At 37.1% G+C, this 144179-nt stretch overlaps 3 protein-coding genes, 1 long non-coding RNA gene and 1 pseudogene across 20 annotated transcripts; 3 read left to right on the top strand and 2 right to left on the bottom strand.

The window, feature by feature from the left end:
- The first annotated feature begins 3029 nt into the window (after positions 1-3029).
- Positions 3030-16939, top strand: LOC109071031 (ubiquitin carboxyl-terminal hydrolase 38-like). The gene is made up of 11 exons (XM_019087502.2): positions 3030-3249; positions 5459-6193; positions 7894-8029; positions 8390-8519; positions 8778-8879; positions 9190-9348; positions 9923-10116; positions 10352-10445; positions 10581-10687; positions 12506-13793; positions 14884-16939. The coding sequence occupies exons 2-11, from the start codon at positions 5512-5514 to the stop codon at positions 15043-15045; spliced, it is 3054 nt and encodes a 1017-aa protein (XP_018943047.1). The 5' UTR covers positions 3030-3249; positions 5459-5511; the 3' UTR covers positions 15046-16939.
- Positions 16940-18605: 1666 nt separating this feature from the next.
- LOC109095528 (GRB2-associated-binding protein 1) lies at positions 18606-82885 on the top strand. Of its 14 annotated transcripts, none has more exons than XM_042757933.1 (13): positions 18612-19240; positions 19330-19451; positions 63248-63545; positions 66818-67043; positions 67267-67353; positions 68365-68999; positions 70332-70426; positions 70536-70830; positions 72834-72917; positions 75804-75897; positions 76427-76553; positions 78926-79054; positions 80989-82885. In XM_042757933.1, the coding sequence occupies exons 2-13, from the start codon at positions 19380-19382 to the stop codon at positions 80995-80997; spliced, it is 2151 nt and encodes a 716-aa protein (XP_042613867.1). In that variant the 5' UTR covers positions 18612-19240; positions 19330-19379; the 3' UTR covers positions 80998-82885. The 14 variants fall into 14 exon arrangements, with proteins under 14 accessions (XP_042613861.1, XP_042613880.1, XP_042613947.1 ...); XM_042757953.1 differs by having other exon boundaries at positions 18613-19240; positions 76427-76514; XM_042758023.1 differs by lacking the exon at positions 67267-67353 and adding an exon at positions 79693-79694 and having other exon boundaries at positions 18617-19240.
- A 310-nt stretch (positions 82886-83195) lies between these two features.
- Positions 83196-109730, bottom strand: LOC109058264 (annotated as a pseudogene).
- Positions 109731-124285: 14555 nt separating this feature from the next.
- LOC122145289 lies at positions 124286-126064 on the top strand. Its single transcript, XR_006160232.1, has 3 exons — positions 124286-125130; positions 125218-125284; positions 125526-126064. It is a non-coding gene; the product is annotated as an uncharacterized LOC122145289 (long non-coding RNA).
- A 62-nt stretch (positions 126065-126126) lies between these two features.
- LOC122145280 lies at positions 126127-142253 on the bottom strand. Of its 4 annotated transcripts, XR_006160229.1 has the most exons (11): positions 142109-142253; positions 141619-141828; positions 141288-141413; positions 140882-140920; positions 140652-140734; positions 140409-140499; positions 140239-140328; positions 134518-134712; positions 133890-133976; positions 131824-131859; positions 126127-126757 (listed from the first exon to the last, which is right to left on the bottom strand). XR_006160229.1 is itself a non-coding variant. In XM_042758046.1 (10 exons), the coding sequence occupies exons 1-9, from the start codon at positions 142137-142139 to the stop codon at positions 133930-133932; spliced, it is 909 nt and encodes a 302-aa protein (XP_042613980.1). In that variant the 5' UTR covers positions 142140-142253; the 3' UTR covers positions 126127-126757; positions 133890-133929. The 4 variants fall into 4 exon arrangements, 3 of the variants coding, with proteins under 3 accessions (XP_042613980.1, XP_042613967.1, XP_042613985.1); XM_042758046.1 differs by lacking the exon at positions 131824-131859 and having other exon boundaries at positions 140652-140731; XM_042758033.1 differs by lacking the exon at positions 131824-131859.
- Positions 142254-144179: the final 1926 nt, after the last annotated feature.

Here is a 144179-nt window from a genome sequence, read left to right on the forward strand (position 1 = left end):
CGATGAAGCACGTTGATGAGCTCGGTCTCGCTCTCCTCTGGTCGACATGTGCGTGGGTGTGCTTTTCCGAGAGAAATGCTCATATAAGGAGTTCCACCATTGTCTACGTCATTAAATCCACAATCGAAAAAAAACCAGCCGAACTTGTACCAACCCGGAAGTAAGATTTTCAGCACAGAAATTCTCTGTCATTCGTCCAAATTATTTTTTTTAAACTTTGGCCATGTTTAGCATGAGAATCCATCTCTTTAACACTGTGAACAACTCTGAATACATGAAACACCACTGTAGCCCCCCTTTAAAGACAAAATTTTCATTTTGGGGTGGAGTATCCCTTTAATACCACTTCATATAGTTAATCAGTTTCACACGAAAAGTGCCTTTTTCTCCAAATATTACCATGATTATTTACAAATGCGATATTGAACAGAGTTTTGCCAGAGCCTGTGTCTAAAACTCTTGGACGTATTTGAATGATTCTATGCCGCAAACTTTAAATAGTTCACATACTTTTGAAACTCCAGTGTTTAGATGATACTGGTAAGCGCTCGTCGTCACAGTTGTAAACACTACGGCTTTCTTCTTTTGTAAGGGGGTTTGGCGCCACGGCATCTTTGTTTCCAGGCTGAACATTAAAGAACGTGACACGTACGTCTCCCAGAAATCCTGTAGAATTCAACCAATCCGATGACAACTTCGACACTCCTGAAGTGTTTCCACTTTTGTGTCCCATATGCATCAGACGTTTAGCCAACAGTCTGTGGGTGTGAGATCTGAGGCTGAGACTAATGCTGCGTTCCAGGCAGGTTTTTGATCCCATAAGTTACGACTTCAAACCACGACTCCCAACTTTGTAGCATTCCAGGCAAGTCACGCCAAACTGCCTGAGCACATTGTAATACACAATCGTGTGTGTATTATTTATTATTATTATATTATTATTAATTTGCAACTTGCAATTGCAACATTGTTATATTGTCCTAAAGTCTATTTCTCACCATGTACCACTTGCATAAACATAAACACTGCATCCGTAGGGGTTGCCATTGTTGTTTCGCGGGCTATGTGATGTCAGATTCACATCTCGAATTTTCTTTCTCGATTTTTTTCATGTTTTAAATCATTTCAAATATCAGTATTTAACATTTTATGTTTAATATATCAAAACATTATTTATGCATTTTCAACTGCAGTTAAATGCATTCATGCCTTGCATTAAACAGTGTGTAAATACATCTAAATGCCACTTCAGATGCAGCTTCTGTGTTGATTTCATTTGCATGGTAACAGCCCAAATGTCTTATTATTCTAATTCCCTGATTAAACGTAAGAATTTCACTCAAAAGATAATGGGCACTTTTAGAAAAAATGGCTTTATAAAGGTAAAAATGCCCATAAATTGTAAAAATCATTTTAAACTTATTGGAAAAGATCAATTTCTATCAGTGTGAATTAAAAAATAATATATATATATATATATATATATATATATATATATATATATATATATATATATATATATATATTATTTCATGTTTAATTATTTTAGACACGTGATTTTACTGAAGGCTACCAGGATCATTATAACTGAGTTTATTAAATTCATAAACATAAACAAACTATATCTTCTCTATTTCCATTTTGTAGCGTGGATCATTCATTGCAACATTTAATCTGATTCTCATGTTTAAGAATCTGTTATCTTGAAAAATAATTTGCTACTACTGCCCACTGATTTGGTTTTAAACCTATATTATTATCCAATTTATGAGCCTTAAAACGTCTTAAAATGCACACGTGTAGCTAAGTCAGGAAAATCTAAATTTCTACAGGTTCTGATAGTTTACCAGCACAGATAATTCTAGCAACAGCCAAACATGGTGTTATTTTCTTAAAGACAGTATCTAGGAGCAGTATTCCATTCGTAAGCAACCACAGTAAGGGTGGTAGGTGAGTCATAAATCTTGTGAGGACACTTCTCATCTGGGCAGCTGTTGATTCCATAGACAGTAAAAGAAATGGACACAGCGACCCCATTGGAACTCAATTGAGACAAGTGAAGCCCGTTTTTAGCGATTTTTAGAACTTCCGTTTCTGACGCGCAGACTCAAACTAAGCTTGATGACGTCAGCAACCTGTCTGACAGATGTAAATCTTCTAGTAGCTGTGCGTGCAAACTGCCATCGTTAATCTTGCAGACACGGCGAGCTTGAGCGGGGAGTTCTTTGGCGTGAGTGAGCAGGAGTAAGTATTCTGATTAATTATTTTCTATAGTATTTTAAAATGTAACGCCAGTACGCCATATCTCTTGACGTCTCCCCGATTGCCTGCGAGCTTCTCCTCCTGTCTGTACGGTAATTTCTCTACTGTGCGACAGAGAGTCGAGTGGTTATGACGCAATCGTTAGCCTATTTTTACAAAAACTGTTTTCTACGGGGCCATAATGTAACATAGAAGGTAATGGAGCCCTTTATACATTGTCGTGTATCTTTAGAAATAAATAATGGACAAATGGAGTCTTTAAACGCCTCAGATGTAAAGTTATTCGCTGTCAAAGTGACGCAAAAATGAATGGGAGTCAATGGGATGCTAACGCAAGTGAAGTTCTGCTACAAGATGGCGGCACGCGGCCGACTTCAACTTCCGGTCGACTTCCTTGCCCCCTGGTTGATTCTCCAGCATGGTCACATGCATGTCCTAAAACATTTCCAGCAAATACGCCATTAGATAAAACATAGGCAATAGTTATATTATGGCTTGAGAACGCTTCATCAGTGGTTGAGAATTTATGTATTTATTTATTTATTTGTAGGCTATACATTCTTCAAAGGTATGAATTCAAACACTGTAAAACTTTTTAACTCCTGGGCATTTATAACAATGAGAGTGCCAAATTAGAGCAAAACTGTATAATGTAGGCTACTGTATGGTGATTAATAAACAAGAAATGTAAGATACAGCCTATAAGACATCTGTGACTTGAAGTCAGCAGGATAAGGTGAAGGGTTTATTCTGTAAGAAAGAAATAACGATTTATGTGTCAGTGTGGCAACGTGAACGCAAGTGTGGGGTCCTGACATCATTTGCGCGCATTCAGATGACGTACATGTGTTTTCACAGCTGATTGAAAGAGGTCGCAGTTCACCAAACAGCTCTCAACGTTAATCTTCTAAAAATATATATATTTCGGCTTTTGATGTGATTTATATCCAGTTCTGTACCGAGACATTTTCGGAATGACGTAATTCGGTGAGTGTCGATGTTATTGTCTTCTTTTACTAAGGACTGGAGAGAAAATCTTGTTTTTGCTAAGTCAGTGCTGTGGCATTTGTGTGTATCTGCTTTGTTTCGGTTCCTGAGTCAGCCTGCTTAGCTGCTGATGTTGCCGATAACGATAGAAACAAACCGGATATGTAACGTATAAACAGTTTGTGCGGGTATTTGTGTTTCGTTTTTATTTTGTCGTGCTACTAAATGCTTTGTTTAATCCTTTGCTGCTCTTTGTATCAGTCAGGCTAGCTAGCAGAGTAGTTAGCAGGTAGCGTTATCTCAATGACAGCTTTAGAGAAAACACTTCTGTTCTCACATTTAACAAACAACAACACAAGTTATTGATTCTTTCTAGAATGTTCTGTCTAGGGGAGTAACACAATAAATACACATTTGTCAGGGTTGATTTTTTTTGTAGAAAGACATTGTTTACATTATTATCAGTTGGAATTTTCTCTCATACTAGCAGCTTTTTAATTTTTTTTCCCGGAGTGTTTAAGACATACTACTTTATCTTTAACTACTTTGAACATCCTTTACATCTTTAGGTCAGTTATCTTAATGCCAAGAATTAGCAGCATTAAAAGCATTAAGACATTAAACCAAATATTATGAGAGGGTTGTACATCTATTGGGTCTCCACAGGGCCGTGCACTGTCTTCAGTTCTTTTTACCTTTATACAAATGAGTGTCAAAAGTTATGAGGATAGCTGTTATGTTGTTAAATATGTGGATGATACAGTTTTCCTTTCCTATCAAGCTCAAAGGGTGACGATAGTCATGCACTTATTAAGATTATAACATGCATTATAACTGCAATGAGGCAGGGTAGAGACTAAATATAACAAAAACAAAAGAGATGGTGATTGATTTAAAAAAACAAAGATGCAACCAGCGCTTATTAAGGACAAAGCAGTCGATAGAGTAGAGGAGTATAAATATTTTGGAACCATTTTTGATAAAACCTTAAACTTTCAACAAAATACAGAGGCTATTATCAAGAGGTTTTACCAAATGATGTTTGCCCTGCGGTTTACCTTTGTACCAGAAGCCATTCGCGTTTGTAATTTACATTTTATTAAGGACACTTATAGATTTTGTAAGTGGTTGAATTCACTATGAAGCATGTTGTATTGTTGTAATTTGTTTTTATGTAAAAGTGTCTGTATTAATATTTCTTCTGTGATTCAATTCTTATGTGTTTTTATGTTTATTTGGAAAGAAGTCTATGATGTGCTGCCCATGCCCTACTGTAATTGCCCCCGTTTATATATATATATATATAGATGGTATATAAGATGGTATATTATTCAGAGATTTGCATATGAATGTGCATTTCTACACAGAAAAGTTAATAAATAAAACAATTATAAACTAAGTATGAAAATGGTCTGTTTTCGAAGAGTCACATATTTGTCAGGAAGCCTGTGACTTGAAGAATTATTAAAATGATTCTTCATTTTGTTAAATTTATTTAAATTTTTAAATGTATTATTTAATCAATTTACGGTGTTAATTGATAAATGAATATAATACAGTACTCAATATAAGAATACTTCATTATTTGGAATATTGAAAAACCTTTTGAAAAGGAAAATACAATTTGGTTAATACAGAAGTATGGAGATAAATTACTTTTTACATAATACTTTGCAATAAACAATTCCATAGTTAGTGGGTAATTGTTTCCTTAATGTGATGAAAATAGGAGAAACTGGGTGAAATAGTCACAAAAACTCACATTAACAAAACAAATTACATCATTCAACAAATTACATCATAGAACATAAAAAAAAAAAAATAAAAAAAAAACTTTGAATGGAATAAAGTTTCTGTGTCACTGAATTTATTATTTCTGAAACTTATACAGGCAGCTAAAAGATAAAAGATCTGTTAAATGGATAGTGTAAATGTACACTAAAAAATGATGGCATAGAAACCATTTTCACTTAGAAATTAATATCAAATTTTACAAACATTAGTGAACTGCAGGTAACACTTTGAATTAAACATGAAGATTTTAAGTAGAAAAGGTGAAATTGTATTTCAAATATATATATATATATATATAAACAGTGTATTTTTTATTTTTTTTAGCTACCACACATAAAGTATGGCCAGACATAACTAATACTTTGACACAAACGAGAATTGCACCAGAAATAATATCATTGTCTCTCATCTACAGTTACAGCTCCATTGGCTTAGCTCACCTTTCCTGTGGTGCAATACAGTCCAGCCATGGATAAGATTTTGGAAGCGCTGGTCAGCTCCTCTCATCCTCTGACTGTCAAACGGGCTATTGTGAAAAAGGTCACGGAGGCTGCAGAAAAGGAAGTGACCGAGGAGCAGTGCCAGGCCTTGTACCATCTCACCACCCGCCTTATTCTCCTGGGTGAGGATGCTTTTCAGCGACAGGTCGGCCTCCAAGTGCAAGAAGCGTACGCACGTTACCATCGCGATGAGTTTGCCCGCTTCTTCAGCAAGGAATACGTGCTTGGTCTCCTACAGCAGGGCTATGGCTCTTTGGACCGCAGAGACCCTGCCATCTTGGACTTTCTGCACGGTTCCCTCCGACTGCTCATCAGCTGCCCGGCTGTGTTGGAGATGGCACCACTGCTACAGACGGAGGTCCTACGCATCATCTGTGAACGGCCAGAACCAGCGACTTGTGCCAAGCTGGCCACCATACTGACGGACTTCCCTCAGTGCGTCCCTCGAGAGAAGGCTGGAGTTCTTTTCTGTCAGCAGCTTGTGCGCACCTTTGCGTATTTCCACTGTCCTGCCACTGAAGAGCGGGAGTTGCGGGAGTATGTGACCCAGGTGACCAGGGTGAGCGTGCTGCTGCAGGGCATCTGGAAGGCCGAGCCGGCCACGCTGCTACCGTCACTGCAGGAGGTGTTTGCCATCATCTCATCTACAGGTCAGTAAGCAATGATTCCTCTTGTGATGATATTTCAAAAATTAAAATTCTCTTATTTACTCACCCTCATGTCGTTCCAACCCTGTATGACTTTCTTCAGTGGAAAGTAAAAGGGGAAAAAATGTATTGCTCTTTTACACACAATTAGAATGAATGTGGATAAAGCTTTAAAAAAAAATGCAGAAGCACCACGAAATATCATAAAAAGTGCTCATATTAGACATATGTGACCCTGGACCACAAAACCAGTCTTAAGTCGCTGGGGTAAATTTGTAGCAATAGCCAAAAATACATTTTATGGGTCAGAATTATAGATTTTCCTTTTATGCCAAAAATCATTAGGATATTAAGTAAAGATCATGTTCCATGAAGATATTTTGTAAATTTCATACTTTAAATATATCAAAACTTAATTTTTGATTAGTAATATGCATTGCTAAGAACTTCATTTGGACATCTTTAAAGGTGATTTTCTCAGTATTTAGATTTTTTTTGCACCCCCAGATTCCAGATGTGGTTGTTTTTCGGCCAAATATTGTCCGATCCTAATAAACCATACATCAATGGAAAACTTATTTATTCAGCTTTCAGGTTTTGTGGTCCAGGATCACATATAGACATGAGAATGAGTAAATGATCACCAATTTTTTTTTATCTTTGGATGAACTAATTGGATGAACTTTACGTCTTCTTATTGATTTTTTCTGAACATTTCTGCTATATGCACATGAACTGACAATCACCACTGATAAGCTACTACTAAATATTGTAGAAACTTAATTTTCTGTAAAGTTGCTTTGTAATGATTTGTATCGTAAAAAGCGCTATACAAATAAACTTGAATTGAATTGAATTGAACTAATCCAGAACCGCATTGTTAGAATATAGTCAAGATGTGTCAAGGTAAAGTGTACTTGCTTTTATTTTTTTTTTATTTTTTTTTATCTATATCAGGTTTTTTTTATGATGAAAATATAAAATGAAAATAAATTAGTAATTTGAAAATAAAAACAGAATCAGAATAATTCACATAAATTATGAAAGTCTGATGAAATATTTACCTGCCTGTCATGTGACCTTTAAGCAGCATCAGAGAACCATGAACATGTGAATGTCTTGTTAAATTATTGATTATCTTAAATCTCTGTTGTTACTCTAAGTAAATATTTAGGGTATCCTAAATATTTGAAGGGGTTTGGCTGACAAACAAGTTTGTAAATCACTGATATGATATGATGGGTTGGTATAGACATCAGTCAAACCAATACCTTAATCAAGAAATGTGAGTCTAAATATGATAGGCTTTATGCAGCACATGGAAGCATCTTGCATCTTGCCCTGCAAAACACTACAATTAGCGAAATATATTATTGTTAGACATATATGTGTGTTAATGTTACAATATTATAATAATTATTATAAAATATTACAATTTATGTATATTTTACTTTGTATATTTTACTTATACTTTAATTTTTGTTTTTATATTTAATAGTTTTTTTTATTATTATACAATGCCTCCTAGACATATACTATTTTAATATGCATGTGTTTTGTATTCTGAATGTTCTGAGGGACCTCTAAAAGAATATTATAATAATAATAATTAAAAGTTTTTTACTTTTTAATATTATGCTAATTAGACTACATGTGTAAATGGGAATTGGCAAGTATCCACAATGTGTTTATTTTCATTTCAGACCCTTCATTTGAACCCTCCATTGCTCTAGCAAGCCTGGTCCAGCACATCCCTCTGCAAATGATCACAGTCCTCATCAAAAGCCTCACCACTGACCAGAATGTTAAAGATGCCAGTATGACACAAGCACTCTGCAGGTCAGACTGTGTGTGTGTGTGTGTGTGCACTTTGTAAAGCCTGTGAATAGTGCTTTTGTGTCTGTTTAAAAGACTAAGCCCTTGATCCAACTGCCATCATGTCGTTTTCTCTGCTTCTTGTGCACTTCAATTATGTGGTTATTGCATTTATGCAATTCATTCAGAAAGAGTGTAGTGTTCAACATGGCTTTTAAATTTTAAATGAGTAGTAATTGGTTTGTTGTTGTTTTAATTCTAGGGTTGAATGTTGAGGTCAAAATGTTGGCAGGTTTCTATTTTGTGGCGCTGTTACTGTTACATAAGGCTTTTATTTTATATGTTGCCTGTCCTGACCCTGTTTTCTCTCTCCATCTTTTTCAGGATGATTGACTGGTTGTCCTGGCCTCTAGCCAATCACGTGGACACTTGGGTCATTGCTTTATTAAAGGGACTTGCTGCTGTCCAAAAGTTCACCATCCTCATAGATGTCACACTGCTCAAAATTGAACAGGTTTGTGTGTTTGTGTGTATGTACTCATGAAAGAGCTTTCAAAGTCACATGTTTAGAGAATTACAAGCAACACCAGCATAAGAGTTCTGATTTGTGGAAGGTATTGAGAAGTGGAATGAATCAGGATTTAGTTGGTTATTTGAGTTTATAAACAATATTTTTTCTTTGATACCTAAGAATTGGTTGGTGAGACCTGCCTGGCAGGGGCTTCTCTATGTGTTTATGTGTATGAATGTGGTTTTGTTTGTCTGTTTGCAGGTCTTTAATCGTCTTTGGTATCCTATTGTGAGACAGGGAGCGCTGGTGGTTCTTTCACATATGCTGCTTAGTTTCCAGCACTCTCCTGAAGCCTTCCACTTAGTAAGGCCACTATGGACATTGCTTCTCTTTCTCCTTTTTTTTTTTAAAAAACCCTAGTTTTAAAACCCCTTGTGCCATAAGATTGTCCCATTAATAAGTGCTCAAAGCCTAATTAAGCCTTTATAGATAACTTTCTTTTTTTTATACATTTTTTTTCCTTTTAATATTGAAATGAGTTAGAACTAATCTAAGGGTTTGTAGTGATTTTAAGGGCCTGTTGTTTTTAGTATCTGATTTTAGCATTTTAAAATCTGTTTTGTAATAATTTCAGTGTGATGTGAATTATTTTTACCCCTGTCATTTATACCAGGTGGTTCCTCATATAGTTCCACTTGTAAAGTCTTTGAAGAATGATGGCCTTCCCAACAGCAAAACCTTCCTGCTGCAATTCGCAGAACTTGTCCACTGCATGATGTACCAGTATTCCGGCTTCCCAGACCTTTATGACAGCATTCTTGAGTCCATTAAAGTAAGATATAGACAGGAAATCTCTGGTTTCATCTCTTATGAACTCACTTAAATCACTGCTGAATTTATTTAGCATTTTGTCCTTGTATTTATAATAACTAATTTTATACGGTCAGTAAGGTTAATGTTTTTGAAAGAAGTCTCATGATCCTCAAGACTGCAATTGTTTGATGAAAAATACAGTTTAAAACAATTTAAAATAACTGTTTTCTATTTTAACATGTTTTCAAATGTAATTTTATTCCTATGATGGCAAAGTTGAATTTTTAGCAGCCGTTACTCCAGTCTTCAGTCTCCCGTGATCCTTCAGAAATCATTTTAATTATTCTGCTCTGATGCTTAAGTAACATTCATGTTGTGTTTGGAGTTTTTAAAAGTTTACGGCACTTATTTAAAATAGAAATCTTGTTTGCAACAGTATAAATGTGTTTACTGTCGCTGTTCAATTGAATGCATCCTTGCTGAACAAAAGTATTAATTTCTAAAAAAAAAAAAACTTACTGAACACAAACTTCAGAACAGTCGTGTATTTCAATGCTTCATTTGTTTTATACCCACCTCTGTTTCTGTTGTAGGAACTACCTAAACCTAATGAGGAAAAGATTAAATTTGTTCTGAACCAAAGTGCCTGGACCTCTCAGTCAAATTCATTTGCCTCAGGCCTGCTTAAGATCACTGGAAAATCAGAAACGGGGAAGACGGGACTTGTGAATCTGGGCAACACATGCTACATGAACAGCATCATCCAAATTTTATTTATGGCTACAGAGTAAGGTTTAAATCTACTGCATATTATCTGTTATCTGCATATGAACTGTTAAACTGTCTAACATTCTCCATGTGCAAATACCATTACGTTTTTATACCATTTTAATGATCGCATTTAAACACAATGTTGATAATACATGATAGAAATTATCCTCAGGCATTTAAATGTTTACAATTTTTATAATACTTTTTCAACTGCAAGATATTTCTCAGCTCTAACAGTCTCTTTTTAAAAGTTTCAGACGGCATGTTATGTCTCTTCATTTGAATGGCAGCAACACCCTCATGAAGAAGCTCCAGCTTCTATTTGCCTTCTTGGCCCACACACAGGTATGTCTGTCTACTGCGCAGTATTCTGTCTGTCCTCTGAAACGTTGCAGCACTTGGCTTTACTGGGTAGGGCTGTTAAATGAGACTGTTAAGCATACCTGCTGGTGATAATTCATCATGTTATATGCCCACCAGAGAGCAGCATATTCTCCAAGGAGTTTTTTGGAGGTTTCTCGGCCACCATGGTTTACAGCTGGATCCCAGCAAGACTGCTCAGAGTATTTGCGCTTTCTGCTGGACAGGTAAACTCAGGCTGTGGCATCCTTTCCTATAACTATAAGAAAGATGATTTATGATTAAAGCCTTCTACACACTGCACAATTTTCAGCTGTCCCAGACGAAAGATTGGCATTGTGAAACAATCGTGGCGATTTCTGTAATCGTGGCTCATAAATGGAGATGCTATGACGTACAGTGAGAGAGGTTCAAAGATGGCTGTCATGGTCTTTCGACCAAAGAGAGCCTACGATCCTTTTCTGACAGTGTCAGAAATTCAGCATGATCATTGTATGGTGTGTTTGCTGCTACAACCCATGTTTACTGACCAGCCAATAAAAATGTGACATGAAATCAATGTGACATGGCGCTAAAACATAAAACTGCTTACCTCAAAATCTTATCCCCTCCTCTTTCGCCGCTTCCACTTTTTTTCAGCAAACATAAAAACTAGTGCATGCTGCTGATGTTTTATTTTTCTATAGTAACGTTCATCGTAGCCTACGAGTCAATAGGTGCCATCATAGTACAGTCTGCATACGTGCCATACCCAAGTTTATCAGATCCATGTTGCACCGTGCGATTTACAATGATCTTATACGATTGCTAAAATTGTGCATTGTGTAGATGGCTTAAGAGTTGCTCTAGGCATACCGTTTTGCTGTGAATACTCAGTGCCAGACTAAGCTGAATTTGAAACTTTACTAGGGCAGTTTATGGTAACTCATTCATATAACTTGACATTATAACTGCTTTATTCTGTTTTACATGACTTCTGAGGACTGATCAGAACAAGCTAAACTCTTACAAGAGCACCAGCAGACATCAGTCTTCAATATGTCTTCACATACACTTGATAGACACAAACACACAATAGTATTCTGGTTCCTGTTTGTCAGGGAAACAGAAAAATTAAATTAATCTCTCTTTTTTTGTATAGTGTAATTTAATTATCATTGAAGCAGAAGAAGTATAACTGAACAAGTAAACTACAAGTGAAACGCACATCCATTTGTACATTTGGAGATTAAAAAGAAGACAGAGGAGAGCTGCTCAGCCTTAATATCAGCTGTACAAATAAGTGCATAAAGTGTGGGGAAAGTTTTCATTAGTCTCATGTAAATAAGAGGCTGTGTGTACTTTCCACATTTTTAAAATGACATCCATCATTTTGAGAGATAACATGCAAGACAGAAAACCATTCAGTTTTTCCTATTAGATGGGATATTTAAATACATAAAAAGGATATTGTATACCTATTAAATTAATATTTAAACATATTTAAAAAGGTAAAACATTTTGTTTACATGTGACTGACCACGTGACAAATGCATTTCTGGGTTCATAGGGTAAAATTGTCACTTGAAAGGACAAGTTTTATCAGAGGATTAATTTTGGATTTATTTTTACAGACGTCCACATGAGAAACACCACTTTCCAAATAAGGCTATACATTCCTTTTCCCATTAATTGTAATAATCCAGTGAGATTTTTGTATGCACAAGGAGTCTGACAACAGTCAGTGCTCCACACAGAGATCTGATCTCACCATCATCCAGTCTGTCTGGGGTTACAGGAAAAAACTGAGATGGACTAAATGCAGAAAAACTGTGAATGCAAAAACATTTTTTTATAGGTGAAAATACTAGTGGCCTAAGATTTTTTGCACAGCAGTGTGTATCATTTTGTTGTAATTTATTATCTGCAAATAAATATGAGATTTATCTGATTGAGTATTTTAATTGATTATAATCCTAAAAACAACTAAATAATGTGTTTTCTTATTTACAACAGCAGGGGGAGTTCATGTATTTCATGTGTTTGTTATGCTCTGTCTTCCTTAGGTTGCATGAAGAAGAGAAGACTCTTTCAGCCCTTCAGGTGACCAGCTCCAAACCTGAACCTGCAACCACTTCTGCTGAAACTCTTCAAGCTGCTACAAGTCAGCCAGTTGCTGATATGCCATCACATCCAGCTCCTGTGGCAGTCAAGGGAGATGGTCGCACTCTAGTGGAGCGTATGTTTGGTGGTAGACTCTCTACAACCATCCGCTGCCTGCAGTGCCACAGCCTGTCAGAAAAAGAGGAGCCATTTACAGACCTCTCTCTTGCCTTCTGCCCCTCGATGTCCAAGTGCCACGGTCCCACTGATGAGCACAAAAGCTCCTCCTCAGTGGGACCCTGCCAAGGGGCGGTGAATGGAGGCAGTGAATCCTCAGAGGGCTCAGTAAAAGAAGGTGCAGGAACCGGGATGGAGAGGCCGGTGGTGGAGCCCACTCTGTCTGTACCAGATTTAGTTGACTATTTCCTGGCTCCAGAAATCCTAGAGAATGAGAACTGCTACTTTTGTGAACGCTGCGCCTCACTGCAGAGGGCCAAGAAGGTCATGCAAGTGGTGATGGCACCTGAGTACCTCATTCTGACTCTGCTGCGCTTCTCGTACGATGCCACCTGCCACGTCCGTCGCAAGATCCTGGACAATGTAGGCATTCCGCTGCATATGAGCCTACCTTTACGCCAACACGGTATCTCCGCTTCATCATCTTTCTCAACTGCAGCTACATCTTCCTCATCTGACTCCCCCGACAGCGGTGAGAATCTAGCTAAGAAGCTCAAGCCTTCTCAAAAGGAGGATGGGATGACGGAAAACAGAAGAAATAGCGAGACAAATGACAGCGATTCGGAGATGCTGTCAGTGCCGTATGTTTTGAGTTCTGTTGTAGTGCATTCTGGGATGTCTTCCGAGAGCGGTCACTACTACTCGTATGGAAGGAATGCGAGTAGCACTGATGGTTATGTAGCTCACCCATGTCCTAAGGACCTGGAAAGCTCCAGCCTATCAGAGACCTCGACAGCCACACAGGAGGAAATGGGATCCGCTGGCAACAAATCCATGGACTGGTTCTTGTTTAATGACAGCCGAGTGTCTTTTACAAACTTTGAATCATTGCAGAATGTCACCAGTCGCTTCCCTAAGGACACAGCCTATGTCCTGATCTATAGGAAACAAGAGGTCAGTGGACAACCAGGTAATTCAGGGCCAGTTGTAAATGGCTCAAGACTGAGTGGAGAGCCGCCCCTGCAGAAAGAGCTGATGGATGCCATTACCAAAGACAACAAACTCTTCCTACAGGTGAGAATGTTGTACTTTATGATGCTCTTATTCTCACCAAGACTGCATTTATTTGATCAAAATACAATTAATAAAGGTAATGTTGTGAAATACTATTACAATAAAAAAAACAGTTTTGTATTTTAATATGTTCAAAAGTATAATTTATTCCTGTGATGGCAAACCTGAATTTTAGCAGCCATTACTGCAGTCTTCAGTGTCACATGATCCTTTAGAAATCATTCTAATATGCTGAATTGCATCTCATGAAACATGACTTATTATTATCAGTGTTGAAAACACTTGTGTCACTTCATATTTTTGTGGAAACAATTAAACATTTTTTCAGGATTCTTCTATTTAAAATAGATTTATTTTTTGTTTGTAACTGTGTAAAAGTTTTTACTGTAAATTTAATGCATTTTTAATCATAAAAGTGTTAATTTCTTTCTTTCAAAAAAAGAAAAAGCTTTTGAACTGTAATATATAACTGTAATCTTGTCAGTGGCATAACACTCATTTGTTTTGTCTGGATCTGGGGTCTATTTCTCATACAAGTCTTGCATGCACATTTTCTATCAACATTTATGAATTAAAATTCATTTTATGGTTGTACAACTTTTCTGATATCACAGTGAAGGAAACCTTATTAAGTAGTAATATTTTCACAAATAAAATTCATTTGAACAAATGCTAATAAAAATGTAAAAAGTCATGTGGTGCAAATACATGAAGGGGAAAAAACATAGGACAGGAAAAAACCCTGCTGAAAACTCCCATGACATATATCTTTTAAAACATCCGCTAATTTGAATTATATCATTTTTAATTATGAATCCACAAATGCCATTTAATACTTTTTACCTTAAAGGATATTAAAGTATTTTTAAGCTTTGTTGAACATAATAATAATTCAGATACTCTTATTTTTCTATGGTGTAATGTATTGTTATTTATTGTTATTCCACGTTACATTTTTTTAAAGTTTTGTTAAAAATGTTTTTTCAAAATCATATGAAACCTTTCCCTTTATCTTGGAAACTCTTATAAGTCAGTTGATTAGAGTTGAACCTGAAGCATAGATTTAACCCTTCGTTTTTTTTCCTTCCAGGAGCAGGAGCTGAATGCCAGAGCTCGGGCTCTTCAAGCAACCTCTGCTTCTTGCTCATTCCGACCCAATGGTTCTGATGACAACGAGCCCCCTGGCAGCTGTGGACCCTCAGGTGGGGGTGGAGGAGGGGGCTTCAATACCATCAGTAGACTCGTCTTCTAAGGAAGAGTCACAGACATACCCTCAGAGCACTGGACAAGTCCCACTGACAACACCAGACTCCATTTGTTATGCCCCCTCATTGCCCACAATGTGGATAAGTGTGTCACCTCAGAACAGATGGATTAATTTTTCTGGTTTGTGTGCTTTTTCCCATTTACACTGACATTCATTTGAAATTAACTGAAGCACTTAAGTACTATAGGTCAGAAATGGGCATGCAATAAATTTGTACAGAATACAGTAATAATTGCGTTCTCATCCTGGAATCTTAATCGTTTCATTTTCTAAACAGAAATCATTAGACAGAGAATGGTTTTAAAAATTAAAGCAAATATTTTTGGACCATACTACTTGCATGAATATTTTAATTGAATGTTTTTCAACTTCTAGTTTGAGGATTACAGTTATATGTTATATGTTTTGTCAATTATTTAATTACAATTAAGTTATTTTATTCATTCAGGGAATACTTTTTTTTTGACTTAACATAAATTTTTTTTTTTTTTTTTTGGATTTTATGTGCCTTTAAAATACTTCAGATTTTACACAATTATTGGACTAGCTACACAATAAACACCGTGCTCTTGCTGTACAGTGTTAATATGTAATGATTATGTTTTTGCTCTATAGCAAAGACTCTTCATCACTTAACATGGTCTAATTTTATTATTTAAAATGCATGTTAAGATTCTGTGTCATTTACTGGTTAAAAGATTTGAGAAGACTGTGCATATTTTATTTCAAGGTTAGAGATGTAATTTCAGTATGAAAGCTCAGTGTTATATAAAAAAGTGTTCAGTTACAAGAAGACACACAACATTTGATTTTATTAATATTAAAAAACATTTTGTTTCAGCTTTCAGCACATTTTATTTCTATTTCTCACTTTAGTTTAAGTAAAACTTAAAAACTATATAGACATTTGAATAATGACAAAAACATCAAAAACTACTACAGCTTTAAAATTAAAATATAAACAAATTATATTAATATATTGAACTTATACTGAACTTCAAAGCAACAATTATAACAAGTGTTATTCCTGTGAATATTCTGCTCATGACATGCTCTAAGACAATAATCAAGCTGAGGTCTGTTTTGACTGTCAGAGCATGAGACCTTTGTTAGTCACCTTGTGGTTATCAATCCATAAGTCCACCCCCAACATCCCAGTGTCCTCACTTTGAACCACTGCACTCCTGTCCTTCGGTGAACCCTGACTCAATGCTCTGCTTTTCAGCACGAAGTCCTGATAAAATCAGTACGGCATCATTGTTGTGGTGCATTAGCTGAGAATAGACACTTAAGGCTGTGGTGAAGCACTCCTTAGATGCACATTTCTTAATTGAAGAACTAATACATGTGGCAAAGTCGGCTTTGTGGTTTTTAAATGTGGGCACCTTTAGTTCTTCATTCCCTCCAGAGCATTAGCTTTATATCATGTTGGGCGCTGCAGCGTTGCAATCACTCACACAGTCTCTAAAACCATTTGGTAAAATCAATGACTCTCAATTATTCAACAACTGAGATCTACACATGTCTTTGCTACAGTTTAGGCCACTCCCACTGACAATTTATTCTGTGACATAGAAATTGTTATAATATTGTTGTAGTACTGTAATAATGATTTAAATAGCCACTTATATCATCTTCAGGTTTTTAGATCAATAATCAAAGAAAACAACCAAGGTGTTGGTTGTGAATTATATCATAGACAAAAGTACTTAATATAAATTATAGGCTACATCAAATATCACTCTGAGTTGCATGCTGTCATTATAAAGTCTCATAAAGTCTTCATTTTGTGTTTGATTTATAAAATTTTACCATTTGATGAATACGTTTAGCAACAGACTTTTGTAATTGAATCTGATAAGACCATTTCTCTGAAAAAGCCCTGCAGGCTTTTTTCTGCACTGTAGCTTGACAATAGCACTTGTCTACTAATTTTTTCATTTATTTTAGGACCTCAAACATTTAAAAAAAAATGAATAAATCAAATGCTTTCTGACTAAGTACACTCCACCATCTTTCTGTATCCTTTCTATTTCTTTCTGATTTAAGTTTTAACATCTTTAGAGTTGTAATTAATGAGAAATAATTAGTAATACTAGCCTACTGAATTTTCCATACTCTACTCGAAATTATAATAATTAACTATCATTAAAAAAGATACATTAAAATTAGTAGTTTCAAGAATAAACAAAATCCTTCCTTAAATTGGATAAGTGGTACCTAATTTAATGATTGTATACCCTACTACCTAGGGTGTACTATTTCAAAAAGTTATTTTAAATCCACAACCTGAAATCAAATGATGAAAGATTACAGTATAATAAACTGACTAAATCAATCATTTGCGCTGAGCTGCAAATTACAGCAATGAGTTGGCACAAAGCTTCAGAGATAACTGAGTAAGGCGTTTAGCATTCCAAAGATACCAAACCCACAAACATGAAAGTTCTGCACTGAAACGGTTCACTTTTCATCATTATATTGCTAATGATCAGTGATAGAAACTTTGGTACCTTGAACTACTACATCTTAAACACTGCATTTCTACCATTTTTGTCATTATTTATTAACGTAATTGAAGAGTTCAGATGCAAAACCCTCTAAAAGCCATCTGAAATTTTCTTCTGAAATCAGCATTTTTATCAAGCTCCTGTGTTTATGTTAAGTTATTTCACTTTAATGGCAATGAGAATAAACTATTCAATGACATTAAAGTGAATTTACTGAACATAAACACAGCAGCCGAATAAAAATGCTCATTTTAAAGAAAATTTTCAAATGGCTTTTAGATGGTTTTGCATCTGAACTCTTCGTATAGCCTATGTGTATAAACTCCTGTATTTAATAAAATAATAATAATAATAATAATAATAATAAATTCAACTGTCAATAAAAATAAGCGTCATAACCGCAGGCTAAACTTTGACAATTCCGGTAAGTGCAGTCTTTATCAAGACCAAGACGTTCGCTTGTATACTTCTATTGGAAGTCTCTCTATGACTCTTCTCTGCGATTCGGTTCTTTCGAACAGCCCATTTGTAGAGTCGGTTCAAAAACAAATTCAGTGAATCTTTTACGTGCTGACGTAATTACGTCATCGTGTGTTGAATATTACATGCCCTAGATGTTTAATAAAGCCAAATGTAGACACACCTTGCTGTTTATTAATTTTTCGAATGGGCTTATTAATGGCAGTGTTCATCGGAATGTTCAGTTCATGTTTATTGCAGCACGATTCAGCTCATACAAATATAAACAAAAAATGACTAAAAAAATCGATTAGTGCCTAAACATAATTTGCAATCACATTAAACAATACAAACGTAAAAAAGGGCAAATAATAGAGAAAAAAAAATCTAAAATATTTATAATAATCATATACACATAGACCGACTATGATTTAATATATGTGTGTGTGTGTGTATATATATATATAATTACAAATCCTTCAAAGCTGGTTCAGTCGAATCATTAAAAAGATCAGACTTTAAAAAAACAAACAAACAACAAAAAAAATATACTACTTTATTATAGCAGTCTTAATCCGAACTCAAGCAATTTTATTTGGGATTTAAGAGATTTGTTTAACACCGATTCCCCTGACGGAGCAACACTCCAAGACTACATTTCCCATGATGTAATGTTCTTTATTCTCCGTCTTGACCGACTTCTCCCTGCCTTCGTAGGCCAGAGGAGGCTGAGTTTAGGGAAAGTATCGACGTCTATGCTTGTCAATCAGCAAGGAGCCGTGGGGAGTGAAACTGGAGGGAAGGTCGACGATCGGGACGGATTTCTAATTCAAAAAGCACTTCAGTGCCAATGCGACCACAATGTTTTGGAAAAATTGTATATATTTTCAAGGAAACTGTTTTGGTTTACTTTGAAATAAGGCAATCAAGCAAAGCTTTCACTACGCCGAACTTGGCGAGTATTACTCGCTGCCTCGTTGCATTTCAGCTTGGAGAAAAAAAACAAAACAAAAAAACGAAATCAGCGGATGATTTACGCTGACAAAGTATGTAAACTAAAAGGGGGCTCAACTACAGACGGATATCGCTGTGTTTAGACATATTGTGTTTGATATATCAGAGGAGAGGACTTCATCCAGAAGAGTTTCTCAGAGCCGTGTCGCTGTCGGGAAGCTCTTCCCGTGTGGACGTGCTGGAAACCAGGAGTGACGGTATTTGTGTTTGTTTTAACACACGCACTGAAAACACTTAGGCGCAACTTCCACCTCATGTTTTGGGACTTTGGTTTCATATGTTGCAGGTTGAAACACGAAACCTAAAGCGCGTATTTTCCTGGAAGGTTAGGAGAAAATGAGCGGAGGAGAAGTGGTGTGTACGGGGTGGCTCAGAAAGTCTCCACCTGAAAAAAAGTTACGGCGTTATGTAAGTAACGTTTTAATCTCATTCAAATACACTGACAGTTTTGTAACCGCAGGACTGTTAGAGCAAGATTCATGCAAATTTATAGTGCGCTTTCCAAAAACCGCAGGTCAATCACTGCTCGCGATCTTCCTGTCAAGGCTTTTTCGTTCTGAAACGCTGACGATTCAAGAATAGTTTGAAATCGGAATTAGTTCCTCAAAAATATGCGAGAGAATGTGTTGGGACGCTGTCTGTCTGTTCAAAGCAGTGAAATTGTTGTGAATTCGCATGTGCAAAATCCTTATCTGTGGCGTCTTGATCGGTTCTTTAGGACACACCTACCGGTGTTAGGAGATAACTTTTTTTGTTTGTTTATTAAAGGTACATTGAGTATTTTTTTTAAACATTTACACGCAAACTAACAGTGTTTTTGTTGTTGTTGAGAAATAACACTGAGTAACGTACACAATGAGACTCTCACATGCCGGTTTTCTTGAAAAGGCTGTGTTTTCTTCTACATGGAGCGGGTCGCTCCCTCATGGGCGGCGCCATGTTTGTGTGTATATTTAGCATGTTGTTAGGGTGTAAACATAAAAGTATGCCTACATATAATATATATTATATATATATATATATATAATATATATATATATATATATATATATATATATATATATATATATACAAGTGCAAACAGAACACACGGCTGCATTAGCATGTTGTTAGGGTGTAAACATAAAAGTATGCCTACATATAAATAGTTACAAGTGCAAACAGAACACACGGCTGCAGGTTGCAGACAGATAACTTGTGGTAGTCTGGTCAGGGAGGTGCAGGAGCTAGCCACCAATAACATGCAAAAAATCTTTGGAATTGAATCCAAGAATGTCAATAAGTGGATGTAGTATGAGATGGGGAAACAGACAAAAAGGAACAAAACACAGTGTAAAAAAACAGAACAAACTTCATGCATCTGTGACTATGTATCTGTGTAAGTCCAAAGTGTCTGGTACAGTTGGGAACGATAAGAGCCAGTTATGCATAAACCTTAGTGATGCTTATTGTTTTAATGGAATGTGGCTTGACCTGCAGACACCACGATCATACATCTAAATCTAAACATGTTTATGTTCTGTTTATTCATGCAGAAGTTGTTAGCAACATTCTTTTATGCAAGAGACTGTTACAATAATGTGTGCACACATTATTTGAAATCTAATGGCAACTTTAAGTGTGTTTCAAGCCAAAAGCTATTGTTTATATGCATCAAGATTGCAGAAAACAGTGCTGGTACGGGTAGATGACACTAATGTTCATACAGTAGATTCAATTTAGATTTAATTTAATCGTATCAATTGCACTGCTTGCACCAATGATCATTGACAGCTGGCTCCTTGATCTGTGCATTTAAAAAAAAAAAAAAAAAAAAAAAAAAAAGAGAAGTTTTGTATTAAATATATTGTCACTTTACATTTTCAAGGATTTCAAGGTTTTTAGAATATTTCACCAAATCATATGAAACGCCTTTGTTTGCTGCTACTTTAGTTGCCAAGACAACTGAACACTTAACTCTCCATTCTGTCTGCACTGGATGACTCAATGCATTTAGTCATTCACACATTGTATGTGTACCGTGGGGTCTTCCCTTCCTCTTAGTGGTAATATACACCAATAATCTGTAATGAAATCACTCACTTATAGCTCTGCCTGCTATCGAGCCCCAACCAAACTTGTTAGAAATCTCCTTCAGGCTCATGTGTGATGCTTTTTTATTGGATTCCTTTAATCTGGTGGGCTCTGCTAGGAACATTGCTATTGAATTCATGTTTTATCTCATTGTACAATCAGCATCATGGTTTAGACTCAAACAGCCAAATCCTATTTCACCCTGTTTGATATTCCTCCTTTCTTGTTGCAGTATGTTTATATTCTAGGTTTACTATAGTCTTAAAGTGCCGTCCTCAACATCGGTCTTCATTCTCAGCCTGTTTTCTGGTGCATGAAGATGGACTGGTCTCAATGTATCACATGTGGCTGATTAGGACCAGACTGTTTTTATTGGAGCCAAGTGGCTGCTATACTCCACAGAAGGAGCCCCATGCCAGGTGTACAGGCCTATTAGGGATTCTATATCTGTTTCTGACCAGTTAGACATTAATCAACGTGATCTCTAAATTTAGATACTGTACATTTTGCTATTTCTATGCTGTGACTGCACTGAGAAACTTCAGATAACTCTGATAGATAACTATCTGCTTCAGACGTCCAGTGATGACTTTTTCATGTTATTCGTAGACATCCTCCAAAAATGTACTGTAATGTCAAAAATGCTGAGAAAGAAATGTTTCTTGAGCACCAAATCAGCATATTAGAATGATCATGTGACACTGAGAATTCAGCTTTGCATCACAGAAATAAATTACAGTTTAAAATATATCACAATAGAAAACTTTTTTTAAAATTGTAATATTATTTCACAGTATTAATCTGATAACTTTATTTTATCAAATAAATTCAGCAAATTGGCAAGCATAAAATACTTTTTTAAAAACATTAAAAAGATCTTGCTGACCCCAAACTTTTGAAAAGTAGTGTTTGTCATTCAAAATCCATTGTTTATTAACCCTCATTCTGTCCCCTTTTGTGTCTATATTAAATTGATCTCTTCTTGAGTCTTTGAAAATACTGTTTATGTCCTACTCATAATTGGAACACTTCTGAAACAAAATCTGAAAAGACCTGCAGCCTCCAAACAGGATAAACTCTGTTATTTTATAATTAAAAAAATACTATCATTTGCATGTGAACCATCTGAAAATTTGAATGCTTTGAACATGTTGTGAAATCATAACAGTGGAAATGAGACAATAGCACTTTGTTTCATTATATGAAAGATCTGAGGTAGTGTCTAGCTTCTCACGATACGGTTTTATATTGTAAATTATACCACTGTAAAGACCAAAAGAAAACTGTTTTTTTATTTTTTTTTTTACATTGCATGTTCTCTGAATCCTCTAGCGCTGCAAAGCTTTAAAGCAGCATAGGGTCAAAAGTCTGATGTTTTTTTGACGGTTTGGCAGCAGTTCCAAGAGCAGAGCAGATCATTTGACTTAACTGTTTGCAGGGAATATTCTTGATGGCTCAAAGAGCACAGTGCTTTGCTAATGGTCTTCTCAGAAAGGTAACTAACTAGTATGGCAGTAGTATAATAAAAGGGGCTAACTGAGTATAAAAAGTTTTTTTTTTTTTTTTTAGGCATGTCCGTTGGAGACATGTGACTGGTGGCATCAGAAGATCATGAGTTATTACTCCCCACAGTAGCCATGCCATATTCCTCAAACTGGACTATTACGTCAGTTAGAAATGTCCCTGTCGGCTCTTTTTTTAGTGTCTTAGCATTTTCCATTTGGCCTCATCCTCTCTTCTTTGTAAACTTCTTCTTTTCACACCCTTCACATAATGCTTGGAGTGACTAATCGTGAAAGAGCCAAATGAAGTTGGGAACACATGTACGGTTCGGCAAATCACATTGAAGCCTGGAGTGTTAATGCTCACTTCTGCTATTGAGATCATTTTCATCTCATGTGATTTCATGTGATTTCTTACACGGAGCTCATTTGGATTGTATTTGCTTAAGTATATTTGTATTTTTTTTATGGTTCATTCCTGTGTAAACTTATATTGAGTGTATCCCTATATATATATATATATATATATATATATATATATATATATATATATATATATATATATATATATATATATATATATATATATATATATATATATATATATAAAAATCACTTTTAACGGCTATGCATATTTAATATAATAGGTAAAAATTGATAGCCTGAATGCACTGTAAGTCGCTTTGGATAAAAGCGTCTGCTAAATGCATATATTTTTTTTTTTTTTAATTGAATTAAAACCAATCAAATGTTCTTCAGAATCAGAATGTCACTCCCCCTTCATCTAGTAGCCATTCATTGTTCATGTAACTTAAACCTATTGGCTAAATAAAAATGTAGAGATGCAATAATGATAAAATTCTGGCCAATACCAATTAGCCAGTTAATTTTTTATGTTATGACTGATAAGCAATATAATGTTAAAATTAGATACAATTTTGCATAAATAAATTAAAAATAAAATGTTGAAAACTAAAATAATTCATTTAAATGCTACAGGTAAAAAGGCATCAGAACATTATAATATACAGTCTGAAAAATGGATTTGCTAAAGTTTTCATCAAACATATCTTATTAAAATGATTTTAAGGGTTAACTTTAAGTTAGTAATTAGTCTATGTTCTGTCCAAACTTCCTGTTTCAATAGGAAATGCCCACACATGACCGAAAACTGCTTATCGACCTCTTTCAAGAAGCGTTCAAGTATGACAGAGGTATCGACTAAAATATGTCCCATTGACAATAATGTGCACCTCTGTGATTAGTGTTGCTTTTTTCATTTCTGCTTTGCAGTAGCCTTTTTCTGAGATTCTGAAATTATTGTTTATGGTTGGTATTATATAGCGGTTTTACACAGTGCAATAAGCGTCAAGGAAGATTGAGAGGTTGGCGCAAAACAGGGAAAGAGAGCCAGAGGGGAAAATGCAGGAATCTAGAGACTTGTGCAGCTCAACCTATCTAATCAAGAACACTCTCCACCCTTCTGTTTTAATGCAACTCAGCAAGCTCTAAGCATTTACAAAGCACAGATAGCTAGCAAGCCATTAGCCATGATATGCATTGGTGCCCTTGCTCACTGCCTACAAGCGTGCAGTTGCATTTAAAAACTTGCTGGTCTGAATTCAGTGGGGTGCACAGAGAAACAAAAGAGTAGTTCTTTACTTAGTGGTTGAATTATTCTTTTAGTCAGGATTTATAAAATCTGCTTGGGTGGGGGAAACCTAATCGCACAACTTTTTGCTGAAACAAACATGCACAGAGAACAGAAACAAACAGTGTTTGTGGCCGGGGTTATCGGCTTAGCTAGGTGCTGGTGCAGACATTTTTGGCTCATTTGTTTTCTCTCTCACTCTCTTTCTTCCCCTCCCCCTCTTTTTGCCAGTCTCTCTCACTCCCCGACTGGTCATTTGTGTCCAGAGTAGTTCTGTCAGGGCTGAGAGGGGCCCTGATAATGGATTGCCTCTGCTATCAATTATTAACTGTAACAAATAAGAAAAAACCTTTTGCAATATTAATGTGCTTCACTCCTACCCAATATAGCTTTTCAAGTGATGGACAGAAATGTAAATTCTTGGCTGAAACTGAAAATTCTGCACACACTGGGCTGAAAACCAAAACTGAAAATGCTAATTTGGAATTAGCTTTTGTTTTGAATGACTTGCAAAACAGAGATGGTGTTGTTTCTTTGACACTATTATGATGTGCATGCATACAGAATAGATCATAGAAATGCTTAACGATGTTACACATAATTTGCCAAAAGAATGGTATGTTTAGTACAGAAGCTTTTCTGCCTTGTCACATGAAAGATGATTTCTCTTTTGGTGCATTTTATTTGACATTGCATTAAATAGCATCACAGCAAGCAAATATTCTTTATTATTTTGCCTGACTAAGAGGGTGACTGTTGTATGTTAAGTTTGGCCTGGGAAATGCAAATACACACTGAATACAAACTAGTCTGTTTTGATTTTACTGTGAGAGTCCCACCACACACAGAGTGTCTGGACATTGGACATGGTCCAGGTACATTGTGTCTAAACTGCCACTGGTGAATATATAATTTACATGTTATGATTTAAAAAATTGCATGTATTACCTTTGTTACTGCTTGTTTTGCGATTACATCTTTTATGTTGTGTAATAAACTTAGACGATGCACATCATTTTTGCCGAATGCTAGCGTTGACGGCACAGCTGCTAATGAAAAAGCAGCTCCAGTTGTGCAGCTTAGAGATTGAAAATGACAGCGACGTGCAGAAAAGCGTTGTCTGTTTCATGCACAACTTGAACAAACTACATCAGGTAAAGCTGTCAGCTGTGTGGACGTTAAAAATTCTCGTTTATAATCCATACTGATATGGATTCTTATTTTATAAGTCTATATGCTATGTTCTGTTAATGCGTGAAAAATTCATATTATTTGTTGTGCACTTGCTGTCCAGTAATCACAATAAGCTTTGTGCTCTGTTGCCTTTTAATAAACAAAGTATCAGCTTTAAAATTCTGCCAAATTTATAACGAAATGAAAAAATAAATACCCTTTTGTCAATCTTTAATTTGGCATGAGCGATTGCTTTAGCGTCTCAATTCAAGCGGCTTGTGAAACCATCATATCTTTCTCTTTACTTATATGAAATAAACATGAATGGACACCAAAAGGTATATTATAAGATACAGTACAACTGAAATGTCTCATGTAATCTCTCATTCATGGTTTCAGACTGCGGAAAACGTGCAACGGAAAGCTTGTAAACAATGTCTCGTAACAATACGTTTACTTCAGAATAACCGTTCAGTGTCCATAAGCTCATTAGTAAGCTAGAAAAAATAACTATTAAGAGGAGCATTTTGCTAAATATATGCACTATATTGCATAGGATATTCATATTTTTACTTGACCTGTTGGCTACATCATAAGAAAGAATGGAAAGAATGCAAAGAGCTAAAGATAAAATTCAACACCTCCTATATAATTGCATGTTACTAATGAAGAAAAACAGACTGGGGGTGTGCAAAATATATGACAACATTTATAGGATGCGTTGAGGAGGAGCCCAAACTATACTCAAGAATTTAACAAATTCTTACAAATGAATCTATGTAACATGAAACTAACAAATAACCCAACTCATGATTCGATTCACGATTTTGATTTCACTATTTATTTATTTATGTTTTACAAAATGTTTCGATTTTGTCTCACTAATCATAACATAAAACACCCAACCTCAACATGATAAATAAAAACAATTTTTACACTATGATAAATGCATATAAATGCTGTACAAGTTCTGAATTGACAAGACTATTTTTTATAAAATATATTTGCATATAATGCTACATTGACTTGTCAGTGGCCCTCAATCAAGTTAGTATTTGTTTAGTCATTTACCTACATTACATCCAAAAAAGTATTTGTTTAGTCAAGTACTTTTATTCTCTTTTTAAAAATTATTTTATACCCTTTTAAGTAAATAAATCGTCATTTGGCTACATAGCATCCCATTTTAATTGCATCTTTTCCCACATGCGCACTGCTTTTCTCTGTCAAAGATTCTGTTATCAGCTGTTAAAGTAATAGTTGACATTGTTGACATTTTATGCTGAAAAGGCCATTTGTGGCTTCCTCTTTCAGCTGAGGCGTTTTGTAACTGGAACCCCTAGTATACAAGTAAACTTATATTTTTCTGATCTGGATTTATTTTTGTCAGAAAGAGTTATCAGAATCAAGATTATATAATGGCTCAGTATTGTTATGAAAAACACTGGCCAATTCCATCATTAGCTGTCACCATTCTAATCTGCATCAATTGTGCTTCTTCTACACTTCAGGTGATAAACAGTTTCCAAAAGAAAAATAAAGGCTTACGTAAACATTGGTTTAGTGGAGTGTATTTTCAGTCATTTCAAGGTCTTGGCATTTAAAAAGCGAACACATCTATGGCTGTGATTATTGTCTGAATGGTTTTTAGAGAGGATATAATTGAAACTTTTCATAAACATAGGCAGATAACCAACAGGTTTGTCTGTACTTTTTGGAACAGCTGTGGAGTAACTAATAATATGTTGTAATAATAATAATAAAAAAAAAGATTAATAAAAGTGTTAAACAGCTGGTATGAGGCTGACACTTTGGGATCCATATGATCATGTAGCTGCATTCAAGGCGATATTTGTGCGGTTTGCTCAGGCGAGCTCTAGTGCCTTAGGTGTATGCAGATTCTCACAAGAGCATTACATTAGCATTGGATAAGCATTTGTTGCTCGGTTGATTTGATTTTATTGGCAGGATGGTGTGTGTTTTAGGATTCCAGTGGTGAGGGAACAGGCCTCAGCTGTCGTAACTTATTCGCACAGTCTGCTCTCTAGAGGGCCTCCAAAGGCAGTCTCTGTCTGGGAGTAGGGAAGGGGACCTGCCCCTTTAACACACACTCACACACACTCACACATAACCATACATAGACTCTCCCTTTACACTATGACCTTTCTATTTTTGCTGGGAAGCTCAAGAGTTTTTTTATTATTCACCAGGGCTCCATCAGTTTGATCCAGAGCACAAAATATTATATACAGGCTATTTACATTATTTATTGGTGGGAAACTATTTTGTGAAATAGTTGCATTGAATTTTTCCTGTTGTTGTATTAAACCACTTTCATATTAAGGTTGCGTGATTTTGACAAACATCTTTATTTATGTTAATATTTAATATCACATATATATTTTTTAACTTTTATATTATTAATTTCACTGAATGTAATTTGTTGTGTGGCAACTGCATGCTACAAACTTCATGCAGGTTACACATCTAGAATAACCTGGGAGCTATGTTCCTGTTTATTGCTACCTATATAGCTCTTAGCAGCATAAAAAACAAAATGTTTTTTTTACATTTTGAATAAATGACATGCAAAAAGTGAGATGTTAATGTCACATGATCGTTCAGAAATCATTCAAATATGCTGATTTGCTTCTCAATTGTTGTCAAATTGTTGGTTATCAATTATTAATAATGGTTCTTATTATCAGTGTAATTATCCAAGTAATTTTTAGGATTCTTTGATGAAGAGCAAGTTCAAAAGAACAGTATTTATTTGTGATGGCAATCTTTTGTAACATTTTAAATATTTTATCAATTTAATGCATCCTATTATTTTTTTAATATTATTTGCCCCCCACTTTTGAATGCTATGCATCACCATATTCACAGAAATATTAACCAACAAAAATGTTTTTCAACATTGATGATAATAGGAGATGTTTCTTGAGCAGTAGGCTAAATCAGCATATTAAAATGATTTCTGAAGGATCATGTGACACTGAAGACTGGAGTAATGGCTGCTGAAAATTCAGCCTTGCATCACAGGAATAAATTACATTTTAACATATATATTAGAAATTGAACACTTAATTCAAATTATAATACCATTTCACAATATTACTGTTTTTACTGTAGTTTTGATGGCCTGGTAAGTAGTTTTTTATTTTATTTTTGAGGAATCTAAATATTGTTTTTGGCACATAAAAATGCATTGCTATAAATAAAATGTGATTATTATATAGGATAAGTGTAAATATTAGCAGTGCAGTAAAAAAAAAAAAAAAAAAAAAAAAAATCTGTACTACTGGCCAGACTGGGACAGCTGAAAAAAATCATTTGTTGTTGTGCCATGACTAATGTGTTTAATAGCCCCAGTCTAGTAGCTCAGGATCATACAATTAATTCAATTATTTGTCTTGCTCAGTTTCTCAAGAATTGGTTTTATTTCACAGTTTTTCTGTCTGTATCTAGAAGCCCACTGTAGTCATACACTTCTGGTGTTATCTGTAATGTTTGTTTGAAGTACTCAGTCATTGAGCATGACGAGCTTAGCTAATTATAACCTGCTGAAGTGCTCAGTGGCCCTTTGCTATCGATGCTTTCGACATCTGATTCACAACACGTTTGATTAGCTTTTATTCTTTTATGTGTCATCATCTACATATCTAGACTAGTGTTGTTTGGTCAGCTGATCCCGAATTAGTCTTTGGCCAAAGTGCTGAACTGCGAAAGTATGTACAGCAATGAGAGGCTTACAGGAAAAGGCAGTTTGTAAACAGATGGGAGCTTTTATTTGCAGGGGATATTTGTTCAGTCTTGTTCTTTCCCATGCAGAGATTAGATAAGAAGGAAATGGAAGTCTCACACTTTCATTTTCTCAGTTTTTTTTGTTCTCTGTTTTCCGTATAACATAGTTTGTTTTTCTATTTTTTTTTTTATTTCTTTTTTTCACAAAATCTTGCATGAGGCTGTAGAGTTATTTGATTGAATTGATTGCAGTTTTGGCCCTGATTACAAGCCATATCGATAGGACTCGGCCTCCCTTAAAGCGATAGTTCACCCTAAAATGAAAATTCTGTCATGAATTACTCATCCTCATGTCGTTCCAAACCTGTAAGACCTTCGTTCATCTTCGGAACACGGACTAAGATATTTTTGATGAAAACCGAGAGCTTTCTGACCCTGCATAGACAGCAAGGTAACCACCACGTTCAAGGCCCAGAAACATAGTAAGGACATTGTTAAGATAGTCCATGTGACATCAGTGGTTCAACCGTAATTTTATGAAGCTACGAGAATAATTTTTGTGTGCAAAAAAAACAAAAATAATGACTTTATTCAACAATTTCTTCTCTTCCATGTCAGTTGATGTTCATTCACGATGCATGTGTGTTCATTCCTCTGCTTGCAAGCAAGCCGCAGTGCATCTGGGTTCTGTCAGAACACCAGTTCCTGTGTCAGCATCACCACACGCATGCGTGTTACTGTCGCGAACGCGCATCGAAGACTGACAAGGAAGAGAAGAAATGGTTAAAGTTCCTCATCTGCCCCCTTGCGCGCTCTCTCTCTCTCTCTTTTTCTTCTGTTCTCTCCTCAGCTGCTCTTCTGCTCCTGACGTGTCGTTCTGTTGCAGGCCGAGGTGCCTGACAGCAGCATGGAGACCATTTCCTGTGCTGCTGTGCTGCCACTGCTGATGGTTCCCAGATGGATGTAGAGAACTCTTTCTCTCTTTCCCTTTCTTTATTTGGAATAAAGCCTAGTTATGGGCCTGAGCACATTAAGAGGAGGTGTTGGAGAGAGAGCGAAATGAGTAGGCTGCAGGACCTGCACTGGAAAACAGAGCCGTATGGAATTGAAGAATCAGTTTTGGCTATTGTAGTGACACTCCAGAATGACTGACGACATAATCCAAATTTACTGTAATAGAAAACACGTGTGCTTAGTGAACATTACATCAGAGCATTTGCAGAGGCTTTCATAACTAAAACCTATTAGTTTATTGTCTGCACAAAATGAAAATGAACTAGCACGGAAAATAACTAAAAAGTCTACATGAAAGACTTTTCTTGTGTACTATATGAGATGTTGTATAGGTAGCCTCACAAACCACAATCTTTGTGCAAGCACGGAAAAACAATCTTCATTAATGCACTAATAAAATTTACGCATTAGAAAGCACAAACAGTAACCTGAGATTGTGTGGCAGACTAAAGGTTTATGGCAGTGATTCCTGCTTTACTATTCACTGGTGGCATTCCTCCACCACTGCATCAATAATACCATGGCAAAAGGATTTATGTTTTACTCAATTTGAGTTAAAAGTCTAAGTAGAACCTGTAAAATATTGGTGAGAAAAGCATGTTTGTTACATTGTCTTTCCCTGCTGTACTCAAAAACAAAAATGCATGAAGTATACGTTGGTTTTATCTTTTATGCTTGATGTACATGTTCAGCGTAGTATTTGCACACTGTATGTGTACAGCCAGACTTTACGAACCTTGCATACTTTATGAAGTGAAAGTTGTTAAACTTGAATCAGTGTCATTACTGACTGCTTGTTCATATGACAATGTCTAGTTAAAGGTGCACAATACATAAGATTTTAAATAGTATTGGTATGTTTTGATAACCCTTTACAGTAAGTTTTTGCATTAAGTACCTTGAACTAACAGTGAACAATAATGCAAAATTTCTAAAGATCTTAATTGTGCAATATGTAATATAACCAGCTAGCGATTAAAATGGGTACTGCTGTCCAAATTAAAAATATTGTTTCTCCCACCCCCTTCTCCCTTAGAAGCGACACTCACGCAGGTTGTCAGATTGAGGACATGCAACAGGAATGAAAGCGATTGACAATTATACATTGTAAGTTGCTGAGATTCTGTGATCTCTAACCCATTTAGTTTGCTGGCTTCCATGGCTGCGATACGCTGTTGTCAGCTCGCTGGCAACCAGGGATGTCGAAATACTATTGGTTAAAGGTGTCACATGATGTTGCTAAAAAAGAACATTATTTTGTGTATTTGGTGTAATGAAATGTGTTTATGCGGTTTAAGTTAAAAAAAAAACACTTTATTTTCCACATACTATACATTATTGTTTCTCCTCTATGCCCCGCCTTTCTAAAACATTTTGAATGATTTTTACAAAGCTTATCATTCTGAAAAGCAAGGTTTGCTCTGAATGGACAGTTATCCAGTGCGTTGTGGTTGGCCGAATGCCTCAAGTGTGTGACGGAAATGTTACGCCCCTTAGCATACTGTGATGCCATGTCCCGGTGCGACGAGACAAAAACAATAAATGGGGGCATAATTACTGATTATAATGACTTGTACTCTTTTTACACATTGCATTGCATTTCACTGCGTAAACCTAAAGCCATGTCTGCATTTGTGATTGGAGAAATGACAAACAACAAGCGCTAGTCTACACTGCTCAAAACTCGTGTTTGAATCATCTGTGGCAAATTCTTTTAATATGAAAAACGTACTTACAGGCTGTGAGTCAGAACAGCTGGCATTGTAGTCAGGAAACCGTCCTCCGTAAAATGCTCTGCACACATCTGAATATTTGGGTCAAACTGTTCTGGAACAGTGTTGTAAATACAATTTAACCTCTGATTTCTGGTTGTGTCTCTTTTGGAAGGCCAAGAAAAGTAGTTTGGCTTTCGCAACAAAACACACAGCATCTCCACGACATGGCAGCGGCAGCAACAAAAGTTAAGCCTTCCTTCTTTGCGTGAACATTTGGGTGGCATTATGCAAAACTCCCCACATAGTGATGTAGACATCTGGGGGCGTGTTTAAACAAGGTGTTTTAGGAAGACATGGACAAGTCTTAACTTTTATAAAGAATATCTCTTTGGGTTTGAGACTTTATTCTTCATTCTTATCTATTCACAAACAGCTTGTAACACTCCAAAGAGAAAGGAAAACTTGAAATCACATCATATGACCCCTTTAAACTGGCAGTGGGCAGAATCACATAGACCAAAACAAAAACAGGCATTCTGACAAAGATGAATAACTGGCTTTAGCATTGTTTTTGGAGAAACATATATGTGAACTTAGCATGTTTCCTAAATATCTGCAAATGTATTATGGTGTTTGTATGCTTTGTACAGTCAAAAAATTACATACATCACCTTTTAATACGGTTTTAACATCAGTTAAATTATCATGAACAGGCATGAATTAACAATAAACAACAGTATATTATATTTATAAATTAAGATTAACCTAGATTAATAAAAAATAATAATACAAATTGAACAATGAACATTTTTATACTTTACTCTCCCTCATGTCTTTCCAGACCCATAAGACTTACTTATATTTGAGACATGAATTAAAGTTTTTTTTTTTATGAAACTTAAAGGTTTCTGTCCCTCCATTGAAAGTCCAAAACTTTGACACTTCAGAAAATTCATAAAGACGTTATAAAATGGTATATATGAATAATGTAATCCAAGTAATCTGAAGAGACACGATTGCTTTAGATGATGAAAAGATTTCATTTAGGTTTTTATTCATGAATAAACACTGACCCACACACATGCAAGAGCACATGAAATATGGGAAATGAAAACTCTTACTGTAATGGAAACTCACGGGTGGTAAGTAAATGGTAACAGAATTTTAATTTTTGAGTAAACTAACTCTTTATCAAATTGAAACTTATTGTAAACTGTTACCTATGTAATATGGGTAGGACCACTTATTGGGTTTGAAGCATTAAGAGGCGGATGATGGGCTTCTGGGTTTTGGTTAGGCTGTGGATTAGACTATATGATCCCCAGTTTCTCCCGGTCCCTACTCAGGATCACAGTGGGCCATTAGTGTGTAGGAGGGGTCAAGCTGGAGACAAGCTGTTAAATGCCGCCGCCGCCCCGTGTAATTTCTCAGGTTACCGTGAGTCTGCTGGGGCCTTGCTCACATCGGACTACCCTTCCCCCTCATTGCGAGTGAGTGTGTGAAGGGAAGAGAGCTCTCACCGACAGTCTGTGAGAGTGCTTTCTCTCCTGATTGCATTAGAAAGTCTGTTCAGTGTGGTTTGATATCTCCAGCCTGGCATGGTGCCAAACAGAGATACTCTTCATGTGTATAGCTGTGAGAAGCAAAAGACCTCTAATATAGACCATGCAGTGCACAGGCTTGTTTTTGATGTGAATGCAGTGGTGTGGACGTCTCCTTCCACTCCAGAAGTGCTGATTCGGGATGTCTTGTTTCCAGTCTACATTTGATTCCTGACTTGCTCTGATTATTAGTTCAGTAACCTCCATTATCCTTTTTTCCAAAGAACTTTGGATTAAGTTTCACTTCAGTAAATCTGCTCAATTCTCAAGGTCAGTACGGGTTCCTTTCATTTCCTCATTGCACGTTTTGTTGATCTTACGGGTTTTGGAGAAAGACACCTGACTTACACTGCAGACGAGTGGCTCTAGAGTTTCTGTTGTGGTTTCTATATAAGCAGGTGCTTGCAGCCTGCAGGTGCTTTAACCACAGTGTATTTCTATGCTTGACTTTGGAACCTGAACCATTCACTGGGTTATTATATTCTCTGTTTGATGACCACCATTTACATATTTTCCACTAAATTTAAATTGGAATCTGCTGCATTACTTTCTCCTATCTCAGCTTAATGGTAATACTGATTACTTTCTCCTATCTCAGCTTAATGGTAATACTGTGAGTGTTTTTGTAGGATGATTTGTTTAAAATGTGTAGACACTGTAATGTTCTGTGAGATTATGAAAACATTGGTGTTTTGGGACTGTCTGTTTGACCAACCAATGGAAACAATTAGAAAGTGTTTTCGAAAACCTGCTTAGATATGTTTGATGATGCTAGCTGCACATAAATTATGCAATTTAACTTTTAGTTCTGAGTTTTGTGTACTTTAGAAATGACTTTTATATTTTATTAAAGTTTGTAAATGTCAAATTTAATTTAATCTTATCTGTTATATAAATGCATGTTATTGATCTTATTATGACTGATTCATTTATTTATTTACTGATTTATTTTTACCTTGTAATTTTGCAACATTTGATGTATGCTGGATGTTTCCAAAAAATAGTCTGCTTATACTTCACCCTTCCTTACAATCTACTGAAAACTTGCATTCACATCTCTTTCAATCAACAACTGATGGATAGAACCAAGTTTTTCATTTCATTTGGATGTGCATCAAAATACAGAAGAACAGATCTGTTGCTAGTTCTGTTACATCGCAACTTTAATAGAAAAATAGTTAGAAAAACATTCTTTGGTGTATATTTTAGGTCATGGAAATATAAGGGAAATTTAAATAAGGCCTACATAAATCAATACATGGAAAAGGGAAATCTTCAACATAAATAATTTTAGTTATGCACAGCTCTACAAAAAAAGTTTTGTCTGTGAGAAGTTGCACTTTGTGATTGCAGTTGCTGTGTTTTTATGTATAACAGTAAAGGAAAGTGTTGGAAATGAAATTCCATGATTTTGTTCAAAAGGTGTGAAAGCATATTTTCAGCTTTTTCTAGCTGTTATGTTTGGCTTTGGTGTACTAGATGCAGCCATGCAAGCTGAAAAACTAAGAAAGTATTGTGTGGGTTTTCTTCCTGACACCTGAGTCGTGGAGGTCGCTGTCCGTTTTGGGCTCTGCTGTGCTGAGCACAGAGTGTTGGGTGCTAAAAAAGAGAGGATTGTTTGGACAGGCAGTCGGACAGACCTAAGCAGTGCTCCAGTCATGTGAAGAGAGGCTGCCAAGGCCAGAAGAATGTGTTGAATGTGAATGACGCAGCTTTGACGGAGACATGTGACTTTGAGAGCGATAGATAGAAAGGAAAGGGGATCAGGGAGGAGGGCAGTTGCCTCATGCAGGCAAAGTGCCACCCTGCTGACCTTTTTATGCTAGCGTAACTATCGCCCCCTTGGATCAAAGAGCAGGGATGGAGGGAACTGAAGAAAAGAGTGCGCCTGTTTGCGTATGTCTGAGTTTGTTGATGTCATGCCCCTTTGTTTCTCTTCATCTTGGTCAGATGACTAGCCCATGCCTTACCACTTGGTGTACTGCTTAGACGTAATCCATAACCTTTGAAATGTCCTTTAGATGGCCTTATAAAGAGTACACACTCTCATGCAAACGTTTGTGCCTTTGTTTTTAAATGTCAGCTTTATTATACATATTAATCTTTAAGTGTTGCCTTTAAGTATGATCATGCATGACATGATAATATTTTCTGGTATTAGATCAATATGTAATATATTATGATATTATTGGCTAACACATCAGGATTTGCTGGATATTAGCATTATATATGAACAGTATATATCACAAGCATTCATGCAGAGTGAATTAAATCACAAATTGTTGAGGAAAAACTTGGCCTTTATGTTGAATGATTAAATATAGTCGCCAAAAATGTTTCAGTATGCCATTAAAAGCTATCCAAAGCATGAAATTGTTTATTTTTTGGAGAAAACTACACAAAAAAGTATCTTTGCCTGTAAAATAGAAAAAAAAGCAAAAAAAAAAAAAAAAAAAGATAGATACTTGAGACCACAGATATTTTAATAATTATTATTTATTTATTTCCCAGTAAGAAAAGAAAAACAAACCTTTAATTAAATTAAGCTTACTGAATCGCAGGCTACTGTCAGATAAAGCACAACCAAACTGATGTGTGTATACGGTGCGTGTTGGCTATGTTGTTTCCGGCAGGGGCGGGGCGGACTGGGCGTGGCAGTGGCGGGGCTCGAATAGACGGGTATCGCAATATTTATTAAGGCGATTATCAATAAAATATTTTTTACAAATCGCCCAGCCCTATGGTGTATGTCCCAAGACCTTTAGCATGTCTGTACTTTTTAGTGGATAATATAAACTAGCTAAACGGAAGTGTCTGTGTATCTAACAGAAGCCTGAGTGAACTTTACATTAGTTTAATGGCTATTGATCAGTGACCTGGTTTCTACTTTGACAAGCACAATGTAGTACAGCATTCACAGTTGTCCTTCAGAAATGTATTTCCTTATCAAGCTTGTCTGTCTGTGGTTCATTTTCCTTATCATGAACCACAGACAGCTTCTTTATATTCAGTTAACTACTTTTATTTGTGGCAAACTCATTTGAGTGGCACATGGCAAAGCTGTGACACACCAGGCTGTGATGACCTGCACTGCCTCAATCTGTAGAATCAGCAAGAAGGGAAAGCCAAATAATTGTTTGAATTGTTTGTTCAGCACAGGCTGCAGTTTCAATTGTCTCTATTAACAACACAAATATTGTTATACTGGTGATACACATGGAAAGATCAAAACAATGTTTTTATAATTAATCTTGTATTCACTGGATATTCTAACATCTTGTCCAGCACCTTTATGATGTATGATATATATAGTGTGCAAAATATAAAATTATTTTTACATTGCTTTTTTTCTTGTGGAAATATCCTTGTTTACATTTTTTTCCCTATCTGCTCTGGTGTATTTGCTGTGTGTGTGTGTATATATATATATAGAGAGAGAGAGAGAGTCTCTGTAAGTGACATTACTTTGAGGTTTTATATATATATATATATTTTTTTTATATATATATATTTAAACCTCAATGTTATGTCACTTACAGAGGCTCTTTCAAAGTTTGTCAGAGTTTTTCAGTTAGTTGTCACAATGTTCAAAGAAAGTAAATGTCCATCTCCATTCCCATATGTTAATTATATCATCACATATGTTTTTACTCTCTTAATGAGTGACTTGCAGGCATGTTTTCTCCCAGTCTGCTCCTGCACACGGTGTTCTCTGTAGGGGGTCACTGCTCTAATGGGCTGAAATCATGTGTTGTACACACCTTTCACCCTTTACCACCTGCTCGGACTTTAACAAGACTGTAATTTATGTGTGTGCACAGCCACAAAAAAGTTTTTTGAAGGTGTTTTAATGTCTAGCTATTTAAATGTTGTTGTTTTTGTATCAGTTATCTTAATATTATCATTCATTTATTCAGTGTATATTAATATTTATTTAGAAAGTTTAAATAGTATATGTTGCATATTATATAATAATATAAAAACAAAAAAAAAAAAAAAAAAAAAAAAAACACAGTGTCTTAATATTGTGTTAGAGCCCCCTCCAACAGGTTTATATGCATCTAAGGTCAGAAAACATTGTAATTTTCTCAGAATATACTTTTAATATTAGAATAATTTTTCAATGATTTCAAAACGATTCGTTCGAAGCAGTTCTGAGATTAAGGTCTGTAAACTCCTCCCTTCAATAAGCCTACTCTGCTCTGATTGGTCAGCTGACCAAGTCCATTGTAATTGGTCTTGCTGGTAACAAAACGTCCATTACCATAATTATTATTTTTTTGTAAACTTGTAAACAAAGATGCCATAAGGTAACAAAAATGGCATCGATATCACTTTATCAATTCGAGCCAGAGTCCGAGGATGATACCAATGCAGCCGCTAAACCGGAAACTCCATCGCAAGCACGACTTGGACAGGATGTTTCTCAGTGGTAAGTTTAAACTTTGTATGTGGTACTTTACGTGATGTGACAGCAGTTTTATTGCATTCATTATTATTATTTACTTATTTGAGGTGCACGTGTGGGAGCCGTGTTAGAATGCCCAGCGAGGCTGAAAACAGCGTCTTCTCGACATGATGTAAACACACTAACTAGCGGAAGTGTGTGTGGACAGGTCAGAGTGTTGGTATTTCACCGGCAGGCGGGGACTATGCAAATGTGTTACCTAGTGACGTATATAGGTAACAGGCAGAAGATTCGAAAATATAACGCCTCATTACAGCGGTTCAGAGTTAACTCTTTCTTTTGAGAGACGATATCTTTATTTATCATGCACTTTTTTTTTTATTAACAACTTTGCAGTCTGTTTACATTAAAGGATAGCTATGTTACAACCTGCAAAAAAGATTTTTTGAAAACCCATATGACCTGCTCTTAAAGTTAAAATCAGAGACGCTGCTATACTGTTTTACTATAGTAATAACAGTAAATTATTCATAAGTACATGCAATTAACCCTATAGTAAGTTAATAATATTATTAGGTACTTAAATGCACAATTACACTATAAGAAGGGTACTATAAAATAAAGTGAAACCAAAAATACCTAAAATGTTTGTAAGATTATAACATGATTGTAACAGTCACAATTTTGTAGTTCCCTCATAATCAACACGTATTCCAATTACCATCTTATTTAGCTTACAGTATAAAATGCTGTAAGTATAGATAATGGATAGATAATATAATCTTATAGATAATATAATATATATCTTTGGTGTTTATTTAGTTTTTATTACATGCAGTGTGCACTAATTTAACGTCTAGTGAATTAAACATTAATGCAATGTTTTTAATTTATGCAGTGTATTTAAAATCATAATACACTGGTGAAATTTTCACTTTTACAGTTGTCTCATAGTGCACCAGCCTCTATAGGCTCACATTCAGATCCAGTTCTGCTGTGAAAACCTGAATGAGATTGTAGTAAACTGATCACAAGTCATCTGTCCAGTGATCCACATTCAGATCTCTTTCCTCAAATCACTCGCAGCATGTTGTACATTGTATTTGCCACTTAAAGAAGTTTTCCTTTGCTGCAGAGTTATATGGCAGTCATAAATAACTGAATGACAAATATCAGACGTGGTATTGTTTGGGACTTATCTAATCAGTGCAAGAAAAGCGTGTGAAGGATGCTCTGGGATGCAGCCTCTTTTTCCTTATCTCCACTACACCATGGCTCCATTTCCTGTACCTCTCGCTTCTTTAGGTATATAGGGACAATTAGATTTGACCCAAATAAATTCTAGGCTCTGCACTAAATGTGATTTGCTGTGGTTAGCCTTGGCCTGAGATTTGATTATGCTGGGTGACTGGGATGACATATACTTTCACAAGAGGCTACTGGAGAGAAGTGAGAAAGACTGCTAGTGTGCACACACAAGCACACATGCTGACTCACAAAGCTGTATGAATTCTACTGAGATCTTACAACTGTCAATACTTAACTTATTGTCTTAGTAGGGCTGGATCTTGCTAGTTCATTCTAACAGTACTTATGCAAAATGCATCTTTGTCCATTAACAACCATTCAGAATTTTGTGGCCAAAAAAAAAAAAAAAACCTTGCTAACAGTGTACACTACCATGCAAAAATATGCTGTCTGTAAGATTATTTTTTTTTTTGCCATAAATTGAGCAGAAATACAATAATAATACAGATAAATAATGCAGTAAAATAATATAATAAAAACACTAATATTGTGTATATTTTACATACATATTATATATACCAAATATGAATTCCAGCCATTACTTCATTCTTCAGTGTCCCATGATCCTTCAGAAAGCATTCTAATATGTTGATTTGCTGCTCAAGAACATTTCTTACGATCACCAGTCACAAAACTATTTTGCTACTTAATATTTTTGTGATTTTTTTGTTTTTTTGAGGGTATTTTGAATAGAAAGTTCAAAGGAACCACAGTTATGTGAAATCTAATGTCACTAATCTTGGTGACATTATAAATTGCTTTAATGTCACTTTTGATCAGTTTAATACATCCCGAATAAAAATATTCATTTGTCAAAAAAAAACTAAAAACCCCAACCTTTTTAACAGTGTATAGTATGTTATTTATTATATTTATCACAATTTATTCATTTTAGTTAGTAGTTCATTTTAGGTCGTTCTTAGTCAAAATGTTATTATTAATAACACTTTGCAGTGTTCTTGTTTCTCGTTATGTGTACTTACTATAGCAATAACAGGTAAAGTATGCATAATTTCATGAAATAACCATAAATGTTGTTAATTAGTATTATATTAATTACACACATTTATATGAATTACACCTAGTTACTACTCTCAAAGAGGAATAGTGAGCTGTATGTGCAGAGACTTTGCATCAAAGCAGAATGTTCTTTCTAATGGGTATATTGTTCAGGCACAGTCTTAACGTGTATGGAAAAGACGCAGTGAGCTCTTGTGCAATCCTGGTGGAGATACAGGGCAAAGCGCTGAGTCTTGACAGGTATCATTTGGGTGACTGCAAGCTTTCTTCTTCACTGAAAAGGCTGTTGTTGTCATAAAAGGGAAGGTGGAGTGTAGGAAAAAGAAGAGAGGGAGAAAGGGGGAGGAGGAGGCCTCTCGTTATTTTCAGTCTATTGTGTCTACTTCCTGTAGGTCAGGGGTTATTGGAGTAGAGTGTTGCAGACTAGCTGTGGAGCAAAAGAAAAAAGAGAACTTCCATATACTCAGAACATCAACACCACAAAGGCAAGATCAGTTTGCCAAACACGTGGGACTACAAACAATCAACCTCAACAGGTAAATACAAGACAAGCTGTTGGAATGATGCTGCTTCATGCATCCCGACTCTGTCCAGTTCTGTTTGTTGCATGTTCCCGGTCTGCTAGTCAGTATCCTGTTTTGGTAGAGCATTTGGTAAATAATTGAAATTGAAATTTTCCTTCAGTATTGCTTGGAGAGGATTCTTGTTCTGCAGTCCATTTACGACCGTTTGCGGTTTTGTGTTTGCATTAGTGCACTCATTGATGTGTTTACTGGCTTTGCAGTCTCGTGACCAGAAGTGGAAGAGATCGGAAGAGGTTGGAATTGTTTTTTAAATGTCTCTTATGTAACTCGTGGGCTTCCTGAGAACAGCCATATTAAAGCCCGGTTAATGGAGAGAGGGAACCTCTTTTACCATTAGCCAATATGGCCATGGGCAAATCACATTAACGCTGGACTGCAGCTCTGCAGGGAAGGATGCAAATCAAAACCTCCATGTCGTTCCTTCCAGTCCTGCATCACCTCTTGTGAATCAGGTTGGTTGACTACATTGTTTTGATTAGCCTAGTTGCAAAAGTGACTAGCTAATTAGTCATTGGTGTGATTTAGTGGTTTCTACTTAATTTTTAGTGGGCCTACTGAATGTGAACAACCCAACTTTGACTGTTGTGTGAAGTTTTCTGAAATCCTACTAATAATTAGTTAGTAGTAATAATAAATTATATAATAATTAAAATAAGTAAAATACATTAAAATAAAATGTATTAATAATTATTGTTATTATTAGAAACTTAATAAAACAGAAACAAATTAATAAACCTTAAAGGGTACATAACATACAGAGTTTCACCTAATCTCTTGTTAATCTTGAGTACCTATAGAGTAGTACTGCATCCTTCATATCTCCAAAAAGTCTTTAGTTTTATCATATTTATAAAAGAAAAATACAGCTTTCCGATTCTCTCCGGAAAAAGCCGAGCTCCTGGAGGCGTGCCGTGGGCAGAGCTATAATACAGATGTTTCGTGTTGTTTCCATTAACATATATTTACTTATGTGCGGATTTCCAACAAAAGACAGAAATCTGATGCAGTTGGACTTACATGAATGGGGTCTTTTATCACTGGGACCGCTCCATGTTTTAATAGCAAACGATGTGCAAATCCAGCGTCGACCTGGGCATTGTTTATAAACATTCGTCACTGAAATGACGAGAACACACAAACGCACTTGCTACACTCCGTTACTGCCCCTGAAAAACAAACTGCATCCACTGTTCGTGTAAACGCTGGGTTCTTTGGGTAGCTGAACACGGTAAACTTTCCCTAACATCCAAAAACACACTTATTTAGAGACATTCTTGAACAAATCCTATGCAGTGCTTCTGAGGATTGCCCGATGAAGCACGTTGATGAGCGCGGTCTCGCTCTCCTCTGGTCGACATGTGCGTGGGTGTGCTTTTCCGAGAGAAATGCTCATATAAGGAGTTCCACCATTGTCTACGTCATTTATCCAAATTATTTTTTATTATTATATTTTTAAAACTTTGGCCATGTTTAGTATGAGAATCCATCTCTTTAACACTGTGAACAACTATATACATGAAACACCATTATAGCCCCCCTTTAAGTTATTTGCAGTTTTTTTCAATGCTAGAGGTTGTAACGATATCCAAATTTTTTTACTTTTTACCAGCACATTTTAAAAATTCACAGCTAATATGTCTTTATGAACACCCTCTGTTATTTAAATCATTAAATATAAGTATATATTTGTTTCAAATTAAAACAAGTATTTCTTAGTTAATTAAATATTTAAGCATAAGATGTTTCATAGTTTTTCTTCAAGAAAAATAAAGAATCAGTAAAGAAGTCAGTAAAAAATAGAATAATAATAAGTCAGGTCACAAATGTTTTGCTTGTTGCTAGTTTAAAAGTGTTACTGCACAATATTTAGAGACAGACTGTTACTTAAACAGCACAGTGTTCCATTTGCGACTGCATGTTAATCATTGTTGTTGTTGCAACTAATGTGTAAGAAGTATACCCTCCTGCATTTGGAGACTTTAAGGAAGCCCCCCTTCCCCCACCAACATAAACCAGTCTAAACTTAGTCGTGACCAACCATGTAGCAGACGAGTGACAAAGGAGGAAAAACAGGATGTCTTTTTCTCAAAGTGTGTGTTGGGAACAGATGACCAGGAAGATGAAAATTGCCAGCGAAGTGGAAACTTCCACTTTGTATCTTTGTGTTTTTGCCCAGTTGAGACCGGTTGCTCATCTGCTGTCCCACAGCCAAGCATGATGGTAAACTGTAAATGATTAAGCCCCTCTTTCCTTCTCCTGCTTGCGTTTTTGCCCTGTTCCACACTCTATTTCACGCTCCTTGGTTAATGTTTAAATCCCATCTCAGTGCAGCATTTAGAGGTCCAGCCACTGCATCAGTACTGGCTCTCAGCTCACATTTCTTCTGTAGAAGGAGAGAGAAAGAAAGTGAACCAGCTGTAATTCCCTTGGAATTACTGTAAAGGGCTATTGATCTCTCTCTCTCTTTCTCTCTCTTTATTTCTCTGCCCTAATGGTTGTTATGGATTGACCTCGGCTTGAAAACATGCTGCCATTCTTGTCCTGCGTATCTGCCACATTGCCGGTCATTTGGAAAGGGAGCAGTTTGGAATAAGAGATGGACACAGACTCAGCAGTTTAGTGCAACATTCAAGGACAGCCACAGCCAGGATGGTGTTTAAGGACAGTGGATGGTGGGTCTTCTAATTAAACTGTAATATTTTACATTGTTTGTGATGCCGATGTTGCACACAGCTGGAAGTAGGACCATGTGCAGATTTGCATGGAGTCAGAGTTGCGGGACTCTCTAGCACCATGTTTTCATTTTTTGAACTTCTCATACTGGATCAGTAGGTGAAGTTTCACAATATCAGAATTTCCCCAGAAAGACACACCATTCCAGTCTCAAGGTGAGAGAAATGGTAATGCATAGTTTTAATATTGAGTCATATTTCACCGTAGCTTTTAATGTGTGTCCAAAAAAATGTTTGTGGTTTCTATATCAAGTTTGTTATTTTGACTGTTGCAACGGGTGTTATTTTCTAACCTAGTGCAGGTTATTTATTCAGTTGGTTCAGCTGCATAGGATGTGCTCTGTGTTACTTTATCTTCTACTACTATTTGCTGGTGGTGTTTCTCATAGGCTGCATTCACAGTCAGTTTTTGGGATTGACAACTTTATTGTCTTAAATCGTCCTGTTCATAGAAAAAGAAACCCAAGAAATGTCTTGCTAGACATTATTTAGTCGCATATGTGAGCGATTTACTCACATTGTACTCTAGGGGGTTGCTCATGATGGGAGAGGAGGCATTATTGTCCTGTCCATACACAAGTGCACATGTCATCAGAATAGAGATGTGGTTGTGAGAAACTGATGATGTGTTTTGCTTCATTACCAACATTGTAAAAATACAAATCTTGTCCTTTAACAAGCTGCTTGTTTCAAACTTTTTTACAGATTTATTTTTGGCCTTTTTTGCCTTTATTTTTATAGGTCAGTAAGAATTGACAGGAAGCAAAGTGGGAGACAAAGAGTATGGGGGTAGAATTGTTGCATTATTCCAAAAAAGTAGATAATGATCCACAAATAAATGTGAAGCGATTAACAAGAATCAAACATATTCACAAAATAAACAGAATGAGGTCCACAAATAAATCTTAGAGATTCACAAACATGAATTAAATTCACAAATAGACTTGAAAAGAAAAAATATATTCACAATTTTTTTTTTTATTCTACAAACACAACTTTGCCTGGCATTTATTTGTGAATTGCGTCCTGTGCATTTGTGGATTTTGAGACAATACTAGCATCAAGACATAAAATTTTATACAGTAAAAGATGTTTAAAATTGGATTTTGTTATATCATTAGACTTTGTATCAAGCCAAGCCACAGTATATTTTACGTGCCTTTGAAAATGCCAAAGAAACAGTTAATAATCTATTTATTTGGAATAATGCAACAATTCTACCCCCATAGAGGAGAGCGCGGGAAAGGTCAATGAGCCGGGACTCGAACTTGTGACTATTATGAGATTTTTTGAATGTATTAATTTTATTTTATTGCTTTAAATACTTTGAAGTCCACCTGCCTCCCTGTTAGATGTTTTGTGAGGCCCCCTGATAGAGAACCACTGAAAGAAATATAGAGAGTATTTCTTAGAGAAGTGAAATGTACATAATAACTACAATATAACCAAATGAACCTATATCAAAAATGAATTGAATTGAGTGAATCCGAATCAAATCAAATTGCGATAGTCTACATACTAAAGTGTTTGTGGCTCTCTGGATGACCTTTCTAAGGGCTTGGCTTCATTTAAAAAAAAAAAAAAAAAAAAAAAAAAAGATTGAGAATGGGTGTTCTGTGAAGGCAGGACCGCACAGCTGCCTGCATCATTCCCAAGGTTGTTTGAATCAAGGTCGGGACAACCGGCCTCTCCCTTCTTATACTAACTATCTTTTTCACTTTCTCTTTTTCTCATGTAATGTCATGAAAGAGAGGGGGATTTCAGATTTCCTCCCAGATCTCCCAAAGTACTTTTAAGATTGCTGCTTTCAGAGTCCAGGTCATAGAGCATGAAGAAAAGGGAGACTAAGGAATTTACCCAAGAACAGAGAGAGCAGAGCATTTTTATTCCAACCTTTGTTCCACTGGACTTTACTTTCATGTCTTCCAGACCGCACATACTGAATGTGTGTCCACACTTCATGTTAGGTTATAGCTCACTTCCCTTTGTGCAAAACCTGATGTTGATGTTCTGTAGAAAAATAGTGCCAAAATGTGTTAGGTGTTGATAGAAACTAAACCCTGCTTTTGCTTGACCGTATGCAAATCTGTCTAACGGTAGGTGAGAAAAAATCATTAAAGTTCAAGGTTGGACTTTCTGACTCATTATTCACATAAACATTCCTTCAGGTACTCACTTGTGAACTGACTCTCGGCTGCCCAGCAACATTAACAATATGAACATGCACATATTGCTTGGATTTTAGTAAAGAAAATGCATGCTAATGTGCGTGTACAGTATCTACAAGAAAAATATAATTGCATTTGGTAAAGTTCCACTGTTGTTGTGAACGAATTACGTTTGCGCTACCCAGCAAGTGATAGTGCTGATCTCTGAATCTTTCCAGTTTATTTGGATGCACTTTTAATCAGTTTCCTAAACAAAGTTCAGGCCAGACCTTCATATTTTTCTGTCAAAATGCTTTTTTTTTTTTTTTACCAGTTACCACTATGCTAACCAAACAAAGAAAAGCAATAAATATAAATATAGAGAGAGATAAATATAATATGTAATTTAATGTTAGAGATGTTTTTACTGTTGAGGTTGATTTTGGTCGATCAAGTGTAAGTGTAAGTATAGTTCAGGTCAAATTTGAAGCTTCAGATGGTGAAAAATGATGACAGATATGTAATGCAATATTCACATAGTGCATCACCAGGCTAAAGATACACACATGGAAAGTGAAAGTTTTTTTTTTTTTCACATCACTGAAGCAGTATGCAGGCACATCTTTCTTATTAGGCACAGGTGAGTGCAGTCATGAGCTGAGCCTGAGCTATCTCTAACATCTAGGCTTCAGCCTAGTCTTAGACTAAAATGCATGTCTGAGCTGTTTTACCTGAAAGGAACTTGCACTGACACATCTTAAAATATGTGTCATTGATTTGCCTCGAGATTCACACCAGTAATGTTTTTTTCTCTCTAAGGCACCTTTATAAAAACAACATAAATGTCCTAATTAAACTATGGCTTAAACCTAACTTAATCTAAACCCTGTCTGTGAAGCCAGGCCCTATTGTCCTAGTACCTGATTTTAAAAATATATAGTCAAGCCAGCTGCAATGAATATAGTGCTGTGCACTTATTATGATAAATATGGTAATCTGCAGGAAAAACTTAATGCTCATTAAGTTGACCAGTGAGTCCAAAAATTGTTAGATGAATGCAGAGATTTCTAAAAGTAGATGAGACATGTCTAACCCGTATTGCTTCATCCCTGAAAAGCTGTTTAGCAGGTGACCTCATAATATGGCAGGTGCTTTATAAATCTCACTAAAGCTGTTCCTTTAAGTGGTCTTCTCTTTATGTTCAGCTAAGAGAATCACTGTGTGATAGCTTCATTTGGTGGGTCACTCTTGCATTCGATTAGATTACACAGGCCTGGAAAGCATTAGATAGTAATGGGCTGGTGAGCTGCTCAAGGAGGCAGAACTTGAGTGCTTCAGAATGCAGAATGCCAAAAATTCTTTGCTTTGAAATATATTACTGGAATAAAGCATCCTCCACTCAGGCAAATTCAGTGGACACACATATTTCAGATTGTTGTGGTTTGTGAAGTCTAGAAGTCTATTTCAATTTTGACAACACGTGCCAAATATTTTTGTACAGAAAACTGCCTTCACCCCAAAATAAAATTCTGCCATTGTTGACTCACCTTCATGCCATTCCAAACCCATGCAACACAAAACATTCATTTTTGAGGAAAGCTCTGGCACTTTTCCATATAATGAAAGCAATTTTTTTTTCCCATTTGAATTATATACTGTATTAAAAGTCTTTAAAAAAAACATGCAATACATTTTTGGAGTGTTCATTGCTGATTCTCACTGATCCACAACTCAACTAAAGAAATTTTATTGATTATAAAAATAGCATGTTGACAGCATTTAATACCAAACTTCTTTGGTTTTGCATGTCTTATCACATATCATAGTTCCACATCTAATTTCTAATGGTGCCATATTTGCTGTAAGAGCTACAGTGGTGGAGAACATTTTCAGTAAATTTGTCAGTTTTGTCACCTTCAGAAGATGTGTAAGATTTAATAAAGATTTCAAAGACTACTTTTATGATAGTTTTATAGTGCTTTTTTGTCATTTTAGACCTTGACAACCCCAGTCCCCATAAATTTTCATTGCTTGGAAAAGAGTGACCATGGTATTCTTTAAAATATTATATATATGACTTCAAAGTTTTTGGACTTGAGGACACTCCCAAAAAGTTCAAAAATGTGTTTTGCTTTCTTTTTCTTTCTGAAGTGTCCTGTCAGCATGAGTGCGTGTGTTTATGTTTATTTGCGTGCACACCCTTTCTCTGCTTTTGCCTTCAGTCAACCCCAACCCCTCTGATTTAGTGGTCATGGTTTTTAAGGCGTTCTGGGAGGGCCTGATTACCCATGCACAGGAAGTCAGAGGTGGGAGAGGTCCCTCCAGAGTTCCATGTAAAAAGACTGGTATTCTTGATAAAGACTCACTCGTGCTACACATAACAGACACATCCCTCTCGGCTCTGCCCTGACTGCCATTGGAAACTGTATTTGAAGGGTAAGCTCACTGCCTGTTGATTGCTTTAAGGTCTGATTTGACCCAGGATGGGTTGTGTAGGGTTACGGTGCTGGTGTTTGTAGCAAAGGATAATTTTGCACCATGCAGTCTTGCTTTTGGCTGCTTATTTGTCTTAAAGCATTGCTATGGTGCCGTTCTGAATTGAGGAGGTTCAGGGTGTTTTCTTTCTGTTAAAGCAGTGCACCCTTAGGTTGACCTCTAATCAGAGAGTCAACTAACTGTGTTGCTGCATTGTACTAAGTTGTGGTCAGGGATCAGAATATGACACGCTTAATTTCTGTAATAAATGTGTTGGAGAGGGCTGTAATTACTGGCTTGGTATTACTGTGAAAGTATTTGAATGTGTGAGTGGATTTGTGGGTAGTCAAACAGGAGTGATACCTGGAAAAACCAAATGGGAAGAATTGTTATTTTCAGATAAAGGATTTCTAACATCTTATTGGAAGCTTGGTGCATGAGACAGAGCAAAATATGTTGCAGACTACTTGGACAGAAAGAATCAGAATAGATTGATATCATGGGTTCCACAAAGCAGTACAACATATATCAACATCATATCAGCATCTTAGAATGATTTCTGAAGGACTTGAGTAATGGCTGCTGTAAATTCAGCACATTGTAAAATATATAAAATTCCATTTTCCCTTAATTTTCATAGTATTTCACAATATTACTTTTTTTTTTTTTTTTTTTTTTTTTTTTCTGTTTTTGATAAAATAAATACAGCCTTAATAAGAGACTACTTTCAAAAATGTGAAAAATTGAAAAACAGACCCCAAATTTTTGAATGGTAGTGTCCCTTGCATCAGAATGGGATGTTCCATAATTGAACGCACGTTGCATCATCATATCTGCTTCCAGTGCAGATTAGTTTTTTGCGATTATGAGATTTTGACGGTATGATAACCACGGTATTGTTACAGCTCTAAAATGTGCTATTTTAAAATGTCTTTAAAAAAAAAAAAAAACTTTTTTTCCCCACTTAACACAATATATTTTATTTCTGAGCAACATAACGAATAATTGGAACAGTAGTATTTGTTTATTTTTTTTCTTTGATTTGGTTCTGAAATGTTTGCTGAATTGTGGGCTGTCCTGCAGCTTTTGCAGTGGATGGTTGATTTGCTGCTAGAGCTGCTGCTGCCCTAAAAAGAAGAAAAATAAAGACTGACATCTTTAACCGTAATCTGTTATTTAATTTTAGTTACATAATTGATATACATATCATTTATATTGTTTCATAACATTTAGTTATATAATTTCATATACATAATTTGATTTAATACTAGCCCAATTTGCTTAAAAAACAGAATGTTCTGACTAGCTTCGTGAAATTATACTACATGCCTGAACGAAACAAACAGCAGACGGACTGAATGAGACGCAGATTCACTCTGACAGCAGGTGGCGCTTATGGGACAGCAGCGATACAGCGTTTCCTTGGTTGCTGCTGTAAACAAAGCAGCGCTGCACCAAAACACTGCTTTAATATGAATTATACAGAGACGAGATGAAAAAAAAATACCATCTAAACTTTTCAGTTCCCCTCAGAAACGCATTCATATAAACCCCCAAATCAATATTTAGAATTTTCTTCCTATAGTTTGTGCATCATGAACAGTGAGTGATCTGCCTGCTATAGTATTTTTCTCTTTGCGTCCATCTTCAGCGCCTCTGGCCTGTATTAACGGGCATTTACAGACTTCATATTTTCCCATAAATAACATTTTGGAAAATGATTGCATTGCTATGCAGTTTGTGCAAGTCCAGAACAGGGATCGGCTGCAATAAAACAAAAAATGGCCGGTTGCCGATGATTGCATAAATTCCAGGGGAAGCTCCTTTGGCCATCCTACAAATGTGACTGACTGCTCGCACCAACTGGAGGGAAGTACCAAGTATACCCGGGCCTTAAGACAGAACAGGCTGCTATTTAATCATTGAGTAAGAAATAGAATGATTTCCAATTGGTTGTAGATTTTTTGACAGTGCAGTTTTATTTTTAAAAAAAAAGGTCAAGCCTCAAACCAAAAACATCCAGAACAAAATGAAGATTTGTAGAGCACGAGATTTTATCAGTTAGAATGCAGCAAGAAAAACCTTGGGAACTGTTCTCTCTGCTTGACTGATACTGTGTAGGTCTTTAATAGAAGAGTCCGCTCAACTATTCATACTGCAAGGCCAGCCGTGCCTTTCAGAACATTGGCTTTCGAAGTCATCACAAGGATGCAAGATAAGGATAGTAAAAGGTCTTCTCGTCCATGCCATAGATGACGAATGTTATGACGATATACCAGTGTGACACTAGGAGGTCGCAGCGCACCGCTTGCACATCACAAATGGTGCATCGGTGTGACACACATACGGAGTTAAAATAGACATTCATTTTTTGTTTTTATCACAGATAACAAAGGCTGATTTTCCAGAGCTATTGGAATGACACAAAAGGCCTTTGTGGATTCTCCTCCTTCTAGTCTTCCTCTCCTCATGTGCTGTGTTAGCAAGGCCAGGGTGGCCAAAAACTCCTGACACTCCAGAGTTAAACGCCTTCAAGAACTGCATTGTTCCTCTACACAGCCTAGGGGACTTCAGAATGATTTGCATGGTTGTAATGTGGAATGGGGTTTGGTCTGATATTCAGAATGCTTTGTAGAGATAGAACTGTAATGCAAACTTAAACATCAGGAATTTAAAAAAAAAAAGAAAAAAAAAAAATCCTTAATGTGATTTAAAAAAATGTTAGAAGCCATTCAGTTTACTGCCTTTTTGGTCAGTAACTGCAGTTTTTTTTAGTTTAGAATATTTTGTGTTTTAGGATAGTGCCCAACTGTTTACATAGCTGTCCTACTTGACTGACATGGTTCATATGAGCCTTTAAAAAAAATAATGTAGCATATTGTGTTTTCTCACCAGGTACTCAGGTCTTTCATCTTTAACCCACTATACTCATGTCTTTCAAAAAAATCTATGACTTTCTTCCTTGGAATGCAAAAAAATTTTTAAGGGATTATTCACTGAGAACGATTTGTGTGCATCTCGCTTAGACTCTTGAGACCGACTTATTGTTCTTTTCTTTTCTTTTTTCTTTTCTTTTCTTTTCTTTTCTTTTCTTTTCTTTTCTTTTCTTTTCTTTTCTTTTCTTTTCTTTTCGTAATGAAGTGTAATGCACATTGAGTGGAAGGACAGAAATCTGTCAGGTTTCATTAAAATACCTTCATTTGTGATTTGAAGATGAATAAATGTTACAGTGAGTAAATGATAGAATTTTCTTTCTTTTTTTGGAAAATTCTACACTTTTTAAGAAAATTCAGAAAAATATGAGTTTGAGTTGAACACCAGAATTCACTGGAAGTGAATTGTTATTTGTTACATATATTTTGTTGTGGTAAACTACTTCATTGATAAAAGCATTTTGCAAACATACTTCTAGGGCTGCACGGTTAATAGAAATTAAATCGCAAAGGCAATAAATCACGATTAGGCAGAAGCTGCGACTGTCATGCATATCTTTCAGTGAAGCACAGCTCTGTGATCATTAGTAAATCTCCATCCAAAGGCCAGAGAGTGCTCTCTTGCTAAAACTCCAAATAGGCCCTGCAGAAGAAATCAGGAAATGCCTGTAGCAGTTACTAAATAAACAGAAGATTTAACTGCTTTCATTGATTCAGCTACGACAATATATGGTTTATCTGAGTTCGCCTTATTATAATGTTTATTATAATAAAGTATATAATAATGCACTGCTAATCAACATAACCTTTATAACTGCTTAGTATACTATGAAATATGTTGCATGCCTTATTCTGTGTAAGAAGCCACATCACCTCACAGAAGGATTTATTTCAAACACTTGTCTGACATTATGAAGTGAGTTTGGAGTAAAAACATGTTATTAAATGTGGTATTTTCATGTACTTTCAGATGGAATAGCATTTACTACACTGCAGTTCACTAACAAGCTACGCAAACAGCTTTCATTATCGCAGAACAATATCTTCGATTTCATTTTCATGCAATTAAATCATCTGCGATTATGAATGTGATTTTGTCAGTGACCTACGGCGCTGTGTAGTAAATGCTGCTCCATCTGAAAGCACGTGATGGAGATTTACTACTGATTAAAGAAACCGGCTTTACTGACAAGATGCGCATGACAATCGCATTTGATTAATCGTGCAGCCCTACATACTACAGTTCAGAACAGCATAACGCCACTGTGGCAAAATTGCTGATGTAATGATTCTTTAACGTTTATGTGTGCCCATATCTTGTTATAAACAAAATTACATGAATCGTTGTGTTTGCTAGGCAGGATTAAACAATCAATCTTATGGTTTCCTGCAAGTGTCTAGTTGTGGGCCCAAGTCATGTTGACGCTTATTTGAAACAGTATGTGGAAAATGGGAGAAATGAGAAGTCTACTGCTACTGCTCTCAGTTCTCTTTTCTTGTCTTTTTAGTTTCTGAAGGAGAAATTAACAAGAACCAGTGTACAACTTTCCAGTGTACAAAAGTGTGAACTTTCAGTCCTTAGGTAAAATCCTAGAGAAGTGCTAGCTAGTTGCTGTGCGAAGTTCTTTTAGTAGTTTTAGTTTTTCATAGTTTTAATCTTTTTAGAGATTTCAAGCTATGCTCATCACCAAACTCAGCACAGTACTAAAGGCTTTTCTGACTGAGAAAGCTTAAAACAACCTAACAATACTCTGAAACTGACTTGACCCGCATCCCTTCAGATTTTGTCAAGCTAACATTGGAAAGTCTGTCTTGACAATCTTTGGTTTTCATCTTTTTTTTCAATCATGCTTTTAAGTAGCTAGTCATATGATCAGTTTTAGAACGAAATTAGGAAAGCTATTATTGCTGAGGCCAACAAAGGGCTATCAAGCAGAAAGTTGGTTTGCACTGTTCCTATTCCAGTATGATGCATCTTAGATCACCACAGAGCAAGACTCGTTTTGAAAGGCAAATATTACATGTCAAAGGCATACTTCTGTGTAAACCACTTTAAAACCAGCATGTGGTGTTAATGTTTTTTCCTCATGTTGTTTCTGGCTTTTCTTAAGAGTTTCTAACAGTGTATGTTTTGTATCACAACATTGTAATAGAAACATTGCAATAAAAAAATCTGACACACTCTTTTAAAGTGAATTCCTCAAAGGAAACGTTGAAAGTCAAATGGGTAACATATGTCTTAAAACCAAAAGTTTATGTAGAATTATTAAAAGTATTATGTCTTAAGCAGAGCTCAACAAGGATAAGAGAGTGAGAAAATGTGTTGTCATATTCTCTTTTCATGCAGTGCTACATTGTGACTATATGTGTGTGTGTGTGTGTGTTTGTATATTTATGCATGTAACAAAACATATACATACATAGAAAATCCTTTTCTCTTGCCAGTATTACTACTGGTCTCACTACAAAAAAAACAAACAAATAAAAAGAGACTGACTATAGAATGAGATTATACAGCGTCATTACAGAGTTAGGAATCCAGGCTGTTTTGTAGTTTCATGCTGTCACTAGAAATGAAGTAAGTGCGAGAGCGTGAGTTGGAAGATGAACAAACAAGTGGCAGGTGTGACCCAACCTGGGCTTTGCCCTGACATGTAGTTGACAGCGTGTTGTTGGCAGAAAGGCATCCCGACACACCCCTCTTTACACTGGAGCATTTCAACAATACTTGCACATGCTCTCATAGCTTTTTAGGGCCCGAGCACCAGTGGTGCAAGGACCCTCTTGGAATTGCTTTCTTCTTCTTCTTCTTCTTCTTCTTCGTCTTCTTCGTCTTTGCTGCTGGTTCTGCATCTGCTGCTGCTCCTGTGTCTGCTGCTGCTTCTGCATCTACTTCTGCTTTTTCTTCTGCTTCTGCTTCTTCTTCTGCTTCTTCTTCTTCTTCTTCCTCTTCTTCTTCTTCTGCTCCTCATCCTCCTCCTCCTAAGTGAATTGCATTTTTGAGGGCCTAAACATGCTTAGACTCACAAAACTTTGCACACTCATCAGAACTGGCAAAATTTTACATTTGATGTGGGGTTCAGAATTGGGCGTGGCAAAATGGCTCGATAGCACCACCTATAAAATTTCAACGAAGCGCCACTGCCGGTATGTTTCACGTACGTGTACAAAATCCGGTACATGCATGTAATGTCCCAATAACTACAAAAAAATCTCTTGGAGCAAAATCCTGAATGCAAAAGGAACTCACCCATTTTGAATTTCCTGTACGAATTTTGTGCATTTTTTTTGCCATTTTTGGGCTTCGTACTTAACAAACTCCTCCTACAGTTTTAATTGGATCATCTTCAGATTTGGTAAGTGTAATAATAAGGACTTTGCAATGTTAAATTGCGAAGATCTTGAGTTTTCATTGAAGGGTTTGTCCGTGGCATACAATGTCTCTTCTGCCTGTGAAGACATCTAAAGGCCAATAATCAGTTAAAATCATGGCGCCACCTGTTGGCAACAAATGTCATGCTTTACACTAACCCAAACATAGCATGTTCAATCTGTACCAGACTTCACATGTTTGATGAAAGTCCTGGCCTGAAGACATCTACATGCCAATATTCAGTTATAGTCATAGTGCCACCAGCTGGCAGCAGGAAGTTTGGCACATATACATGACTGACATATTTCTCCTATATTTACCACTTTAAAAGCATATTGCCCACCGTTCACGATTTTCTTAAGGCCACCGGGTAGAGGTGGCTCCAGGTGTGAGGGCCCTTTCAAAGCTGTATGCAGCTTTAATTATTTCTGTGACCAAACCTGATACCCCACTCTTCCTCTTACCTTCCACATCTGTCCTGGTTTGACAAACTCTGACACACTGACCGCAAGCCACTGCACCGTTACCTGCACATATACGTCATTGTATTTGCTGGAGGTCATTCATGTGATGCTATCATGTTAGATCTCATTTGTCTGTTTAATGAGTGCAAAATCAACTTTGTTCTGCCAATCAAAATCCATTTAAATGAATCATCTTTGCATGTGGCTTAGTTGGCACTGACTGTCATGCAGCCATGTTTACTGTCCACGGGATGACCTAAAGACAGGGCTGTAGCATGAAGAGATGGATGGGAATGAGACTTAAGAGAATGATGTCATGCAGAGAGCTAGTGGATGATGAGGGGGAGGTGCCCACATGTGTCTTCATGTGTTCAGGTCTGGGCAGGCCAGTTCTATTATTATGCACTTAGCCGCCATCCCATCGGTTACTAGCCTTTTAACCCAAACACACAGGGCTGTTTCCTCATGTTACATAGGGTGGTGGTAAAAAGGAGCTGGTTAGCTTCAGTCCTATTAAGGAGTGACCAAGAAAATTAAAATATTGATTAATCAGCATTAATCTCAGGTCACTGCAGGTTATGGCTACATGCTAGTCTGCTAGTCTGTTTAAAGATATGTGATATGATATATTATTTTATACTACTTTTGCTAGATAAATGAAGGATGGACTGTTTTTATAATTTGAATATCAATTGTTTCAACCATTGTTTTAACCTATTAATTTTTTTTCTGCATATCAAATAATAATTTATTACTACTACTACTAAATTATAGTAATAAAAATAATACACATTTTCCCTAGATTTACATAGAGCTGCATGATAAATCAAAATGGAATCGAAATCGCTATTCAACAAAAGCTGCAATTGTCATGCGTATCTTTCAGTGAAGCACGGTTCTGTGATCAGCAGTAAATCTCCATCCGAAGGCCAGAGGGCGCTCTCGCGCTGGAACTCCAAATACGCCTCACAGAAGAAACCCAGGGAATGCCTATAGCGGTAGCTAGATAAACAGAAGATTTGACTGCTTTTATTAATTCAACGTGACTGACTAATAAACACACAATTATGACAATATATGGTTTATCTGAGTTATTAGTATTATTATAATTTTCATTAAAATAAAGTATATTTATAATGCAATGGCTTTATCACTGCTTAGAATACTATGACATATGTTGCGTGTCTTATTCTGTGTAAGAAGCCACATCATCTCACAGAAGGATTTATTTCAAACACTCCACTGACATTATGAAGTGAGTTTGGAGTAAAAATATGTTATTAAATGTGGTATTTTCACATGGTTTCAGATGGAGCAGCATTTACTACACAGAGCCGTAGTTCACTGAGAAGCTACGCAAACTTTATCGCAAACGATTTCTTCGATTTCATGATCATGCAATAAAATCGTCTTCCATTTTATTTCCATAACTTGTCAAGTGAACTACAACTCTGTGTAGTAAATACTGCTCCATCTGAAAGCACGTGATGATGATTTTCTGCTGATTACAGAGCCGGCTTTACTGACAAAATGCGCATGACAATCTCATACAATTAATCGTGCAGCCCTAGATTTACATATTCTTAAAAGACAGTTTTCAATATTTTTCTTTTCTGAGCTGTTTTTGTTTTTTATAGTATGGGAGGACATGCAGGCAAAGATGATCTGATGTCTGTTTTAGCAAAAAGGAATATTTCTCAGCATGTAACTTTCACATTGCCTATAAACGTGCCCATCAATTAGCTGTCCAGTAAAGTGCAGACTATGGGTCTCACACACACATGATATGTGGTGCTCTTCACTGTACAGTCAAGATGGAGTGTCTTTGGCAGGCAGATGCAAACATGTCATGGTTATTCCGTCTCGGAACGATCTCACACTTACAAATGATCCAACTGTCAGTTCTCACACACTCTCCAGCTCTGATCTCCTTAGAAACAACTGATCTAATTTGTGTTCTCTTCTAGTGTTCACAAACACTGAACCATCTCATCTTACTGGTATGTGATATTTCAGTCAGGACCACTCTGTTTGATTAAGATTATAGTAGAGGTGTAGAACATTATTTTGGCAGCAGGCATTACTCTGAAGGGTTCAGATTCTAAACTGTTCACAAGCAAACCTCACTGAGGTTTGAAACTCCCAAAGCTTAATGTAGTTACCAGAGTTTTTAATATGCAGCAGATATAAAATTCCATGCAAAATTTATACATGCCTGTAAATGTGACTGGACAAGATTAAGCAACGATTAGCTGATAAATGATTTCCGTGGACAAGACACTACGTCATCATGCCTGCATAAGGAGGAGTTGGGGATGGAGGAGGGTAAGCGCATATCTGTGCCACAGACTAAGGCAAGTGTGATTAGAGATGTACTTCTATATCTTATTTAATTGTAGTGGGAGGAGTTAGTCAGCTGAGCGTCAGCTGTTGCTGCCTGTCACGCTGTGGTCTGCCTGAACTACACTTGAGCTCCATTCATTACTCAAACTACATGTGTTGAAAATTAGACCACAGTTTTATCACAAAATTTTGGACATAGTAATATTTACTACACACATAAAACATTGTGAGAACAATAGTGTTTTGCAGTTTGTCATGGTTTGTGGTTATGGTTGAATGAATTTTCTATCAATACTCAAACAAAGAATATTATCAGAAATCTCAAAATGCACTTATAACTTCTAAAATGAATTCTACGCAAACCTGTTTAAACAACATAGGCTTATTGAAAATGTTCCTCTACTTATATTTTTAAAAAAGCTTTGCATAAAATTCACTACAATTTCCAGCTGAAATGAACTGTCAGAAAATACAAACAACTTTTATTCCTTTTCACACAAATTATGATTATGGGGGCAGATTATCTATTAATAAATACTTCGTTTTGAAGGTTTCTTGCACTGTAGTATGTTATGACCTCAAAATGCTTTTACCACAGTGAATCTTTTGTAAACTAATATATTTTGAAGTTTGCATCACATAATCTGCTCCATATGTATGATATGGTAAACTTGCTTGGTAGCTCACCTAGTAAGAATTGCACTTGTGATGCAGAACGCTCTGTATAACAGAGCTTGAAGATTCATAGAAGCAAGCTTAAATGGCATGGTTGCTTCAGCAAGTGTGTTTTAATCTCACGTTTCCCGTTGTTAACACTGTCGGTTGGGTTTAGTGTAGGTGATTACGCTTTTGTCAAGTGCAATAGAGCACTAACCTTTTAGCGCAACTCATCGGACATTTCATTTCCAAACTACCGTGATGCAAACAACAAACAACGTAATGAAACATTGCCAGATTCATGTTCATCTGTTTCGGGTAACACTTTGCATGCTTTTTGCGCCACTCACTGGACATTTCACTTTGAAAATTTTGCAAAACTTGCAACAATGTAATATCATTTTGCAGGAATTTCATCACACAAACATATTTCCAGTGAGACTGGGTTGTGATTGTACTATATATTAATTTACTTTTTGTAAGTTACTTATTTTATGCTAATATATTTATCTGCAATGTAACATCCTTCCTCTATTTTAAGTTCTCTCGCTTCCAAGTATTTGTGTCTCTTTCAAATTCTTTATTTCTGAGTGATGCATTTATTTTCCTGCTTTAATGATCTACATTCATATTCTGCAAACATTTTGGACCACTCAGTGCTGCATTCAAAATCACATATTCCAAAAGAGACATGTAATAATTTCAAACAACGATGATGAGAACAGTAGAAGAGGATGTTGAGAAGTGGAGAAGCACAAACACTTTACATGTCTACATGTTTCAGAAAGCCCAATATGATTGTGCACCTCATCTAAAATACAGTGCAGAGTAATGCGCTTGGAATTCCAGGCATGAGAGAAATGAATGCTGATGCATTGGCTGTCTATGCGAGTTGTGCCGTTTTGCTACGACAGCAACAGCTTGTGGTCTCACATTGGTTTGCATTTTTTATTATTTCTCTCTATCTCTTTTTTCCGTTGCTGTGCCTGATTACGTCAATTATCTGCAGAGAGACTGACCAGTCAGTGATTCAGTTCGGATGGCATTCCCCTATAGTTTGTCCCTCAATGGCATCTCTGTTAAGTCAAGACAGTGACACTGTGGCCCTATGCCTCTGTATGCATCACACTTGTGTGTATGTGTGTGTGTGCGTGAGGCAGACAGCTGCTGCCACACTTGGAGGGGCCTCTTCAATTTCGTCCCACCCTGTCCCCACTCCCTCTCCCTCCTTATACACACACGTTCATTTTACGTACTACTACTAGAGCTGGATGACTTTTCGGGATGTGGACTCGATCTTGAAACTCTGTAGAAGTGTAAGGAACTTTTGCAAAAGAGTCCATTTGGATGCCTGCAGGATTTAAAGGTGACCAGCTGTGGCCGTTGTTCTTTGAGAAAGGAGTATCTCACGTGCACTTCTCCTCAGATCAGTCTTTATCTAAGAGTCTTTGGCTTTATGTGCTCTTACAAGGCTTACTTACATTAAACAAAATGGAACATGCACGAACCACAGGTGGCTAAACACTACACTCTCTGTGCCTGCACTGGATTCAGAAGCTGGGACTCAAGGTAGGATTGATGTATTACAAAACCAGAGCAGGATGGCCGGATTGGTGTCATGTGGGAGTGTTTTTGTCTGAGATGATTACATCTGTACTGACAAAGGCAAGTGTGTCGATTAGATACCAGTGTTGTGTGTAGGTGAGAGAGAGAGAGAGAGAGAGAGATCACAAATGGGAGAGTGATGTTTATGGCTCACTCAGCTTGGCCACTTTCCTCCAAAATTAAGACACTGCTTCTCCAAAATGAAACGAGTTTGACATTTCTATCCCCTTCAGATCTCTCTACTGCAGCTGCCAGGAAAAAGAAGCTGTATAAGTCTATTCTAATATATATGTCCAAAATTAATAAATAATAAAAATACCAATAAAAAGAAAAATCTAGTTTAAAATGCATGTGGTAAGTTTTAGAAATGTAATCTTTGTATTCGTGTTGGTTTCAATTCTTTTTCAAATTTTTTTTTATTTTTTTTTTATCGAATGACTCTAAAAATGCCATAAGATGTAATTGTTCAGTCAAAATTTATAAGATTTCCCATACCCCTTAAATACATGCAAGTGTAGACATCTTAATCATTATTTTATATATATATATATATATATATATATATATATATATATATATATATATATATATATATATATATTATATATATAAATAAAAAATTAAATGTAAAAATGCCATTATTAATTCAGTTTTTAGAGATTGTACCACTTTAGATATTTTACAACCTGAACTAACCTTGCCATTTTATAAGGAGGTAAAATTATCAGATTTTAAGACTTTTTGACATTGACACTTAGTCGTGAGGGTCTACAGGGGTCCGCTCTGATATAAGGTTTTTTTTTTTGTTTTTTTTCTCTTCCTTGCACGTTTCTCTACAATGTTTGCACCAGTTGATTTGTTGGTTGCATCGTGTCACTTGATTTGGCAGACAAAGGTTTTTCAAATGTTTAGAATATTTATAATAAACCTTTTAATATGGCACCTGTTTTTTTTTTTTTTTAATTTTTTTATTAGAAATAATAAAAGTAACAATATGCCAATGAACCCAAGGTTTTCTTTTCAAGAATTTCATCCTTTTAATAATTTTTTTCTTTATTATGATATCAGGACAGTTCTTGACACTACCTTGATTTATTATTATTATTATTATTATTATTATTATTATTATTATTATTATTATTATTATTATTAATAATATCTAAATGAATGCTAAAAATGTTTATGAGAGGTATATTCATGCCTTTTTATCTATGACTTATCTATATACATACACATTTTGGATGAAAAAAGTAGCATCATATCATTGCCCCTTAATCATTATTTTATTGGTTTATTAAACATTTTATTGATTTAAACTTATCTGCATTTATCTTGTTTGACGTGAGTTCTCCTGAATGTTCACGGTTCACTGAAGCAGTTCTCTGCAGGATCTTTTTGTTCTGTCTGTGTCGTTGTACCCACGTAAGCTGATCCGTGTGACAGGTTAGCCAGGCTCTCTCCTGCCAGTAAACATACACATGCACACACTATCTGTGTAATATGAGCTTTGAATGCTTTGTTTTGAAGCGGCGGCTAGAATCTAAGAGGCCTCTGTGTCGGTTTAACCATAGTAGAGGAACAAAGCTAATGCTGTTAATTGTAGGACTTGTCCTGTCACACTCCATCTGATGTGCTTTTACCTCTTATCATTTATTTTTAAATAGAGTTTATATTGCAATTAAAATATTCAGCAGAGTGAAATGTTCAGTCTGAGACTGTTGAGCTTTCCAAACTTAATATGGGAGATATGATGCATGGATGATACTTCACTGGGAAATTTAGGTCACATCACACAATTAGGTCTGTCATGCTGATCAGATGTTGAGTGTCATGTTGTGTGTGTGTTTGGTTTGGCGTGGCGGGGCTGTTACCTCTTGTGTTGCCGTGCAGTGGGGTGATATCCAGAGGGCCAGAGCTTGGCTCTCTAACAAAGAGAACCCTGTGGATGGAAAAACAGCTGAGAGGGGGTGAGAGGGGGTGCAGTACAGCATTGTTAATCCCCTCCAAACCTGGTGGTAAAAAATAAACAACAACACAGATTGAGATTCCTGGTAGTCTGGCGGTTTAATGACAGAAGCCTGTGATCTTTTCCTCAAGGTTAATTTTCTAATCTTGTTTAAGACAGAGTGGTCTGTTGGAGTTTAAGGGCATATCTAAGCAAACAGTTGGAACTACTTCTTGTAACGTATTATCTGTATTTAGGTGTTATATTGCATATCTACTAGTTGAACTACTAGGGCTGTGCAAAACCAACTAATTAAGTACTCATTCTGCACCAAATTGATAAAGTTACTAGTTTAAACACTATTCAAATAAGTTTTGAATAGTGTTTTGGAAATACTGTATTAATATTCTATTAAAAACTAAGTTAACACTTTAGTTTAGGGTCCATTTCTCACTATTTACTATTAGTTTATTAGCATGCATATTACTAGCATATTGGCATATTGTTTATTAGTACTTACAAAGCACATATTAATGCCCTATTCTGCATGACCATATTTTAGATCCCTTAATCTTACCCCATACCGGAACCTGCAACTACTTTACTAATTATTAACAAGCTGCAAATTAGGAGTTTATTGAGGCAAACGTTACCAGTTAGTTAACAGTAAAAATTGGAACTTGAAATAAAGTGTTATCATAACGAATATTAATAATATATTTCAGGTTGTCCATTATACCATACAGTATTATTTATCCAGTTTCATTCTATCTTTTTGTGAAGGGATTTTTTTTCCTCCATCTGATGAATTTATTTCATTTTTATTATGCTTTTCATTTTCACATAATGTTGCCCTCTTTTTTTTATTTCCACTGTGCTTTACAGCCTCCTATCTGATAGATTCACGTAGGCTAGTTTTCAAAGAGTTGAACTGCTGCCCCCTTCACTTTGTCACTATCCATGACATTTTGAACTCAGATTTTTATGCAAATCCAGCATTTCTATTTTCCCTCTGTTTTAAATGGATAAAAACATGCATAATCAAGCTGAAATTGTCAGTTATCTCTTTTAGCGCGAGTGCTTCACAGGCTTTTTGGTGGTGTTAAATTGAAGTCTGTCTGTAGAGGGTTTAGCCAGTATCTCCAAGCAGAGTTTTGCCAGAGTGAGCCTGTCTGAACCCACAGTGTCCACTGAATGTGGCTGGATCAATAGGACCAGGTGTCTCAAAAACACTTGCAATGACTTTTGTAGGACTGAAACATCTCACAGTGCTTTTCTTGCAGTCAGTCAGTGTTAATTTGGTACTGTTCTTCTCATGTAATAATATTACATAACAGCACGGTTATTGCAGAAAGTTCTGATGAACTCTTCGTAGGCTGTGGACATGTTGTAAGTTCAGTCTTAACTCCATCCAGTAGATTTTTTGATACAAGTGGAGATTTTCTTCTGTTAAAAAAATGAGTGGGAGAAATTGCAATGGCCATCATGGCTGCTGTAAAAATGGAAGTCTTGCATTTGTTAAAATAGCCTTTTATTTTCTTGATTTAGAGTCATGCATTTAAGCAGACTATTTTATCCAAAACTTGTAAAGATGGCGGTCAACAGAACTGACTGACTTGAGTGGTACAGGACATAGCAAAATTGGTCAGGAGAATCATTCAATCAGTGACTTTTTCATTAGTCATGTGACTCTTTGAATGTGTTGTAGTTCATGGTTCTCCTCTCTCCTTTCAGGCATGGAAGAAGCGATGGTTTGTTCTGCGCAGTGGGAGGCTGTCAGGAGACCCAGACGTGCTGGAGTATTTCAAGAATGACCATGCCAAGAAGCCCATCCGCGTGATCGACCTGAACCTGTGCGAGCAGGTGGACGCCGGTCTCACATTCAACAAGAAGGACCTGGAGCACAGCTTCATCTTTGACATCAAGACTATCGACCGGATCTTTTACCTGGTGGCAGACACTGAAGAGGACATGAACAAGTGGGTGCGCTGCATCTGTGATATCTGTGGCTTTAACCCCACCGAATCAGAAGGTAAATCATGCCACATGCAAACGCACACGAAATAATTTAATGATTACGATTTCAAATGATTAAACAATACTTTAGTATTTTTGAGGAAGATATTTGATGGGACAGAAATCTAATTTATTCCAAATAATGAAATAATAAATGTTTTCAAAGGATGTTTACACGGATCATGTTAGTGAACATGATCTTAAACCGCATCTTGTACACCTGCACTTTATATAATAACAATACTAAGTAAACAGAAGATTTTCAAATACTACTGGCAAAACTCATAATGCACAACTTTAACTGCATATTGTCATATGAACTCACTTCTTTTTTTTTAACTCCCAGTCAGCATAAAGTCAGCATAAAATGGCTCTCAACAAGGCTGCATCTTTTTGATTAAAAAATACAGAAAAAGTAATATTGTGAAGTATTTTCATTTTCATTGTTTCAATGTATTTTAAAGTTTTTTTTTTTATTCCTCTGATGACAAAGCTGAATTTCCAGAAGCCATTACTAAAGTCTTCAGTGTCTCATGATCCTTCAGAAATCATTCTAATTTGCTGCTTAATAAACATTTTTATTGTTATCAATGTTTAAAACAGCTGTGCTCCTTAATGTTTTTTGCATAAATTCAACAATAGATTTATTTTTGTAATTTTTTTTTTTTTTTTGTTTAAAAATAAGTATTTTATTGACAAATCTATGCTTGGATTCTTGCACTCCCGTGCACTGCAGCCATTCACTGTAATCCAGATACGAGTTTGAAGTGCGAAAAAAAAAAAAAAAAAAAAAAAAAAAAAAAAAAGTGCTGTTTACAAGCCATTCACTGGTAATCAGTAGCAGATACGAGTCTGAAGTGCGAAAGCCCAAAGTGTCCCCTTAAGATTGACTAATTGTGGCACCTCAGGGTCTCCATCAGCTCAGCTATATTGATCTCAGATGCTGTCAGCTCACTTTGGCCTTCTTTAAAAGTAATGTGAAGTCCTGAAGCTTGTAAATACTGTTGTGGTAAATGATGCTCATGTTGGTTTCTAATGAGGAAGCAAATGTTTGAGCTATGGCTTAGGAAAACATTTGTGGTTGTACATCTGGCCTTCACTGTTTTGTGAACTTTTGCTACTGTATAGCATAGACACAGTCGAGAAAAGACCAGGAATAACTTCTTAAGCTGATTAGTCAAAAGGTTAAGCCTTCTGGGAGAACATCACGTAACAATTAATATTCATGATCAAAGACTCTGCGATAATTGGCCAAAGTTATAGGAAGCTTTTTAAATTTCAGCTTTGTTACAGTTTCAATAAAGTGTGTTTAGTAGTATATTTATAGTTTCTAAAATGAAGTCTTATAATAGTATTACTGCTGAATTTGGTATTGTGACACAACTATATTTTTCTACTTTAATGTTAAATGTATCTGTATTTGAAAATGTGGGACACATTCTCTTTCACTTTTTTAGCTGTATTGATAATGCATCATATCAAGAAAAGGACCAAACTGTTAGTGTCAAATTGTTCATTTTGTCTATTACAAATACACATAGAAGTCTGTCATTATTAGCCACCGATACTAAACAGGGTACTGAGAATGCAAATATGTAGGGGGATTTTCCAGGGCTTGGATGATTCAGCAGCAAGCCTGACAAACAAGAGTGGGGAGGGGAGAAGAATGAGGGAAGGAGGAAAATGGGAAAAAAAAAAAGTGAAGAGACAGAAAGAGACACGGTGGCCCTGACGGCCTTGAGCTGCCTGCACTTAGAAAGAGTCAAATGCATCCAGTGAATGAGTGGGTGTGTGTGGGTGTCAATGTGTGTGCGCACAAGTGATGTGTTTGTGTGCGTTTTACTGAATAACTGAAAGCAGAGTTTAAAGAGAGACTTGTACAAAACACGCACAACCACCACGTTAGCCGCACTCCACTGACCTTGAGAGTAGGCTGCTCAAAGAGAGATGGAAATAAAAATAAAAAAGTCAAAGTTAAAGAAAAGCTCTTTTAAAAGAACATAAACAAAAAGCTTTAAAAGATATCCTAGATGCCACAGAAAAACCGAGACTCCGTCATGGATTAGTGGTACTTTCATTAAGCGTCTTGTGTTCAGGGTTCCTCTCTGCACTGTTCTGCACTTTCACACGGCCTGTGTAGGATGGCGGCCTTAACCTTGATCAGTCCCTTTACAAAAACAAGCATTTAATTCTCTCTCAAAGTAACATGGTAATCTCTGTTCTTCATTTGAATTCTCATCTTCAGTCAATCGATCATTTTCAGTCAGTTTATTGTAAAATGTAACCATACAATACAAACTTAAAGACCCAGTGAAATCAGAAGGGGAGTTTTGTATTTTTTTTTAACCCATATCTACTAGCTTTGAAGCTAATCTATGTTAGTGTACTCCTAAAAACTGGCCTCGAGTTAGATGCACACAGTCTCACTGAAATGACTTGAATGCACCCTTTAACATGTTGCACATAAACATTTAGGTTTCAGTAGGAAGTACGTCAACATAGGAAGGAAATTCCATGGGGTCTTTGAGCTCTTTTGGTTGCAGACAGTATCCAGCCTGCTGTCGCCAACTTTTAGCTTTCAAAACAATGGAGAAACATGTTAATAATAATGCACTTACATTGGAGGTGTGTTTGGAAAATGTACATAATTGCAAGCAGGTCATAGAACTAAAAGCTAGTTATCAATTAATGGCATATAAATATAATTAATGGCATATATATAAAACTGTAATAAATGATTATCATGAGATGCTTCTCTCCATATTTTCCAAATTGCATATTCTATAAATATTCCAGAACCCAAAAGGATGAAATAATTACAAGGAAATAAATGGATGGATGGATAGAAAGATAGATCAAATATTTAAAAAGGTACAAAAATTTACTAAATATTAGTATTTCTTTTATTTTTTTGTACTTTCTTCCAATATATTTGCAACCACACATTGTAAATAATATTTAGTATAGAAATGTGCTAAATATTAGCATTTCGATAATTTTTTAAACGGCCAATACATTTTGCAACCACACATTGTATTTTCTTCAGTTCATTTGATTAGTTCACACTACTTTTTTTTTTTGCCTCACTTCACTTAGCTTACCAGAAGTCAGCCTGCGGAGGGGCTTTGACAATGCTAATTTGTTTTGTACAGGGATGGTTTCAGTCAAAGCTTTTGATTAAAACAATGCTGCCCTGAGCTTGATCTGATCTTAAGTGTATTTCAAAGCTTATGATCTCATAAAGTGTGAAGCTCAGTGTTAGTCTCTCCTCTCTTTTCTTTTATTCAGACTCTGCAAAGATCTCTCACCAAGTAAATGTGCCAGGCGGTATGGTGGTGGATATGGCCCCTAGTGGAGGGCCAGGAGGAGCCTCAGGGGCTTCTGCACTGGCCAACTTGCCTCCTCCCTACCAGCCTGTCAGCATCAGACCCTTGGGGTCCTCCTCCAGTCTGGATGAGCCTCAGGACTACCTTTGGCTGCTCAACTGTGAGAGCAAGAAACCAGAGCCTAACAGGTAAGATGTGTAACGCATCACACAATGTGAGGGGTATGTGTATATTAGCTATTTTAGAATGGGACTTATCCAGTATTTTGTAATGTAGGCCTGTTACTGTTTTGTTGTTTTTAAATCAGCTGATATATAGACCATCCACAAAGACACTTTAGGACATTCGGGTGCTATGGGTGAAGACCTGCATATATGGGTCTCATTGTATGTATTTGTGTGTGTGGTGTAGTCCAGTGGCTCCTCTTGCTCTAGGAGAGGAGCAGGAATACCTGCTTTTGGAGGAGTGTGGGAGCAGGAGCGCTCCTCCTGACTGTCAGTGAGTGAAGAGCATCAGTGTGAAGAAAACAATACTAAACAGCACACACATGTGGCCGACAGCCAAATACTACTTTTTTTTACCTGAAAATCTGCACACTTATTATAATAACTCACTAAAATATGTATTCAACTTAAATTCTACTAACTAAAATGGGTTGGTATGTTTTCTGGCCTTCAGTGCTTAAAAGAGTGTGTATGCATATTTTGAACCAGGGCTTGTGTGAAATGTGACATGCATGGTTGTGTTTGGCACTAACCTTACCAGTTCTAGTTGTATAGCAGGAAGCTTATTACACAGCTTTCTTGAATACTCAACAACATTTGGTTAATCGTTGCCTTATGTGATCAAATATTGTGTAATGATCGTTAAACTATATTTGACTGTTTCCCTGGCAACGGAACGCGGAAAGTGAAGTATACCAGGGCCTTTAGAGAGTGATGTATAGACAGTTATTAATTCCCTTACCTGTCCAAAAAAAAGGAAGAAACTTTACTACTATTAGTACTATGCTGTACCAATGTTTACGCTTTCTTCTTTTCTCCCATCCAGTTTTTATAGAAAGCTAATGACGACAGATGGCCCTTCAGAAAAGCACAATTTATTTCTTAATGTGAATTTTTTTTAACTTTGCACCAAACTACTGAATGCTTATTTAATTGCCAAGTTGCTGTGTAATAAGCGGGATAATATAGTTGGCTGGTCAGTATTGCAAATTAAACCACTTCAGGATTCAATTATTGTGCAGTAATGACCAACTGACTATACATTATCTTTTACTGGTCAGTTAATTAAAATACAAAGACTAATTCACATTGTGATTTTCATAATGACAAAAGTTATTTGCAGGCAGCATGATTTCACAAATAGCGTGATATGTGATTGAAGAGGTGTTTTCGTCTTTGTATTGATGAGGAGCAAGTTTGTTTTAATTTTTTTTTTTTTTTTTTTTGGCGGTTGTTTAAATTACTTAACTTACAATCTTTATCTCAAACGTGGGCTTCTTTACAGGACCCGTGGTGAATGCTCCAAGTCTACCTCCTCCGAACCTGACTGTAATGACAACCTCCCTTCCCACCACACTCCCACCTCCTCCTCCTCCAAGCACACCTCGGTCAATGGTTTCTTTCCTACCCAGCATGGCGCTGGGCTCTATGATTCTCCTCCTTCGCGCGGACAGTCGTTCTCAGCTGACTCACAGGGCCTGTACCACCTACCCCGAAGTTACTCTCAGGACACTGTGCTGCTGCCGAAGTCGGCGTCCTCCCTTCCGGCTCCTGAAGGTGAGGCCGGTGAACTCTATGTCTTTAACACGCCTGGTCGTAAACCCTCTTTAGAGGCCCATATGAGGAACTTGTCAGTTAGCTATGATATTCCACCAACACCTGGAAGTAACTGCACCTACCAGGTTCCCCGTACAGCTGGGATAGAGGCTGTTTCAGGGGCCACAGATGTGGTACCGCCCCCTCGTCCGCCTAAGCCTTTACTGACCACTGGATCAGTCCCACCTGAGCGCTCACCCACGGACACATATGTGGTGCCACGGTCAATGTCTGAGACTGACGGAAATTATTGCGTGCCATCTAGTGCAGGAGGGAACAAAGCACTAAGGAGCAACATTGGTACAGTGGATTGTCTGCGTAAAGGTACGAGGATATCAGTAATCTCATCTGTGCTATTTCACCATCATTATGAAAGCAACAGTTCAGTAACAATACAAGCTCAAAATCTCAAGTAGTTTAAGTAGCCTAATGGTTTAGAATCTGAACTTCTGCATTTGCATTGCCTTTATTGAGCCCTTGGAAAGGATGATCTTCAATACCGTTAATATACCGTGTATATCTCCTTTATTTATATATATATATATATATATATATATATATATATATATATTTATATATATATATATATATATATATATATATATATATATATATATATATATATATATATATATATATAATATATATATATATATATATATATATATATATATATATATATATATATATATATATATATATATATATATATATATATATAGGGCTGTCGATCGATTACATTTTTTAATCCAATTAATTACATGTGGCAATTAATTAATCACATATTGCTCATCAAATTTGGCAGAGAAATTACCCAGAAATTAAGCCATTATTGTTACATGAGAAAAACATGAAATAGATGTTACAAAAAGTCACTTTAGAATGAAATTATTTTTTTTCTTTACATTTTCTCTTTTTCTTATATATAGGTGAACTATTCATTTAATTCGTTTTTTTTTTTTTATTAATATTAATATTTTACTGATATCTGTGCTGTGGAAATCTTTATTTTGAGTCTGAATCCTGATTTTATTTACTTTTTCTTATTTTCTGGCAAATCAATGACATTCACTCAAGATATTTTAATAGGAGGCGATCAAGCTGTTTGTGCTGCAACAGTGGGGTCATGTAGTCATCAGTGGGTCCCTCTAGTGTTGTTTGGTGGAATTGTGGTATTAAGATTGTTTACGTACTGTACACTCCCTTCTTCACATATGCCTCCATAATAATGCACAGCTATATATATATATATATATATATATATATATATATATATATATATAATATATATATATATATGCACAGTATATATGTGTAAATTGGTCAAACGTAAAAAGTAAAGATATGCAGATTACAAAAGATTTCTATTTTATAAATGCTCTTCTGAACTTTCTCATGACAGTCATTTGTTACTGAAGACTGGAGTAATGGCTGCTGAAAATTCAGCATTGCCAACAGGAATAAATTAAATTCTAAAATGTACTCAAATAGAAATAAGTAATTTTTTATATTATTAAACATTTCACAATATTACTGTTTTACTATATTTTTAATAAAGATAAATGCAGCCTTGGTGAGCATAATAGAGGTGGTTCTATGACTCTTTTTTTTCTACTACTTTTGACTGAATTCATTTATTTTGTATTTATTTCACAGATTACGGATCTCAAGACTGTTATGATATTCCCCGTCCCTTCCCCCCAGATAAAAGTTGCTCATTTGATTTCAACGAAAGCTTCAACAACTATTTGGTAAGTTTTCGTGATAATAATAATCTTTATCTATTTTAAAACTTGGTCCTGTCTTTCAAGTGTCTTAAGCATCCCTGACAGTTTCTTCTCTGCTCTTGGATGCATGTAGAAGAATAAAGGCATGGTGCCAGTAGGAGGTGAGGAGATGGATGAGAACTATGTGCCCATGAGCGTCCACTCTTCCTCACATCCGCGCTCCAGCAGCCTATCAGAACCCATCCAGGAGCCTAACTATGTGCCCATGACACCGGGCACAGTGGAGTTCTCCTCCCTCGGAAAACAGGTGCCTCCTCCAGCCCACATGGGCTTCCGCTCCAGCCCTAAGACCCCACCACGTAGACCGGTGCACATGCCCGAATGCCAACCACCACCCGTAGACCGCAACCTCAAACCCGACCGTAAAGGTGAGCCCTGAGGTTTGTTTCTTTTGTGGCGTATGTGTGTGTGACATAAGTGTGGAGGAGTTGTGTTAATGTGTACAGTGCTTTCATCTCTTCAGCATAGCAACTCTCATTACCACCTTTCTCACTAACAGGTGCCGGCCCATGCTTATAAAAAGAGGTTTCATTTCAACTTTTGATCAGTTCTCAGGCTGCTCGTTGCCATGCAATCATGACTTGCATTACAGATCTTTCAACTCGCTTAGCGATCTAGTCCACACTGCTGTTTCAATGACCTTTGAATTTTAATCGTTAGCATGTGACCTCACAAATAAAAGAAGCTATTGTCTACAGACTCTGAGCACTGGGTATGAGGGAGCCTGTCTGCGCCGTTAGCCTGGAGTGGTCACCTCTGTCCCCATTGTGCCTTAGTGAAAGATCTTTTTGATAGTGCAGACCTGCAAGAGGAATTTCAGTCTGGTCTAAGAGAAAAAGGGGACGTGCTAAAAGTTGCACAAGCTGGCTGAAACATCAGCAGCCAGCTGGGACAGCACTATTGATCTAAACATGAACGGCAGCAGCTCTCTGTGCTCAGCCGAAATCATTATGTATCTTCAATAATGTGTTACTGTTTCTGAGCACTGGCTAATGCAAGAGACAGCAAGTAACATGCAGAGGAGATGCACCACTTGGCCATAACTATGTGAAAACACTGTGTAATGAACAGGTTTGGAGATTTCAGTAACACCCTTGACTAGCAAGTGCATGAAATCAAGCAGCACTCTTAGACAAATATTTTTAGTAGAAAATTTGAGTTATGAGATATTGCATCCAAAAGCTGGATGGAAACACCAAGGTGCAAATTAAATTTCTATATATATATATATATATATATATATATGAAAACTTTTATTTGCACCTAGATTTTTTATACTGTACATGTATACATGTACTTACTGTAGTAATTCCATTAAATTATATGTAAAAACAAGAAATTAATCCTAAACCGAACCCTAACCCTATAGTAAGTACTTGTTGTAAATTACTTAATAATTACTTAATCTGTAAGTTATAAACTGCTATGAAACACATTGACCATATATATATTTATATATATTTATTTTGAATTTTTTGTGCATAAATTACTGTTCGGGTTTCCACATGATTTTGGTCAAGTAGTGCATGTAGAGTAATGAAATAGGTCTTCTTTAAAATCGTTTTTCTATTTTCTAAACATGGGCCAAGCACAATACTCACTGTTTTCATGTCATTCTCAAATGTCCAGTGTCATTTCTACTGCTCTTCAGACCACAGCTTATTGTATTTGTAGTGTGTTTGCAAGCTTTTTCTAAAATTGGTGTGATTCAAACAGCTTTGGTGGCATTTTATAAGCAGGTGTTGGGTACCTTGTGTCTTGGTGTGTTTGTCCTCTTTCTATCCTTTTAGTGGCTGCTCTATATAGGTCTTAATATTAGTTTCTGTTCTGTCTGGTTTCTATCTCTTCCTGTATCACACGTTTTTACCTGAACACTCACCTCTCTTTCAGTCTTAGAAATCATTGTGATATTCTGCTCTTTTTGGCCTGTTGTTTAATTGTGGCCATCATCACTGTTGACTTGTGGTGTTTTCTTGTGGGAGCTATATGCATATAGCAGATATATGTTGGTTTAATTTTTCTAATATTGCATAGACATTACTGAACCCTTCTGTCTGGCTGAGCCACATGCTGGCGTGTCGTCGGTTGGTGTGAATGCTTTACTCACCCACGTGTGTCTGTTTAACCCTGTGCATGTCTCGCCCAAGTCCGTCTTTGTGGGGAAGCCTTGTTCATCGCATGTCTTAAATGCATGAAGAGTTGTTGCCATGGCAGCAGCCCAACACATATCTGTTCGGCGAAAGAGAAGAGGCACGAGTGATGGAGGTGGCCGTGATTGTGCTAAATTGCATGGGTGTGAAGTTTAGAAGAAGACAAGGCCGATTCTTTCAAAGGAGACATGTAACAAAGAAGTTTTCTCTCACCAATTCAGGTCAGAGCCCTAAAATAAACAGAGCAGTCGGTCTAGAGCGAACCGACTCCCAAACCGTAGGTGATTTCTCAAGACGGCGTAAGGGTACGTACCTCGACAGAATGCTACTCTCACTGTGTACCTCCTCAGTTCTGAGGTCTAATTTCAATAAGCTCTAATTGTGAATGACACATTGAATACTGTAATAGAACAAATCACATGTAATCAAAAACTGGCCTTCACTGTCAAGACCTTGATATAAGTGACTTACAAACTTTAAGAATATGCATTAGAAGAATATGGTTCTAACTAGGGACCTTTTTGTAAGTTTAAATTGTAGAATTTGTTTATAATGTAATTAGACAAAATATATATTGATGCAAATTTTGAATATTAATATCAGCCATTTATTGGTTAATGGCCATAACATGAAAACGGTTGTGTCAGTGTATCCCTGGTATTGATATTTTAAGGTACTCGATGTAGTTATTTTTACACGTGTTATAAATGAAAGTCACGACCACATTTTATACTCAAATACACTTCCGTAAATGTTCTGGACTTATAATCATATAAATTGCTCAACGTTTACGTAAGTAACTGTTACACTAGTAATAGCCATTATTTGCACCTTCATAGAATAGGGGGCTTGACTTTGCTTATCCTTTCATACAGAGAGAGTATTCAAGCTTCTTTGACACCATTCATTGTAAATATGTCCCATATTTCCAGTCCCAAACACTGACTCTGTGAATGTAGCCTATCATACAAACATCCACTACCTGCAGTATGTGGAAGAACTCGGCTTTCCACTCAAATGTTTTTCTAATTAAGTCACTGATGCTGTTGCCTATCCATTGCATTGTCTGTTGTGTGCAAAGATTGCGGTCCCTGTGAAGATTGTTGGATTTATTACTTAAATTGGTCAGGTGGTTATTAAGCTAATGAATTTGTGATAGATGAGGTTTTAAGGTTCTGGTAGAGTGATGCTTGTGCTTAACTGATGGAGGAAAGCTAACACACTTGATATCGCAGTTAAAACTAACTGATTAACATTTGACACTCAATCATCAGTGTCTCTACAAACACATTTCACTGTCAAACTGCTCACTGACCCACGAGTCATAAACATTATAAACACTTAACCAACACATTTGCATAAGCATTTTTGAGTCATATTGACAAGAGCTGAAAGTGGGCGGATGAATCGTATTATGACTAACGGTGCGAAGAGCAATCCAGGTGTCTGGATAAAACCTTGGGAGCTTCCTGATGCTGCTTTGTTTAATGGCATCGGGATATGCCTGCCATTAGATGGCTCAAAGATATACTGCTTTTCAAAAGTTTGGGGTCGTTAAGATTTTTTAATGGTTTTGAAATTCTCTTATCACCAAGGCTGCATTTTTTGATCAAAAACACAGTAAAAACAGTAAAATTGTGAAATGCTATTAGTATTCAAAATATCTGTTTTCTATTTTAACACATTTTAAGATGTAATTTATTCATTTGATAGATGATTTTCAGCAGCCAAAAAAAAAAAAAAAAAAAAAACTGTCTTATTGACCCAAAACTGTTGAACGACAGTGTTTCTGCCATCAGGGTGTCTGAATACCAAATATACTTAAAAATAATAATATTGCTAAAAGGAATAGTTCACCCTAAAATGAAAATTTGCTTAAAATGTACTCACCTTCAGGCCATCCAAGGTATATATGACTTTGTTTTTTAATGGGCACAGATTTGGAGAAATGTAGCATTACATAACTTGCACACCAATGGATTGTCTAAAGTGAAAACATCACAAGTGGGTTTATCAACTCTTTGAACTTCTGACGGCACCCATTCACTGCTGATGAAATGCTTAATGAAATGCTATCAGAGCAGTACAAAGATGGCTAGAAAAAAATAAATTATATATATAATAATTTATTAATAAACACATCACCCACATACTGTATATATATATATATATATATATATATATTATCTATATATATATATATATATATATATATATATATATATATATATATGTGTGTGTGTGTGTAAATATATATATATATATATATATATATAAATATATAAATATGTATATGTGTGTGTGTGTGTAAAATATGTAATATATGTGTGTGTGTGTGTATTAGTAGAAACTTGCTCAAGCCACATTATATGCCCAAAAGTTCAGGGCCTTGAGATGCATATCAGTCTGTGCTTTCTTCCCTCACACACTGGCACCAGCTGGTGTGCGTTTCAGCCAGCTACAGCTATTCCTCTGTTGCCAGATTGGGTGTATCTCAGCTCAGCAGAGTTTTGGGCCATCTGAATTAACTAAATCGTATGCTGCGTATACATGTATGTGAGAAGGGGAAGAGAAGAGGATATGTATGATTATCACTCGTTTTTGACCTTCCTTTGGCAATGGCCTTCTTTTCAACCTTGCCAGTTTTCACTCAGGTGTGATTTCATTTCTCATGACTTGGTCCTGTATTGGATTTAAGTCTGTTGTTAAGTGGGAAAAAATGAAGTGAAACATGCTTATTAAGAAAGGTGAATTAAATAAAGTTGACTTAGTTGCTTCTGACTCCAGTTATGGACTAAATAGCATACATACTGCCCTCTACTGGCTAAAAGTAGAGAACCACCATCTAAATTACATGCATGATTGTGTAAATATTAGTAAATCTTTATTAGCAAATATTATATTATTATTATCTATGTTGAAAACTCTTGTACTGCCTAATATTCTATGATGAATAGAAAGTTCACAGTTTATGTACAAATGTTTCTATTAATAATTTACACACAATTTTTTTCAGCTTTGTACACACAAATTTGTTCACTCAATTTTATTGTAATTTATTTATTATTTTTTAATATTATTTATCTTGTTGATAATAACCATGTATTAGGCCAAACCTTTGGGGTGTATTATTTCATTTGCAACATTTTTCTGCTTTAAACTAATGGATTTTTTTATTTTATTTTTTGCAGTTAGGCCGGCCCCTTTGGAGATCAAGCCTCTAGCTGAGTGGGAGGAGTGTACGGCGCCGGTCCGTTCCCCCGTGACCAGGTCCTTCACGAGGGAGTAAGTGTCGGGCATGTTTCCTCTGAAACAGATCAGTATTTAAGCATGGTTCTGCATGGCCTCAACACAACAGACACCACAGGATAAATAACTAATCATTCATGCATTCCTGTAGTCTTCTCCTAACATCCCATAATAGTAAAATGGTAGTAAAATGTCACCATAATTTATGTTCAAATGTGATTCGGCTGTCATCACTAACCAACATCACATAATAACAAAAGTGGTTGTGATGACAGTCCAGTAAAGGCATTAACTGTATTCTTGAATTATTTATTGATTCAATAGATTGATGTAGGTGCCATGAGGTTTTTGTGTCTAGAATGCTTGAAGTGTGTGTGAATCAGTGCCACTGAAGGTCTTTTTGGCTGCCAGTGTGTTTTGGGTTCCACATTATCAGCCAAAGACGTCCAGCACAGACCTTGCATTAATCCAGACAGCGAGAGTTTGCGTTGCTGTTCTTTGGGTGTGTGTGTGTGTGTGTGTGTGAGAGATTGAGCATCAGTGTAAATGTTGTCCTGCTCCTCAGCCCTTCTAGGTGTACCACGGCCCCCAGACCATCCTCGGGGCATACCACTGCCTCCAGCAGCGACTCCGACGACTGTGATGAGAATTATGTAACCATGCAACACACTAATATGTCTACAGATGAACCAGTATGTAAAAAAAAGAAAGAAAAGAAAACACCACAGCAACTGTTCCACTCAGTTATAAATAATTTGTGCATTCAGGGAATATATTCTGTGTGTATATATGTATATAAAGATACATATAAAGATACAGAAGTCATTTATATGCACATACTGTATATTATTAACAGCTGGAAGTTCGAAGTCTGTAAGATTTTTTAAAAATCGTTTTGAAAGATGTCTCTTATGTTTATCAAGGCTGCATTTATTTGCATTTAAAAATACAGTAAAAACAGTAATAATGTGAAATATTGTTGCAATTTAAAATAACTGTTTTTAAATATATTTTAAAATGTTATTTATTTACTTCAATCTTGAGTGTCACATGATCCTTCAGAAATCATTCTAATATGCTGATTCGGTGCTCAAGAAACATTGCTTATTATTATCTATGTTGAAAACTCTTGTGCTGCCTAATATTCTATGATGAATAGAAAGTTCATGAAAATAGAAATATGTTGAAATATATATAATAATTTTTTTTCAACAACGCAAAAGCCTTGACTGTCACTTTTGATCACTTTAATTCATCCTTTTAATTAAACTTTTTAAAGTTATTAGTTTTCTTCCATATTCTTTTCTGCAGATTAGATTTTTTTTGTCTTTTTTCCTGACACATCGTATATATATTAATAAATTCATTTTCTTTCTTTTTTTAAGGCATAATTTGGCATAAAGGCTAGGTCAAAAATTTAATAGAAATTTGGTGGTGGTGGTATTTTGTAGTCAGTCAACACACTAGATAGAAGGACCCCTCGCTGCTTTTCCTCCCTTCACTTCTCATTTTCTATTTCTGTTGTATCTTTCTTTCATTTTCTTTTCTTTTTTTTGGTCTTTGTTTCACCTGAAGGGCCTTTAATCTTTGTTGTTCCATGTTTGTGTTTATCAATGTTTTTCTTAAATTTAAATGCACCATTTTCTAGATATGGAGCTTTTTGTGCATGGCTTGTTTTGTTTGTTAACATTTTAGCATGCCAGCAGTAAAGTTACTGATAACACTGCACAGTGTGGCTTTTGTTGCACTGGATTCAGATGCCAATACTTAGGAGAGACATTTCTTTGCCACTTTTCTGTTTCTTATTTCCTGCATTCTTTTCCTTGCTTTCTTTTGTGGATTATCTTCTCTGCATCATCTGTATTTTGCATTTTCATTTCTAGTTTCTCTGCTGGCCTTTGCCATTTATTCTTTGATTTTTCTACTCCTCCTTTCCTCCCTGTTCCTCCATTCTGTAGAGAAGAGTCCTTCTACTGTACTGTTCCCATCACTCCTATAAAGAGAGAAGTGTCAGGTCTAGATGACCTGGATGAGGTGAGGTGGACTGAACTCCACTTTGGATGTGTGTGTTTTAAAGGGTTAGTTCAGCCAAAAATGAAAATTCTGCCATCTTTTACTCACCCTATGGAATATCTAAAAATAGTATGGAAGTCAATGGGGACCATTAGCTGTTTGGTTACATGCATTCTTCAAAATATCTTATTTTTGTGTTCAGCAAAAGAACAAAATTCATACAGGTTTGGAGCAATTTGAGGGCGAGTAAATTATGACAGAATTTTCATTTTTGGGTGAACTATCCCTTTCACAAGGGTTAAAATCATGAAATGGAAATCATAGGTGTTTATAAATAGTGTTTCATTGTTTGCATAAATAGTGTTTTAATAATGTTTTCCAATATTACTATTTTATTGTATTTTTGATCACATAAATGCAACCTTGGTGAGCATAAGAGACATAAAAACACTCCAAACGTTCAAACATTTATGTATGTGTCATTGGGCAGAGGTTTTTTTTTATTATTATTTAAAAAAAAATTATTGTAAAAAAATATATAAAAATCCTGTTTATTTCAACATGAGTGGAACTAAAATTACTTTTATATTCAAGAGGTCTTACATACAGTATATGTCCAGTCCAGATTTTTCAAAAGATGATAATCCTAGCTATACATGATTATATTTTTTCTTTTATTATTATTTTATTTATTTTTTTGGTTGTTTTTAATTCAGTGTATACATCAGTGATTCTCAACTGGTTTGGTCATGGGCAATTTTTAATTACTTACATTTGAAAGAATTTAGAGAGACCGATTTCTGCATATTTTGCTGACATAATGTGTAAACAACTCATTACTGATTTAATTATTTGAATGAGTGTTGGGTGAACGACCACATATCACTGATAGATAGGTAGATTGGATTAGGTATTTAAAAAATGCACTCTTCACTTACATCATCTAGTATCATTGTAGCAGATTAATATATCTTTTAATAACTAATTCTGACTACAACATTGACCATTGAGCTCTTTGTATTCAACCTTTTTTGTTTTTTAAATATCTCAGAGCATGAAGCTAGGAGCACCAATGAATGCTGATGGAGGTGGCAGTCCCATGGTAAAGCCCAAAGGAGACAAGCAGGTGGAGTACCTGGACCTCGACTTGGACCCTGGGAAATCGACTCCTCCTCGGAAGGTAAGATGTAACTAATAATCAAGCAGAATTAGAAAAATTGTACACTAAAATAGTATGGATGGATGTGTTTGGGTGAGGTTTTACAATCGTAACAATGTAGTGTTCTTATCCTTAGGCTCTATGATTACAGTATATACCTGCTATAGCTATATATATATATATATATATATATATATATATATATATATATATATATATATATATAATTCCTGGTCAGCTGTATCTGAGATACTGAAACATTACTTCTATTACCAAGTTATCATCACTGTCTTTTAATTATTGGCTTTTTAAATCATGGAATTACCCATATTTATTTATTTAATAAGTTAAATATTAGTATTCGCAAATTTAATGGTAACAACATCATGTAGAGTTCAAGTATTAAAATATACCGATATGCCGATATTAAAATGAAATTTGATAGCCATAAACCGATTCTGGGAGATAAAATTATAATGATAATTATCACAATGTTATCATTCAATAGAACAGTTACACATGTTAGATAAATGTTCGATATAAAGTTTATGTGCCAAAAGTGAACGAAACATGGTTAATGGCGCAGTTTGAGTGCATCACGAGGAGATACATTAACTAGCTGATCAGTCTCAAACACGTGCGCTGTGAGATCCAGCAAGAAGTGCTTGAACACAGTGATTTTTAGTTTAAAATGCTGACGTTCTCAACAGCTCCGACACACACAAGAAACTTTGTGCCATGAACAACACCGTTAGCAGGCTTTTCCATGGATTTACTGTAGTAATGTTAACTGGACAATGGGATTGTGGCAGAAATAAGGGGTATGCAATATGGAATTGTATTATATTATTAATGTAGACGTATTAAATGTACTAAAGGGAGTAATGGTTGTTATTAAGCTATAGCATTTGTGCATTTGTATTTATACAAAATGTATTTACGCTACTGTTTTTCATACAATTCCACAGAAACCATATATTTACATGTCACCATGATAATGACCATGGTAAACCTTTGGTTATCATGATCTAATTGTGTGATGCTATGGATGACCAATGGTTAATTTTGAATAAAGTACAGTCCTAACTCAAACATCTGCATTGTGCCATCTAGGTCAGGGAGCACAAACTTGTTTCCTGGTTTGAAACAGTATCACCTGTTAGAGGATATAAGGAAAAATACGGAGTTATAATTTATTATTGTAAATGTTTTGAATAGATGTTGAATAGATTTAGAATAGTGAAATGTTCTCAGGTTCGCATATTTTAAAACCACAATTAACTGTCTGGTTACAACTTTCTCTCAGAAGAAATCTGGCTTTAAACTTGAAAGAAATATAGATTTGACATTTATCGTGATAGTTATCAATATCGACTGATATTAAAAAAAAAATATATATATATATATATATATATATATATATATATATATATATATATATATATATATTATATATATATATATATATATATATATATATGCCCTACTTATAATACAGATGAAGTAAAATTGTATTTTAAAAATAAAATTAAATATAATGCATATGTCGAAGTAAAATACTAATAAATGAAAGCAATAGTTTTAATCCTGCAAGTGAATTTAGGAGTCACAACATTTTCTAAACATTACTTGTGAATAAATTATTAGTATTTTTTACAGATAAGCTTCATGTAAGTGTTACATGACAGCAAAAGTAATTTAAATGCAAAAACAGGGTAATTTATAATATCATTTGAAAACCGATATTTTACCGATAAATTGTGCATCCCTAAAGGAAACCTTCTTTTCACATAATTATTCATTATAAACATTTTTAAAAAGTCTGTTTTATACACTAATACTAGAAAAGTGTTGTTGCATTTTTTTTTTTTAAGTATCAAATTGGTACCCAACTACTGGTACTTTTGATATCTCTCTCTCCTGTTTTGACTGTCTGTCATATCTTGGCCTTGCAGAAAGACTAACGGGACTGGTATTTCAGCATCAGACGAGCGGGTAGACTATGTGGTGGTGGATCAGCAGCGAACGCAAGCACTGAAGAGCACACGTGAGGCCTGGAGTGACGAACGGCAGTCGACGGAACAAGATCCCCCCAACAAAGGGGCCAAATGACACCCATCTCTTTCCTCTTTTCTGCAAGGTCATGACTCACAGGGGCCGAGGAATGGAGGACGCTGCACATGCTCTGAACCTCCTATCCGGCCTCCACATTTGATTTTAGATACAGCTGTGTGACAGCGCCTAGGTCACAGCTCCCAGATCAGCTAGTTTACACAGCTTTCTGCTAGACGACAGCACCCGCGCAGGGGAGAGCTGATCCGAGGGATCCTCATGTATAAGCTGACAGACTCCAAGTAGGATGGACCGCACTCTGCACAGGGGTTGAAGGACTCGACGAGCCTTTTTGGCTGAAAGCCTAGTGAAAAATACGCTAACAGGGCAGCATTTTTAATACTACATGGATACACACTGCCCCCACTCATCAGCTCAGACAGTCGCAGATTTTTTGATATCGTCTTTCCAACATCGTGGTGATAAAGCACATTATTCCATGGGCTGGGGTGCATCAGGTCTGTTGAATTTATCTGTCCTCAAGGGCTTTTTAAAAAAAATAAATTAATTAAGCAATGTTCCATGTTCACAAAACTGCCAAGGTGAGTTTATAGGACGTGTTTTAGATGCCTATTTTTTTTTTTTTTTTTAGTTCGTTCCATGATAATCTGAAACCTTTGCACATCTAGGTTTTTTTTTTTTTTAATTCAATTTGTTTTATGCTTTTGAGCCTCAGTTGTAATTCAGTAGTGCAATCAAAAGGTTTTGAGTTGCTTGAGTCGCAAATCTACTAGGGTTGGTTTGTTTGAAAATGCTTTTCATTTGCATTTAAGACAGCAGACAGACTGTATAAAGTGTTATGTACATGAATAAAAGTGTCCTTTATTTGTATCTAATATCTAGTATGTTAAGGCTAAGGTGTGGATTCTGCAGGATAGAAGTCTACACGGTCTGAGATGGTATCAGAAGCTATGAAATGTTATTGGTGGAATCAGGAACTGTGATAGTTTTTAACAGAGAAGAGATTTCTCTGTTTTTTGTGTGTTTTATGTTTTTGGTTTTATCCTCTCTTTTATTTTTATTCAAAGCAAGGTATCAATTTACAAAGCGCAGAGGTCAGGTACTCACTGAAAGGTTTTAACAGATTTCATTTATTTTATTTTATTTTATTTTGCAGCTATAGATGACGTCTTTAGTGTTGCAAATGATATGTTCTCATAAAAACCTTTTAAAATTGCTTACGACGCAAGATGTTATTAAAAATGCTGTGTGCTGTATGAGATGCCTTCATGGAGGGGCGGAAAAGCCAGTCAAGTAGTTTCAGGAATTTTATTATGTTTCTTCATTCTCTGTGTGACTGGTCTATCAGTGCATTTTATTGCAACTTCGATAATTTATTTCAGATGGAGTCCCACAGCTCTTGGAGACTAATTACCATTGCAGCTTTTTTTGAATGTTGTAAATATGATCCATTCAGAGATTTCAGCTCATGTCAGAATACATCAGCGTAGAACTTTACTGTGTGTGTACAATAAAATAGCTCTACTAACTACCATTCTTAAGCCAAGAAGACACTGTTGCTGTGTTTCAACACCATTGGTGGCTTCTGAGGCTGTATATATCGATACAGGCTTTTCAAGCATGTCTTCTGATTCAAAGCTGTGCCTATATTGTTTCTCTTCTACTCAAAACCTTTTTTTCTTTAAGTCCTCAGACCCTGATGCTTTATATCTTTTTTAATGAATCTGAAAGAAATGTACATTTTAAAATAAACTCAATAAAAAATAATACTTAAGGAGATTATTGCTGACATTGCAACTAATGTAATTTGTGATGATTGTAAACTGTTTTCAGAACTGCAATTTCAATTGCATAGAACATTATGGGTTAAATATTAAATCATAAATGGTGTCCTGATGGATATCTGTGCATGTAATTGAGCCACAACAGCAACAACAACTCTTGATGAGATAATGAGACAAGTATCCAAGCTTCTTGACAGAATTTTTTTCATCAGCAAAAAAGAAAATGACATTAAATAATCCTCAAAAATTGAGAAGCCACAAAATTAATAATAATAATAATAAAAAAAAATTAAATGGAAAAGGAACTGTGTGAGATTATAATAAGCATATTAAACATTGTTTGCTTTAATTTTGTAAATCTGTAATGATTATTTTAAATGGGGAAAAAAAATAATTGTGGGTCAAACGTTTTTCAAGTTTCATCAGGGTGTATTTTATCATGTACTACTTTTTGTTGGCACCTCTCCTTTTAACACCAGATATGTAACCGGCAGCTGTGTGTACACAAAATTAATCTGTGATTCTGAACCACATTTTAACATCCTGAAAAGGTATAAAAATAAGTACATTCTGAATAGTTACGAACTTGAGTTAATATTTTTAAACGTCACGCTCCCTTTGAATAGCAACACATCGGTCATGTACGAACGCTGACCTGCTCTTGTACACAGCATTTCATGTCATGGAACATATAAAAATAGATACATTTATTACATAAACATTTGAAGAAGCCAGTTCTTGCATCTTTCAATTTGCATAACAAATCTAACACACACACTCTGAAGAAGAACTGTTACATATCGAATGAAAATAAAATGAACTAATTTAAAAAAAAAATGCCAAGTTCAAACTGCAAAGGTTACTAAATGAGGCTTTTGATGCCCAGCATATGCATTCATGCCAAGGAGAATTTACCTTATTTTTTATTTACAGTGGAACTTTTTTTGAAATAAGTTAATTTATCCATAACGGAGCAATGCTTGTTACATTTGCGGATATTTAGAGTTTGTCACAAGCTGAAGCACAGATTCACTCTGTTTGTCTGAGCAGGTTCACTGTGGCCAAATCTGGTTCACAGATCTACCGATGGAAGCATGCTAAAATAAAATTAGTACTACAAAGCTCAAACCTAATCTTAAGAGAAAGGCAACAAGCAACTTCCTTTTGTTTAACCAAGTAAAATTAAGAGTCTTGGAGTCAAGATATCTTCATTGAAGCTGTGGAGAGCTACATTTGGATGTTGAAATTTGAACTGAGGCTTTATATCTCAGAATCTTTCTGCCTCTTCAACTTGGGAAGAAGAGCACCATGGTGAGAGTTAGTTTTGGCATGTCTTAATGAACAGAGGTGGTTTAGACCTCAGAGCTGTCCACATTGTGTCTCGTGGGCTCCCCGTTGTACGCTGTGCAGGATGAAGTGGAATAAGGTGGGTACTTTTTCTCTTTCTTCTTGCATCGCATCAAGAGAACCACCAGAACTATAACCAGGCATACCAGCAGGATGAGCCCAGCCACCCCCAACAATGTGGACATGCCGGTGGGAAGAGAGGATTCTGAACCAGGCCCCTTACCCAGGCTCCCCTCCACCAGAGGGTGTTCCAGGTAGTTCTCACGACCCCATGGCTGACTCACCCGGAGTCTGTTTGAGAGATCCAGGGCAATGTGCTGAATGTTGGTGCCTCGGTTATTCTCAGCACCGATCTCGAAAGCTTCTGGGTCAGGTACTGCACGTCGGCTTCGGGATTTGGTGCCAGAGTCAGCAATGGAGGACATAGCGTGGTGGTACTCAAGGCTTCTTTTACCACGGCTGGCATTCTCTCTAGAACGGAGTGCGTAGATGGCATGGATGAACCATTCACGGCCAGCAGCAACCTGATGAATCCAACATGAAAGAAGGCTCAAAATTCTGGTTTAAAATTGGTTTTTACTGTCTTGAACATGGTAAAACTCTGACCTGGAAGAGGGGCGATGATGACAGGGTGAAACCATCAGATCCAGGTTGTCGGACTAAAGGCAAGGCTCCAGGGGTATCTAAAGCAAGACTGGCATCGAACTTGACATTTCCAAAGGTGGTGGCTTGAGTTTCTGGCTGAGCTTTGTCCTAAAGTTCAAAGACCAACAAGTTCATACATTCAGTGAACACAAGACAGATATTTAATTAACATGCAGTTACATACAATGACTTGAAAACACCTCTTCTATAATGAGCATGTTTTTTATTTCTGTATCAAAATCTACATAAACTCAAAATGTCAAGGTGATACAACTGTCCTGATGCAGGAAAATACTTCCTTAAAAGAATAAAATTCTCTAAAATCTTTGTCATTAAATTATATTTTACTGTCCCATTGATTATTACAACTACTCCCCTCCCCACCCCTCGTAAAAAAAAAAAAAAAAAAAGATAATGTAAAACTTTTTTTTGAAACCAAAAATATTTTTTAAACTTAAAAAATTGATATAAAATATTTTTTCTTTATCATGGACAATCTTATATGTCATTGATATTTTGATCTCCTCTATTCAAATAAATATCCACATAGTTGAGAGAGCTACATTCATATTAAATATTTGTATGAAAGGTACAGTAATGTAAGAAGGGTATGAGAAAAAAATGTACCAGGATCTTGAGTCTATAGAGCAAGGATGGAGCATCAGCCAGGCATCCATACTCTTTATTGGTAGGATTGTATTTTGGCACGTAGCCGTCTGTGCCAGTACAAAGGAACACTTTCTCTATGCTGCAGGAGAAAGAGTCACCCAGGTTCTGCACTGGGTCCACCATCACACGACCATAGATGTTTGAATCTATAAGGGAACCGATTAGAATGAGGTTTCACACTCAGTGCAGGGACTAAACTATTTTCTCCTAAACTAATATTAAAAGAATTATATTATATTGCTCTTGGAATCTTGTACCTTCCATGAAGGCAGTGTCTGTGCCCTCTCCAAAACCCATGGAGCCATCAGACAGCCACAGCTCCTTCTTAGACAGCAGGAACATCTGTGTGTTCAAACTAAACTCTGCTGCTACAGGGTCACTCACCTGAGAATCACCACAATATATATATATAGTTGAATCAATGATAAACAGGTCAATTTCCTATTCCAATTCCACGTCAATGAAAAAGCTGAAAGCAACCTGCTGGAAGCGGATGTCCATGTCGAAGGTGAGGGGCTCCCGCGGGTGACACACAGGGGGTATGCTGAACTCCCCGTTAGGTGAAGCAATGCACGGAATCACCTTAACAGTATAGGTGCCGGAATAGTCCCTCACCTACACACACATATGATCAGTTTACTTTTGTAATATTCATAAAATCTATAACGTACATTTCCGAATACTATGCCTGACCATCTAAAAGAAACAAAAAGGTCGAAAATAGGACAAAACTTACAGCAAAGTCAGAAACGAAGCTCCATTGCTGCATGGGCTGGTTGTAAGTGGGCTCAGTTCTGATCAGGGAGAGAGTGAATGTGAGTCCAGCATGGTCCGCTGACATTACCATTGATGACAAAGTGGTTCCTGAAAGCCAATACAAATCCCAGATATTTAAAATTTGAATTGAACAACTTCAGAAAGAAAGATCTCTCTCTCTCTCTCTCTCTCTCTCTCTCTCTCTCTCTCTCTCTCTCTCTCTCTCTCTCTCTCTCTATTAATCAGAATCCAGTTTATTTTAGTAGCTAACATTTATCTAAGATAATATTTGACACATTTATTAATTTAGAAAAAAAAAAAAATTAATATTGCTATTATCTAGAAATTGTGTAATTTATTTTATCAAGTCAAATTAATATATATATATATATATATATATATATATATATATATATATATATATATATATATATATATATATATATATATATATATATATACAAAACATAAATATCTTGCCGGTGTATTGATCAACCAATCAGAAGTCATGCACTGCCAAAGTTAATACGGCGTGAAGCTCAGAAGAGAAACAACCAAGTGAAATTAATACAGAATTGGCACTGATGAGGATGAATTCACATTCGGTTTGAAAGAAGTCTGGACACTCGCGTGAAATGCATCGCTATGTATGAGGTAATTTTTGAGACTGTATTTTCCACCAAGGCGCCACATGAGAAATAAATGGCAACAAGCGCGCCAAAACAAACACGATCCAAAAAAAAAAAAGCATCATGTTTAAATTTACAAGCGGCGTGAGCTCAGACTCAGATAGACAGATCACTCATCATTTTTAAAGACCTGCCAGGTGTCCATTTACTGCGTTAGTAAAGGGTAATTCCAAAATATGTTAAAAACAGCCAATAATATTTATTATAAATTTGACAGTAACAAAACAAAAAAGTGTAAACAAGGAAACATATACTGAGAAATGTTTTGGCCATCCACAGCACCAAATCTCAGAACCATTTCTTTTCTCATTGCCCCCAATAAAGTGAGAAGTAAGAATGGAGAAGTTTGTGAAATGTACTGTCTCTAACAGGTTTCTGTCAGGAGGGTCATGACAGAGGAAGTTTACTGTCATTAGAGGTATATTGTACTACTGTGACTTATAGATGCATCTCTTCGGGACAGCTTCTGACAGCATAATTGATAGGAGAGCGCCTGTCAACAGGTATGAGCGTGTCTGTGCCCATCTGTGCCTTTGTCAGTGTATTTTAGGTTACCTGGGTGAGTCATGACAAACTGTCCCCTAAATCGAGCCTCAGTCTTGAAGTTGACAACAAGACGGCCTTCATCGTTTATTCTCATGCTGGTGGGATACATGGCACCTATAAAAATAATTGCACAGATAACATCAGACAGGTTACAGTGACTTTCTTTGGTTTATGTGTAGACAAAGACTGATATATACTGATAAATGTTTTAAAAGCTGCATAAATCTATATTCATGTCAATTTAAATTCATTTTTGAATTTCTGATGCATCACTATACTTGTAGCTAAATCTGTGCTTCCAGTAGTTGTGGCAGTATGGCATGTCTATACTTACCCTGCAGCTCAGCTTCTGGTGGGCTTCCAATACCATCTTGCCATAAGATGGCAGTGTCATACACAAAGGTGAGCCGCAGCTCAGAACTTAGGTCAAAATGTTGCCAGCCGCCAACCGCAACCGGAGAGTGGAAGACATAAGACACAAACAGAGGCACCCGCAGGGTTACGTAGGACTGAACAAGATTCAGCACCTGAAGACACAGGAAGAGAGGAAAACACATTAAAACATGTTTGTGTAAAGTGTTCAAGAATCTTTTGAGTCTTAATGATAAAAAATGCTGTTTTGGGGAGTTGAAGCTGGAAATACATTTTCAAATAGCCCTATGAAAATCATTATCAAAAAAAAATTTCATAAATAACAAATTGCATATATCTCTTTTTTTCTATAACCAACTGTAGTTCCAGACATGAAACTCTATTTATTTACTTTTAATTAACAATTTAAAAACAATATATAAAAATATTTTTCTCTCATAACAAAAAAATATCCACAAAAAAAAAAACTATATATAAAATATAAAAAATGTATATATTCGTCAGCAAGGATGAAATATATATATATATGTATATAGAGAGAGAGTGAGAGAGAGAGAGAGAGAGAGAGAGAGAGAGAGAGAGAGAGAGAGAGAGAATTTGATAGATTTTTATTTTTATTTATTTTTTTACCTTAATAATTACATTGGCTGAGAATATTGATTGAACATAGCTTTGAGTGACACAGATTCTTGAAATCTTTACCTGTCCATCTGTGCCAATGGATCCCCCACAGTCATTCAGAAGCTCTGACATGTCGTAGTAGCTACTGAACTCCCACAGGCATGCCTCCTGGTTAAGATTGCGGTAAAATCGAAGGGAATTGGTGCTACGGATGGCCACGCTGTACTGGTACGGTAAAGTCTCGCCAATAATTTCTGGATTCTTTGTGGCGTCAGTGATGAAACCATGTGCTGTTTGGATCTCGTTGAAATCCAAGAGGTTAGAGCAGCGGTGGTTACCTACTCGTGTGCCATCTGGACTAAGGGTTAGCTCAAAGTTTGAAAGGGGACGTGTGGAGATAACGGGTAGCATGCCTGAGGAAAAACAGTGGAGATTAATACCCTGAATTTTGAGACATTTTGATTGACATTTGCTTAATTAATAGTGCATTGTTTGTGATGGTCCCTTACCATCCATGTGCGGCATGGTAACAGTGAGTTTGATCAAACTGGGGTAGTCAGGGTCATCCGGGCCGGTGTAACGGATTTTAGCAGAGAACGGTTCAGCACCCACTGTGCCAGGTATACGAGGCTGACACAGGCCTAAGGATGGCAGACAACTTGATTAAATTTTAAACTGATTAATTTTCCTAGAATTCTCAGAAAACTGCAAAACAAACACACAAAACCCTGTACTTCGTTGAATTTTACATTAATAATTCTTAAAGAATTGAGGAGCAGTCCAACTCATGGTGGCCACAATAGCCTCACCCTCCTCTCGGCTGATGACCACAATGGGTGAACTGAGCTCGAGCCCAGCATCTCCATTGGCATTGAAGGCTCGGGCGGCACACTGTACGCGGGAACCAGCCTGGAAGTAGATGGAGTCCAAGGTGATGGACTTGGTGTTAGTGAAGAAGGTGTTGGTGTCCACTTCTCGCATGGGGCTGGTGACTCCATCCGGACCACTAGGGGCACTAACCATCCATCGGTACTGAGTCATTGTGTCATTGATGTTCTCCAGCGAGCAAATGGAGCCAGTCTTGTCAAAGTCAAAGTATTTAGGGTTGCATGCCTGATAGAACATAGACACAAGAAAATATCAGAATTATTGATTTTTGGAATAATGAGAGACTACAACTGTTGAATGACAACATTTAATTATTGGTCCAATTACTTCATTTTGACTGGCCTTTATGTGATGAGGTCACTTTGCCTTCTCATTTTGTAAGGTGTCTTTTTATACATTCCTACTTTCTGAAGCTATTTTGTCTTTATATGGTAAATGTAAAGAAATCAAAAAGATATATATACTGTATATACACACGGTATATGGCATTACTCACCGTAACGCACACAACAGGATAGCCGGTTGGAGGGTGGGGATTGTCCTTGGCCCTAATTGTATCATCATACAGCAGCAATGACACCACCTGAGGCACTGCTGGGAATGTGACATCAGCCACACTATTCATCTCTTCGATGTACACAATGGCCTTATTCATCTACAAAAATTAGGAGAGGAAAAGACAACTTATTAGGCTACCTCATTTATCTCATCTCTCAATATCTCATGTTTATGACAAAATATTGGTCTTTGTAATTCAGGTCAGTTTCACAAAACATTCTTTAAAAGCATTCTGAACAAAAGTTAAGACTATTTTGTATTCTTAAAAACAGTTCTTGACTTCTTTTTCTAAAGACATAACATAAGAATGTAAGCTGTTTAATGAATTTATTGGGTTGTTTCAAATATTTAAACATTAAAACATTTGGCATATTACTATTACTAGAGATGTGCATGAACACTCAGAAGTGACACTGATAATGTAAACAGAGCGCAAATGAATGCATGAGACCTCCCTGTCTTGAGACAGGCTCTTTAATAAATAATTCTTTAAAATGCACAGCACATTAAAAAACAAGATAGTGAAAGCTAACCTCCTGTCAAGCCTGTCATGGCAAAAATTGTGTATATGCTTATTATGATTGTTGCTGTAATCTGTTGGCGAAAAAAAAAGAAGTGTTTTTCAATGAGTTGATCAGTGAGACTGAGGCAACAACTGCCATACAGTGAAATAACACCAAAGTACTTTGGAACATTCTTACAAACTTAAAATTTATCTTAACGAATTTTGTAACTTCTTTATCAAGAAGATTTTTCTATATACAGCCCCAGGGCATTTCAATATAGTATTGAAAGGGTAATAGTATTCAATATACAGTAGTTCAGTATAGTAGTCTAAGTAGTAAAGCTCTGAACATATTTTAAATGTTCAGTAAGAGTGAGAGTAAGTGACGTTTATGTGCTGGCTAGTTCAAGAGCTCTTCTCAGTATCATTTCCTGTCGTCTCTCAGACTCTCACTGTCAACAAGATAGCAAAAAGCCCACAAAAATGGCTTTTGTACATGTTCATATTTATAGGTCACTGTCTATTGATGACCATTTACATCATACAGACTCCTCTGAAAGAGACTGGAGACAGCGATTGGCTCCTGCTGACAGAGGCAGCTGCCACATGGCTATTTTAGAAACGAAAGTCACGTTAGCGTGTGTCTGTGCGAGTGTGCGATGTGGCGTCTCTGGGGGTATTTTTAGAGATGATGGTCTCTGACCTGTGTCTCAGCCACCATATACTCATCAGGCTTCATGTGCACTGTGAAAGCCTCACGAATCTCTCTTTGTCCATCATAGAGAACCTGGATCTCCACCACATGCTCTGTCTCACCCTCTTTAAACTCCAGATCTGTAAGGACATACAAACAAAGATATACAGAAAGGAATTAGATAACCATTATGCATATCTATGACTGTAATTGTGTCAATTCTCCACTCCTTTTGAACAGCATGTTAAATGTTTTATTGATCGTGGTAAAATAATTATGCTAATAGTATGGCATCTTATGGGATTTTATATTTATGGTTCTTCTGCTAACCTTGAGAAAGGGGATTGTAGTCCTCTCCTGACGTCGCAGAGCCATCCTTGGTGTGAATTCTCACCACAGAGACCTTGGAGGTGTCGCCCTGACGCAGGACAGGAATCTTCACTACAGCAATCTCTCCAGGAAGTTGTGGCTCTTTAACACTGAATTTGATCTCAGCAAACCTGATGATGGACTCTGGGGTGGAAAATTTGTTTTGTTTGCTGTGAGAGAAACTCATCAAGATCTTTATGCAGATATTTGTCAAGGATGAAGAGAAAAATAATACTTACTATCCTTATGGTCAGTAATGGTGACCAGAACTTCTTTTTGTTCCCCTACTGCAGCTCCATATGGTGATTTGCTCTTAGGTGTGCCCAAAACCAAGCGGAACTCCTCATCCTCTTCATGGATTGCGTCATCCACTAAAGTCACTACACATGGCTTCTCGATCTCCCCTGTAAACGTGCAGATACACAAGATGAGCAAATCATGAGAGTGTAGATAGATGAAAGGCTGGTCGAGAAACACGATGAAAAAAGAAACCTGGTAGGAACACGATGACAGACGCGTCAGTATTGGGTCGTTCATCATAGTCCATCATGACTTGGGCAGATCCCTGGCGAGTGTAACAGCGGACTGTGGACCTCTGACTGATGTCGCCACTGCGGTACACCATTGCCTTCACCTCTCCATCAGCCTCATCTACCTTGTACTCTGCCTCCCTAAACTGGACTTTGGGCACTGCAGAAATATCCAGCATTGATTAATCAACTAGTATCACTCAGCTAACATTTCTGTTTGGAATTTTGGATTGGCACTAATTTACATTTTATCTGCATTTTGATGTCTTCCGAAATTGTCAAAAAAGGAGTATTTGTTTTTTTATAGATATTTTTATATTCCTTTACTCACAGTCTGTGACTGTGTCATTGATGGTGATGACAGTTTTGCTAGGTTCTCCAAGGACTGCGTTCATGGGCATACGCAGCACCAACTCAAATGTCTCTGGTCCCTCCAGTTCTGGCTGGCCAAGGTCATCGAGAACAGTCACACGAAAAGTTTGCATGGTCACACCTGGAGCAAAGTCCAAGTTACGGCTGATTCCCACATAATCTAGACCCGCTGGGAGGGAGAGAGAAGGGGGAGGGGGGGTAATCATATGCATGAAAATTATATTATTATTATTTATTTTATTATTATTATTTTTTAAAATCTGATATCAGCTATTGTTGTTTATGACAACTCTAACTTTTTTTTACCTTCTGCTGAAACAGGGTCACTCTTCCTGGAACGGACTGTGACGGTGGCTGTCTTTGAAAGGTCAGTTCCAGTTCTCCACACTTTCACCTCCACATAACCATTACTCTCATCCACCATGTATTCAGTTTCTCCAAAATAGAAAGATGGCTCTGTACCAAGGGGAAAGATCAGTCAACTTTCAGTAAATTTTTTAAAATCATTTTCCATATCCAGAGCAATCTATTTAAATTTGAAGGAATTTTAGCATTCGATAGTTTGTCAAGCTGACATAAACTCCACAAGTTGGCATAAAACCTCATGATCCATGTCATCAAGCATGATTTGATAATGTTCCGGTCAGATAATGGTCATGGGAGTTTTGCTTTTGTAATTAATAAAAAAGAAAAAAAATTGAAATGAGATTTGGAATCCAAGATTTTTAAAGAATTTTGTGGCCCTGCAGTACCTACAGCTACACAGAAGCCAAGAGGTGCCCTTTTTTCCAACAGCTAAAACTATGTTTTAAGCCATTGTTTTCAGAATTTTTTGGTTGTGTTTCATCCTACACAGAGATGTTTTAACCCATTAGTGCTTCAGACAAAGATCTGGATCTGCCATCACCCCCATGACAGCACAGGAAACCTACCATCATTTCCAAAGTCCTGTCTGTGTGATGAAACCAGACCATTGAGTCTACTCCAGTCAAGATGCACTTGTCTGAGTTTTTTATTTTTATTGAATTTTTATTTTTTTATTTTTTTTTATTTTTATTTTTTTTATGTTTGTGTGTGCATGTGTTTGTGAAGTCTGAGAGGCTTCCAGAGTATTATCAGCATACGATCATGATAAATGAATGCAGATGGCAGAGGGCTTTCTAGGGTGGGGGAAGAGGCTGTAAGTTTGAAGGGCCATACAAAGAAAAAGGAGAGTAGTGACACCTCCATAGACAACAAGTCAGAGTCAAAACAAAAAGATTCCAACTCTGGCTGGCATCCAGACCACAAGTCTATCCAACAGAGTCCCCATCCCCCCTGCAAATAGACACAAATATACTACCGGGCCCCTACAGACCCACCAAGACGCTGAACTACAATATGCACATTAATCTTTACTTCTTTCTTCTGAAAAATAAGGTCTAGGCATGTAGACACATTATTTACACATAAATATTGTTTGGGGTAATTTGGCAAATTGTGGAGGATGGGAGTGTTTGCAACTATTAAGGCTTTTCTACACTGAATATCAGATGCAATGGCATGCTGGAGTAGAACAATACATTTCTATGGATGCTTCCACATAGACCGCGAACATTCGCTCACCAACATTGCAATTTTTTTTTTTTTTGCACCAGTCCGACAAATCTTTTCAAATGAAAAAAAATAAGAAAGCAAGTACATAAGATTATGACAATATATTTTCCCTATGTGTTTTGTAAGTAGCTCATGGTATTTTTATAGCAATAAAGGATGTTTATGACAAATATTAGCAGTGTAGCATTATTAATACAAAGAGTGCATGTGTCTGCTTATTACAGAATCATAATCAACAATAAATCACAATCGGAAGTTATTACAAGCACTCAATGATGGTTTAAAGTGGGTAAGTTAAGCAAATACATTTTCAAGTGTAGCTTGATGCTAATTTTACTTCTAATTATATTTTAGGATGTAGCCTATTCTTGTAAGCATCATATAGTTTGTGTTTCTGGTGTAGAGCCAAACTTTGTTCATATTAATTTAGATGTTAAATCCATATACGAGATACATATCTGAGGAAAAATGTGTTATTGGTCGGCACAACCTAGCATGCAGGCAGGAATTAGCAGAAGGTGAACAATTGTTTTGCCCTCGGTATGAAAGCATAACATCGGCGATTCGCCTCGCTTTTTCACATCACGCTCAGTGTGGAAAGGCCTTTAGACTGTTTTTATGAGTGAAGAAGACACTCTGAGGATTTATTGAAAATTGAGAGATAAACAGATACTGATATTTGGTTTAAGTTGAATATATGCAAACAAAAGGCAAATTCCTTAATTAATCTTTCAATTTACTGAATTCAAAGATTGCAAACTGTCTCTTGTTTGGACTGTGGTTCCTTTGAGTAATGCATATAAATCCTAAATCCTGCATGAACAGGATGTTCACAAAGCTTATTCAGGACCCTTGCTGAGGTTTATGGGTTGTTACAGAGGTCATGGGGCCTTAAATGGGCTTCTTCAACTTGTTTTGGGTTATTGTGTTACCAATGCTGCCAAGGACGACAGTGGTGTGATCACAAAGTAAAGATGGATTGTTCTGTGGCTACCTATGCTTTCAAAGCTTGTATAATAAAAGTATGAAAACAACTATAAAGAAACAGGTGAGACATCAATGTAACCACACAACATGGAGGATATGGTTTTGTGTCTTTGAGGATGAGTAAGTCATTTTAAAACTTTAAAATCATGAAAGCACTTTCTTTGTGGTTTAGAATAAATGCACAGAATATAGTTTGTCTGGCTTGCACTAGTGTGTATAAATATATTGTTACAAAGAAAATATATTTCAAATAAATGTTGTTGTTTGGAAATATATATTCATCAAAGAATCCTAAAATAAATATGTACACACAAAAAAACAAACACACACAAAATCAAACACACAAAAACACACACACACACACACATATATATATATACATAAGCAGGGCAAACATTTTCAACTGCGATAATAAGAAATACTTTAGCACCAACTAGAAAGGATCATGTGACACGGAAAACTTAAAAATTAATAAAACTGGAAAACTGTTATTTTAAATTGTGTAAACGGATAAAATGATTTATTTAGTACTAACTAACTCACCATCATCACTATCGGCCAAGATTACCACTTTGGTGCTGGGGAACTTGGCTCCCACTTGGCCACCCATAGGCATACTGAGGGACACGTTGAAGCTCTCCTCTTCCTCGAAGAGGGAGTCATCAATGATTATGATGCGACACAACTTCTCCCGCTCATCCTTATCAAAACGCAGAACACTGGTGTGGTCCTCTGGTCTCGTGATGTAGTCTGAATAGGAGAGCACTGTGCTGGGGGTGGTTCCAGTTGCACTGCCTGTATATAAGGATTTCTTGTTTTTTATGGAAACAGACTTTGAAGTACTACAGTTTTAGAATATACATCAGAAGTACAGCTGAAGTAATGTCATGTGATGTGCTGTAAGTTGCAATAGCCAATATTTGAATAATCCTATCATTAGATAATTGTGTGGTTAGAGTGATTTTGTATTACGAAACAGAAAATAGTTTCCATAGATCTCACCTTGATGTGTGTAACAAATAACCATTAGTTCTTGGCTGACATCTCCTGATCTGCGTACTGGGACTAATATTTCTCCTATATCCTCTTCTGTACGATATTCTGCTTGAGGGAAGAACACTGTGGACTCTGAAAAGAGAGAAATTATCATGCTTAAAAGTGAACATATAAGATATGTTTATATAATATTAATTTAAGCTTAGGTAGCCAAAAGTATGCAGAAAAGAAAATTTGTGCTTGTTGAACATTTAATTTGAAAACCACTGGCATTAATAGGGAGTTCGTCCTGCCAAAAAGCTTCCACTCTTCTGAGAAGACTTTACATATTCCATTGTGGTGCACACGCTCTGGTAATAATATGTGTTTTGCAGTACATAAACAAAGTAGGAAGTCATTAAGCATGGCATAATTACCATCACCAGGATCTACAATCTCCACAGTGGCTTTATCAGGGTATTCAAGAACAGCCATCACTGGCTCTGAAAGCTGGATTTCAAACATCTCTGAAGTTTCAAACTCTTGGTCGGTGAATATCTTCACCCTCCAGGTGGCGGATGTCTGGCCAGGGTTAAACTGGACCTGTTTCTGAGCTTTGCCACGGAAGTCTTTGTCCTGTTTTGCTGTACCATCTTTGGTGGCAATGCCTTTAAAAAAGAAAACACTTTTTAGACCTTACACTATAAACATAACTCAAACTGAGTGAACAGTTTATGATATCTGCTGACTACTGCTAACCATATACTTTAAGAAACAGTCAAAGGCTGTGGTACAATTTAAGACACAGTAAGTCACAGTTAAAGAGCTGTAAAAATTCTAAACACAGAAGGACCAACTTGTAACATCTGCAAATAAACATTGTTTACCATCTCCAAATATATACAAACATGACAATGAGGGAGGTTCAGTTTAGTTTTTATTACACTCTAAAAAATGTTGGGTTGTTTCAACACAACTCTGGGTCAAATATGGACTAACCCAAGTGCTGGGTTAAAAACTTAACCCAACAGTTTAGTCAATATTTGTTGGGTTGAAACATCCCAGCATTTTTTAGAGTGTAGGATTCCAGTATTTAATGAACTGTATTTTTATCTCCATAAGACTAAAAATTTTGTTGAACCTCTGAAAAAGTCCTGTCATTGTTTTTAACCTAAACAAATATTTTGTAACAGAAAACTGGTGATAAAGTTTTTGATAAGTACTAACTGACAAATGATGTCTCTCCCAAGTATCCCCGGCGTTTGAGGGTGACCTCCAGAAACTTTGCATCCTCATCCACAATGTAGTATTCCCTCTCTAGAGATATCCAGGCCCAATTCAGACGGAACGGTTGTGGTTTCAGTTTGTTTCCCCCTTTCAAATAGAGAAAAGCACAATGAATGTAATGATGCACAATGAAAAAAGACAAAATGTGTATTTGAGCACCTTGAGAACACACAGTTTGCTAACGAGTTCAGAAAAATAAAAAGAAATGAGTGCAACTTGATCCTGAGTCCTGCTTGTGGATGTCCTGGGGTGGTTTCGTTTTCTATTGACATTCTCCACCCTTTTTTGTCTTTTCCTCATTACTACTGTAAAATCAATACTCAACATTTCATGTTCACACTGCCTTCTTTTTTACTACTTTTGTTAGTAGATGAATGAGATTCAACAGGAATGATTCCAACAAGGTGTCAGGTTAATGCCGAAAGCCCACACCATGATTGTGTAAAGAAGGCAGTTGTGGAATATTGTGGTTTGAGCAGATGAACACAAAAGATGGAGAGTTGAAAGAGATGAAAACGGCAGCAGGGACCATAAAGAAAACAGTCTGAGCTTTTGTCTCCAAGACTTAAATGATGTACTACACTTATGTATGTGTGTTTCAAACTGCAGGCTAATATTCAAGTCGAGATAAACAAAATAGATAATGTACTGATATTTTAAACGTTTTTCTTTTTAATACATAGAGTTATAGAAATCTATTCTAAATTTCAGTATTATTTCAGCACTTTTTCATCAAATAATACATACCTCAGTGACTAATTATCATTTTGAGTAATCAGATTAAAATATAATCGGATTAGATTCTCTCCATGGACTAAATGATTTCAGCAGTGATGAGATATACAATCCTGAAACTTGAGTGACTGAAGTAGGATAAAGAAATTTAATGACTTTGAAAGTATTCTCAATACCATTTTGCCATAATCTGTGCTACCCCATGACTCTGATTATCCCTAAAGGAAAAAGGTATGTTACACTATTTCTTGGTTCAAGCTGTTCTGGTCCTTCTGAACCTGTCCCTAACCTTACCTATGTCCCACCTCAATAGCAGCAAAAGTGTTTTGCAATACAATATGAACACAATAAGTACATTGTACATATTTTTTTTATGTAAGTACATAGTAGTTAAGGCCACTTAATATAAAGTGGGACCACAAACAGTTTGCATTCCAATTTTAAATGTGCAACTAAAAAGTGCAACTCTTTTTATTTTAAGCTGTTTGTGTAAAAACCTGCTTGCTATCTTGTAGTTTTTACACATCCTGCTGAATATGGGTGCTGCTCTTTTAATGTGAGCATATGCAGAAGCAATATTGTAGTTCAAATCACAATGAGTGTGTCCAAAAACATTTTGAAATAGATGTTGTGAGATTGATTTATAGTAATCAATAAAACAGCATTATCATGTCCTCCATTGGCCTTCTTCTTTACCACCCTCCTTTTAGTACAGGAAACCTGCTTGACATGACAACATTGGCCTTGACCAAGCTCAAGTGTCTGACAGCTCTGTCTAAAAATATATAACTCATTTATCATTTTTATCTTTGCCCTAGATTGCTGAAGAGTCAATAAACAAGCTGATTGACATAGACGATGTGAGGGAGCCTCATACAAATTAGATGTTTTATCTCTTGTTAAGCTTTCAGGGGAGTGTGAATACTGTGGTGCATTACAAATGCACCAACTAAGATCTAGCTGCATAGCTGAGCACATTAACAAGAATTAAAACCAAGCTGATTTTTTAAACATCCCACAGTGGCAGTGCGAAGAAAATAAAGCACGTTTCAAAGGCTTAATGGAAGGTGAACCATATCGTAGCTTAGCCAAGTGCCTCTTTCTTCAGGAGACAATTCTCCCAGGCATACTGCCCAGTTTGAGTATGAACTGATATCGAGCTTAGTGAGGCTGTATTAGAGGATTATCAAATGGACAACATGCATACTGAAAGCTCTCTTTCAGTTAAGAATACAGCAGTCACCTGTGAGACGTTGAGGCCTTATGACATTTCTCTGGCCCTGGATAAGGGCACTTTGTCGGCAAGATTATGGAAAATAATTTCACTTGCAATGGAGACAATGGCCCTCTATTCTATAAATTCTGCACACAGAAATAATTTATGATTATTCTATAAGAAAATATGAATACAGGTTAATAAGTACTGTAGGAACAATTAAACATAAATAATCATTAAGCAATAATCATAAGCAATAATCACAAAGCATGATAATAAGCAGTGAAGAGTATAAATTAAGAATTGATTTGTATTGATTAATTGAATTTGTAAGATGATTGTAATAGGCTACATAATGGATTTTCGTTTTGGGGTTTTTGCCAAAGACCTCTACCCAAAACAAAAACAGCTATAAATTTTTAAAGACCAGTTTGTGGGTGTGTGATATTATGGAGTCACCATAAATTGTTTTCAAAATTAAAGTATCTTTTATTTGTCATTGTGCTAAAGCCATACTGATCTTTTTCTACTTGCTATTAGAGTAATGATAAACATTTCTAAAATAGAATATATATATATATATATATATATATATATATATATATATATATATATATATATATATATATATATATATATATGAAAAAAAATTATGAAAAAATTGTTATACTATAAAATTGGTTAAATGTGCATTAGACATTAAATAATATCTTTGGAGCTGATGTTCACTTTGACAGCCCTAAAAAGTTAGTTGGTAAAATCTTGTGATTTTCCAAATGTACGTCAAAAAAAATTACACTTTCTTCGCTGAATTGCATTGTATTAGTTGCTAATACACATAGCGACCACATAGCATTTGCAACTGATGTTTTGATCCACTATCACTAATGTACCCCCATTTCCAGAGTGAATTTAGCCATCAGAGTTGACTGTCACCTGGGGCAATTTCCTAAACAGTTGTATTGCTATGTTTGGAAGGCAGGTGCTGTTTAACAGTGACTGTGGAGGCCACCTCAGTTTTCTGACTGTGCACTTTTTCTTCTCTTTCTCACACCATTTCTTAGTGGTTTTCAGATTCCAAGAGTGGGAACTGACAGCTGTATCCTCACTCCCTGCATGTGTCCCCTCCCTTGTTCTCCCCTTTTGTCAGCTTTTATTTGTGCATGGGAGCAACAACTGAAATAGACAGCAGGCACTGTCTGGGTGGCCCAAACCCACTGTCATGGCTCTTTCTGCTTCTTTCTACACTCTAGGGGGATTTGTGTCTACAATGAACAAACAACACAAAAGTGTCTCCCTTGAAAGCAGAATGTTTTCTCATGTGTGTTTCAGATTGTTTTCTCACAGTGCCGTTTTTAGTTCACTATAAGTCATGAGAATTGGAGCCATGCAATAGCAGTTTTGTGGTGTTAAAGTATTTCATTTAAGGGTTTATGTTGTAAGCTGTAGCGGCAGTAAAGCCCAGTAAGTATCAGCATCACTGAGTGGTGCTAACTCATTTAATGGGTTTAGGCGTCACAGAGGGATGTCTGAAGCTCTGGAGGTATTTATGACTGCAATAATATATAGAAAGAATGCAGGGCTAAGTAATGGTCACAGTCACACTTATTCAAGTCACCCCAGCCTTTGATATTGCAGAAGAAAGGGGGGGGGGGGGGGGATGTAAGAACTGAACCCACAGTAATTAATTAATTAATTCCTGACTTTACAACTAACAATTATATTACCAACCATAAGTATTTCTTTGTTCAAAGCTGGCAGTAATAATATCCCAAGGAATTGATTGGCTTTGTTGCTATTATTATGCTTCACCTCTGTGCCACTGGTCAATAGATGTATAGAGCCTCAGGCATGGGAGGCAATGCTGTGAGGATTTCAACTTTCACTTCCAGGGGCATATTGCGAAACTTAACTGGCCTACTACATACATATCCCTTTATACTTATAAGAACTAGGGCCATGTTAAGTATCCCAAACATGCAAAATATATGCCATCTGATTTCATGAGGCTACATGAAGTCATATTTAAATATGGGTCACATCTTTCTGACCTGAGACGCTTTGGCCATTTCCTCTGCATCTAATAATGGCGTCTTTCAAGCACCAAGCTTGGAAGTCTATGTTAGGCGCCTCATGTAATTCCAGGCATTCCACAGGGGGAATATTTGACAACTGGACACTGGCAGGTACTGTACTTGTCCATGTGACAACTGCGAAAGCCAGGCACCTGATCCCCAAACTGCAGGGTGATGAATTATGGCATGGTAGACCAGCCACATCCCTTTTGACACCAGTCACCTAAGTTGTCTGCGGCAGGCAGAGGAAGAGAGACCAAGAGAAAGTACTCTTTGGTGGGAAAGGCACCATAGGGTGATCTCAAGGCTCAGATCACAGGAAAAAGTCTGCCATCTGTGAGAGATAAGAATAACCCCAGAACCATACATTATATCCTCTAGCAAATAGGAGAGTTGCAAGGAGAAAATAGTTCAATGGAGATACAGTATGGCTCCAGTGTTTAGTATGATTGTGGCATGCCACTGGCAGCAATGAGCAGTAAATCTTTTTGGTGATTACATGTCTGGCACACAGATCAGGTGCAGACATCTGTGTTGAAAAAGAGACCACAAAACTTGAGAAAGACTTTGTAGACCAGATACTGTACATGTAATGCCTCGTTAAAATTTGGCAAGCATAGCACCTATGATGCTTCAAAAGCTCACTAGGTTTTGGAACAGAGGTTTGCTCCCTAGCTTTTTACCAATACTCATGTTTGATTATCTTGAGTAATTGTTGGAAGAAAATCCCAGCCCAACCTATAATCTTCTCCATCTTCTACAGCTCAAAAAATGAACTAGGCAAGGGGAAGCCCCAGGGTTTCGGCATATCATGTAATGGCTTTGAGTTTCAGCCAAGCATAGAGAGATCTTTGAAAGGAGATCTATTAGCAGATCTCTGCTCCTTGACAGACAAATCCCTTTCTGCAATGACTTCTACACTTGGGTCAGAGTAACTGGTGCCACAAATCTCAGAGGAAATGCATTCCACCATCTAACAAATGATCATATAACATTGCTTTGGATATGAGTTATGTCCCTAATACAAACAGTGTAATTTCTGTTATGAAACCTAAGCTTGTACTTTATAGAAGTATATTTTATGTGAACACTGACAGCAAATGGAAGTTAAACTATTACGTTTGCTTAGAATAAGAACATGAAATTAATATATAATACATGAATTAGATTATTGGCAATTTACCAATAAATAATTATACAAAGCTTGGCGAATTAAATATGTATTTGCTCAGTTGAAACCTATAGGCAGTTTGAAATTTATTCTGATCTTATTACACTTACAAACCAAGTTGATGGTGGGGCTTGTTTAAAAATTAGATATAAGCTATAGATATATAAGATGGATATAGATATATTAGATATACAGTATAAGCTTGACTTGAAATGATGGATGGGAATTCAAATTAAGTCCTTTGTGGTTTAACTTAGCAAATTGGTTGAAAATGTAACATACAGTAAATTAAGTTAAAATGAATTAAGCCAAATGACCTGTGTAGGTATGTTATCCAACAGCAAGTGATGGAAATGTTACCATGTGGTTCGCTGCACATAACTTTCATATTATGGCTAGCATTCTGCTGGTATCCATAACAGGAATTCCCTCTTCACACCTCATGTTCACTCCTTCTGGCCTTTGAAACTCTGATCTATACATGGAGTGTGTATTAGTGAGCTATTGTGCCTGTCTATAGCTCAGATTCCTTTTTCTTAGTTTGTGTGCAAACATGTTGAACCCTCATGTTCTGACTGCAGTCTGAGAAATCTTTAAAGCCTTTAAACTTAAACAAGCTTAATATACAGTACTTGATAATCAGGATTATTAACTTGTATTGAAAAACAAATTGATAAACTTCAGGTGCCCTCCATGAAAAATGTTACATCTGTTATTAGTTGCAGAGAACTTAGAAAACTTGCTAGTTTCTCAAACAGAAACTATGAAAAATAATTGGAAAGAGAAAACATATTGGTTAATTTTGAAATTGCTATTATTTATTTATAGCTACTCTGGAACCCCACACATAAAGATTGTAAATTCAGTCTTAACAGAAGGTGAGAGTTACGTTGAGAAATGTATATGTAAATACACCTCCAGCTAGGGTGTGAACCTGTTCAAATCCTCTCCATTAACTATAAGCTGTATGAATTTTAGATAGTGTCAATCTAAGGTTTGTAAAATGTACTCAAAAAGTATTACTGTTTAGAGAATACTGTTTGTAAGTACCAGATTCAATTGGGACTATGTCTGGATGGTATTGTTTCTATCATCTTGGCTAGGTCTCTGAAAATGTGTATCATTCTTGGCTCTTATAGCAGTGACTGCCTCCAGCTGAAATGTTGCCAAAGAGATGCAGTGCCAGCCCTAGTACATGCTCCAGTTCCTACGCAGTTTAAGTGCCATCAGTTAAACTACTAATAAGCAAATGTCTGCACCTTTTAAAGTTTACAATTAAGGATTTCATACAGATACACAACCTTGTTTGTGCTGATCAAATGAATTAACATTGGCAGTAAATTCAAATATAAGTAAAAATGAAGTTCTGGACGAAAAACTACAGCCTTGCTTAAGGTTACTGGGAAATGCAAAGGCATTCAGTTAAGAAAATTATGAACCTCACTCCACATTAGCCAAATGTTATTTTTTACTGACCAACAAAGATCTACCAACTTGTCCAGGCTCATCCAAGTTTAAAAAGTTTTTTTTTTGTCATTGTTTCCTTTTTCATGTCTGAAAGCATGTTTGTGTGTGTCATGACAAGGTGGCATACAGTATGATTTCCAAACCTGACATTTAAACTCAGAAAGTGTTGCCATTTTTACCAGATAAAATCAAACATTGGTTAATAATGAATCTGATAAAGAAATACTCTGCTAATTATAAACCAACCTAAAAAAAAGTCCCCTTCAGCAAAACTGATTTAAATGAGCAACTGAGAGCTTCAGAATTCCTACAGTAGCTTTAGTGACACATGACACTTCCAGTTAATGAGAGGGGCAAGAAAGAGACATTCTTACCATTGTCTTCCACTGTGAAGTAGAATATGTCACTTGTAGCATTGGACCCATCAAGAAGCACATAGCAAATCTTCATGTCATCAATATCAGCTAATAAGGAGAAAGGGTAGAGTATAAGAAGTTAGAGATTAATAAATCTTAAATAACAGTGACAGGTTTGGCATAGTATATTTCTGAAACAAAAAGGTAAACTAGAATTACTTACCCTGTGAAAATGACTTGATGCTATCATTGCCCAAAGCAGAATTCATGATAAAGCCATGAAGAGGAGTCTCCGTTACAACATACTTAAGCACTTTGTTTGGGCTGTCTCTGTCCTCAGCCTTTAGAGCTTTGCTTGTAATCAAAAATCCAAGGTGCCCATTATGAAGAACCCTAAGTGTGGGTGCTGCTTTGTTTACAAGGATTTGAGGCACCCCATTGTCCACCATGGTGATATGAATAGTCATTACCTGAGGCTTACGAGTTTCATATACAGTATCAGGGAAAACATAAAATTCAGTGTGAGTCCCATCAGTAACTGTAAAAGAAAAGCTGTCTTCATTTGTCTCTGTGCCATCATGCCTATAAGTTATAAGGTTTTCGTTTAGGTCCTGCTTGGTAAATGATGCAATGACTTGCGTTCCATTGAACAGAAGCTGACCGTGAACTGGCACTTGAGTCACTACAAATCTCAACAGGTTGTCTGGAGTGTCACGGTCCTCTACTGTCAATTCAAAGGGTGTGATCAGCTTGGTTTCTCCCTCCCCCAACGCCAACTTGTTGATCGTCAAGACTGGCTTCTTGTTGTCAACATCTGTAATGGATACACGGAAGGTGCGGAAGACAGGGTTGTAGCCATCTGTCACCTCAAACTCAAAGCTGTCCATCTTCACTTCATCATCAGACGTATGGATATAGTAGATCTTGTTGCCAGCTAGCTGCAGCTGAGTGAAGGTGGTGATGGGCACCCCTGGGAGATCGGTACTTTCAAGATGGCCTCTGCTAGGAGCACGAGTGATGCTGAAACTTAGATATTCATCTGGACTGTTGATGTCACTTGTGCTGAGAAGGTCAGTGGTCAAGGTGACCTTACCTCCCTCTTTGAGGGTCACACCTTTGTTGATAACATCAGGGAAGACCATATCCATGCTGCCAATATTAATGTAGAAGTAGCGATCAATGAGGGGATTGATACCATCAGTTACATCAAACTTTAGCAGGTCACGGACACCCTCCTGGCCTGTGTGAACATACTGAATCAACTGTTTGTCAAGTTCATCTTGAGTGAAATTCATTCCAATGCTAATGTTGCCAATGACAAGTCCATGTTTGGTAATTCTCTGAAGATAGCCTTGGCCAGGGCCGTAGCGGATAATGTAAGTAAGTTCTTTGTCTTCAGAATCTAGATCTGTGGCCTTCAGGACTCTGTTACTTATTACTTTGGTTTCTCCAATTTCTACTTCCAGGCCATCATTGATGGCCATTCTTGGGGTTTCATCATCAACAGGAATGACCATTATAATGACCTTCTCCTCAACAGTGTGCTTCCCATCAGTGAGTCGAATTTCAAAACTGTCTTCCTTGGTTTCAGAGTCATCATGCTCATAAACAATATTGGAAGCCTCCTTGATCTGCTCTAATGTAAATTTTACAACTGGAGCTGTTCCAGTGCTCAACTGCTGAACTATGTTTCCATGTTTTGGGTTTTTAAGTATTTCAAAATTTAATTCATCATTTGGGATGTCTGCATCAGCAGCATTCAAAATAGGAGCGTCAATAACCAAGCTCATCCCCTCCATGACAACAAACTCACGAATGAAAATCTCTGGCTTTTCATCATTGGCTGGGATGATGACAATGGGGAAAAAGTGCCTTTCTGAAAAGTTAATTCCATCGGAGCAGCGGAAAGTGAATCTGTCCTCTACTGGCTCCACACCCTTGTGAATGCTTTGAACATAATAGATGTGACCTAGACCAACATCTCTAATGGTGAACGCAGTGATGGCAGTGCCTGCTCTAGATTTTTCAGAGCCAGGAGCTGGGGAAATGTTCTCCACATAGCCAGATGTGGACTGAATGATTATAGTACACAAGATATCATCATTAGCAGTGTCAATGTCCTCAGTTTGAATGTGCTCTAATGTGATAACATTTTTCTCACCCTCAATTACTACAAACTGGCTGCCCACACTAACTACAGGTGGGATGCTGTCTACAGGGAGAATGGTGACATGGACACGGACCCCTTGGACTTTGTTGCCACCAACAACCCATTCATTTGACATGTCAGATATGGTAAGATTGAAGGAATCATGCTCTTTGATGGGACCAATTTCACCACTAGTGTGAACATAGACAACCACACCATTGATTATGTCTTGCTGGGTGAAGAGCTCAGCTGGAGCTCCATTCACCATTATTTCTCCCAGCCTAGGAGGCTCCTCAACAATGAAAGTCAGCATGAGGTCATCTGTGTCTTCGTCATGACCCTGGATAACATTACTGGTGATTTCTGTTACGCCATTCTCAAGTACATCTATTGACGCCCCCAACAAACCGGCTGGTAACATAATTTTTGGAGTTTCATCATCGACTGGCTTGATGCTGATCTTGACAGCAATGGGGACTTCATGGAACCCATCACTAATGTCCAGCTTAATGACATCATGAAGTGATTCTTCACCACTGTGAATGTAGGCCAGTTGGCTGTTCTCAATGTCCTCCAACACAAATGTTTGTCCATTAGACATGTCAATTCCTAAATATTGCAGCTGCCCGAACCTAGGAATCTGTGTCACAGTAAATTTAATGTTCTCATCCTCAGTGTCCTGGTCAGAGGCATCCAGTTCTTTTTTGGTTATTATGTAAGTATTTCGCTCCAGAACAGTGAAACCAGTGTTAGTAATAACAGGGGGTTTGTTGTCAACAGGCTGTAAAAAGATTGTAAACACTCCATCAACTGAATTACTAGCAGTGTCCTCCACGCTGAATGTAAACTGGACCACTTTGGGAGTAATACCGAGCTCTTGGTCCGGGGGTTTGTATGCCACTTTATGGTGGTTGACCTGAGCTTGCGTAAACTCACTGATTGTGATGTCAGGGCTATCAGTCAGCACAATGGCACCAAGCGGAACAGGGTTGTTTTCATCTGTGTCAGTAGGAGGTTTGAGGATGGTGTACTTAAGATCCCTGTCATCACAATCCAGATCTGTGTAACGTATATATTTTTTCTTCAAAAATGTCAGCTCGTATTCTTTGACTTCCATGTGTAATGTGGTGCCAGGGTAAAGTTCTGGAGGAATGTCATCCACCGGATGTATTTTAATGGTGAATGTATGCTCTCCTGATTGATTTGGTGGGTCATTGTCATCCTGGACTCTGAAGACAAACTGGTCAATCACAGTTGTGGTACTATGAGGTCCTTTATGACGATAGAACAGCTTCCCATCCAGAATATCCTGCTGAAACCATTCTGTCACCACCTGTTCAAACATCTCATCTGTTGCACTAAATTTCCACGCAGATGGATCCAGAGGAGGCTCCACCTGCTTGAGGAATAGCTCACTGATGTCTGAGTATGGCTCTTCTAGTATGAATTTAATTGTTGAATCCTCTGAGTCAATGTCAGTGGCACTCAGGATAAAAGGGGAGATTTGCATCACTTCATTCTTGAAAAGCACAATACCAGTGTTTGCATTTATAATGGGGGGTTCATCATCAGTGGGGACAATTGTGATGGGGAATAAAAACTCTACTTCATTACTGCCATCAGCCATTCTGAATATAATATTGTCACTGTAGGTGTCACTTCCATCATGCTGGTACACAACAATGCCAGCATCTAGATCAGCTGGTGTGAAAAATTTTCTTTGAGACCCTAGCACTGTCAGCTCTCCATGTTTTAAGCCATCAACAACTGTAATCTTCACATCATCAAGATTATCCTCATCGCTGATCTCTAAATTTTGTAAGCTGGATAGTAGTCTTGACTGACCCTCAAAAAGCAGTTGTCCTGTATTTTTGGTTACCACTGGAGCTAAAGTGTTCATTGGCTTCACAACAATCATGAATGCAAAAGGATCAGAAACTGCACCATCATTGTCAACAATTTCGAATTCAATTTGGAAAATTCTTTCTACATCTGAATCCTCAGAGGGAGGCTTGTAAGCGATCTTTAGGTCTTTAATATCTCTCTGATGAAAAGATGTGATTGGCTGGTTTTGATCATCTGTGCTGATTATATAGCCCTGCTGATAGCCCAGGGGAGATGTTATATTAAAAATTAATTCATCAGAATCTGATTCAATATCCTCAGCTGCCAGCATATCTGAAGTAATGGCTGTCATCACAAATTGGTCAATCTCCATCATCATCATAGATATAAAGCTAGGCTTTGGTGGTGTATTTTCAGTACCCTCTTTGATTCTAACCATTATCTGGAAATGTTCCTGTTGAATAGTATTTCCATCATTATCTTGTACTTCCACTAGCATTGGAATATAGTCTCTGTTAGGAGAGTTGGTGGTTGCTGTGTGTTGATACTGAATTCCCTTCTTGACAAAATCATCACAATTAATCATCTGGCCATTAACAGAGTTATCAGTAAGACTACCATACCTGGGAAGTTTGCCTGCAGCAACCAGTGTGGTCACCTTACATGTAGTGACACCATCTTCAAATGCAAACTCCAAAGTTTTCTTGTCAATTGGGTTGCTTAGCCCATTTAGCTTGTCCACAACCAGAGGCATGTTACGAGTGAGAATCTCCAGCTGCTGAAAGACCACTACTACTTCAAGAATGAAAGGAACCACCACTGTGTCTGTGTGGGAGTCATACCTCAGCTGTAGTTTTATGTGGTCTTTGCTTGGACTCCGGGAACCAAAGTGAGTATAACTAACAACATCTGATCCAAAAAATCAGGGGAACTTCTTGGGTGTAAGCATTCCAGGTTTTTGGGCCAGTGGGTCATTGTCCAGGACTGTAATGTGACAGCGGTCTCCTGCATGCACTTCAGTCACAAGGTCATTGATAGGGTCCAGATAAACAGAGCGTCCAAAGGGAACTCTAATCCCATTGTTGGCTACCAATATTGTTTCAGCAGTAGGTCCAGGTTGGTGCCTATGACGGAAAGACGCGTCAAAAGGATCTGCATCCACTTTAGATAGATAACATCCTAATGAAATCAATATAAACAGGCACTTCATAGTTGCTCCTGCTGCACTCAGCCTTCCTCTTTGCAGACAACCAGGCATATTTTTTTATAGCTAGCTGCACTGCATGAACTTATATATAGATGAACTGCAGTGTCCAAGCAAGATTTGATTCCCTTGATTTCACAATGCTTGGTTTTGATCACACTACTACGTTTTTCCCTCTCTCTGTCCTTACACACAGCACAAGTGCAGCTAACCTACTGAAGCACTGCAGGTAATACTTAACAAGGGAGATAGTGACAGCACAAAGCTCGTCACGGTAGGAAATCCATTGTACGGCTAATTTAAGGCAGCACAAGGCAGCCCCCCAAAGTGTTGGATTCACTCTAACCCTTCCTCTCTTTTTCTTCTTTCTTACCCACTGTAGGCAGAGAAGTTCATATTAAGACCAGTAAGGAAATAATTTTGCTATAGAAATAAAACACAGGAATAAAATATATAAACCAAGAAAAGACTGTTGTGAAATTCTGAAGTTCTTATTGATGGGGCCACAGATTTGTGATATCTGTGACAAATGCTTAAAGGAATATGTGGTTGGCCAGGATTTTTTTTTTTTTTTTTTTTTATGGTTTAAGAAAAATGGTCAGGGCATCTAATGTTTTTGAAACTTTTGAAAATTTCTTCTTCAAAGTATTAATTTAGTTTACCTTGCCAAAATAACTATAGATATAGCTGAATAGTAGCAACAGCGCCTTCTGTTGGAGTGAAAAAAACAATTATAATACGTGGCAATGTGGCATAAATTATATTAAAATATACTAAAAATGTTAACACAAAAATTAAATTTAATATGTTTTCATAATTGATTTAAACATTATGTATAAAAGACAAATAAGATTGCCGTCCTTTCTGGGGAAAAAAAAAGATATTCTGAAAGTCTAAATTTTATTTTTATACAATTTTAATGATTTTGTATACTGTTAATGTGTGTGTATGTTTGTGTGTGTGTAGAGGTTAAATTAATTATAATTCATTGATGTGGTACTTTTGGTATTTTTTCTAATAACACTTTACAGACTTTTAGTTTTTAATGTCAATATATTCATGCTGGGTTTGAATGAAGTTATGTGTCTATTAGGTTATTCATGTGCTTGTAACTTGTGGGGTCATTTCATGGGGCAGTTGAAAGGTCAAGCCACACAATACACATTCCAGTTGGTTAAACAGGTGGACAGAGGCCCCTTTATTGTAGTAAAATAATAAAACAAGGGTTGCACCCTGAATTGTTAATAATTCTTGAACTCAAAGAATGTTTTATTTATTTTATTTATTTTCCTTAATTCTTCCAGTTACACAAGCATCAATGTAAATAATCAGCAGCGCTAAGCTGTTGAAAGGTATATTCAGGCACATTTCCTAATGACACTTTATTTGCCAACCATAAGCATAGTTTGACCTATTTGATTCACTGTGATCCCAACAGGCGTGATGTCCTGCTGCCTGCCTAAAAAAATCCTCTCATATAATTTTATTTCTAGAGAGTCCAAATATATTTTTGTGATTGCAGTCACTGGGGATGGGATTTTAAATGCGTCCACCGGATGATGATGATGGAAATCCCCCATGGCTGTCAGGAGTACATACTGTAGAGTTTATCTGTTAATGTGACATATGATCTTGGTCGCCAATACAAGTGCTCAACATCAGTTGCAAAAATAAAAAAATAAAAACAAAGGATGAGAAATAGCTTTAATTCTTTGATGAAGATTTATTTATTTATGTACTATACCTATAAGCCTGCTTTATTTTGTTCGTGTTTTTATGTTGCGACTTCACCTTAGCATGACCTGGAGAATCAGGGCAGATACTTGAGAATACATACGGTGTCCCTGTAAACTATGTGGTCACATCTAGATATAAATACCCTCTTTCCATTTATGGATCAGTGTTTCGAATAGTTATATGGGAACTGATACCACCTCACATATCTGATTAAATGACCAATAATATTTTTGTTTTGGACATCATTTTCTTAGATAACTGACATTTCCTAGTTCATTAGAACTATTTAACTCCATTAATTTAATTTACTTAAGTCATTTACTTAAAGCATCATATTACTGAACATATGCACGTGTTTTGATGGTTAATTATGTCCCAAGATACCGTTTATTGCTGTTTCCAAAATAATTTAACTGGTTAACACTTTATAGTAAGGTTCAGTTTGTTTGTTAATGCATTACGTATTATGAACTAACAATGAACAATACTTTTTACAGTTATTAATCAAGGTTAATGTAATTTATGATTACATAGATACTAATATAGATAGATACACACTTTTATCAGCTAATTAACTCAAATCACCTGCAAAGGCCTTTAAATGGTCTCTGAGTCTAGTTCTGTAGGCTACACAATCACGGGGAAGACTGCTGACTTGACAGTTGTCCAAAAGATGACCATTGACACCTTGCACAAGGAGGGCAAGACACAAAAGGTCATTGCAAAAAAGACTGGCTGTTCACAGAGCTCTGTGTCCAAGCACATTAATAGAGAGGCGAAGGGAAGGAAAAGATGTGGTAAAAAAAAAGTGTACAAGCAATAGGGATAACCGCACCCTGGAGAGGATTGTGAAACAAAACCCATTCAAAAATATGGGGGAGATTCACAAAGAGTGAACTGCAGCTGGAGTCAGTGCTTCAAGAACCACTACGCACAGACGTATGCAAGACATGGGTTTCAGCTGTCGGATTCCTTGTGTCAAGTCACTCTTGAACAACAGACAGCGTCAGAAGCGTCTCGCCTGGGCTAAAGAAAAAAAGGACTGGACTGCTGCTGAGTGGTCCAAAGTTATGTTCTCTGATGAAAGTAAATTTTGCATTTCCTTTGGAAATCAGGGTCCCAGAGTCTGGAGGAAGAGAGGAGAAGCAAACAATCCACGTTGCTTGAGGTCCTGTGTAAAGTTTCCACAGTCAGTGATGGTTTGGGGTGCCATGTCATCTGCTGGTGTTGGTCCACTGTGTTTTCTGAGGTCCAAGGTCAACGCAGCCGTATACAAGGAAGTTTTAGAGCAATTCATGCTTCCTGCTGCTGACCAACTTTATGGAGATGCAGATTTCATTTTCCAACAGTACTTGGCACCTGCACACAGTGCCAAAGCTACCAGTACCTGGTTTAAGGACCATGGTACAGTATCCCTGTTCTTAATTGGCCAGCAAACTCGCCTGACCTTAACCCTATGGGGGGTTGTGAAGAGGAAGATGTGATATGCCAGACCCAAGAATGCAGAAGAGCTGAAGGCCACTATCAGAGCAACCTGGGCTCACACAACACCTGAGCAGTGCCACAGACTGATCGACTCCATGCCACGCCGCATTGCTGCAGTAATTCAGGCAAAAGGAGTCCCAACTAAGTATTGAGTGCTGTATATGCTCATACTTTTCATGTTCATACTTTTCAGTTGGCCAAGATTTCTAAAAATCCTTTCTTTGTACTGGTCTTAAGTAATATTCTAATTTTCGGAGATACTGAATTTGGGATTTTCCTTAGTTGTCAGTTATAATCATCAAAATTAAAAGAAATAAACATATGCAATATATCAGTCTGTGTGCAATGAATGAATAGAATATACATGTTTCACTTTTTGAATGGAATTAGTGAAATAAATCAACTTTTTGATGATATTCTAATTATATGACCAGCACCTGTAGATATATATATATATATATATATATATATATATATATATATATATATATATATATATAGTTGACTAATATTCTGAAAGTTCAACATCAGAGAGTTCCCTCTGACCAACTGACCCTTTTGGTAGAAGTTTTCTACCAAAGCTTGAATTTACAGTTGAGTTTAAATTTACTGTGATCCAGCACATTGTGAACCAGAAATCTCTTGGAGAATGTTAAGGTCATAAATCTTCATGGCGAGTAAATATACACAGGATTTAACAATGCAATTTGTGGAACTAGCATTGCACTAATTAATTGTTTGATGCGTTTAATAACATGAACCAAAATAAAGAGAACTCTGTTTTTTCGGATACATGTTTGGGACAGCTCTATGCCACTAGCAACGCTTGTGAAAAACTCCTGTTAGCATTCACCGAATACCCAGCATGCCACGGGTGCTTGATGAGTCTGTTTCTATTTGTTACTTTGCTAAAATAACTTTTGGTGCACTTATAAACGATGCACATTCAAGCACCTAAAGTGGACAGTTAGTGTAGTACTGATTGACTAGTGGGAATCAGCCAGCACAGTGCTATAAATTTACACTTTGTCAGATTATGTTAAATGTATGTAAACTTGTTCTGATCCTACCAGTCAGTTTTCTGACAGAAAAAATAATAATAATAATAATAATAATAATTATAATGATAAAAATGTTTCTGAAAAGTAATTTACCAAAAATGTTCAGAAAGGCCTCAGCTACAAAGAAAAAAAAGTGAACTAGTAGACTACATAAAAACAAAATTAGTTTAGAAACAAAGTCATATTAATCATTATTGACAGTAACATTCACACTGTTATCTTAGCTGAACATCTCCCAGCCTTAAATCTGACATTTAGCCATGTTAACATATGGCTGTATCCAGCTGAACACAGCAGTTGTGGCCATGCATCACTGTCTCAGGATACACAGATTACAGACGAATGCTGCTCCCAGCACTCAACCCTTCACCTCTTCAGCCATAGTACAAGTCAAGCATGCTAACAGACAACATGCTACTATGAACTATGTAAATACAGTCAAGGTTGGGTTCAGGAAGGGTGCCTCTACATGTCCCCCTATAAAGTGAAAATATTGTCAACAAGTATGTCAACAGCCAGCTAGTCAATCACCACATATACATGTCATTTAAAGCAGAGCAGACAACCTTTAGTGCCTTTAGGACATGTTTTATTATTGGGTTCCTGAGGGAATGTCAGGATGTTCTGTGCTATACGTTATTGTTATAATATTAGTTTATATAGAAAAAGAGTACATCTGAGTAGAGTAGGATTATACTGTTGGGAACAGCTTAATAAAAATAAAAATGGATGTTTTTGATGAATTCTATCCAAAGTTTGCATGGATTAGTTCAGGGCAGGTTCAGTGGACCGCGCCCTCAAAGTCATGGTAGTTATGTTATTCAGCTTTGCCAGCATCAGCCAAAAATTTCTCTGCCTCAGAATAACCCTTTCCCTGAAAGGATGGCAATGTTTTCACATTGCTTTCACACATTGCAGCATCCCAATCATCCACCGCTGTAAATATACACACTGTATAAATAGAGGATCCTAGGATAATTTACCCCACTGGATCAAGCAGAGGGTGAGTTGGGAGAGAGGTGGCTTTTTGCCTGGCCTGCCCAGTGGCACCGTTCCTCTTGCACTGCGGTCACGTCAGCATTCTTGCGATACCTTTCCTCCATCTCCTCCCTTTCTCCCAATCACACACCCATGTGTCCATCAGCTGACCGCAAGAACTGTACAGTGTTACATAGTTGTGCTGTTGTGTAGACTTATGGATCTCTGCTGGTTCTCAAGGTTTTTTTTTTTCTATTTTGGAATATACAAGATTATTTTATTGCAGTAATTTTTTTTTATGATTTCTAATTTGTCTTAAGGTATTTAAAATTTTTACTAAGGGGCTGTTGAATGCTTGATTTTGTTTGGTTGACGAAAGTTCTAAAATGTGCAATAATTTTCAGAGAAAAGCATGGCTAAAGTTGTCCCAGGCAGGTCTTGACCTCATTACAGTTCATTATCACTTTGCCAAATGATTTCAGTTATTTCAGGGTGTGTTCACACTTGCCATGTTTGGTTCGACTGAAATGAACCCTGGTGTGATTGGTCTGAAAGATAATGCAGTTCATTTGAGTAAGTGTGAATGCTGCCATCCGAACCCTGGTGCGGACCAAACAAGCGGACCGAGACCACTTAAAAGGCAGGTCTCAGTCCGCTTCGAAATGAACTGTGGTGCGGTTCTAATGAAATATGAAAGTAACATGGACCAAAGACATGTAAACTAACCAAAAACAGGACATGATGTCACAAGATACGACCCTAAAATGGAACGATTTGCTCAAGCATACCTGTCTTTTCTCAGTCATGATGTTGGCCATTCAGTACAGGCATCAGGACCACGATTTTAGCAGTAAAATAGTCTAGCAACTTAAAAGCTACATGATATTTTTCACTAGCATGGAAATAACAGCACTGTTTTTAAAGCAGATAAACTTACAGTTTTGCTATTGTCTCTCTCTCTCTCTCTCTCTCTCTCTCTCTCTGCATTAATAACTGCATTACTCTATCAATGGATCAAGTCTCCTTTACTAGGTCTAAAAGGACATTTTGGAATAAGCAGAGTCATGGGATGAGACGCATAAGAAATTAGTCCAACACACAAGAGCATTTTAAAACCTGGCAAATGTCTTGAAATACAACTTATGAACAATGTCTTTGGGTATGGTAACCGTAGTAAAAGCTGAATAATTGACTCCGGTCTGTTGAATAATTAGAAAATAATGCACATCCAAGGCGTTATTCTGCACTTATTTAACATTAAAAATATATAATATCAGAACAACCTACTATACTACTTGTATTTTAATAGCATTCTTGGCTTCCTGGTTTTTTTTTTTTTTTCAGTTTTTGTCAACATTCTTTTATGTTACTGTGAAGGTCTCTCTAAGATGCTAGGCATTATCCACAAGGCAGCACAGATGCCCTCACTATACATCACTTCTTCCTCACATTCCTCTTCCTCTTGTTTTTATAAACATGTCAGTTCAGGGACTTCTGATGTTCATTTGTTTGATTTTCTGAAGTGACAACTAATTCCTATCTTTTATCACACATCATACATCACACACATGGTTGAGGTATTTCAGTGTGCACCTGGAAGTTTGCAACAGGAGGCAGTATAAAACGTTTAGTACATAATATAGAAATTAAAATGAAGACACTTTGTCAGAGACATAACACATTTTAGATTTTAGAGTAAAACATTTGTATTATAATTTAATTTAATATTGTTGAGTATGAAATATTTTTAGCTGTCATGAACAGCTGATGGTCTCTAATCTGGTATTAAAGTTTGTAGGAGGCGGCAGCTCATAAATGCAGTCTTAACTACTTCAAACCAGAAATAAAACTTTTATTGAAGGCTTGTTACGGAACCATCTAGTCTGGCATCTGCTTGGTTACTTAAAGCAATTTCTAATACAGTACAGTTCTCATACAGAAAACTTGCTTTATTACAGACAGAACATGCACCTGACAAATTGATTTTGCAGTTACTGTTATACTGTAGTTGAGTTAAATGGGCAGCCAGAACATGACTTTTAATATTAGAAACTGCAATTTGATATAGAAGTCTTAAACTTAAAGTACATGTTTATTTAAAAACCAAGACTGTTATCCCAGAAAGAGATTTATGTAAACTACAAGTAATGATAAATGATAGTTATAATCAAGATACATTTTTATTGTATTAGTTGACAGTATGATATCAGAAGGTAGAAGCAACTAATTATAAACCCATGTTGCACCCAACAATAGGCCAATATCCTTCTTAAGACTGTGTAAATTACAGTTTAAGAAAACACATATTAAAACAAATGAATAAAACTTTAACCCAAAACATAATGTCCAATTGACATTTGCAACAGTGAAAGCACTACAAAGAGATTAAAATAAATAAAAAAATATATAAAACTTAGAATTAAAAAAAAAAACGTAAAGTGGTGAAAGTTGTATTATTTGAATGTCTAAGTTTTACAGTTAACAGTTATAGGCATTATAATGTAACCCTGTCAATTTTGCCCCAATAAAGTCCTGAAGTGACCTTTAATGCAAACGAGTAAAACTAGGGTAAAATGCAATATCTAGTTCGCCACTAGGTGGCAGTGCACAATGAAACGTTCTTCTGCTGTTTTCTGCCATTCGAGCTGCCTTGAAAAAAGCCTGGAAAACAGGAGCCAGAGCAGAAGTAAATTTTAAGATTGAAATTGATTTAGAAAACGAAATATATCCTCGAGGTTGAACTACATTGAAATTTAGACGACACCTGTTGTAAAACGAAGTTATCTCGGTGAGTGAAAACTATCATTTTGTGTTGATTAGCTTGAAGCTAAAATGGTGAAATGACTAAAAAGTTTACATTTCAACATTACAGTGGATTACAGTGGATTAAAAAAAAACAGTCTGGCTATCTACAATAGCAGTGGATGTTACCACACAGGTACATTTTGTTGTATATTTTGGTACAATGAAAAATACATTTTGAAAGGAAATAATGATGTTTGAGTCAAGTATGTTAATTTTGAGTTACTATGCTGTACTGTACTTTTGTTTGTCCAATTCCATTTGGTTGATTTTAATTTTAAGTTGTATTATTGAACATATGGACTCTTAAATGATGAAAAGATGGAAAAATGATATTTAGTTGAACATTAATTAATTTTCTGCACATTTTTGTGTAGACTGTTTTTTTTTAGGCTTCTTCTGGTCACGGATCCCTGGTGTTCTTTCCACCGAAGCTGGATTCCTCTCTGTTTGCCCTGGTGCCTGGTTCCCTGGTCCACTGCCTCAACTAACAGCGCTGCAACGGTTCCCATTGGGTGGTTTGATATGGACGCTGAGTATTGAAGGGGTGGTTGGACAGTTAAAAATATTTGAGTGCACTCAAGGGTAACATTTTTTTTTCTTTGAAAGATTTTCCCTTTTGTTTTTGTTTCATGAGATCTCAAAAGTTGTGCCCGATTTGTTAACATCAGTGGTACTAATGCTATGTGAACTGAACTAAATATTGAATTTTGAACAAGGAAATAAGGAAATTAATTTGAATAAGAGCTACATTCAAACTTTAATCTATTGCCCTGTGCTTCTTTTGGAGTGGAATCTGTGAGTCTTTTGACCATATGATTAGTACATAACCAACCTCCTCATCGAATCTAGATTTAGATAACTCCTACAATAGATCCTTAGCCTGCCTATAAGCAGAACTACCACCGTAGGGTTACAGTTGTGGCGAGCCAGCCAGGAGGTTGGTACAGTGTGTAAAATAGACTCCACCCCAAAGCTGAAGTACACTAAGACCCCCGCGTTTACTGCAAAATGGATCTTTGTAATCAGTTTAATGTGCATGGGTCTATTTGTTTATATGTCACAGGCATAGACGAAGCCTATTCTGATGATGACATTACAGAGTTCTTTAAAGTTAACGGAGACATTAAGAAAGTAGTCAGAGTTCCCAATGACCCAGAACAACCCCGAGGGCCGTGCACTCATTGAATACACAGCAGAGCGAACAATATCCAGACTCGACCCAGTACAACTAGGTAACCTGCCCAGTCCCAAGGATCCAGCAGTTACCTGGTGTGTCAAGACAGTCCGTGCGCTATGCCAAGAAGAACTAGGACGAGAACTCGCTCAGAAATGTTTAGCTGAATTGAGCTCTCTTGCTGAAATTAGTAAAGCTGGCTTTTGGGAAGCACTTCAAAATGAACTCCAGAGTGCCCAGCCCCAGACAGAACTTGCCCCTCCGCAAAGCCCAGATACACAGCTACAGCCCTCTGAAACTCCTGTTGCTGTCTCCACAAATGGTGGCAGTGCAGATGGTGATATGCAAACCAACAATGATATTGCTAATCCATTTGATGCAGTCACCCGCAACATCCCAACTACTGCTACAAGGAGTCCATTTCTTGATGAAGGCACAGTTAACCCACCTCATGTCCAAAAAGTTACTGTTGAACATTTCATTCGCAGTGACTCCACACCGTCTAGCTACAGTCAAAGCAGGATCCGTACATTCTCAGGGCGGCTGCCAAAACCAAATGGAGAAGTTGATTATGATTCCTGGCGTACTCAGGTAGACCTACTTCTTAGGGACGTGTCTGTCTCTGATTCACAGAAAGTAAGGAGAATTTTGGAGAGCCTCCTCAGCCCAGCAGCGGATATTGTTAAGCCACTTGGGACGGATGCAAGCCCTCAAGCTTACCTCACCCAGCTCGAGTCAGCATTTGGAGTGGTCGAAGATGGAGAGGAGCTATTTGCTACCTTTCTGGGCTCTAACCAAAACTCAGGTGAAAAACCCTCTGTCTATTTGGGCCGTCTCCAGACTCTCCTCACCAAAGCCGTAACCAGAGGGGGAGTTTCAGCTGCAGAGTCTGACAAGTACTTACTCCGGCAGTTCTGTAGGGGATGCTGGGACCAGAGTCTGATCATTGGCCTGCAGCTCGAACACAGGAAACCCAATCCCCCCTCATTCCCAGAATTGTTGTTGCTTTTGAGAACGGAGGAGGATAGGAGAGCAGCAAAGATGGATCGCATGAAAAAGCACCTTGGAAGCACGAAAGCTGCTGTACATATTCATTCAGTTATGAGCATGCCATTATTCGAACCTGAAGCTGCCCCCACTACAACAAAGAAACACGAGACAGATTCTAAGCTAGAAAAGGAAGTTGCAGAGTTGAGGATACAGGTTGCAAAGCTAATACAGCAAGGAAAGAAAGGAGAAAGGCATGAGGGAGTGTGGAGCCGTCCAGCCCAAGGTGAACCGCCTGCTAAGACTGAAAGTTTACTCGCGCAAGCTTCCAATAGAGACTCAAACCCCCAATCTCTGACACCACCTAAGCCCTGGTTCTGTTTTAAATGTGGGGGTGATGGCCACATCGCTGCAAAGTGCACTTTTGAACCCAATCCAGGCCTCGTCCGGAAAAAGAATGCAGAGCTCAAAGAAAAACGAAGCAAATTCTTGGCCAAGCAGGCAGCCAACAGAACATCTTTAAACTTCTAGAGGCTCCTGCCTTGGGGCGACCAGGAGCTGAGGACAAAGAATGTCCCATAGCATTGACTCACAATGAGTGCTTTTCTGAAAGCAGTAGTTCTTCTGGCTGCAAATTGCCGCCTGGACTTGTGGGACCCCGTTGCACTTCGAACATCTCTGTTGGAGACATGAAATGTGATGCTATTCTCGACACTGGATCCCAAGTAACAACAATTTCAGAGACTTTTCATTCTAAATACATGTCAAACTTACCTGTTCAGTCGATACACAATCTTCTCGAGGTCGAAGGGGCTGGAGGTCAAGCAGTGCCTTACCTGGGGTACGTGGAAGTTCATTTAACCTTCCCTGAGAATGTTACTGGAACAGAAGAGCAAATGTCTGTTTTGGCACTCATTGTCCCTGAAAACCAGTTCAATAGCAAGGTTCCTGTCTTAATTGGCACAAATGTCTTGCTTGAGTTATACCAACGTGGAGTAGGCTATGACAAATTCAAGTTTCTCAGAAGATCAGACAGTTTTGCTGTACTACTCCAACATGTGGCCCGAGTATGCGAAAGAGAAGCTAAAGCTTGTCTAGTGAAATTGCACGGAGAAGAGCCCATTACTATTCCGGCAAGAAAAAAAATGTGTCTTTTTGGGGATGTTAGAGTTGGAAAAGCCAATCCCAATATGACATTTGTCGTTGAACCCCCTGAATCTTCCTTCCTGCCGGGTGGGTTGTTCATGTGTGTCAGTGTGCACTAATAAACATAAACACAAGAGCTTCAAACAAGATCCCTGTAGTCCTCAGCAACACCACAGATCACACTGTCACCCTACATCCAAAGTGTGTTATTGGTCAAGTGTCTGCAGTTCAAAGTGTAATGACCATGACCTCCTCTGCACAAGTCGATTCACAAACATCAAATGGCAAACATTCATTCAATCTGGATGACTCCCCTATGCCAGAGGAGTGGAAGACACGCATTCGAGATAAACTGAACTCCATTCCTGAGGTTTTTGCACTTGATGAGCTGTCATTTGGCCATACCATCGCCGTGAAACATACCATCCGTCTGCAGGACGAGATGCCCTTCAAAGAAAGATCCAGGCCGATACACCCCAGCGATCGAGAAGCTGTCAGACAACACCTTAGAGAGCTTCTGGATGCTGGTATAATAAGGGAATCCGAGAGCCCCTTTGCATCCCCAGTGGTTGTCGTGAAAAAGAAAAATGGAAAGATCAGACTATGCATCGACTATAGGAAGCTTAACAGCCGCACTATTAAGGATGCTTATGCTCTTCCTAACATCGAGGAGACGTTTTCTGCCCTGAGTGGAGCAAGGTGGTTCTCCGTGATGGATCTAAAGTCTGGTTATTACCAGGTGGAAATGGTGGAAGAAGATAAACACAAAACTGCGTTCACATGTCCATTAGGTTTCTACGAATTCAATCGTATGCCGCAAGGTGTCACCAACCGCGCCTAGCACCTTTCAACGCCTTATGGAAAAGTGTGTTGTGACCCTACATCTGAGCGAGGTTTTGGTGTTTTTAGATGACATCATTGTGTCTTTTCCCAGACTCTAGAAGAGCACGAGGCAAGGGCTCCTGAAGGTGCTTCATCGTCTCAAAAGCTATGGCCTAAAAACTATCCCCAGAGAAGTGTCAGTTTTTCAAGTCCTCCGTGAAATACCTGGGCCATATTGTTGATGCTCAAGGAGTTCACACAGACCCAGATAAAGTGTCAGCTCTGAGAGATTGGCCCCGCCCTGGAAACAGAGAAGAACTGAAACGCTTCCTCGGATTTTCAGGGTATTACAGAAGATTTGTGGAGGGCTACTCAAAAATCGCCAGGCCTCTCAACGCTCTCACCGCTGGGTACTATCCACCTAAAAAGAGGGGTAAAGTTTATAAAACACTGAGACCCAACACTGGTATAAGCCCCAGAGCACCCTTTGGCTCAGAGTGGACACCTGAGTGTGAGTCCTCTTTCAGAACACTGGTTGAAAAGTTGACATCGGCCCCTTTACTCGCTTTCGCAAATCCAAAGCTCCCATATGTGCTACATACAGACGCTTGCTGTGAGGGGTTAGGAGCAGCTCTTTATCAAGCTCAAGATGGAAAGCTTAGAGTAATAGCCTATGCCAGCAGAGGCTTATTCAAGAGCGAGAAGAACTACCCTACTCACAAACTAGAATTTCTAGCGTTAAAGTGGGCAGTTTGTGAGAAATTCTGTGATTACCTGTATGGTACAGACTTTTCAGTCCTAACAGATAACAACCCGCTTACCTATGTCCTTTCATCCGCAAAGCTCGACGCAGCCGGACACCGCTGGCTAGCGGCCCTCTCAACCTTCAGATTCAACATCAAATATCGAGCTGGACGTGCTAATGGTGATGCAGATGGACTGTCAAGGAGACCTCAAGCAGCTCCTCAAGAGGATCATGGAGTACCTGCAGGAAAAAGAACGGATCAACTCAATGACAAACCGCCTTATAGAGGGGGAGATTCCATCTGATGCAGTCTCAGCTGTATGTCAACGCCATTCAGTAACTATGCACTTACCTGTCCTTGCTGAGTCCCTTGTTGTTGACGCCTCCTCCTTACCTGATCTATTCACTGGTACTGGACAAGACACTGTACCTGGCATGAAAAAAGAAAAACTGGCATGAAGCACAAAGAAACGATCCATCAATTGGGAAAGTCATCACCTTGTTAAAAAAAAAAGACAAAAGCCCCACTTCAAATCCGTAAAAGCTGAGTCACCTGAAGTCAAGTTGCTCCTTCGGGAGTGGGATAAGTTTGAGCTCATTGATGATGTCCTTTACAGGACGTGTTTTGACAGAGGAAACAAAATTCATCAGCTCGTCTTACCTGAGGAATTCAGAGAAAGAGCTCTCAAAGGCTTTCACGATGAGGTTGGTCACTTAGGGCCAGAGCGTGTGTTCAATCTTGCTCGTGCCAGATGTTATTGGCCTAAAATGAAAAAATCAGTTGAAAAGAAGTGTCACACATGCGAACGTTGTTTCAGAAGAAAAACTCAGCCACAAAGAGCAGCACCCATGGTGAATATTAAAACAACTTACCCACTAGAGCTTGTTTGCATGGACTACTTGTCCCTTGAACCCGACAACCGTGACATCAGAAACATACTAGTCATCACTGACCATTTCACCCGCTTCGCAGTAGCTGTGCCAACAAAAGACCAAAAGGCCAGAACTGTTGCTAAAGCTCTCTGGGAAAACTTCCTGGTCTACTATGGGTTCCCTAGTCGCCTTCATAGTGATCAGGGCTTTGAATCCCACACAATCAAGGAGCTGTGTTCGCTCATAGGGGCTGAGAAAGTGCGCACCACCCCATACCATCCTCAGGGGAATCCTGTGGAGCGCTTTAACAGGACCCGTATCAGCATGCTCGGTACCCTTGACGAGAAAGACAAACATCACTGGCGAGACTTTGTGAGGCCTGTTGTACATGCGTACAACTGCACCAGGAATGATGCAACAGGTTACTCACCGTATGAGCTGATGTTCGGCAGGCAGCCGACTCTGCCAGTTGACCTCATACTTTGCCTGAAACCTCCAACTGAGACTCATACAACTCACTCAGAATATGTCCAAAACTTGCGCCAGAGACTCAAAGAAAGCTATGCACTAGCTGCAGAGAACTCCAAAAAGTCTGGAGAAAGAAATAAGCACAGATTTGATGCCAAGGTGAAAACTGCTGAATTAGAAGAAGGGGACCGTGTCTTGGTGAAGAATGTCAACGTCCGTGGCAAACACAAGTTAGCCGATAAATGGGAAAGGCCCATCCATATCGTTGTGAAAAACGGATTGACGGTGGTCCTGTGTATGTAGTCAAGCCAGAAACAGGAATTGGCCCTCGGCGTACACTTCACAGGGACTTACTTTTACCATGTGGATTTCTGCCAGTTGAGACTACTCCTGATTCAGTTCCACACCAAAGCAAACAAACTCAAATGCGCTTGAGGAATAGACAAACCCAAGAGATGGAATGTGAGTACTCGGACAGAGAAGAAGAGGATGATGGCTACTACGGTATGTGAATGAACCTCCACAGTTCACCACATGGGGACCCTATGTGCAAGAGTTCGAAGTCATTCCCATCAGTGGCTCTCAGTCTTCTCTGAACCCCATGGCTCCTGAGTTCAAATCGCTAGGACTCCAACCAATTCTTGATCACTCAGTTGCACCTCTTGACACAAATACAGCTGTCCATCAGTCCCCAACCCAAAGTGGCCATGTCATCATAGACATTCCAGAAGATGAGATATTGCAAAGCACAGTGGTCACAGACCCAACACCAGCTCATGACACGGACAATGTTCAGAACAGGTTTCCTGTAACCCCTAAAAGGCACTCAGAAGTTACTTGTGGGGAAGAACAAGGTAAGCAGCCCAGGCGTTCAAACAGAGAAAGACACCCCCCACCCAAGTTCACCTATGAAGAGCTAGGGAAACCCCTAATCCTTGCCCTTAGCCAGTTTTTTGGGAAACTCCAAGACATTATTCCTGACCATCAGATACCTTGTCAGATTTAACGCACATGCAGGGACTCATGTGGTTTAGAGGGGGAGGGTGTAACCCTGTCAATTTTGCCCCAATAAAGTCCTGAAGTGACCTTTAATGCAAACGAGTAAAACTAGGGTAAAATGCAATATCTAGTTCGCCACTAGGTGGCAGTGCACAATGAAACGTTCTTCTTCTGCTGTTTTCTGCCATTCGAGCTGCCTTGAAAAAAGCCTGGAAAACAGGAGCCAGAGCAGAAGTAAATATTAAGATTGAAATTGATTTAGAAAACGAAATATATCCTCGAGGTTGAACTACATTGAAATTTAGACGACACCTTTTGTAAAACGAAGTTATCTCGGTGAGTGAAAACTATCATTTTGTGTTGATTAGCTTGAAGCTAAAATGGTGAAATGACTAAAAAAAAGTTTACATTTCAACATTACAGTGGATTACAGTGGATTAAAAAAAAAACAGTCTGGCTATCTACAATAGCAGTGGATGTTACCACACAGGTACATTTTGTTGTATATTTTGGTACAATGAAAAATGCATTTTGAAAGGAAATAATTTTGTTTGAGTCAAGTATGTTAATTTTGAGTTACTATGCTGTACTGTACTTTTGTTTGTCCAATTCCATTTGGTTGATTTTAATTTTAAGTTGTATTATTGAACATATGGACTCTTAAATGATGAAAAGATGGAAAAATGATATTTAGTTGAACATTAATTAATTTTCTGCACATTTTTGTGTAGACTGTTTTTTTTTTGAGGCTTCTTCTGGTCACAGATCCCTGATGTTCTTTCCACCGAAGCTGGATTCCTCTCTGTTTGCCCTGGTGCCTGGTTCCCTGGTCCACTGCCTCAACTAACAGCGCTGCAACGGTTCCATTGGGTGGTTTGATATGGACGCTGAGTATTGAAGGGGTGGTTGGACAGTTAAAATATTTGAGTGCACTCAAGGGTAACATTTTTTTTCTTTGAAAGATTTTCCCTTTTGTTTTGTTTCATGAGATCTCAAAAGTTGTGCCCGATTTGTTAACATCAGTGGTACTAATGCTATGTGAACTGAACTAAATATTGAATTTTGAACAAGGAAATAAGGAAATTAATTTGAATAAGAGCTACATTCAAACTTTAATCTATTGCCCTGTGCTTCTTTTGGAGTGGAATCTGTGAGTCTTTTGACCATATGATTAGTACATAACCAACCTCCTCATCGAATCTAGATTTAGATAACTCCTACAATAGATCCTTAGCCTGCCTATAAGCAGAACTACCACCGTAGGGTTACAATAACATACATACAGTATACATACAACAGAGGAACCCTGAGCTCTATAGCACTCTGATGAGATAACTTTACACATATCTAATTTAATAAAAAATGTATTCAATGTACAATGTACAAATATCCCTTTTGTCATAAACGTCAACACTCATAATACACTTTCGATTTTTAGATATTTTATATATTGATATATATGCTCTGTTGATCCAACTTCCAAGCATCCTTTTGCTTGGAAAATAAATGGGGATATCTGGGTCCAGTAACACGGAGAAAGAGTACACATTGTTCATTTACATATACAGTCGACAACAATACAAAGCTGGTTGAAAATTTACAAAATTATCCATTTAAGATTAGATTAGATTTTCATAAATTAGGTTGAAAATAGTTACAATATTAAAATCAAACATAATAGGTAATATTATTCTAAATATAAAAGTACTAACTCCATTAAGTTTCTCCGTTAAGTTTATGCACAGTATATTTCATTTAACCCTTAAACAACACAAAGAAATTCAGTGAGTAAAACCCAAGAAAAAAATATATGAAGAAAGACATCAATACAGTACATTGAGCCCTGTTAGACTTTTCTTAGTACTGTATATATATGCAAACAGCATTGTTCTAACAATGACTTGCATAGTTTACAACTTAGTTCAGCTTTTGCTTCCAGTTTCCATCAGTCTGGTTCAGAGATCTGTAAAACAGAGAGTTGATATTGTTTTTAATTATATATATATACATTTATGTTGCTGATAAAAGAAAATAGGCTCCAAAATGATACAATTTACTTTACTTTTTCTCATGAGCTGTAAAGCCAGTTCATAACCTCCTACATCCATTTAGCCTTTGACATAACCACTTACCTCAAGCTAAAACATTAGTAGAAGAGCACTTGATGTTATTTGTGAAAAAGCCTGACATGCTGATATACAGTAAATGCATGCTGATATATAATGTATTTGGAATATTTTATAACAAATTTGTGAGACAGACATGCTCACATTCATTGAAAATTTATAAGCTTCATGTCTTGTGTAACCTGTAGGCTTGTTCACATAATGGCGTGCAATGATATCTGTATTGAAATTGATGAATGGCCACTCATTTATCAACAGAAAAGCTGCTTGTTATCCACTTTAACACAAATACTTTCTTTTTAGGCTTACACAAAGGCACGAGTGGACCATACACATCGGAAATCGTTAGGCTAAGCTGGGGTACATAGTAAACTGAGCCTGAGATAACAATCCCCCCCCCCCCCACCCCTAAATAGAGAGAGGAAAGCAGGTAGCTGGAAGACTGGACATTTATTTAAGGATTTATCAAGACAAAACCAGAGGACTAATCTAAGAGCTCCAATCTGTAAAACTGAAGTGGAACCTCTAATTATATCAGAGCTGTTAGGACAGGTTTGTAGAGAGTTTAAATTTCCTTCTCAGTACCTTTTTGTCCTTTTCTACTTTAGATTTAAACTTAAGATACCCAACTAAACTTTAAATGTAACAGGTAGAGTGTAAAGCAGTTGTTGCAGTTTCTTAATTGAGATACACATATATAATTTGTAATTCAACTCTTCTGACAAACAAGATCAACCAATAGTGAGCATCAATCAAAAGCTTTTACTCAAGTCACAAATAAATATTGTAACATGAATAATCATAAACTACGACTCTATTTCTCATAATTGGCACTCACAATGTAACTTTGTATATCACAGTGTGATTTTATATCTTACAGTTGCAACTTTGTCTCATGTAATTGCCATTTTATTTCATGTTATTGAAACTTTATTTTTTACTTTGAGACGGGAATGGCTTATGTTCTATTCTCAGTTAATACTGACAGCTGAGCATAAATAACTAAGGATGCTTCTGCAAATGACTGAATAATAGGACATTTTAATATATTAAAAAAATAATAATAATTATGTGACATAAGATTGTACTTCCAGCCACCTCTCTGCATCATGCCAAAGCTGCCTCGTGAATACTTTCCTTTTACTAGCAGTTAAAAGAGTCTGTGTTGGTGGAGAGGTGTCCTGTCAATCCCACTCTAAGGAATGTGGCTATGATGCCATGGGCAGATACGGGCAGGTGAAGGTATCTATCTTTCAGCAGTGGGATGATCACAGCCAGGCCTGTGAAGCCGCTGCTCTATGACACTAGAATAGAAAGCTGGAAGAGAGAGAATGTGCTATTGGATACCCTTCCTGCGAAATACAAACAGTTCACTCCTATACTTATGAATGGGAGAAACTGCAATGTGCGGTATGGTGGAATAGTCCCGCCTTCTAAATGAAAGAGCCAATCGTTGATTAGTAAAGTGCAAAAAATAAAAAAATTAAAAGCTACCATAGAAAAATAAACAAAAACCAGCCAATGCGCATGCACATTGGCTGGTCTAGCCTGAAAAATAAGCTTTTTTAATGCTATTTGAGTCAAGAAACAACATTCATGGGGCAGTTCATGTCAGATTTTTGTTGCTGATTTGAAATATGTAAGTTATTTGTGAGTTCATAGGGAAGTTTTCGAGATCTCAGGATTCCCCCATTCATGAAGATATGACTTGGTCTTGGATGAAATATGGCCCCCGAGTGAACACACTTTCCTTGAAAGGGACTTTGTCAAGATCTCATTGGCAGTCTGCTCTGTAATTAGAATTGCTTGACCTTTGTCCTTTTGTCCCCAGGAAAAAGATAAACCTCAAGTCAAGCAAATTAAGAAAACTTGTGTGAATGAACAGGCATCCATATTGAATGCATGCACTCTTTGGGTGCTTTCACAATTGCTTCGATTGCCTGGTCCTTGAGTTCAGAAAAGTTCAGAAAACAGCATTCACATCATCCAAGCGTACCGAACTCTGACGTCAATCAACCCTGGTTCCCACCAAAAGTGCTAGTTTGAAATCACCCTTATTTTGACTATACAAATTAAATATATACATCATATATGTATATATAAATGTACAGTTTGTTGCACAGAGGTGGCATTAAAGTAGGGTGACCAAACGTGGCATTTTCCCAGGACACGTCCTGGCCAGGATTTCTATATTGCCTAAAATATCCAGGTTTTGGCTTTGATTTCCTATTTTCATACTTAATGAAGGTAATGATCATTTGACCAATAACATGCAGACATTGTACGTAATTGACCAATCGTGGTACGTGAGAAGGTGGGATCTACAGAGAACGGTCAAAGCGATGCAAAATAGTATACATATTAGTGTTCGACTTGAAGCAGCACTGAGTATACTGATCGGCGTATGACATCAAAGTACAAGAAGCCATCCTCTCTCTAGAGCTCTCACGGTACTTTGTCATACAACAATTGGTCTGCACAGTGCAAACAAAGCCAAAACGTGTATATTTTAGGCAATACAGAAGTCCTGGCCAGGATATGTCCTGGGAAAATGGCACGTTTGGTCAACCTAATTACAGGGATACTCCACCCCAAAATGAAAATTTTGTCATAAATCACTTACCCCCCATGTCGTTCCAAACCTGTAAAAGCTTCGTTTGTCTTCGGAAGACAATTTAAAATATTTTGGATGAAAAACGGGAGGCCTGTGACTGTCCCATAGACTGCCAAGTAAGTTACACTGTCATGGTCCAGAAAAGTATGAAAGACATCACCAGCTGTCATCAGTTGTTCAACCGTAACGTTATAAAGTGATGAGAATACTTTTTGTAACCGAAGAAAACAAAAATAACAACTTTATTCAACAATTCCTTTGTCAACAGTCTCCTCTGTGTCTCTCCATATCACCGTATGCTGCATATGCTCTTCTGTATCAGCCGTGCCACAAGGATGCACTTTATTCTTTCAAATCAAAGCTAAATGCATGTTGAAACAGCACATCCTTGTGGCGTGGCTGATACAGAAGAGCTAGTCTCAGCTCCAGATGTCACGCCCATGGACCGTTGGCTAAACGTCTGATGCATATGGCACACAGAAGTGGAGAGTGTCGAAGTCATCATCAGATTGGTTGAATTCTAAAGGTTTTCCATGAGATGTGTGTGTCGCGTTCTTTAACGTTCTGCGTGGGAACAAAGATACCGTGGTGCCAAACCCCCCACACGAAAGAAGACAGCCCTAGTGTTTAAAACGGTGACAACGAGTGCTTATCATGATCAACTAAACGCTGGATTTTCAAAAGTATGTGAAATATTTAAAGTTTGTGGCATAGAATCTTTAAAATATGTCAGAGTTTTACACACCAGTTTGTTATTGTGTTGACATTTCAACGCCTCGAAACGTGATGATGAACAAAACAAACTGTGATTGGTTGTTTGACATGTTGGTCAAACGGCCTCATGGGCAGACCTTGGCCAATGAAAGCCGCCATAGATTCCAGACCTTCAGTCTGAATACAAAAAGTATTCTCATCGCTTCATAACGTTACGGTTGAACCACTGATGGCAGATGGACAATTCTGACAATGTCTTTCATACTTTTCTGGACCTTGACAGTGTAACTTACTTGGCAGTCTATGGGACAGTCACAGGCCTCCTGTTTTTCATCCAAAATATCATAAATTGTGTTCCAAAGACAAACAAAGCTTTTACGTGTTTGGAATGACATGGGGGTAAGTGATTAATGAGAAAATTTTCATTTTGGGGTGGAGTATGCCTTTAATATACTGTACTTACAGGTATATTAAATGCATCAATTCGCTACAGTAGGCCTTTGTTCAACCCCCGGAGCCGTAAATACACACACACACACACACACACACACACACACACACACACACACACACACACACATACTTTATAATGAAAGAATGAAAGAAAACTTGTAACGTTATACATATAAGTTCCAAGAAACTCACAGGAAGTTTGAAATATCTATGTATGTTTGCCATGAACTAATTAGCACCCCACTTAAATGACTTCACTGCTTGTAAAGTCACCCAAGCAAATTTATCTCCACTGAAAGCGGTCATCATTAAAAGTATGAGTAGCACAGGAAGGATAAAAAAAGCCTAAGCGAAAGGACAGCTGGAGAAGGACAAAATATAGATGAACTTTGAGTGTGACAGCCACTGTATGACAACACAGGAAGCATCCAGTAAGAGAGAACATTATGCTTTTTTCTTTTTTTCTTACATTTTTGTTAGGTTTACAAACAGCCATCAATTAAATGAAAACGATAAAAACAATGTCAATGTAACTGATTTAAAAAAATACAAATACATGCACACAAAATACAGGTTGCATGGTCTTTGAACAGGTGGGCGAGCCGAGAACGAGCTCCAAGTTTTCTGCCTCACAACTGTGGAAGAATTGTCATTGGCTTGACTCAGGGGCCTATTGCGTTTCTTTTATCCCATTATGTAAAAATAGCTGCAATCAAGGAAGGTGTGAGGATTTACAGGGTGATCTAGAGGGACACTGATGAATGTTCCCCACGTGAATCAAAGTAGGGTTGCTGAGTCATTGTGGTGGGATAGACCTAAATGGGTGTGGTCTCAACATAAAAAATCCTTTCATGACTTCTCACTGAGGGTGAATCGGAGAAGCTTTAGAAATATGAGAGGGGATAATGTAGCTAAATATATGAACACACACTTCCAACAACCTAAACCCAAATTCTCCTAGTCTTATTTGCTAAATGGCCTTTAATGTTCAGCTCTGTAATGTTTGACACCTGTTATTGAGTGTCTTTAATGCAAGATACAGCAGTTTCTACAGAAACAGGTTTTGCACACCTTTAAAATAATAGGTCGTCCAAAAAATGAAGTCTGTTAACATTTACTCACCCTAGTTGTTCTGAACTCATGTCAGTTTCATTTCTTCTGAAGGACACAAAAGGGGATTTTTAAAAATTAACATCAAACCTCATTGGTTGTTGTGTATCATATGAATTGACATCATTGCACAAGAATCAATGGGTGATGATATTACTGATGGGGCACCATTTGTTGGACCCAAATGACTTTTAATGTATGGATAAAAACATTCTTCAAATAAACAGAAAATTGACACAAGGGTGAGTAAATTGGTTGAACTATTCCTGATAGACTTAGTCTGAAGTGCGAAGAGGAAGTTTATAAGAGCATTGTTTGCAACATTCTCTTTGCAACACTACCTTTTAATGACTGCCTAAATATGTTTTTTTTTCACTTGCCACCAAATACAGTCATCAGTGTTTGTGTACATGCAAACACTGACAAATATGTGATTAATCTTATAAATAAAACCAGAATGTATCAATGGAACCATGGAAACATAACAAATAACTAACACCAACAAAGAGACCTAACCTTTACCAGTGACCTATTATTAGTCTTCCACCTAACACAATTACCTCACCAACTATTTCTGATATGGTGAAACATGTTTCCATTTATGTTGCAATGGCTGAGTAAAGGTTGCATACAACTTTACAACTAGGAAAAGTACACAAAAGATTGCAGGTTTTAACTCAAACCAGAAGGCACCACCTGGTACAGCTCTGAGTTTCTCTCTTTCCCACTCATCCTAAGTTACATCTGGCCAGGTGAGAAGATAACCACAACAAAACGCTGGTAGTCAATAACTGCATGTGTGCATGCACAAACACACATTAGTTCCACACCAAAGCACAGTGTCTAATACTGTTCAGGCCTGGGCGAGTGTCTGATTGTTATTGTAAATCTAGCATTGACTTGGCTTCTTTGTCATTACTACGTATTGGGCAGGCCACTCCTTTAAAAGTTTTAAGATTTTCAGATTTCAGATCTTTTTCTTTGTTGATTTAATACATAATTCATCAATGCCATGAACAGATACTAACCTTTAGCAATTAAACCTGAAAGTAGTGTATAAAGTGCTATAAAAGCAGACAGAGCACTGATGGCCACAAATGTAAGTGCCTTAAATAAACTGTGTCCTGTCTTGAGTAGACTAAGCACCATAAAGTGAAAAAAAAAAAAAAAAAAATGTGAGAGGCCGATCAAAACCTGGAAACGGATCCTCTACAATGACCGGAGAGCACATGAAAGCATACTCTTATTGGAAAATAATACCTTATATAATAGTCCCTGGGGCTCTAGCTAATTATACTGCTTTATGAGCAGTCATGGTCATTAGTTGTTATCTATGGGGGTGGAATGACCTCTTTCAAGTTCATGTATCCAACCTGTTCATTAGTTTCAAACCAGCTGGAATGAATGAGAGGTTTTCTCTCTGTTTCCTCCCTTTGATTCTTTAACTGTTTTTCTGTTTGTTTATTTTTGAATGACTGGACTATTTTCTGCTAATTACAGTTTGTCTGAGTGTAGGCTTACTATGTATAAATATTTCTAATATACTAATATACTTGACATGCAAGAAAAAATAAATAAATAGAGCGCATGATTTACTAATTTGTTCGCTCGATGTACTAAAACGTGTACACGATTACTATTTAGTGCCCTCAATTTGCTAATTCGTTCCCTCGATTTGCTAAATCGTGCGCATAATTTACTAATTCCTTCTCTCAATGTATAAGTCGGTTTAGCCTACTATTTTTTCCTGACAGAGGGAATTAAAACTGTAGTATCTCTCTCAAGTGTCTGATGACATGTGACCTGGAGCGGCCTCTGTGGAAATGATGTGATGACAGATGGAATACCCTCTACCACATATCCACATGAGTAAAAATGTTAAATTTGCTTGGACTGACCAATATGAATCATGATATGAATGTGTGATTTCTGCCCTACTGCTCTTTTAGTTTACAATATTCATCAAAGTATACTGTTTTTTTTTTCTCCCCCAGAAGCATTTCCTTTGCTTGAGTACATCTCTAATGGAGCACAGCACTGTGTGTATGTATCTGCACGGACTGCTGGAAAACACTTACCAATGATAAATGTTGGGAAGAGGCTGATTTATTTTAGAAGTTAAATATCAATAGAGATTTTAGTGAATTCATGCCCATTGCCGTTGACTGAAACAAAAGAAAGGAGTGGTGAATAGAGAGAAATAGTATTAGTATATCCAAACAATTGAATAACCTCAATAATAATCACAGTGCTTACACTAGATTCACACGGGGTGTGAGCGTCAACACTTGACGGACGGCGTATCTGAAGCTTGGCGCTAACGTGATCATCATAGTGACAACAGCCAATTACATTGGACTACAATTGGCTAGTGGCTGAGCTAGGGTATTTGCATAAGGCTGACGCTTCCCTTGGCGCTTGAAAAGTTGAGAAATTTTCAACTTCTGCCATGAGCAATGCCAGTGACGCAATGCCAATGGACCAACAATTCAATTCGGCAATGCATGATGTCACCCATTCAAAGTAAATGAGAAGTATTAACGCAGACGCCCTGTGTGAATGTACCATTACAGTATATTAAAGTACTACTGTGTTTTATAGTCTGTTTGTCTCTCTGTTATGATTATGGTCTCTTATGGTCTACAGATCATCTCTCAGTCTACAAACCATAACTGACATTAGAAATGTTCTCTCATTCTCACTAACCTTCAGCTCCTGTATTGTTGCAGTTGTTTTCGTTGAGAACATCATCTAGGGATTCCATTGAGGTTTTGGTGGAGATCGTCAGTTCTCCATCAGTCAGATCCACTGCGGCCAGCCCATCCGTTTGATCCTTTGTGTTCACTGTGGCCTGAGTGCTGGATAAATTCTGTTGGATTTCTTGTTTAACATCAGCTGATTCTGTAGGGAATACAGTATTTGTTTTTGCCTGTAATTTTTGTAATGGTTCTCAATATCTAAAAGTATGATGTCACACAAAGATATATATATATATATATATATATATATATATATATATATATATATATATATATATATATATATATATATTGTGACGAGTCAGCTGCCTCCTCCCTGATAATCAACTGTCGGGCACCTGTCGGGCCAGGATGCCGGGCCGTCCATCCCCTGCAAGCGCCGAGGCCAGCGAGGAGGATGAAGCCGCTAGAAGAAGCCGCCGCCCCTCGCGCCCCGGACCGAAGAGGGGAGCGCGTGCGGCCGCCGGACTCCGCCCCTTACCTGGACCCTTCCTCCATGAACACTGCCAGACCCCCACGAACCCCGCAGCACGACGAGGACACCAGATTCCCTGTTGTTTTGGACACTGTTCCCCTTTTGGACACTTTATTCCCCCTTTGTTTGGTTTTTCTGTTAAATAAAAACCTCTCCGAGGCCTGACGCCACGCCCACTGTGTCTGTCGTTGGCTCGTCCCGTCACTATATATATATATATATATATATAAAATGTACAGTTGTAACAATCATAGTACATAATTTTTACATTAGGTAAAATACTTCTTTTTTACACAAGCTCACAAAATGTTCCATCATTGTAAAGAATGGAGTCAGACATTCAAAATAAGTTCCTGTTTCTATTCACACCAAAAATTTAATGAAATGTATATATGAAGAATATGTACATATATCAGACCAACCAGCTGCTGTTAATCAACAAACAAATTTGCTCAGGCACTGTTCAGCTGTGAATACCCTTAAACACTCATCATATATTTAAACTTCACTATTTATCAGGGTGGCCGCAGGTCCTTAAAAAGTTGTAAAATGTCTTAAATTCAGATTCAGTGGGTCTTAAATATTTTTGGTCGCATTACCACAAAAATCTTTCCGGTCTGACGGACCCAGTGACTGTTTACAATCATGAATGAATGAATGAATGAATGAATGAGCTTTATTGCCAGGTATGTTTACACATACGAGGAATTTGTTTTCGTGACAGAAGCTCCGCAGTGCAACAGAATGACAGCGACAGAACAAAAAAAACACACATAATAAAAGAATAAAAAATACAAAAAATACAAATAAGTAGGTAAGGAATGACAATATACAAATTGACAATTGTATGGCAGGTATATTACAATGAGCAGTTATGTATGTACAGGTATATTATGTGCAAAAAAAAATTAAGTGTACACTAAGTATGTGTGTTAGATAAATAAGTGTATGTGTATGTAAATATAAATAGTGTAGTGTGTTCCACAGTTATTATCAAGTGTTCATTAGATGGATTGCCTGAGGGAAGAAACTGTTCCTGTGTCTGGTCGTTCTGGTGCTCAGTGCTCTGTAGCGTCGACCAGATGGCAACAGTTCAAACAGGGAGTGTGCTGGATGTGAGGGGTCCAGAGTGATTTTGCCAGCCCTTTTGCTCACTCTGGATAAGTACAGTTCTTGAATAGAAGGGAGGGTTGTACTGATGATTCTCTCAGCAGTCCAGACTACCCTCTGTAGTCTTCTGAGGTCAGATTTAGAAGCTGAGCTGAACCAGACAGTTACTGAAGTGCAGAAGATGGATTCAATGATGGTGGAGTAGAACTGTTTCAGCAGCTCCTGTGGCAGGTTAAGCTTCCTCAGCTGGCGAAGGAAGGACAGTCTCTGCTGGGCCTTTTTCACAATGCAGTCAGTGTGAGTGTCCCACTTCAGGTCCTGAGAGATAGTGGTGCCCAGGAACCTGAATGACTGCACTGCAGTCACAGTGCTGTTCATGATGGTGAGTGGGGGGAGAGCAGGGGGGTTTCTTCTGAAGTCCACTATCATCTCCACTGTTTTGAGCGTGTTAAGCTCCAGGTTGTTAAGAGTGCACCAGACAGCCAGCTGCTCAACCTCTTGTCTTTAAGCAGACTCGTCACCGTCCTGAATGAGGCCGATGAGTGTGGTGTCTGCAAACTTCAGGAGCTTGACAGAGGGGTCCTTAGACGTGCAAAAGCCACAGGCCTATAGTCATTTAGTCCTGTAATTTTGGATTTCTTTGGGATGGAGATGATGGTGGAGCGTTTGAAGCATGAAGGGACTTCACACAGCTCCAGTGGTCTGTTGAAGATCTGTGTGAAGATGGGGGCCAGCTGGTCAGCACAGGATTTCAGACAAGCTGGTGTCTTTTCTGCTTCCGGAAGACCTGGCACACCGCATCCTCGCTTATCTGTATTGCAGGTGTAGGGGAGAGGGGGGATGCAGGGGGTGTGAATGGTGTGAACGGTTGTTTGGAGAGGCGTTCAGGGTGGGTTGCAGGAGTTGTGAATGGTGTGAACGGTTGTGTGGAGAGGCGTTCAGGGCAGGTGATGGGTGTTCTTCTTTCAAGCCTGCAGTAAAACTCGTTCAGATCGTCTGCCAGTCGTTGATTCTCCACAGTGCTGGGGGATGATGTCTTGTAGTTGGTGATCTCCTTCAGACTTTTCCACACTGATGCTGAGTCGTTGGAAGTGAACTGAGTCCTTATTTTTCCAGAATAATTCATCTTTGCCACTTTGATCTCCTTTTCCAGTGTGTATTTAGCTGGTTTATACAAGACATTGTCCCCCTTCCTGTAAGCATCTTCTTTGGCCTGACGGAGCTGTCTGAGTTTTGCAGTGAACCACGGTTTGTCATTGTTGTAAATTAGTTGAGTCCTGGTAGGAATACACATATCCTCACAGAAACTGATATAAGATGTTACAGTCTCTGTGAGTTTGTCCAGATCGGTGGTAGCAGCTTCAAAAACATTCCAATCAGTGAGCTCAAAACAAGATTGTAAATCCTGCTCTTACTTCATTGGACAGATTGAAGATTTTTTTTCACTGCTGTAGTCAACACATCATCAGAGAGTATTGTGGTAGCAGAATCCTTTCGAACACCAGCTTGCTAAGAAGCCTCCTAGCTACAGTACTTTAAATGGGTCAATCCAAGTTTACAGAAAAAATTCCTCAAAAAATTTTCTTGCCCTAAAAGCTAGCTTGATTTAAACTTAAGTGAAAAAAAGTAGTGACACATCGAAATGCGAGAATGATTCTTCTGATTTGATTACATTCAGCTTAAACAGCGATTGATAATGGATAGTGTATTTCTTTTATCGATGTCATGCTGTTGAGGCTCATGCTGACTGTCAATGTGAGAGACTTTTATGGAGAAATCAAATCAAATAGTGTAACGGCACACATGAAGAAACTCAAAGAGCAAACATACTGAGGTAAAAATGTCAAATGTTTAGTTTATCTATAACATGATGTAGTTAAGTAACATACCATGACAAGGGGGCTATTTTGCTGAATGTTTTCACGATTGCAAATGTTACATTGATTTTCCTTCAACCAACAAGTAAAGTATATTAAGTTATTTATATTTTAGACACAATATTGACTGTTTTGTTCTATTTCACCAACAAAAATTGTTCCAAACGAACATCAGAAGTATTGCACATTCTCCAAGCAACACAAGGCATTTTTGTTACTGAATGATTTAGCACTTTGAAGGAACTGGTTGAATGAACAAGTGTCTTACCATCACTACTGGCAGTTGAGTCTCATGTTTAGAAGTATGCATTTCCCCCCAATATTTCTTATTGTTATATTAAAATTTTTATTTAAAACATTAATCTCATAACAGTATTTACTGCATTTGTAATTTTGCAGTGTAAAATATTTAATTTGATTGATAAGACATGAAAGATGATGCATACATTTAATAAAGTTAAAAATATTGGCCTTTATAAAGGTAAATAAAATCCTGGGATAAATATTAAAAACATGCAGATTTGAGTATGTAAAAGCTGATAGAACACTGAAAATATTGCTTCTGAATAATTTGTTTATACCACCAAAAGTCTTGGTGATGTGGTGCTTTTGTGGGGTTATTTTGTATGGGATATTGTCTGCTGGTATAAAAAGTTCACTGTAAATCATAATAATAAATAGCATTTTTGATAGTGTTGATATTTTGTTTTCTTTTTACATTAAACACATTAAATATACGTAAACTTATGTGTATATACATCCCAGGTTTGGTCTTAAATTTCACACAAGGTGGTATTAAAAAGGTCTTACAACTCTAACTACACTAAAAACACAACTGCTGAAAAATGACAATGTCGTAATTAAGGGAACTTCTAAAGTTCCTCAAAGTGCTAGACTGTGTAGGAATATAGTGTAATTTCCTGTTACAAAAGTCTTTATTTCCAGTCAAATGCAGTCACCTTTACTCTTCCATTTTCACACAACACTTACATGGAATTATAGTGTCCTGCACCCACTAGTAAAACAAACAAACAAACAAAAATATTTATATATTTTTTTTCTATCTGGGGTCTGAATAATATTTGGTTTGACTGTGGATTAATTCTTATTAAAACTACAAAGTAGTTCAGTCAAGAGCAGTGAGTGATTTTCTTTCTTTCATTTTCTTGGAAATAACATTAAGGACATCGACAGCAGCTAGTATTAGGCGTGGTAACTTTAAGAGATAATTTCTTTCTCCAATGTTTACTTTCACTTAAGACATAACCGACTGTTTTTTCGAGGATACTCTCCAAGACGGGTATTTCAACATACTTTTGTATGTATTTGTCAGTACAAGAGCAAGAAGAGGCGAATTCGGTGTTCAAGCTTTGAGATGCATCTCTTCTGTGTGCACAGAACACTGTGCGCGGGTGCTGAATTAGGCTCTTTCACATCTTTTTTCTGTTTTGCATGTTAAACCGATTTGTATTTGTTTGATCAGGTGCAGAAGGACGTGAAGGAGAACTCGGTTCGGTGTTGCTGTATGTAAGACGTGGCTCTCTGCGTGCGCACCGAACACGGCGCGAGTACTCAGTTGAGTTTTTCCGCATCTTGTGTTTGAATGCTTTAAACTCTTCTGAATGTTTAAAATGGAAAGGCTTAAAAGCACATGCAGATGATAAGCTTTCATGACAATTCGCAGCAGAGGCCCATCAACTGTCCTGAGCGTCTTTTTAGGCTGGCCTGGTTTTTTTTTGTTAATTTCTTGTTATCACTTTTAAAACTTTAGTACAGCAGAGTTTAGTACAGTAATTTAGAAACTTTCAGCACTGTTTCAAAGTTTGGGGTCAGTATAATATTTCCTTTACAAATGTAACTGATTCCAAACTTTTGAAAGCGAGTATTTATTTTATTTCATTTTATTTATTAATTTTTAATAACAGCTATCTGTATTAAATTTTGTAGTGTTGGGCGCAGCTCTCTTTCTCTCTCTCTCTCTCTCTCTCTCTCTCTCTCTCTCTCACACACTCACACACACACACACACACACACACACACAGTTGTTTCGTCTGGTTGGCTCTTATGCTCCTTAGTTCTTTATATAGGTCTTCACACATTGACGAAAATGATCATGTGTGTTGAATTAAATTAAACTATAATGCATTTCTCAAGATTAAGTGATTGCCATAGAGTCTTTGACAGAATTCAGCTACTTGTCGCATACCTTTCCCTCCCTCAGGTTTTTCAGCTTCCTTCACGGGCGCAGGGTCTTTAAGTGGCTCGGTGGACTCGACAGGAGTGAATGTTTGTATATCTTTGGGAACAGTTTAGAACTCAGGTTCAGTGTAAATAGAGAAATCTCTGTGGTGATAGAAAGTTAAGAATGGCAGGTACCTTTGACTGATGTGGTGTCAAACACCTCTATATCCATTGTGCTGAGTGGGATCTGAGCATCTTGTTTGGGATGTAAGTCCACAGAGTACTTCTGCATTAAACACGATCAGTATGTAGTTTATATATCCGATGTTATGATTATCAGTTAACAATGTACAGGGAGCCATATATCAAGGCTATTCATTCTATTACTGGTTTTCCAAATATTCTCCAGTTAGTAATAATTGACTTTAAATATCTTACCCTGGAGTTCTTTTGAAGGCAACAGTAAACTACTATCCCAGAGAGGCACAATACAACAATAAGCAGGATAACTGTGTAAGCTACTGAGAGTAAAAAACAAACAAACAAACAAACAAAAAAAATAGGTCAATTAAGAACGTATATATTTTTATCTGTCTATTCAAAATAAACAAGGACACTTAAATAAAAATATGAATAGACATTGACAATAAAGAAAAATAGCTACTCACTTGCTAGATTGTTTTTGCCATTGTTTTGTCCTTGAGTTGCTGTAAAAATTATTAATTATGCATAGATATAAATGCATTGCACAAAGAAAATAAGTAAATTATTTGGTGAATAGCAAATTTATGATCTAATATACTGTAGTGTTTTTTTTTACGTTTTTTTTTTTTTTTTTTACATAAATTGCTTTAGGTGGTTAATACAAATAATTTATTCTGGCAGACGATGACAGTTTTAAGAGAGTGCTAGAGCACATACATACTTCCTGTGTTAGAATGACTCAGTATGATTAAAGTGAGAGGTTAAAACAGAATTTGCACATTGCTCATTTGTGCAAAATCAAATGTGATATTTTTATGATGAACAGCATAATCAGTGATCATTATGCTTGCACAGTATTGTCTCGCTTACTGGTTTTTTTGCTTGTTGTGCTTTTGATCATATTTTTTGTGCTTGATTGCGCAACAGTTTTCAGAGGTTTTTCTGTGGTGTAATACTTGGTCTGCGGATGTTCTGAGGGTGGAGGAGTAGGTGATTCTGTTGGCCAAAAAGGGAAAAAAAAAAAAAAAATCAAAAATCATCTAACATTCTTTGGTTAGAGTTTCCCATTTATGTATCAGTACTGAAGTAAGCAGCATAGCATATAAACTGGCTTACAGTTTTTCTACCAATTGTACCATTTTGCTGCAAAAAGTGTCTGGACACTTGATTGACAGCTGATAAAACAACATGAAAAAGCTACCTGATTGTCCATCTGACGTAGTATTCCCATCCGTTGTGTTTGACAGGTCGACCGTGGAGTTTGGAGTGGTAAAGTTGTCTAGAAAGCCCTCTGGTGTTTTATTGATTAGGGTGGTGTTGTCAACAGACATTGAAACTGGAGCAGTGATGATTTTTGTGCTGCTTATCGTTGTTGTTGCCTCATTTTCAACAGCAAAGACAAATAAGGCACCTGCATTGTACCCATTAAAGGTTTAGTCAGGTCATGAGGAACATAGTTATTACAATCTACAAATCTGTAAATTACAAGTACATCTACAATAATGGCTGAATCTACCCTTAAATGTAAGTAGGAAATAGGTGATTAGTTATTTGACTATGTAAATCTTATTTAATTCTGCTCCTTTTCTTGTTTTCAATTAGCTATTCGCGCAAATTTTAGCAGTTACTCAAATAATAAAAAAATAATAAAAACAGCAACAACAACAACAAAAATATATCTTTAAACATACCAATGAGGAGATGAATTGATGCGCAGCACATCTTTAGAGAGGATACAATCTAGTCAAATGTGTGTTCCTTCCTCAGGACAGCAAGTGCTCAGTCTGAAACCGCAATAACTTCCACTTCTGTGACCAGTACAGGATGCAGCAGACAGTTACCCAAAAAAGGCACATAAGGAACTTGTGCACTTTTGTAAAGCCCCGTTTATTGCATTTGCATTATTCAACTAATTAAAGGAAACCGGTTGTGTGTGCTTTTTGTTTACATCAAAGGAATAAAGGGAAATACAGATTTATAGGAACATATGTGGTACATTGAGGTTAAGTGACTGCATTTATAATTTACAGTCACAAAAAATATTTCACTTCTTAAGTTTAACAGTAGTTTTTTTTATAATTTTTATACACCTGTCAGAAAAATAAAGGTCTCTGGGGTGGTACCTTTTAAAAATGTACACCTTTGTACTTTATTTACCCCTTAAGGGTGCATATTAGTATCTCAAACGTACATAACAGTACCCAAATGATAGAGTTGTGATCAGAATTATTAGCCCCCGTGGTAAATATGAGCATAGAAGGCTTAAAAAATCGGCATTGTTTATAATTTTGATCCTTCATTGGTTTCATTAGTTCACTGGCTTCAATTATTAGCACCGCTAGAAATTCTTATGAAGAAAATATCTATAAAGTATAATCCCATTCATATTTAGATTTTTAGCACATCAGCGTGACTACAAACATGAAGTTTTGTAGTCATTACTTCCTCTTTCACACGGGCATAAATATGAGGTAACACAAAGACCAAATTTGCTTAATCATTCATCAGAATACGTAAAACCAAAGAATATAGTTCTGATGTGCAGAAGAAGACTGTTGAGCCTAACAAAATAAAAAGTGGCTGTAAGAAAATAGCTAAATAGCTAAAGTATCAAGCTAACAAATTCCAATTCCCACCATCAGGGCAATAATTAGGAAGTTCCAATCAACTGGTGATGTTATGAATCTACCTGGAAGAGGACGTGTGCCTATATCAGCACAGTGAGGAGGACAGTTTAAGTGGGCAATGACTCTCCAAGGATCACAGCTGGAAAATTAAATCAAAACAACAATCAAAATCAACACAAAAATGTGTCACTGGTTGCAAAATGAAGGTTTCGCCATGGACACCCTATTCTTCTGACAAGAACCCTGTAGAAAATGAGTGGGGTGAACTGAAGAAAAGAAGCACCAACATGGAATATGGAAGAGTGGTCTCTGATCTATCCCCAGGTGTTCTTCACCCTCATCAAGCCTTATAGGAGAAGACTCAGAGCTGTTATCTTGGCAAATGGAGGTTATAAAAAGTATTAAATAAAAGGGTTGATGATAATTGGGGCCACCATATCTTAGAGAAAAATATTTATTTCGTAATGAGACTACCCGGGCCCCAGCCATTTTCCACCCATTTTTTCCACAGTCTTCTTTGCTCATACTGTATTTAACAAATGGGCTGATCATTCTGACCACAACTGTACATATTAGCATTTATACCTTTATTTCTGAGAGTGTGTATAGGGTAACATCACTTACATTTCTCTGCATTTACTTGGGAATATTTTAAAATGTTTTGCAATTTCACAAAATGCAGAACAAATGAATGAAATGAGGAACAATGACCTTTAAAAATATAACTGAGAGACTTAAAGACAGTATTTCTTAGGGCAGCAGGATACTCATAGTCATTAGATGCCGGTTCAGTTTCTGGTCACTTCACTTAAGGTCACCTGATAATAAACCTAGCTGGGACCATGTTAAACCACACGCAGACACAAGGTGTCACTGTAGGTATGAGAAAGCAAGAGAGGTTTATTAGAATCCCCATTAGTGACACAATTAATTAATATTTTTTTTGTAATAAGTGGTCTTGTAATGTAGAAATCATCTCTTGTAGTATCAAACGACATATACTTAAATTCTTTATGTATAAAAACATATATATACTTAAAATACATTTTACATGTATTGTCCTTGTTTTGTTTTTGTTTTTATTAAAATAATATATTTCTATTATTTTTTTATTATTTTTTTAATACTGTATATT

The sequence above is a fragment of the Cyprinus carpio genome, chromosome A1 (assembly GCF_018340385.1).
Source record: "Cyprinus carpio isolate SPL01 chromosome A1, ASM1834038v1, whole genome shotgun sequence".
NCBI lineage: Eukaryota > Metazoa > Chordata > Actinopteri > Cypriniformes > Cyprinidae > Cyprinus > Cyprinus carpio.

What these genes read in the sequence shown, in the direction of transcription:
- LOC109071031 (XM_019087502.2), top strand. Translation starts at nt 5,512, where the DNA reads ATGGATAAGATTTTGGAAGCGCTGGTCAGCTCCTCTCATCCTCTGACT. An exon ending in GCATTCTTGAGTCCATTAAA is followed by an intron (nt 9,349 to 9,922) that starts GTAAGATATAGA and finishes TTTCTGTTGTAG; the next exon opens with GAACTACCTAAACCTAATGA. An exon ending in CCTTCTTGGCCCACACACAG is followed by an intron (nt 10,446 to 10,580) that starts GTATGTCTGTCT and finishes TATGCCCACCAG; the next exon opens with AGAGCAGCATATTCTCCAAG.
- LOC109095528 (XM_042758023.1), top strand. Translation starts at nt 19,380, where the DNA reads ATGAGCGGAGGAGAAGTGGTGTGTACGGGGTGGCTCAGAAAGTCTCCA. An exon ending in AAAAAAAGTTACGGCGTTAT is followed by an intron (nt 19,452 to 63,247) that starts GTAAGTAACGTT and finishes CTCTCCTTTCAG; the next exon opens with GCATGGAAGAAGCGATGGTT. An exon ending in ACCAGGTCCTTCACGAGGGA is followed by an intron (nt 75,898 to 76,426) that starts GTAAGTGTCGGG and finishes CCTGCTCCTCAG; the next exon opens with CCCTTCTAGGTGTACCACGG.
- LOC122145280 (XM_042758033.1), bottom strand. Translation starts at nt 142,139, where the DNA reads ATGTGCTGCGCATCAATTCATCTCCTCATTG. An exon ending in TACGTCAGATGGACAATCAG is followed by an intron (nt 141,414 to 141,618) that starts GTAGCTTTTTCA and finishes TTTGGCCAACAG; the next exon opens with AATCACCTACTCCTCCACCC. An exon ending in CACAACAAGCAAAAAAACCA is followed by an intron (nt 140,921 to 141,287) that starts GTAAGCGAGACA and finishes TAATTTTTACAG; the next exon opens with CAACTCAAGGACAAAACAAT.